This window comes from Talpa europaea (genome assembly GCF_964194135.1).
Source record: "Talpa europaea genome assembly, chromosome: 6".
Lineage (NCBI taxonomy): Eukaryota > Metazoa > Chordata > Mammalia > Eulipotyphla > Talpidae > Talpa > Talpa europaea.
In genome coordinates this window covers 75,422,361-75,566,539 of record NC_140072.1, presented here as the reverse complement: position 1 = coordinate 75,566,539, position 144,179 = coordinate 75,422,361, and the positions used below count along the sequence as shown (strand labels likewise).

The 144,179-nt window shown below is 37.3% G+C and overlaps 1 protein-coding gene across 1 annotated transcript; it reads left to right on the top strand.

Moving 5' to 3' along the window:
• Positions 1-63,075: 63,075 nt before the first annotated feature.
• MICU2 (mitochondrial calcium uptake 2) lies at positions 63,076-140,410 on the top strand (the record flags this gene model as incomplete). Its single annotated transcript, XM_084234868.1, has 12 exons — positions 63,076-63,288; positions 81,306-81,447; positions 94,951-94,982; positions 95,070-95,145; positions 109,987-110,034; positions 110,974-111,056; positions 119,081-119,140; positions 125,113-125,210; positions 130,217-130,388; positions 137,096-137,204; positions 137,630-137,787; positions 140,306-140,410. 12 exons carry the CDS (start codon positions 63,076-63,078, stop codon positions 140,408-140,410), a joined length of 1,296 nt encoding a protein of 431 aa, XP_084090994.1.
• Between the last annotated feature and the right edge of the window lie 3,769 nt (positions 140,411-144,179).

The window sequence follows — 144,179 nt, the reverse complement described above, 5'->3', positions numbered from 1 at the left end:
AAAGCACACCACAAAAAGAAAACCACCTACCAGATTGAAAGGACAGTAACTTAGAAGAACATCTGAGCCTTCCAGAAAGAGAATTTAAAATTGCCATGATTAAAAAACTGAGAGAAATCATAAAGGAAAAGAGTGATAAAGGAAAAATAATCAATGATCAGAAGAATGAAATTGAGTCCCTAAAGAGGGAAGTAAAAGAAATGCAGGAGATCAAAGAATTAATGGAGGTGCTAAAGAACTCTGGGAAAAGCAATGAAAGCAGAATAGAAAAAATGTAAGAACAAATAAGTACTCTTAAAGACACAGAAATGAAAAGAACCAAAACAGAAAAAGAAAGAGAAGTATGAAGGAAAAGACCGAAGAAAGACTTCAGGAACTATCTGACTCCATGAGGAAAGGAAATATAAGAGTTATAGGAATACCAGAAGGAGAGGAGAGAGATGTAGGAACAAGGAACAGAGAAAATATTCAAGGAGATAATTGAAAAGAACATCCCAAACGTGAAGGAGCTGAAAATTGATATACAAGAAGCAAGAAGAACACCAAACTTCCATGACGAAAGGAAAAATACAGCAAGACACATAATAGTAAAGCTCCCAAGAATCCAGGACAAGGAAAAAATAATGAAGCTGACAAGAGGGAAGAAACAGAAAACATTCAAAGAAAAACCAATCAGGCTGACATCAGACTTCTCCGAAGAAACACTACGGGCAAGGAGAGAGTGGAGGGACATAGTCAACAGACTCCAAAAAAACAGATGCCAACCAAGAATACTATATCCCGCAAAGCTCTCCTTCCTCTATGAAGAAAGATAAGGACCTTCCCACACAAACAGAAACTCTAGAAATTCATTATGACTAAGCCCCCACTCCAGAAAATACTACAAGGAATCCTAAAAAAGCCAGAAACTCAAGGGACAAATAACAACGAAAGAAGGCCAAAAAAAAAAGTTATTAAAAGAATAAATAAAATCAAAGGAAAGACAAACACAATGGCAAATACAGATGCTAACATATTAATATTAACTCTAAATGTAAATGGAATAAACTCTTCAATAAAAAGACACAGAGTCACAGGCTGCATTAAGAAACAAAACCCAACCTTTTGCTGTCTCCAGGAAACACATTTAGCTACAAAATATAAAAATAGACTCAAAGTTAAAGGATGGAAAACAATCCTACAAGCAAATAGACCAAAAAAGAAAGCAAGAACAGCTATACTTATATCCGATAAAACAGATTTCAAACTCAAAAAGATAAAAAGAGACCCCAACGGTCACTACATTATGATCAAGGGGACAATACTTCAAGAAGAAATAACACTCATTAACATATATTCACCAAACGAAGGAGCACCAAAATATATCAGACAACTATTATCATCTTTGAAAACAGACATCAGAGAATACACATATTTAGTAGGAGACTTCAACACACCACTATCAACAATGGATAGATCAATGAGAGAAAAAATAAGTAAAGACATGAAAGCTCTAAATAAGGATCTAGAGAACTTGGGTTTAACAGACATCTACAGAACACTAAACCCAAAAATATCTGAGTACACATTTTTCTCAAGCATGCACAGATCATTCTCTGGGATTGATCACATACTGGGACACAAGACAAACATCAACAGATACAACAAGATCAAAATCATACCAAACTTCTACTCTGACCATGAAGGCACAAAACTAGAAATAAACCATAAAAAGAAGGCAAGGAACTCTCCTACCTTATGGAGATTAAAAACCACACTACTGGAAGACCACTGGACTAATAAGGAGATCAAAGAAGAAATTAAAAAATTCTTTGAGTTGAATGACAAGGAGGACACCAATTTCCTAAATGTATGGGATGCAGCAAAAGCAGTAATAAGAGGAAAATATATAGCAATAGAGGCTCACATCAAGAAACAGGAAAGAACTCAAAGAAACAACCTAATCTCAAAGCTCAAAGAAGTAGAAAAAGAACAACAACAACAAAAAAAAAAAACCTAAAACCAGTAGAAGAAAAGAAATAATAAAAACTGAAGCAGAAATAAATGAAATTGAAACTAAAAAAACAATCCAAAAGATCAATGAAACCAAAAGCAGGCTCTTCGAAAAAATAAATAAAATAGACAAAACCATAGCCAGGCTCACAAAGGAAAAATGTGAGAAAAAACAAATAAACAGGATCACAAATGAAAGAGAAGATCACAACAGACACGGAAGAAATCAAAAGAATAATCAGAAACTGCTATGAACAGTTATATGCAAACAAACTCAACAATCTAAAGAGATGGACAAATTCCTACAACTCTACAATCACCCAAAGCTAGATAAAGAAGAAATAGAACACCTAAATAGACCAATTACATGCAGTGAAATTGAAATGGTAATCAAAAACCTCCCCAAAAACAAAAGCCCAGTACCTGATGGATTTACAAATGAATTCTACCAAACATTCAGAGGCGAATTAGTACCTATTCTTCACAAACTCTTCCAAAAAATTGAGAAGGAAGGACAATACCAAACATGTTCTATGAAGCCAACATTACACTAATACCAAAACCGAACAAGAACAACACAAAAAAGGAAAACTACAGGCCAATCTCCCTTATGAAAACTGATGCAAAAATCCCCAATAAAATTTTAGCTATCAGAAACCAAAAAGTATCCATGAGATAATTCGCCACAACCAAGTAGGATTCATTCCAGGGACACAAGGATGATTCAACATCCGAAAATCAATCAACGTCATCCAACACATCAACAAAAAGAAATATAAAAACCGTATAATAATATTAATAGATGCTGAGAAAGCTTTCGACAAAGTACAACACCCATTTATGATAAAAGCCCTGGTAATTCTTGGGATACAAGGAACATACCTCAACATCATAAAGGTCATATATGACAAACCATCAGCCAGTATCATTCTCAATGGTGAAGACCTGAAAGCAATTCCATTAAGATCTGGAACAAGACAAAGATGTCCACTATCACCACTGCTTTTCAATATAATACTGGAAGTCCTAGCCAGAGCAATAAGACAAGAAAAAGACATGCAAGGAATCCAAATTGGAAAAGAAGATTAAACTATCATTATTTGCAGATAATATGATAATATACATAGAGAATCCCAAAAACTCGACAAAAAAACTAATTCAACTCATCAATCAGTTCAGTAAAGTGGCAGGATACAAAATCAACACGCAAAAATCAGTAGCCGTCCTATACACAAACAATAATTATGAAGAAGAAGAAATTTAAAAAAACCATCCCTTTTATTATCGAAAGAAAAAAATCAAATAGTTGGGAATAAATCTAACAAAAGAGGTAAAGGACCTATACAAAGAAAACTATAAAACACTGATAAAGAAATACAAGAAGACACAAAGAAATGGAAAGACATCCCCTGCTCATGGATTGGAAGAATTAACATCATCAAAATGGCCATCCTACCAAAAGCAATATACAGAGTCAATGCTATTCCAATCAAAATTTCAATGTCATTCTTCAAAGAAATAGAACAATTATTGATGAAATTCATATGGAATCAACAAAAACTCTGAATAGCCAAAGCTCTCCTGAAAAAAAAAAGAAGGGAATGGAGGCATCACACTCCCAGACTTCAAACTATACTATAAAGCCATAATCATCAAAACTGCATGGTATTGGAACAAGAACAGACACACAGACCAATGGAACCAAATAGAAAATCCAGAAATAAACCCACAGATTTATGGTCAACTAATCTTTGACAAAGGAGCAAAGAATATGCACTGGAGCAAAGAAAGTTTGTTCAATAAACAGTGCTGGGAAAATTCGGTCACTACATGCAAAAGAATGAAGCTTGACTACTACCTCACACCATACACAAAAACCAACTCAAAATGGATTAAAGAACTAGACATAAGACCTGAAACCATAAAACACATAGAAGAAAATATAGGAGAAACACTACATGGCATGCATCTCAAAGACATCTTTACAGACACATCACCCAAAGCAGTGATAGTGAAGGCAAAGATAAACAGCTGGGACTACATCAAATTAAAGAGCTTCTGCACAGCAAAAAGAGAAACCTCACTGACTGGGAAAACATTTTTGCACACAACACTAACGATAAAGGACTGATCACAAAAATCTACAAAGAACTGATGAGACTCAACAAAAACAAAGAAAATGATCCAGTCAAAAAATGGGCAGAAGAGCTAAAAAGAAACTTCTCCGAAGAAGAAATGCAAATGGCCAACAGGCATATGAAAAAATGTTCAACATCACTTGTAATCAGGGAAATGCAAATCAAAAATATAATGAGATAACATCTCACACCAGTGAGAATGGCACATATTAAAAAAACTAGCAACAACAAATGTTGTCAAGGTTGTGGAGAACAAGGAACTCTCCTGCACTGCTGGTGGGAATGGGAACTGGTCCAACCACTATGGAGAGCTGTGTGAAGATTTCTTGACCTATTAAACATAGAGCTTCCATATGATCCAGCAATTCCACTCCTAGGTATTTACCCAAATGACACAGAAACAGTAATTCCAAAGGGCACCTGCACCCCTATGTTTATAGCAGCACTATATACAATAGCTAAGCTATGGAAGCAACCCAAATGCCCAAAAATAGATGACTGGATCAAGAAGATGTGGTACATATACACAATGGAATATTACTCAGCAATCAAAAAAGATAAACACATGCAATTTGCAGCAACATGGATGGAGCTAGAAGGGAACATGCTCAGCGAAATAAGGCAGAAAGAAAAAGAAAAATACCAGATGGTCTCACTTATGAGGAATTTAGAAAACCTAAATAAGAGACCAGGAGAAAAAACATATGAATACAAAGTAAAAATCAAAGTCAACAAGCAACTATATACCGGAGACACACTACAGAAGGGGGGGATAGGGAGAGGCAGGGAAAGGAAGGACTAGAGTCAAAATAAGGGGGGAGGTGCAATTGATGGGGAATATAACCAAAACAAAAATGCATACATTGTGCAAAGATGAAAAAAGATGTAAGAATTATATAAAATAAAATACTTAACTAAATAAATAAATAAATCTAGTAATGTTTACCTATAAAAAAAAAGCAGTAATAAGGGGAAAATACATAGCAATACAGGCTCACATCAAGAAACAAGAAAGAACTCAAAGAAACAACCTAATCTCACATCTTAAAGAACAATTAAAAAAACCCTAAAACCAGTAGAAGAAAGGAAATAATAAAAATCAAAGCAGAAATAAATGAAATCAAAAATAAAAAATAAAAAAATCCAAAAGATAAATGAAGCCAAAAGTTGGTTCTTTGAAAAAATAAATAAAATAGACAAACCCCTAGCCAGGCTTACAAAGGAAAAATGGGAAAAAGCACAAATAAATAGGATCACAAATGAAAGAGGAGAAATCACAACAGACACGGCAGAAATCAAAAGAATAATCAGAAACTACTATGAATAGTTATATGCAAACAAGCTAAACAATCTAGAAGAAATGGACAAATTCCTACAACTTTACAATCACCCAAAACTAGATAAAGAAGAAATAGAACACCTAAACAGACCAATTATAAGCAGTGAAATTGAAATGGTAATCAAAACCCTACCCAAAAACAAAAATCCAGGACCATATGGATTTACAAATGAATTATATCAAACATTCAGAAGCAAATTAGTGCCTATCCTTCATAAAATCTTCCCAAAAATTGAGAAGGAAGGGATAATACCAAACACTTTCTACCAAGCCAACATTACACTAACACCAAAACCGAACAAGGAGAACACCAAAAAAGAAAACTGCAGGCCAATCTCTCTAATGAACACTGATGCAAAAATTCTAAGTAAAATTTTAGCTATCAGAATCCACAATGTATCTATAAGATAATTCACCATGACCAAATAGCATTTATTCCAGGGACACAAGGATGGTTCAACATCCGAAAATCAATCAGTGTAATCCAAAACATCAGCAAAAAGAAATATAAAAGCCTTATGATAATATTAATAGATGCTGAAAAAGCTTTCGACAAAGCACAGCACCCATTTATGATAAAGGCCCTTGAAATTCTTGGGATACAAGGAACATACCTCAAAATCATAAAGGCCATACAGGACAAACCCATAGCCAATATCATTCTCAATGGTGAAAAGCTGAAAGCATTTCCAGTAAGATCTGGAACAAGACAAGGATGTCCATTCTCACCACTCTTTTCAATATAATACTGGAAGTCCTAGCCAGAACATTAAGACAAGAGAAAGATATACAAGGAATCCAAATAGGGAAGGAAGAAGTCAAACTATACTATTTGCAAATGATATGATAATATACATAGAGAACTCCAAAAACTCCACAGGAAAATTAATCAAACTAATCAATCAGTTTAATAAAGTAGAAGGATACAAAATCAACACACAAAAATCAGTAGCCCTCCTATACACAAACAATAAATCTGAAGAAGACATAATCAAGAAAACCATTCCTTTTATGATTGAAACAAAATAAAATCAAATACTTGGGAATAAACCTAACTAAAGAGGTAAAGGACCTCTGCAAAGAAAACTATAAAAACACTGTTAAAAGAAATAGAAGAAGACACAAAGAAATGGAAAGACATCCCCTGCTCATGGATTGGAAGAATTAACATTATCAAAATGGCCATCCTACCAAAAGCAATTTACAGATTCAGTGCTATTCCAATAAAAATTTCAACAACATTCTTCAGAGAAATAGAACGAATATTGATGAAATTCATATGGAATCACCCAAAACCTTGAATAGCCAAAGCTCTCCTGAAAAAAAAAAGAGAAGAGAATGGAAGCATCACACTTCCAGACTTCAAACTGTACTAGAAAGACATAGTAATCAATAATACATGGTGCTGGAACAAGAACAGACACACTGACCAATGGAACTGAATAGAAAATCCAGAAATAAACCTACAGACTTACAGTCAACTAATCTTTGACAAAGGAGCAAAGAATACGCAATGAACAAAGAAAGTCTGTTCAATAAGTGGTGCTGGGAAAACTGGGTCACTACATGCAAAAGAATGAAGCATGACTACTACCTCACACCATGCACAAAAACCAACTCAAAATGGATTAAAGAACTCGATATAAGATCCAAAACCATAAAATATATATAAGGAAATATAGGCTAAACTCTACATTACATACACCTCAGTAGCATCTTTGAAGACTCATCACCCAAAGCAGTGATAGTGAAGGCAAAGATAAACAGCTGGGACTACATCAAATTAAAGAGCTTCTGTACAGCAAAAGAGACAGTAACCAAAACAGACAGACACCCCACCAACTGGAAGAAAATTTTTTCACACAACACTAACAATAAAGGACTGATCACAAAAATCTACAAAGAACTGAAGAGTCTCAACAAAAACTAAGTAAATAATCCAGTAAAAAAAAATGGGCAGAAGAGCTAAAAAGGAACTTATCCAAAGAGGAAATGCAAATGGCCAACAGGCATATGAAAAAATTTTCAGCATCACTTGTAATCAGGGAAATGCAAATCAAAACTACAATGAGATACTATCTTACACCAGTGAGAATGGCACATATTAAAAAAACTAGCAACAACAAATGTTGGCAAGGATGGGGAGAAAAAGGAACTGTCCTGCTCTGCTTATGGGAGTGCAAACTGGTCCAAACACTATGGAAAACTGTGTGGAGATTCTTCAACCTACTAAAGATGAAGCTTCCATATCACCCGGCAATTCCACTCCTAGGTATTTACTCAAAGGACACAATCATTAATTCAAAAGGTCCCCTGTATCCCTATGTTTATAGCAGCACTATTTACAATAGCTAAGCTATGGAAACAACCCAAATGCCCAAAAATAGATGACTGGATCAAGAAGATGTGGTACATAGACACAATGGAATACTACTCAGCAATCAAAAAGATAAGCTCATGCAATTTGCAGCAACATGGATGGAGCTGGAAGGGATCATGCTTAGTGAAATAAGTCAGAAAGAAAAAGAGAAATACTGGATGGTCTCACTTATGAGGAATTTAGAAAACCTAAATAAGGGACCAGAAAAAATACTAATTATAAGAAAGTAAAAATCAAAATCAACAAGCAACTATAAGCCAGAAACACACTACAGGGCAGGGAGGTTGGGGTAGGAGGAATTACGGTCAAAATAAAGAGAGTGGGAATTGTATGGGGACTATAACCAAGATGAAAAAGCATGCATTGTGCAAAAATGAAAAATGATGTAAAGAATATATAAAATAAAATAAAAGTCTCAGAAAATTGGGCCTCCCTGGTGGCACAAGGGGTTAAGATGCAATCTTTGAAGCTGTCCACTGCCTCTGCAGCATGAGTTCAATCCCCTGGCCAGCTAGAGAGCAACCCACATGGCATATCAGATCTCTCCTGACTCGCCCACTGCTCCCCTCAGCAGTGTACTTCTGTCACTCTGCCTGTTCCATTCCCCACTATGTCTCTGGTGAATCCTCTCAGTCCCCAAACTCTGGCCTGTACCCCAGTTCTTGTATGCATAAATAAATAAATCTTTTTAAAAAGTCTCAGAAAATATATAAAAATAGAAATTATATCAAGCATCATCACAGAACACAATGCAGTAAAGCTAGAAAATAAATATAAAAGGAATTCTGGAACAAACCAAAATATTTGGAGACTAAACAAAATGTTTCTGAAAAACTTCTGGGTCAATGAAAAATTCAAAGAAGAGATAAAAAAAAAAATCTAAGACTAATGAAAATGGAGATACAAGTTACCAGACTTTATGGGATGCTTTAAAAGCTGTACTATGTGATAAGTTTATAGCAATACAGGCCCACATTAAAACTAATAATAAGAAGAAGAAACTCTCAATTTAACATCTAACTCTGCAGTTAGATGAAGAAAATAGGAAAAGAACAAGAAAAGCACACAAAAGCCAATGGTATGGAATTGAAAGCCCAGAGAAAATCTGTACAAATATGGACAGTCTTCAACAAAGGACCTATGAAAACCCTAGTAATTTATTAAGTCCTTGCACAATTCAACAACAAAGAAACAAACATCCCAATTTAAAAAATGGTCAAAGGACCTCAACAGACACTTCTCTAAAGAAGACATTCAGATGACCCAGTATCTTTTAGATATTTAGACATTTATAGTGATAGAGGCCCACATTTAGCTACACCTTACTGTTGAATTGTATAAGAACTTAATAAATGATTAGAGTTTTCATAGGTCCTTTGTTGAAGATTGTCAATAAATATGAAAACTCTAATATGAGCAGCACTGCTCATAATTGCCAAACCACAGAATCAACCCAAATGCCCTTCAACAGATGAATGAATGAGAAACTGTGGAACATAAAAACAATGGAATAATATATAATTGTGAAGAAAGAATCAATTATGTTGAGCAAAAATCACTCGAGATACAAAAAGATAAATATCAGATGGTTTCACTTATCTGTGGAATATAAATATCCCCAAAAAAGTTATATGTAAAAAAATAGAAGGAATAAAATGTGAACTATGCAAAAATAGAGATAATGGTTACCAGAGGGAGTAGAGGGAATGCTGTAGGGGATGGAGGCAGCAGGCAGAAAAAATCGAATATAATAAAATAAGTTACCAATAGACTTAATTAGGTTGAAGGGGAAATCAGCAAAATGGAAGACAGGGTGTTGGAAATAAACCAAAAAAGATAAATAGAAAGAAAAAAAAATAAGAAAAATGAAGACAACTTTAGAGGCCTAAGGGACAGAAACAAGAGGAATAACATTAGAGGGGTAGCAGAAGGAGAGAGAGAGAAAAGGGCAGAAATTCTATTTGGATAAATTATAGCTGATAACTTCTCCCAAACTGAGGAAAAAAACAGATATCAAGATCTAGGAAGCTTGAAGAGTTCCAAACAAAATAAACTCAAGCAGAAGCACACCAAGACACATTATAAATAAGGCACAAAAATTTTTTAAAATGAATCCTTAAAACATTCAGATAGAAGAAGAGTCATATATAAGAGACTTACATGTAAGGCATATATAAAAGCTAACCTTCTCAAACTTTTCTGATAATTGGAGAAGAGGGAACGTGTCTAAAAATGTTTTATGAGGCCAACACTACTCTGATATCAAATGCTGACAATATCACACAAAAAGAGTACTACAGACCAATATCCCTGATGAATATACATTCAAAAATCCTCAACAAAATCTTAGCAAATCAAATTCAACAAACATTAATAATACACGAAATCAGTTTTGATTTATTCCATGGATGCAAGAATGACTCAATGAATGCAAATCAATTGCTTTCATTCAAAACATCAATAAAAGGAAATATAAAAATCACATGATCATCTCAACTGATGTAGAGAAAAGTTTGACAATATCCAACATCTTCTTATGATTAAAAACTCTCATATTGGACAAATCTACCACTAACATTATACTCAAAGGTGCAAATCTGAAATCTTTTCCTCTAAGATTAGCTATAAGGATGCCTGCTTTCACCACTACTATTAAACATAATATTGGAAGCCCCAGCTGGAACAATTTGGGAAAAGACAGGAATTTAAGGAATCTATCACTAATTGCAGATGACATAGAAATATATATAGATAATTCTAAAGAATTCACTAAAAAATAGAAATAGTAAATTAGTATAGTGACATGGCAGGTTACAAAATCAATATACCAAAGTCTATTGCACTCCTACAGGCAAACAACAAACTAGAACAGAAAAAAAAAAATCAGTAACATAATCCCATTTACTATTGCATCATAAAGAATTAAGTGCCCAGGTATAAGCTTAATGAGATAGGTGAAAAAACTGTACAAACAAACTGTAAGACACCGTTAAATGAAATAAAAGAAAACAAAAAGAAATGGAGAGATATTCCAAGTTCATAGATTGGAAGAACTAACATTGTTAAAGGGACCAAATTTATCTAAAGCAATAGTCAGATTAATACAATCCTTATCAATATTTCAAATGGTTTCTTCAAGGAAATAGAAAAATCATTACTGAAATGTGTATGGGATCACAAAACACTCCAAATAGCCAGAGTATTCTAAGAAAATAGAAGAATGGAGATAATAAAATTTCAGGCTTCCAATTATACTACACAGGGTATAATCAATCAATTACAAAAAGAAAACAAGGAAATACAAGTCCTAGCTAGAGCAATTAGACAAAATAAGGATAAAAAAGGACTCCAAATTGGAGAAGTAGTAAAGCTATCTTTTTTGCAGACGACTTGATAATATGCATAGAAAATCCTAGACAAGCCACTAATAAACTAATTTAGACAATAAAGGAGTTCAGCAAAGTGTCAGGTTACAAAATGAGTATACAAAAATCAATTGCCTCCCTATAAGCAAATCATGAGCTAGAAGAAGTCAAGAAAAAAATCCCACTTACCTTTGCATCAAAAAGAACTAATTACCTAACAGTAAATTAAACAAAGGAGGTAAAGGACCAATGCAAGGAACACTATATGACATTTTAAAAGAAATAAGAAGCAGACACAAAGAAATGGTAAGATATTCTCTGATGCTGGACTGTAAGAATTAACATTGTCAAAATGGCCATCTTACCCACAACAATATACACATTCAATACAATACCTATAAAAGTTTCAATGGTATTTATTTATTTATTTATTTATTTATTTATTTATTATGGAGGCATGTTTTATTTATTTGTTTGTTTGTTTGTTTGTTTGTTTATACATGCACTGGGTACAGTCAGAAGCGCGGGAGGGTGAGAGAATTCACCAAAGCCAGAGCGGGGAGCAGAGCAGGCAGAAGGACCAAAGTACACTGCTGAGGGGAGCAGCGGGTGGCAGGAGAGGTCTGCGCGCCATGTGGGACCCTCCTCTGGTGGCCGGGGAGCAGCCGGGGATCGAACCGGTGCCGCAGAGGCCACGGACAGCTTCGCAACCCAGCACTCAACCGCTGCGCCACCGGGGAGGCCCTCAATGGCATTTATTTAAAGATATAGAACAAACATTACTGAAATTAACCCGAAAGTACAAAACCATGAATAGCCAAAGCTATCCTGATTTAAAAAAAGGGGTAGGGGAGAATGGTTGTATCACATTCCCAATCTTCAAACTAGACTAAAAAGCTATACTAAACAAAATAGTATGATACTGGAACAAAAACAGACATGCAGACAAATGGAATAGAATTTAGAACCTAGAAATAAACCCACACTTGAATGGACAGTTAATCCACGACAATGGAGCTTAGAATATACATTAGAGAAAGGAAACCTCTTCAATAAGTAGCACTGAGAAAACTGGGCAGCCAGCTGCAAAAGAATGAAACTGGAATACTCTCTCACACCAAACACAAAAATTAACTTAAAATGAATAGAAGACTTGGATATGAGACCAGAAACCATAAAATACATAGCAGAAAACATAGGCAAAACACTCCACAACACAGGCTTCAGAGATGTCTTTGTGGCTTCGTCTCCAACAGGAAAAACAGCAAAAACAGATACCTCAGATCTATGGTCAACTTTCAAGGCTCATTTCAAAGTCTGTCTTTGTCTTGCCCTTTGTTTGGTTTCTTTATATTGCACTATAAATGAAACCATCCCATATTTATCTTTCTCCTTCTGGCTCACTTCACTTAGGACAATCCCTTCCTGTTCCATCCATATTGCTGTGAATGGCATGAGTTTATCTTTTCTGATTGTTGAGTAGTATTCCATTGCATATACATACCACATATTCTTGATGCACTCATCTGTTCTGGGGCATTTAGATTTTTTACCATACCTGGGCTATTGTAAATAGTGCTGTAATAGTGTAGGTTTCCTTTCAAATTAGTGTCTTTATGTTCTTTAGGTCTATTCCTAGGAGTGGAATTGCTGGTTCATGTGGCAGTTCCATTTTTAGTCTTTTGGAGAATCTCCACACTTCTTTTATAGAGGTGGATGAGTTTACATTACCACCAACAGTGTAAGAGTTTTTCTCTTTCTCCACACCCTCACCAGCAGTTGTCTTTTCTGTTTGTGCATATGTGTGTGTGAGCATGTGTGTGTGTGTTAATATGGGCCATTCTCACAAGTGAGAAGTGGTATCTTATCGTGGTATTGATTTGCAATTCCCTGATGATAAGTGATGGTGAACACTTTATTCATCTCTCTGTTGGTACTCGGCACATAGTCTGTGGAGAAGTGCCTAGTTCATTCTTCTGCCCATTTTTTAAGTGGGTTGCTTTGTTTTGTTTTGTCGAGTTATATGAGCTTTTTCTAGATCTTTGATATCAGCCGTTGGTCAGATGTATGTTATGCAAATATTTTCTCCCATTTGGTCTCTCTGTTTTGGTTACCATCTCTTTTACTGTGCAGAAGCTTTTTAGCTTTATGTGGTCCCAGTTGTTTATTTTTCCCTTTTTTTTCTTTGCTGCCACAGATTAGTCCCATAAGTTTCTGAAGTTTATGTCATGGAGTGTTTTGCCTCTGTTTTCTTCTAGGTATTTTATGGCTTCAGGTCTTACATTCAAGTCTTTTATCCATTTTGTATTGATTTTCATGTATGGTATGAGATAATGGACTAAGTTTCATTCTTTTACACATGGCAATCCACTTTTCCCAATTCCACATATTGAAGAGGCTTCCCTTGATCCAGAGTATATACTTTACTCCTTTGTTTTAGAGTAGTTGTCCATAAATGTGTGGTTTTGTTTCTGGGCTCTCAATTCTATTCCATTGGTCTCTGTGTCTGTTTTTGTTCCAATATCATGCTGTTTTAATTATTATGGCTTTATAGTATACTTTGAAGTCCAAAATTGTGATATCTCCATTATTCCCCTTTTTAGTCAGGAGAACTCTGGCTATTCAGGGTTTTTGTTTTTGTTTTTGTGGTTCCATATGAATCTTAATAACCTTTGTTCTATCTCTTTGAAGAATGACATTGGAATTTTTATTGGGATTGCATTGAGTCTGTAAATTACTTTGGGTAGAATGGCCATGTTGACAATTTTGATTCTTCCTATCCATGATCAGGAAATATCTTTCCATTGCTTTGTGTCTTGTCCTATATAGTTTCCTTTGCATAAGTCCTCACCTCATTTGTTAGGTTTATTCCCAGGAATTTAGTATTTTTGGTGAGATTGTAAATGTGCTGGATTTCTTAATTTCTTTTTTTCTAGTTCATTATTTGTATATAGGAAGGCAATTGATTTTTGCATATTGATTTTGTATCCTGCCACTCTGTTGATCTGGTTTATTGTTTTAGTTTTTCCATGGCGTCTCTGGGGTTCTCTATATTATCACATCATCTACAAATAATAACTTTACTTCTTTCCTAATTTGGAATCTTTTTTTTATAACTTTCTCTTTTCTAATTGCTCTAGCTAGGACTTCTAATAGAATGCTAAATAACAGCAGTGAGAGTGGACATCCTTGCCTTGTGTTAGTCTTAGAGGAAAGCTTTCAGTTTTTCACCACTGAGAATACTAGCTGTGGGTTTGTCATATATGGTTTTTATTATGTTAAGATATGTTCCTTTTATCTTAAGTTTTTTGAGTAAGCAACAAGTTGTAAGGCCTTTCCATTGGGGTTACAGTTGATGATCTGGATGTTGGTTTTGCCAAGTCTTCAGGTGTACCCAGTCTCTAGGACTTACACAGTAAAGGGAAACACTATAGAAAATATAAGATGGTTATGTGCATATTGATTAATAGCAGATAAGGTAGTACTCAAAGATTACATACATTTTACTGTGTTCAATTTTTACAATATGATCCATTTTTAAGGTTGCGATGTTATATAGTCTTAAGAATGGGTCTCCTCTATATCTTTTCATAGGGGCTCAATTGGAGCCTTCTTTTAGGGTCAACTCATATCCTAAGAAGGGCTTTATCCTGGGTTAAGTAGGTCTCTTGGAAGATTTTAAAAAGAGTTTTCTTCAGGATATGATTTATTCTATTTTCAGTCTTTCCAGCAGATTATGGTCCCCATGATGCATGCCATTTCCAAGGTATGCCAAGGATTCCTACTACCTTATGATTGATTTTAGCAAAAGACATTCCTCTATTACCACTTTGTATGATATAGGGCAACCTGAATAGGGACATAATTTCTCTTAATAAGGTGCTTAAGAGACTCTGTCAGCCTGGCAAGAGAAGGCTTCCACCCAGTAGAAGTGTCTATTAATACAAATAAGTATTTATGACTTCCTATAGCTTTTGGTGTAACTATAAAATCTATTTGCCCTCATGTCCCAATTCAATCCCTCTCATTTGTACTCCTTTTATTAGTGGAGGAGGACCCTTTTGTTATTATCTATGGACAAATCAGCAGCTTTGAGCCATCTTTTGGATATTATTTTGCATATGTGAGTCAATAATAAATTCACAAAGTTGCTGGTAACAGTGAATATTTTCCATAATAGGTTTCTTGATGTAAAAGACAGCAAGTGCCAGGAATCATATTGAACAATTCTTATTAGTTTGCCTGAACATTCAAATGGGTGGTACTAATAGCTCCAATTAATAGATATGAACTGCCTCCAATTACACAATAGAAATCTTTCAAAATAGTGATCTAATATTGATTGGTAAAGCCGAATCAGCTGATGGTTGAGTAAGGTGTCTGTCTATTAAAGTTGCAGTGACTTCCCTGGCTTGCCTTTTTTAGAGGATAGTGCTTTAAATTAGGAGCTTTCATGTTGGGGCAGAGTCTCAATTTGCTGGTTCAGCAATTCAAGCTCTCCCTGACACCCCCTTGGCAAATACTGCTTGTCTTAACCTTCAGCAGAATTTCATTAGGAATTTCTTTTTTTTATCATTTAATTTTATTTTTTTTCAGATAGTTTGATCAACTATAAAGCCTATACTCTTTTCTTTATTTATTTTTATTTTTTTTAATAATAAATTTTATTTTTATATTCCCCATACAATTGCAACCCCTCCATTCTGACCCCAATCCCTCCCCTCCCACACCCTACCACCCATAGAGTACCTCTGGTTCATAGATTTTGTTGATTTTGATTTTCACTTTCTTATAGTTATTCATTTTCCTGGTCCCTTATTTACGTTTTCTAGATTCCAGCTATGAGTGATACTATCCAGTATATTTCTTTTTCTTTCTGGCTTATTTCGCTGAGCATGATCCCTTCCAGCGCCATCCATGTTGCTGCAAATTGCATGTGTTCATCCTTTTTGAATGCTGAGTAATATTCCATGGTATATATGTACCACATCTTCTTGATCCAGTCATCTATTTTTGGGCATTTGGGTTGTTTCCAAAGCTTAGCTATTGTAAACAGTGCTGCTATAAACATAGGGGTGCTGGTGTTCTTTGGAATTGATGTTTCTGTATCCTTTGGGTAAATACCTACTAGTGGAATTGCTGGATCATATGGAAGCTCTATGTTTAGTAGGTCAAGAAATCTCCACACAGCTCTCCATAGTGGTTGGACTAGTTTGCACTCCCACCAACAGTGCAGAAAAGTTCCTTTTTCTCCACACCCTCGCCAACATTTGCTGTTGCTACTTTTTTTAATATGTGCCATTCTCACTGGTGTAAGATGGTATCTCATGGTAGTTTTGATTTGCATTTCCCTGATTGCAAGTGATGTTGAACATTTTTTCATATGCCTGTTGGCCATTTGCATTTCCTCTTCAGAGAACTTTCTTTTTAGCTCTTCTGCCCATTTTTTGACTGGATTATTTTCTTTGTTGTTGTTGAGTCTCATCAGCTCTTTGCACATTTTTGTGATAAGTCCTTTATCATTAGTGTTGGGTGCAAAAATGTTCTCCCAGTTGGTGGGGTTTCTCTTTGTTTTTGTTATTGTCTCTTTTGCTGTGCAAAAGCTCTTTAATTTGATGTAGTCCCAGCTGTTTATCTTTGCCTTCACTATCACTGCTTTGGGTGATGTGTCTGTAAAGATGTCTTTGATGTGCATATCCCGTAATGTTTTGCCTATATTTCCTTCTATGTATTTTATGGTTTCAGGTTTTATGTCTAGTTCTTTAATCCATTTTGAGTTGGTTTTTGTGTATGGTGTGAGGTAGTAGTCAAGCTTCATTCTTTTGCATGTAGCAACCCAGTTTTCCCAGCACCATTTATTGAACAAACTTTCTTTGCTCCAATGCATATTCTTTGCTCCTTTGTCAAAGATTAGTTGACCATAAATCTGTGGGTTTATTTCTGGATTTTCTGTTCGATTCCATTGGTCTGCGTGTCTGTTCTTGTTCCAATACCATGCAGTTTTGATGATTATGACTTTGTAGCATACCCTGAAATCTGGGAGTGTGATGCCTCCATTCCCTTCTTTTTTTTTTTCAGGAGAGCTTTGGCTATTCGGGATTTTTGGTGGTTCCATTTGAATTTCATGAATAATTGTTCTATTTCTTTGAAGAATAACATTGAAATTTTTATTGGAATAGCATTGAATGGGTATATTGCTTTTGGTAGGATGGCCATTTTAATAATGTTTATTCTTCCAATCCATGAGCAGGGGATGTCTTTCCATTTCTTTGTATCTTCTTCTATTTCTTTTAACAGTGTTATATAGTTTTCTTTGTAAAGGTCCTTTACCTCTTTTGTTAGATTTATTCCCAGGTATTTAATTTTTTTTTTCAATAATAAAGGGGATGGTTTTTTTCATTTCTTCTTCTTCAGATTTATTGTTTGTGTATAGGAAGGCTTCTGACTTTTGCATGTTGATTTTGTATCCTGCCACTTTGCTGAACTGATTGATGAATTTAATTAGTTTTTCTGTGGAGTTTTTGGGGTTCTCTATGTATATTATCATATCATCTGCAAATAGTGATAGTTTGACTTCTTCTTTTCCTATTTGGATTCCTTGGATGTCTTTCTCTTGTCTGATTTCTCTGGCTAGGACTTCCAGAATTATATTGAAAAGCAGTGGTGAGACTGGACATCCTTGTCTTGTTCCAGATCTTAATGGAATTGCTTTCAGCTTTTCACCATTGAGAATGATACTGGCTATTGGCTTGTCATAGATGGCCTTTATGATGTTGAGGTATGTTCCTTGTATCCCAAGAATTTCTAGGGCTTTTATCATGCATGGGTGTTGCACTTTGTCGAAAGCTTTCTCAGCATCAATTGATATTATCATATGGTTTTTATATTTCTTTTTGTTGATGTGTTGGATAACTGATTGATTGATTTTCGGATGTTAAACCATCCTTGTGTCCCTGGAATGATTTTCGGATGTTAAACCATCCTTGTGTCCCTGGAATGAATCCTATTTGGTTGTGGTGAATGATCTTATGGATACATTGTTGGATTCTGATAGCTTAAATTTTATTGAGGATTTTTGTATCAGTGTTCATTAGGGAGATTGGCCTGTAGTTTTCCTTTTTTGTGTTGTCCTTGTTTGGCATTGGTATTAGTGTAATGTTGGCTTCATAGAATGTGTTTGGTATTTTCCCTTCCTTCTCAATTTTTTGGAAGAGTTTGTGAAGGATAGGCACTAATTCGTCTCTGAATGTTTGGTAGAATTCATTTGTAAATCCATCAGGTCCTGAGCTTTGGTTTTGGGGGAGATTTTTGATTACCATTTCAATTTCACTGCTTGTAGTTTGTTTAGGTGTTCTAGTTCTTCTTTATCTAGCTTTGGGTGATTGTAGAGTTGTAGGAATTTGTCCATCTCCTCTAGATTGTTGAACTTGTTTCCATATAACTGGTCATAGTAGTTACTGATTATTCTTTTGATCTGCTGTGTCCGTTGCGATTTCTCCTCTTTCATTTATGATCCTATTTATTTGTGCTTTCTCCCTTTTTTCCTTTGTGAGCCTGGCTAGGGGTTTGTCTATTTTATTGATTTTTTCAAAGAACCAGCTCTTGGTTTCATTGATCTTTTGGATTGTTTTTTTAGTTTCAATTTCATTTATTTCTTCTTTGGTTTTTATTATTTCTTTTCTTCTACTGGTTTTGGGGTTTTTTTGTTGTTCTTTTTCTAGATCTTTGAGCTTCGAGATTAGGTTGTTTCTTTGAGTTCTTTCTTGTTTCTTGATGTGAGCTTCTATTGCTATATATTTTCCTCTTATTACTGCTTTTGCTGCATCCCATACATTTAGGATATTGGTGTCCTCCTTGTCATTCAATTAAAAGAATTTTAAAATTTCTTCTTTGATCTCCTCACTAGTCCAGTGATATTCCTGTAGTGTGGTTTTTAATCTCCATGAGGTAGGAAAGTTCCTTGCCTTCTTTTTATGGTTTATTTCTAGTTTTGTGCCTTCATGGTCAGAAAAGATGGTTGGTATGATTTCAATCTTGGTGTATCTGTTGATGTTTGTCTTGTGCCCCAGTATGTGATCGATCCTGGAGAATGATCCGTGTGAGCTTGAGAAAAATGCGTACTCCGTTTTTTGGGGGTTTACTGTTCTATAGATGTCTGTTAAGCCCAAATACTCTAGGTCCTTATTTAGAGCTTTAGTTTCTTTTCTTATTTTTTGTCTTGTTGATCTATCCATTGTTGATAGTGGTGTGTTGAAGTCTCCCACTACGTATGTGTTTTCTCTGATGTCTGTTTTCAGAGAGGACAACGGTTGTCTGATATATTTTGGTGCTCCTTCATTTGGTGAGTATATGTTAATGAGTGTTATTTGTTCTTGAACTATTGTCCCCTTGATCATAATGTAGTGACCATTGGGGTCTCTTTTTATTTTTTTGAGTTTGTAGTCTGTTTTATCTGATATAAGTATAGCTGTTCCTGCTTTCTTTTTGGTCCATTTGCTTGTAGGATTGTTTTCCATCCTTTGACTTTAAGTCTATTTTTATCTTTTGTAGCTAAATGTGTTTCCTGGAGACAGCAAAAGGTTGGGTTTTGTTTCTTAATGCAGGCTGCAATTCTGTGTCTTTTTATTGAAGAGTTTAGTCCATTTACATTTAGAGTTAATATTGATATGTTAGCATCTGTATTTGCCATTGTGTTTGTCTTTCCTTTGATTTTATTTATTCTTTTAATAACTTTTTTTGGGTCTTCTTTTGTTGTTATTCGTCCCTCTGAGGTTCTGGCTTTAGGATTCCTTGTAGTATTTTTTGGAGTGGGGGTTTAGTCGTAATGAAATTCCAGAGATTCTGTTTGTCTGGGAAGGTCCTTATTCTTTCTTCATAGAGGAAGGAGAGCTTTGCGGGATAGAGTATTCTTGGTTGGCATCTGTTTTCTTGGAGTCTGTTGACTATGTCCCTCCACTCTCTCCTTGCCCGTAGTGTTTCTTCGGAGAAGTCTGATGTCAGCCTGATTGGTTTTCCTTTGAATGTTATCTGTTTCTTCCCTCTTGTCAGCTTCATTATTTTTTCCTTGTCCTGGATTCTTGGGAGCTTTACTATTATGTGTCTTGCTGTATTTTTCCTTTCGTCATGGAAGTTTGGTGTTCTTCTTGCTTCTTGTATATCAATTTTCAGCTCCTTCTTCACATTTGGGAAGTTCTCTTCAATTATCTCTTTGAATATTTTCTCTGTTCCTACATCTCTCTCCTATCCTTTTGTTATTCCTACAACTCTTATATTTCCTTTCCTCATGGAGTCAGATAGTTCCCAAAGTCTTTCTTTGGTCTTTTTCCTTCGTACTTCTCTTTCCTTTTCTGTTTTGGCTCTTTTTATTTCTGTGTCTTCAAGGATACTTATTCGTTCTTCCATTTCATCTATTCTGCTTTCATTGCTTTTCCCAGAGTTCTTTAGTTCCTCCATTAATTCTTTGATCTCCTGCATTTCTTTTCCTTCCCTCTTTAGGGACTCAATTTCATTCTTCTGATCATTGATTATTTTTCTCATAGCTGTTTTCCTTTATGACTTCTGTCACTTTTTTAATCACGGCAATTTTAAATTCTCTTTCTGGAACGCTCAGAAGCTCTTCCAAGTTACTGTCGTTGCAATCTGGGGGGTGGTTTTCTTTTTGTTGTGTGCTTTTTTCCTGAGGAGTTGTTAGGTTGCGTGTGGTTCTTCTACTCCCTACTGTCTGTTTTCTAATTTTTCGTATGCATTGGGACACTGTGTTGCTGGGACTTGCCGGCATCTTGGGTGAGCTTCTCCGCTCCCCTCTGGCTCATCCGGGAGCCATCTGTCAGTTTCAAGCAGTCTTTACTGAAGAAAGGTCCCTGTTCTAAAATGCCAGTGTGGGGACACACTCCCCTATGCACCTGGTCTGCCCCAGCAGTGGGTTCCCGCTCTCCCTCTGGGCTTGGACTGCAGGCCAGAAGGGGCCTAGCGTGGGTGGACTTCCCCGCTCACCTCTAGCCTCTGAGGGAGCTTTCTGCTGGTTTCAGGCAGTCTTTACTGAAGAAATGTCCCTGTTCTAAAATGGCTATGCGGGACGCACTCCCTGCGCGTTCGGTCTCAGGCACACTCTTCTGCGCGCCTGGTCTGTCCCGGCCGTGGATGCCTGCTCCCCCTGTGGGCTCAGACTGCTGATCAGAAGGGGCCTGGCGTGGGCTAACTTTCCAGCTGGCCATTGGCTCCTCCGGGGCCGTTTTCAAGCAGTCTTTTCTGAAGAAAGGTCCCTGTTCTATGGGGTGTTAGTGACTTTTTTCTGGTCGCTAGGTGGCGCCAGAGAGCTCTCCTAATGTCCTTGGGGAGCTGTTTTTTTCACCCCGTGCGACAGGGAACAGAGCGGGAATGGTAGGATAAACCTCAACGGCTTTGGGGTGCTGTGTCTGCCTTGTGCCCCACCATCGTGGAGAACCCACACCCTGAATTTCATGCCCCAGGTCTCAGTTCAAAGCCATCAGGTCCAGTACGCGGGCTGCAGCCCAGTTCAATGATTGCAGAAATGGCGTCTTTTGCACCCCACTCCCGTGCCTGGGCACCTGGTTCCTGATTACTCAGTGAGGGACTTTCATCTCAGTGAGGGCCCCCACCCATATCCCCACAAGCCTAGGTCGTAGACGCTGGGACCTGGGCAGCCGCGACCCACGTTTGCTTTTCAAGCTTGCCAAGCGAGCCGCTTTTCCATGCAAGCTTACCTGCTGGCCCGGGACTGTGTGCAGATCTCCGGGGGTCTCTGTTGTTTTCTAATGGCACCTGGAGCCATTCGCTCACCTCCACGGCGAATCCTGCATGGTTCTCCACAGCTCCAGTTCAAGGGTGTGGTGGCTGAAATAGTTCCTTTCCACTCACAGTCCCGCTTGATGTGTAGTTTGTTCTTGTTGGTTGTTTTAGTTTGTTTTTTTTCCTCCTTTCTGTTGGTCGGAGAGTGCTGACTTTGTGGTGGGGGAGGGTAGCAGGGTTCTGCGCTTTCCTCCCTTCTAGTCCTCTTTTATGGCAACTTTCTTCTTCGGGTAGTTTGCTAGAGTCGTCCGTTCATCTTCCGTGTCCCAGTTCTCACTGGGACCTGCCGCTTTTCCTCCCTATTAACTTTTTTTTAATGGGAGATCTTACTCGCAGCGTCTCCTCGCCACCATGTTGATCCGCCCCTCTCCCTTCATTAGGAATTTCTAATTGATGATTGCTCCTGAGTTGTAGTAGGGTGACATGTAGAATACAGGTCTGGTCTGGGGGCATCTCTCTGTCTACTTTATCTGATGAGAAAGTGACTTGAGCTTTTAGTTTAGTGAGTAAGCCCCATCCCAGCAAAGGTATCAGTCACTCACGCACATAAAGAAAGCTATGATTCAAGGAAGTTTCTCCAATTTGACAGTCAAGAATTTATTTAAAACAAAAGTTTTTTGAGAATTTTTCCATACACCCCAGTTATTGCTACATTCGCAAGGGACTTTGTCTCATGTTTAAAACAAAGTGGCTTTGATGTCAACCAAAAAGTCTGTAAGTTTTTTCCCACTATCACTGCAGTTACTCACGGTTCCTTTTGGGAAATACTAATAAGATGTATTATCTTCAATGGAATCTTTGGGCCCTATCATCTTGGTAACTGTCAGTAAACTGAGATATTTGGCAGGTTAGCTCATAAGAGGCCTCCTGTAGGGGCAGGATGGGCCACTGAGCAGGTTTTCTAATGCAGAGACCAGTAAAGGAGAGTCCTGGAGCCCTTGGTGGGTTTCTCAGGCTTTTATTGAGCTTCACGTATAGTGTGGCAAACAGGTACACAGCACACTGCAGGGGTGCCCGGGGGCCAGGAGGCCTCCAGGCCCCAGGCAAGTCTTCACTCTGGGTTTCTCTGGCTTCTTTCCCACCTTCTCTCTCCTGCTTCTGCTTCTCTTGGTGACTATATCAATACCCTCCCAGAGCCCACAGAAGTAAATAAGACAGTTGGCAACAATGTAACAACTGTGGGTGCCCCATCAGGCAGGGCAATCCTAATGGTGGGAGAGCAGAAAAGCCTGAAAAACCATTTACCCTACACCTCCATTCAACATAGGATGACTGGAACACAGTTGCTTCCAGGGGCTTTCCTACTTGCAGTGAGCACATTGTAATGATCCTAGTGGTGGGATACTCTTCTGATTTGACAGTAGGAGCCCCAGGGGTCTTACCCATAGTTCTTTGATCCCATCCAGTGGCATCAACATTAGTCTTGGTCAGTCATGTTTCAATGTGGCTGCCAGAAATACATCTTGTTGCTTCATCCTATTATTTTTGGTTTTTTCTTTATCTAGTCTCAGTTGTTAAACACTCTAAAGGTAATCTCAACCAATTGAGACATAGACATTGCCGATATTCCTTCCAATTTTTGTAACTTTCCCCATATATGGAAAGTAATTTGTCTAATAAATGTCTTTCGTAACCAATCTTGGCACAGTTACTGGGATGTCAGTACAGACAGGACTTAAACTGAGTTATTGGGTTGATTCTTCTGGTGCTGATCAGCCTTTTTGGGTAGACCATCTTCAAGCCCATGCTGCATTCCTCAGGCATGAAGAGGGTTTTCATGAAAGACTAGATTTACCACTCTTATTAGTGGTAAAAATGGAAGTAAAGAGATTCTCCATCCTCTTTAGATTACACAATATTATTTATCCAATTGAATAATTCACAAATAGAAAAAGGAGAGTATATAGATAAATATCCTCTGGGATTCCTAGATAATCCAATGCTGTGGGGACTTTTCTCAAGGGAAACAGCCTTGCCTGTGGTTGAGCATTCCCTAGACTGAATTGTGTGACCTTGAATAACACACAAGGGGAAGATGATTCCCTTCTTGCTATTAGCAGGAAAATGGAATCAGAAGCTCAGACCTTGACCGTGAGTGAATGTAAACAACCTCTGAGCTACTTGCAGTAGCCTTCCTCCAAATAGTGGGGTAGTATATATAGTGTTGTAGGAGAGAACAAGTGAGACAGAACAAGGTCATCATCATCCTGTTTATAATCAGGTAGAGCAATCTATGACTTTTTATAAGGTTCCTTCCTTGAAACCATGATCCTACAGTGCATTTGCAAATACTTAGTTTAAAACAAGGACAGTGGGGCCTCCCTGGTGGTACAAGGGCTTAAGACACAGCACTATGAAGCTATCCCTGGCCAGGGAAGTGACCCATATGGTGCAGCAGACCTCTCTTGTCTCACCCACTGTAACCCTCAGCAGTGTATGCTTATGCTTATTATTTCAGTAGACCTGCCTGTTCTGCTCTGGCCTACACACCAGCTCTTGTATGCATAAATAAATAAAATCCTAAAAAATAAGTAAATAAAAAATAAAAATAAAACAAAGAGTGATTATACATAGGGGATCTTATCTGACTTCTCTGTTATGTAACAAATACAGCTGCAAAATAGCATTATCATTCAAGGAAACTTTTTTTGGCTATTTTGCCCCTAACTACAGTTGATATTGGAGCCAAACAGTGTTGCAAAGAAAAAAAAAAAACAAATTTTCATTTTCATGGGTTCAAAACTAAGAAAAGGCCAATTCTGAAAGATAAATCCTAAAGCACTGCAGTCAGGTGTACTATTATTTCCCATATTTTTCATACTGAAAGCTTTCACAGTGAACCAAAGCAAGGATTCCCATTGTATGGATGTGTTTTCAGTCTGAAAATCTGGTGCTTGTGTGACTAGTTTCCCAGAGAGTTAACAATAGGCTGGCAATACCCTATTACCTGTCTCAGGGGGTCCTGAACACAAGGTGGTGATGTTGGACTGCCCAAAGTGCTAGGATGTTCAGTCCTTATGTGTACCTCCCAGACAAGTGATTATTAGTCCATTCTGACCAGAAATGGGGTGTATTCTTTGAGTATTTAAGTCTATGAGATCATAGCACATCACAGGTGTAAACTCTAACATTTCCGCCAGATCTCCAGTTTGCTGGAGACACTCAAGAGTGTGGAAGGAAAAATGTGTTTTATCTTTGGAGTCTAAGGATTCTCATGATCTGAGATGCAAATAGACATTTTTTTAGCCACCAGAGGAAATAAGCCTCAAACAGTCAAAATCAAATGAACACACAAAACAATTAAGCATGTACTCACAGGTTTACACTTCCAAAAACTATACCACAACTAAATGAAAATCAAACCAAGAATTTCATAAAGTAACTCTGCTGTTGTCCTTTTGTATTGTCCTTATTTCTTGGAATTCAAAACCAAATTTCCCCCTTGAACCTCTTTTTCCTAGCCGAGGAGCAAGACTCTAACCTGTTGGAATTTCACTTTAGGGTGTGACTTAAACCCATAGTCCGTAGGAGACCAATAGAAAAAATAAGATATAAGCACATATCATAAGGTTACTCACTCAAGAAACATCTGTTTCCAGAATTTCCTCTTCTTTCAAAACAAAAGTAACACTTAGGACCTGGAGGGCTAAAACAGAACAGAAGGAATTCAGTCATCAAGTCTCTAGCCAAATAAGTCTAGGTGGCCACTTGGGATCAGTGATGAGAATCTGGGCTCAACTGGGGCTGCAGGTCCTCAGGCAGGCTGTCAAGGGACCTTGGTCCTAGATCATGGTCCCATCTGGGGTGCCAAGTTTGTTAACTACCAATGACTCATTCATAAAAGCAAATTCTATGACACATTTGACTTTTAAGAAAGGAAAGAGCTTTATTATTACAAGGTCAACTAGCAAGAAGACAGGAAACAAGGCTCAAATATAACTCTCCAATCTAAGGGGTAAGATTAGTATTATAAGGGTCATGGGAGGAAAAAGACTAGAAATAACTTGAAATGATTGGTTAAATAAGAATAGGTCTTCCGTATTGATGGGCTTTTTGCTTTAATAAGGGATGACCTATTAGTATATGCTTATCTTTCAGTTTGGCTTAGTTGGATCTGTTGAGAACTTGTGGTTTAACTGCATCTATGGGGAAAAGCCTTAAAATGGAATTTAGATAAGATGAATTACAATAGCTCTTACGTAGTCTAACAGTTTGAGAAAAGATTAATCTTTATTTCAATGGTGTTAGACAAAAAAGTAAAATATTTATCTAGAAGAAAGTACTTAACTATGAGTCAAAAGACATGCACGATAGTGCTAGATCCAGTAAAAAAAAAATTTCAAATCTGTGGGTTAATTTTATGCCCTTTGTAAATCAGACACTTCAAAAATAATTCCAATCTAAAGTTATGTAATTCCTTTAGCAATTGAAAAATGAACTTTAAATTTCACCATTCATTTTTATTGGCTCTAGCTTTATTTATCTAATATGTCTTTTTTTAATTATGTGTATATAAGCCAACTGTTAATCTATTGAAAATTAGTTAGCAAAGGAGGGTTAGCTTTCAAAAGAGTAAAATGGCTGACCCTGTAACATGATTTGAGCTGCATAGATCACTTATACATGGATTTTCTTATAAACAAATGACATAAACCTATAGAATCAATAAATATAGTACAGAACTGTAAATGTAATTTCTCTTCCTTGTGCTTTTCTCAATAGCATTTTCTTTTCTCTAGCTTACTTTATTGTAAGAATACTGTGTATAATACACAGATCATGCAAAATATATGTTAACTGTTTACATTATGTAAGACTTCTGGTCATCAACAGGCTATTAGTAGTTAAGTTTGGGGGTATCAAAAGTTCTACAAGAAGACTGGTGCCACCAACCCCTGCATTGTTCAAGGGTTAGTGGTGTATTAGTAACTTAGTTCAACGAATTTCTCTCCAAGTGATAGCACACACTAGAGTTAGGAAGGAAGACTGAATTAAGGCTGTCCCTAGACAACTCTCTTAACCTCTCTGAGCTTCATCTCTTCAGCAGTCAGCATAGTGACTTACCTCCTTGGACTGCTTGGAATATTAAATGAGTTCTTACATGTTAAGCAACATGTAAGTGGCATACACATGGTGTCATTTACATTGGCCATTTTTATAACACACTTAATTTCTAAGGAAAATATTTTTGTTATTAATCAACATATAAGAAATTTTCTGACTCCCATCATTATGAAGAAAGAGAATTTTTAATTTTGAGAGCAATTAAACAGTCATTCAAAAATAAAATTAACTTTAGAAGATAAAAACATTCATATTTCAACCTGCATATAATTGGATACATGGGTCTTTTTCTTCTGTCATTAGTACAAATATTAGAATAATAATACTTTTTCCTCCATTCATGTAGCATCTATTTCCCCCAAAGAATTTGATGTTTTTCATAAGTATTTTCTTTAACTATCTTTACTACAAAATAATCCTAGTTAAAATATGATGTGTTTTATAGGAAACAATAATTATGATGTAGTTTTACAATCTTAAACTTTATTGAGGGAAAAATTATATACACTTTCTTATCTTCAGTATTATTTTTAAAAGCATCACATTTTAAGATAGAATTTACCATTAATTATTATTATTAACAATAATAATGCTAATTATAATGATTAGCCCTTGGCAGCTGCTCAAACAAAGAAATGAGAACCTTAATAAGCTTCTTTGAGTTTAGTATTTTCATGCATCATATAATTTTAAAATACTGAAAATAGATTTAAACACTAGTAATTCTATAATTGTTTCCTTTATAGTGTGGTGACATAATAGATTTCTTTCCTATTTAAGCTGTTCCTTCCAGCTGCACACATAGCAATTATTCAAAACTCTATAATTCATGTTAGACTTAGATACAGAGATTCTAATAAATCTTACTAGAGTTTAGAGTAAAATATATCAATTAACATTGTTAATCTTGACATGTTTTATTATGCTTCTTAATTCAGCTTATTTCAAGCCTAGAGATAAAAAAAAATCAAAACACCATGTTAAGAAGAAAACAATCAATAAAAATATCAAAAAATTATTAATTCAAATAAGAAATAAATTGAACCAGTTCTATTAATGTTACACATCCTAGATCTAATCATTTCACCTCCATACCAACTTCACATTTATCAAAGAAGAAACTTTAAATGCTCAATGATTTCAAAGGATAATGGTGAATGACAGCATTCATCTTATAAATTTTGCAAAAAAATTATATACCTTTCTCAATCCTGTTTGACCTGTATTTTTCATATAGCTTCATATGTACATATTTATACATATGTGTGTATATTTCTGTGCTGCTTCTATCCAGACTTATACCTACAATATTCTATTTCATTACATGTAAATAATACAAGTATTTGCTCTTGAATAAATACAATTACTCAATATCATGTTATTCCATGTACCTCATCAAAATTAGTCAATTGAATTTTTAAAAGTTCAAAGTAGGATTTGTGACATACAATGGCTCTCAAATCTTAGTGCCATAAGAATAACCCACACCTTCTAAACCAGCAGAATCATAAGCTACAGAGACTAAAAGTCCCTTTCACTGTAGGACAAATAAAAATTCTGCATAAAATACAATTTTTGTTACATTGCTCAGCTTACAGGAATTAAGACATAGTAGTTATTTCTGGAGCTCACCAATATCTTCTTATCCTTTCTTTCCTCCACATATGGAAGATTGTATTTCCCAAGACCCGTGCAGATGAGGGAGTCACATAATTTGTTCTAGCCAATAAATAAGAGCTGGATGACAAGGGTCACTTTCCAGTTGATAGAGTAAAGGCTTCCTGTATAATTTTCTATGTTCTCTCTTCTTTTTATATCATGAAGGCAGAGACCTCACATTAAGACAGTGGAATCCTTAGAACAAAGTAACCTGAGTTACTGTCATTGAGGACAGACACCACAGAGATGCAAGTATTCCAATCTGCAGCAGACCTTGTGTAGGTGAGAAATCAACTTTTGCTGTTTTGAAAATTTTGCTGAGATTTTTAGACGTTTTCATTAACACATTGTAGCCTAGCCTATTCCAACTCATTCACTATAGAAAAGTACAATGAGAAAAAATAAGCAGTGACCTACAAACATAGATGAATTGTTGAATTACCCTGGAGATACATATTAATATTAACCTATCTGTCATGAAAGGAAAGGAACAAGTAAAAACATGAGGATTTGGCCAGGGACTCTACAACGGTTTAATGATCACTGATTTTTAGCAGAAACAAACATACTCAATCTTATTTCTACTTATTAAGGTCAACCAAATCACAAAACCAAAAAAAGAAAAGATAAATCGCCATAAATGAGACTCAGTAGAAACAACTAATAATAGGATTGGACACTTAGGAACTTCAAATATCTAAATTATTACCCATAGACTATTAAATACATATATAATGTTCAAATAGAATCACAAAAATTAACAAATGTTAAAAGTACTAAAAATAAAATATATATAAATAAAAACTAATGGCTATTAAGACTAACGTACTTCAAAGAATTATTAGTTTATGTTTTGGGGCAGGAAAGGCACAAAGATGTAATTGTGTGACATCAAAAAGTGACAGAATTGAAGGCAGCAGAAACTTCTATTATACAATATTATTGAAGATGTCAATGCCTTAATCACAATGATCAATAGATGTTAAACAGAAGTTAAACAACATGATAAAACAACTAAATCTAACAGATATACAAAGCACTCTACCCAACAATAGAATGCATTTTTCTCAAGGGCATCTGGGACATTTTCCAGGATAGACCATATGTTGGACCACAAATTAAGTCTGAAAAGATTTTAAAAGAGAGAGTTCATACAAAGTATCTTCTTTTGGATGAAGTTAGAAATCAATAATTTTAAAAAACAGAAAAGCAGAAATTCCACAAATTTTAAAACCAACCCTTTCCCATAGAGCTGAGGCATGCAGTGGGGGAGGGGTGAGACAGTGCCCAGAGGATAACAGGCGCTTTGGTTGTGAGTGCTCCAAGGTGAGCACTTAGGAAGAGATCCTGTACTTCCAAAATACTAGCAACTATGTAAGCCAAAGGTACTTCAATAAAAAGTATATTTAATTTAAAACTTACGGAAATTAAACAGCACACTTTTAAGAATCAATGAATCAAAAAGGAAATCACAAGGAAAATTTGAAAATACTTAGAAATGAATGAAAATAAAAACACAACATACTAAAATTTCTGGGATTAAAAAAAAACTTTGCTAAAGGAAAATTTTATAACAATAATTGCTAACATTTATCAAAAAAAAAAACCCCAACATTTAATTGAGTAAATTTGAAATCTAAGTGATTTTATTAAATGTTTCATGAATGATTAGCATATCATCCAGTAAGGAGAGAGTTACTCTGTGGGGTTATACAACATAGAATGCATTTTTTAAAAAGGCAAGTAGAACCAGAAGTCATCTAAAAGAGAAAAATGACAGTTCATTGGAGGGAAGTAAGAGTTCATGTGAAAAAGGGGCTTCTCATTGAGTTGCAGGAGTTTCCATTAGCTAAGTTGGTGACTAGGCTAGAAGGAAATCTTACTTCCTGTTTGGGCATTTGTAAGTGGGGTAATGAAGGTCTTCCTGTTTAAGATGAGCAGCGGTAGAACATGAGAGTTTCCTCTAAAGGTCTTTCTGATTCATTTTAATATGAGGTTTCCTTCATAAATTTTCACACATTAATAAAAGAAGAATGAGGATCAGAGGAAACAGAGGAAGAAAACAGAATCCTGGCACTAGTGAAAATGGTGCTGCCACCCCTCCATGAAGCCTGAAGCTCCCCAAAGTGAAGGCCCCACTGTACCACCACAGAGCTGGACCAGGGGCATTGGGGTGTGAGCAGTTATGAAAACTGCCAGCACTGCCTCAGCTGCCACCTGACAGTGTGGGCCCCTACTCAGAACAAAACAGCACCTCTGACAACCAGGCCCACAGAAGTAAATACTGCACGTGTTGGAATACCTACTGCAGTTGTTGCCCATAAGCCAGCCCAGATCCTTCTGTCCAAGATGCAATGAAAGAGCATTAGCTGGGGGAGTCTCCAGGGCTTCCTGCATTCCTGGTGGTAAGTGTTCTGAAGTTTATGCTGTGCAGTGCCTGATAGTAGAGAAGCACATGGCACTCCACTGAGGTCAAGGCCTTCCAGGACTATAGCATTGATGCTACCCTCATGCCTGTGACTGGGAGCGTAGCTCCCAAGAACACAATGGCAGCCAGCACCATAGTACCAACCTTCTTCTAGACCCCCCCTTCATATACACCCCCTAAGTCCCAAAGCCCCCAAGATGGGGCCTTATATTAAGCCTTTTTGCCATCACAGTTGGGGTGGGGGCAGGGGACTGCTTATCCTAAAGATGCTAGGTCAGCTTCCTGTGGGCCTTCCCAGCTCCCAAACTCTCCTTCCTGGTGCCATGATTCCCCCCCACCAAACTCAGGGTCATCTCCTCCCAATAAAAGGGTGACACCTACATGGACATGATCAACATTGGGCCTCAGAGCTGCAGAAGTAGCATGTGTACCACACACAGCTACTTCATGGACTCAGGCCTGCCCACCATGAATGTGTATGATTGTGGGTCAGTCCCAATGGCAATTCTATCCCCTAGTTCTCTTCCTCCTCCTCAGAACTACACAGGACTACCAAGAGATGGGCCTCTAACACTTGTCATGCCTAGCACTGGACACCCCATCAACTCCAACTTCACCACTCTGAAGCCAATCTGGCCAGGTGGTGGCAGGGATAGCTCTTAAATTGCCTTGGCTGGAGAGACCCAAGACCAATCATAAAGATGGAGCCTCACCTTGTGAATGAATACCTGGGCTCAGGATATATAGGCCAGTTACTGAAGAACCACCCCAGAGCTATGACCAGCCTGAGCAACAACTCTTCAAAGAATGACAATGAGGTGGCAACAGCCTGAACCTTTCTGCACCAGTTCTTGAGGGAAAGCAATTTCCCAGGGATGCCCAGGAGCATGTGGTAGGCAGCATCTACTATCAGTCTCTGCTTCTGCCCAGGCCCTGTGGGGACCAAAGTTCAGGGCTCTGGTGGTCTGCAAGGTAAGAGTATGAGGTCACACCTCTAGCAACTGGATTTCTAGTCAGGCTTGAAAAGCTGGGGGACCCCTCATAAAGGACTTTTTCACTTTACCAAAAATGCAGGCAGCTTGGAGAAATTCTCCCTTGAATGGGTCCCTCCTGACATATCTATTTTTTTTTTAAAGATTTGTATTTATTTATACAAGCACTGGGTACAGTCAGAAGTGCGGGAGAGTGAGAGAATTCACCAGAGCCAGAGCGGGGAGCAGAACAGGCAGACAGATGAAGTACACTGCTGAGGGGAGCAGCGGGCGCTGCAGGAGAGGTCCACGAGCGAAGTGGGACCCTTGCCGGCAGCCGGAGATCAAACTGGTGCTGCAGAGGCTGTGGGCAGCTTCGCAGCCCAGCGCCCAACCGCTGTGCCACCGGGGAGGCCCCTGACATATCTATTTAAGGGAACTTCTCTCCCCTAGTCAGCAAAGGATGGATCCATCAATAAGGGCCTCCATAATTTAGGGCCTCCCTGGTGACCCAGGGCTATCAAGCTATTGCCAGCCACTGCTGCACAAGTTCGATCCCCGGCCAGGGAGATAACCCCCATGGCGTAGCAGACCTCTCCTATCTCACCTGCTGCTCCTCTTGGCAGTGTATTTCAGTAGATCCACCTGTTCTGCTCTCCAGTCTGTTTCTGGTGAATCCTCTCACCCTCCGCACCTCTGGCCTACACCTCAGTTCCCGTGTGCATAACTAAATTTTTAAAAATATTTAAAAAAAATAAATGTAGGGCCTCCCCTGGTGGCGCAGTGGTTGAGCGCTGGGCTGCGAGGCTGCCTGCAGCCTCTGCAGCGCCGGTTCAATTCCCGGCCACCAGGGAGGATCCCACATGGTGCGTAGACCTTTCCACCCACCCACTGCTCCCCTCAGCAGTGTACTTTGGTCCTTCTGCCTGTTCTTCTCGCCACTCTGGCGCTGGTGAATTCTCTCACCCTCCCGCGCTTCTGACTGTACCCAGTGCTTGTATGAATGAATAAATAAATAAATCTTTAAAAATAAATAAATAGGGGGTGGAGCAACATGGCGGCGAGGAGACGCTGCGAGTAAGATCTCCCATTAAAAAAGTTAATAGGGAGGAAAAGCGGCAGGTCCCAGTGAGAACTGGGACACGGAAGATAAACGGACGACTCCAGCAAACCGCCTGAAGAAGAAAGTGGCCATAAAAGAGGACGAGAAGGGAGGGAAGCGCAGAACCCTGCTCCCCTCCCCCGCCCACAAAGTCGGCACTCTCCCGGCAGAGAGGAGGGAAACAACAACGATCAGAAGAATGCAATTGAGTCCCTAGAGAGGGAAAACAATGGTCAGAAGAAAGAAATTGAGTCCCTAAAAAGGGAAGTAAAAGAAATGCAGGAGATCAAAGAATTAATGGAAGAACTAAAGAATTCTGGGGAAAGCAATGAAAGCAGAATAGATGAAATGGAAGAACGAATAAGTAATCTTGAAGACACAGAAATAAAAAGAACCAAAACAGAAAAGGAAAGAGAAGTACGAAGGAAAAAGAACGATGAAAGACTTCGGGAACTATCCGACTCCATGAGGAAAGGAAATATAAGAGTTATAGGAATACCAGAAGGAGAGGAGAGAGATGTAGAACAGAGAAAATATTCAAAGAGATAATTGAAGAGAACTTCCCAAATGTGAAGAAGGAGTGAAAATTGATATAAAAGAAGCAAGAAGAACACCAAACTTCCACCACGAAAGGAAAAATACAGCAAGACACATAATAGTAAAGCTCCCAAGAATCCAGGACAAGGAAAAAATAATGAAGCTGGCAAGAGGGAAGAAACAGATAACATTCAAAGGAAAACCAATCAGGCTGACATCAGACTTCTCCGAAGAAACACTACGGGCAAGGAGAGAGTGGAGGGACATAGTCAACAGACTCCAAGAAAACAGATGCCAACCAAGAATACTCTATCCCGCAAAGCTCCCTTCCTCTTTGAAGAAAGAATATGGACCTTCCCAGACAAACAGAAACTCCGGAATTTCATTGCAACTAAACCTCCACTCCAAAAATACTACAAGGAGTCCTAAAGCCAGAACCTCAGAGGGACGAATAACAATGAAAGAAGGCCAAAAAAAAAAAAAAAAGTTATTAAAAGAATAAATAAATAAAATCAAAGGAAAGACAAACACAATGGCAAATACAGATGTTAACATATCAATATTAACTCTAAATGTAAATGGACTAAACTCTTCAATAAAAAGACACAGAGTTGCAGCCTGGATTAAGAAACAAAACCCAACCTTTTGCTGTCTCCAGGAAACACATTTAGCTACAAAAGATAAAAATAGGCTCAAAGTTAAAGGATGGAAAACAATCCTACAAGCAAATGGACCAAAAAAGAAAGCAGGAACAGTAATACTTATATCAGATAAAACAGATTTCAAAGTCAAAAAGATAAAAAGAGACCCCAATGGTCACTACATTATGATCAAGGGGACAATACTTCAAGAAGAAATAACACTCATTAACATATACTCACCAAACGAAGGAGCACCAAAATATATCAGACAACCGTTGTCCTCTCTGAAAACAGACATCAGAGAAAACACATACGTAGTGGGAGATTTCAACACACCACTATCAACAATGGATAGATCAACAAGACAAAAAATAAGTGAAGAAACCAAAGCTCTAAATAAGGACCTAGAGCAATTGGGCTTAACAGACATCTATAGAACACTAAACCCCAAAAAAACGGAGTACACATTTTTCTCAAGCGCACACGGATCATTCTCCAGGATCGATCACATACTGGGGCACAAGACAAACATCAACAGATACACCAAGATTGAAATCATATCAACCATCTTTTTTGATGAAGGCATCAAACTAGAAATAAACCATAAAAAGAAGGCAAGGAACTTTCCTACCTCATGGAGATTAAAAACCACACTACTGGAAGACCATTGGACTAATGAGGAGATCAAAGAAGAAATTAAAAAATTTTTTGAATTGAACAAGGAGGACACCAATATCCTAAATGTATGGGATGCAGCAAAAGCAGTAATAAGAGGAAAATATATAGCAATAGAAGCTCACATCAAGAAACAAGAAAGAACGCAAAGAAACAACCTAATCTCGAAGCTCAAAGATCTAGAAAAAGAACAACAAAAAAACCCCAAAACCAGTAGAAGAAAAGAAATAATAAAAACCAAAGCAGAAATAAATGAAATTGAAACTAAAAAAACAATCCAAAAGATCAATGAAACCAAGAGCTGGTTCTTTGAAAAAATCAATAAAATAGACAAACCCCTAGCCAGGCTCACAAAGGAAAAAAGGGAGAAAGCACAAATAAACAGGATCATCAATGAAAGAGGAGAAATCACAACGGACACAGCAGAAATCAAAAGAATAATCAGTAACTACTATGAACAGTTATATGGAAACAAGTTTAACAATCTAGAGGAGATAGACAAATTCCTACAACTCTACAATCACCCAAAGCCAGATAAAGAAGAAATAGAACACCTAAACAGACCAATTACAATTAGCAAAATTGAAATGGTAATCAAAAACCTCCCCAAAAACAAAAGCCCAGGACCTGATGGATTTACAAATGAATTCTACCAAACATTCAGAGACGAATTAATGCCTATCCTTCACAAACTCTTCCAAAAAATTGAGAAGGAAGGGACAATACCAAACACGTTTTATGAAGCCAACATTACACTAATACCAAAACCGAACAAGGACAACACAAAAAAGGAAAACTACAGGCCAATCTCCTTAATGAACACTGATGCAAAAATCCTCAATAAAATTTTAGCTATCAGAATCCAACAATGTATCCATAAGATAATTCACCACGACCAAGTAGGATTCATTCCAAGGACACAAGGATGGTTTAACATCCGAAAATCAATCAACGTTATCCAACACATCAACAAAAGGAAATATAAAAACCATATGATAATATCAATAGATGCTGAGAAAGCTTTCGACAAAGTGCAACACCCATTCATGATAAAAGCCCTTCAAATTCTTGGGATACAAGGAACATGCCTCAACATCATAAAGGCCATCTATGACAAGCCAACAGCCAGTATCATTCTCAATGATGAAAAGCTGAAAGCAATTCCATTAAGATCTGGAACAAGACAAGGATGTCCACTCTCACCACTGCTTTTCAATATAATACTGGAAGTCCTAGCCAGAGAAATCAGACAAGAGAAAGACATCCAAGGAATCCAAATAGGAAAAGAAGAAGTCAAACTATCACTATTTGCAGACGATATGATATTATACATAGAGAACCCCAAAAACTCCACAGAAAAGCTAATTCAACTCATCAATCAGTTCAGTAAAGTGGCAGGATACAAAATCAACACGCAAAAGTCAGTAGCCTTCTTATACACAAACAATAAATCTGAAGAAGAAGAAATAAAAAAAAACCATCCCTTTTGTTATTGAAACAAAAAAAATCAAATATTTGGGAATAAATCTAACAAAAGAGGTAAAGGACCTATACAAAGAAAACTATAAAACACTGTTAAAAGAAATAGAAGAAGACACGAAGAAATGGAGAGACATCCCCTGCTCATGGATTGGAAGAATAAACATTATTAAAATGGCCATCCTTCCAAAAGCAATATACAGATTCAATGCTATTCCAATCAAAATTTCAATGTCATTCTTCAAAGAAATAGAACAATTATTGATGAAATTCATATGGAATCACAAAAAACCCCGAATAGCCAAAGCTCTCCTGAAAAAAAAAGAAGGGAATGGAGGCATCACACTCCCAGACTTCAAACTATACTACAAAGCCATAATCATCAAAACTGCATGGTATTGGAACAAGAACAGACACAAAGACCAATGGAATCGAATAGAAAATCCAGAAATAAACCCACAGATTTATGGTCAACTAATCTTTGACAAAGGAGCAAAGAATATGCATTGGAGCAAAGAAAGTTTGTTCAATAAATGGTGCTGGGAAAACTGGGTCGCTACATGCAAAAGAATGAAGCTTGACCACTACCTCACACCATACACAAAAATCAACTCAAAATGGATTAAAGAACTAGACATAAGACCTGAAACCATAAAATATATAGAAGGAAATATAGGCAAAACACTACGTGATTTGCACATCAAAGACATCTTTACAGACACATCACCCAAAGCAGTGATAGTGAAGGCAAAGATAAACAGCTGGGACTACATCAAATTAAAGAGCTTTTGCACAGCAAAAGAGACAATAACAAAAACAAAGAGAAACCCCACCGACTGGGAGAACATTTTTGCACCCAACACTAATGATTAAGGACTGATCACAAAAATCTGCAAAGAGCTGATGAGACTCAACAACAACAAAGAAAATAATCCAGTCAAAAAATGGGCAAAAGAGCTAAAAAGAAACTCCTCTGAAGAGGAAATGCAAATGGCCAACAGGCATATGAAAAAATGTTCAACATCACTTGTCATCAGGGAAATGCAAATCAAAACTACCATGAGATACCATCTTACACCAGTGAGAATGGCACATATTAAAAAAACTAGCAACAACAAATGTTGGCGAGGGTGTGGAGAAAAAGAACTCTTCTGCACTGTTGGTGGGAGTGCAAACTGGTCCAACCACTGTAGAAAGCTGTGTGGAGATTTCTGGACCTACTAAACATAGAGCTTCCATATGATCCAGCAATTCCACTCCTAGGTATTTACCCAAAGGACACAGAAACATCAATTCCAAAGAACACCTGCACCCCTATGTTTATAGCAGCACTGTTTATAATAGCTAAGCTTTGGAAACAACCCAAATGCCCAAAAATAGATGACTGGATCAAGAAGATGTGTTACATATATACCATGCAATATTACTCAGCATTCAAAAAAGATAAACACATGAAATTTGCAGCAACATGGATGGCGCTGGAAGGGATCATGCTCAGCGAAATAAGCCAAAAAGAAAAAGAAAAATACCGGATGGTCTCACTCATAGCAGGAATCTAGAAAACTTAAATAAGGGACCAGGAAAATGAACATAAGAAAGTGAAAATCAAAATCAACAAAAAACTATGAACCAGAGACACTTTTAGGGGGGCGGGGGCGGGAGGGGAGGGATTGGGGTCAGAATGGGGGGGCTGCAATTGTATGGGGAATATAACAATAAAATTTATAAAATAAATAAATAAATAAATAAAATAATAAATCAGTGTTTTTTTTTGGATGTTGACAGTATTCTGGAATTAGACAGTGGTGATGGTTGCTGTGAATATACTAAAGATCACCTAATAGTATACTTTCAAAGGGTAAATTTTATGATATTTGAATATTTCAATTAAAGATGACTTTTGGAGGAGAGAAACCTATTTTAAAACGCAATTCTGTATTTTCTATAAAATTAATTAACATTAATATGGCACTAAACCCAGATGATCTCAACATCTTTTTGGAGGGACTGTAGGGTGAAAGAGTGGAAGTAAATAAAAAGGTCTGCTTTTTCCCCAGTGAGGACATGATTACTGATGACACTGACAGAACCATGGAAGTTTAAAACTCTGTAAAAGTTTTAGTGTTATAACTAGATGAATAAAAATAAGATAAAAAAAATAAAATAAAATAAATAAATAAATAAATGTAATTTGGTTTTGGTTTCTGGTTTTAAAAAGAGGAAAGGATACAAAAAAGTTCCCAAATCAACAACCTAACTTTACAATATAAGAAACTGGAGAAAGAGCAAACTAAACCCAGAATTAGCAGAAGGAAGGAAATAAAAATTAGACCAGAGATTAATTAAATAGAAAGGAGGAAAACAAAGGAAAATTAATGAAACAAAAAGTTTGTTCTTCAAATAAATCAACAATTTTGACAAACTTTTAGCAAGAAAATGAAAAAAGAGAGAGAAGACTCAAATTACTAAAATGAAAAATGAAAATGAGGACATTGCTACTAATCCTACAGAAATAAAAGGCTAAAGAGAGTATTATGAACAATTATACACCAACAAATTATATAACCTAGATGAAATGGAAAAACATCTAGAACACAAACTTTATGAAGACTAACATACAAAGAAATAGAAAATCTGAATAGACCTATAGCTAGTAAGGATATTGAATAAAATAATCAAATATATTCCAACAAAGAAAAGCCCTAGATCTGATGTTTCACTGATGAATTCTACCAAACATTTAAAAAAGAACTAACAACAATCCCTTTTGAGATTTTTCAAAATATGAAAGAGGTAAAAATAACATTTCCTGATTCAATTTATGAGGCCAATATTTGACAAAGACACTAAAAGAAAAGAAAACTACAGACCAATGTCTTAGGAATTTTGGTGTAAAAATCCTCAACAAAATTAGTAAACAGAATTCAACAGCCAGCGTAGTAAAAGAATTATCCACCATGACCACATAGGATTTATTCATGGAATGGAAGCATGGCTTAACATAAGAAAACTGATCAGTGTAATATGCCACATCACCAGAAGATGGAAAGAAGCCCAGGAGCGGGGAACAGATGCATTTCAACTGATGCAGAAAAATTATTCAACAGAATTCAATACTTTGTCATGATGAAAACACTGAGCAAAGTAGGACTAGGAGGAAACTATCTCAACTTATTTAAAATATGAAAAAAAGCAAATATCAAACTCAATAAAGATGGAAAACTTTTTTTCTAAAATTAAGAACAAGGCAAGGATGCCCATTTTCACCACTTCTATTCAACCAAGTTAAAAGTTCTAGCCAGGGTGATTAGGCAAGAAAAAGAAATAAAATTAATCCAAATAGGAAAACTATATTTGTTCACAGATTATATCATCTTATATGTAGAAAACCATAAAGATTTCCACAAATAAACTGTTCAAAATAAGTGAATTCAACAAAGTAACTGTATATAAAATTAACACACAAAAGTTGGTTGCATTCATACATATGAACATTGAACATTCTGAAACAGAAATTACAAAAACAATTCCTTTCACAGCAGTTAATTCATTTAGAAATTAACTTGACCAAGCAATGAGAACTTGCACAAGGAAAACTACAATGCCTTGTTGAGAGAAATTAAAGACATAGATAAAAACATATTCCATGTTCAAGGATCGGAAGAATATTAATAATGTTAATACACCCAAAGCAATTTACAGATTCAACACAATCCTTATCAAAATCTCATTATGTATTTTGCAGAAATAGAAAAGCCCATTCTAAAATTCATAATGAAGCTCAAGAAATCTTTAAAACCTGAATTGTTTGAAAATAATCTTGAAAAAGAACGAAAGTAGAAGAATCACACTTCCTGATTTCAAAACTTACTATGAAGTTACAGTAATTATAATAGTGTGGAACTAACATAAAAACAAACATATATATCAATGAAATAGAATGAAGAGCCAGGAAATAAACCCTCACACATATGGTCAAATGATTTTTGACAAGGAAGCCAAAACCATAAAATGGGGAAGGGACCAACAAATGGTGCTGGGAAAACTGGATCTCCAATTGCAAAAGAATGAACGTGAACACCTAAACTAATAACATATACAAAAATTAACTCAAAATAGAATTAAGACCAAAATATAAGACCTAAAACAACAGAATTCTTCAAAAAAAGAACATGACAAAACCCATATGACATTGATTTGACAATGATTCTTGGATATGACATCAAAGGCACAGGTGATAAGATTTAAAATGGACAAATTAGACTTCATGCAAATTTTTAAAATTTTATCCATCAAAATATACTATCAACAGAATAAAAAGCTAACACAGAGAATGGGAGAAAGTTTATGCAAATCATATATCAGATAAGGAATTAATATCCAGATATTATTAATATCTAATGGAGAACTAATAAAACTCAAAATAGACAAAACAATTCCATTAAAAAGGGGGTAAAGGGCTTGAATAGACATTTCTCTAAAGAAGACATACAAATGGCCCACAAGCACATGAAAAAGAAGCTCTACATCATAAATCATTCAGGATATGCAAATCAAAACTATGATAAGATACCAAAAACTACAAACAAAATCTGACAAGGAATATGGAGAAATCAGAACCCTCATACATTATTATTTTGGGGAATAAAAATGGTATAGCCACTCTGGAAAACGGTATGGTGTCTCCTCAAAAAATTAAAAAATACAATTACTATATAATTCAGCAATTCTAATTCTGGGTATATAGCCCCAAAAAAGAGAAAAAATTGATTGTAAGTTCTGAAAAGATTTCTGTCGACCCATGTTCATAGCAGCACCAATAAGGAAAAGAAGACCCAGGGGTATTGAATGAATCCTAATTGCTGTGTTCTTATTTTGATGAAGAAAGATTTTAGTTTAAAAAAAAAAAACTTAATAGCAAACAGATTTTTATGTGCTGGTATAAAATTAAATTCCACTTACTTAGAGAATAGCCTTTGTTTTACCATATTGGCACCAATCTGGTGACAAACAGCCAAACTGCAGTGCTTCTTACCTGGAATTTAATAAAGTTTCACTTTTATGAAACTACTTATAACATGACTGCAAATAAAGTAAAGTTCTTGACCTTCATGGGTTTTTTTCCTCCCCATAAGAAATTTCTGAGAGATCTATGTAGTCATCATACTTGTATACTTTTTAGGAAGAAATAAGTAGAAAGTGCATTGCACCTGTTTTTGAAGTTTTCAAGACCTAGGCCATTCAAAAATCATCCTATTTCTAAGCATCTCTTTTTTTCCTTTCCCACACATTTCTACATCTTTTACCTCTACAATCCTTGGTTCCCTCCATTCCTTAGGATTTATTGTGAGAAGTTAGATTTTCTAGTTACATATTCTTCAAAAAAGCTCATTTTTATTGCTGTTCTTAACAAAAGACCAGGCTATTCTATATGTTTAGGCACTTGTGCTCATGTTTTGAAGTATCCTTCTGCTCACAAACTACTGCTATGTCACATGACTGCTAATATGTCTTTGTTCATCAGAATTGAATTTCTGGACTTCAAGCACTTTAAATATCTTATAATTCCCTCCCACCTATAACATAGTCTGTTGAGTTTAATAACAATGAGATGCTTGTGTGCTAGTGCCACCTATCGTTGAAAAAATATATGTAAGTAGGACGTTTGCTAATGAGACGAAATTTGATATTGGCTTTAAGACTATCATATGATGGAACCACAATCTTATTTTTAATACTACAAAAACCTACTGTAATGGTAAAAAATACTAAGCAGCTATATGTTGTCTTCATTTTTATTTAAGATTTACAAAGACTTTTATTTTTACTATATTCAATTGGACTAATTTTATAGTAATAGTAACAATAAGCAACATATTCCAAGCAAGAGTTCAAGATTCAAGATGGAAAAACAAATAAGTTAAATAATGAAGTGAACCACTTCCATATAGGCAAATATTGTCAGCATTGATTTAATATTTTAAGGTGTTTTGTATTAATACTAGTCTTCAACTAAAATAATATAAACATACTTTGATAATTTTCCATATAAACTCCAAGAGTTGACTTGAAATAAATGTTTTAATGTATTTTGTATAATAAAGCTTCTCTTTGTGAATTCCTTTGAAATTCAAACAAAGCACATTCACTAAAACATTTCCATTCTTATTCTCCACGTCTAGAAAATGTTAAGAAAAATAAGAATCGTGAGCTAATATGAAAGGAATTAAGGTTATTTACAATCTCCTTTGATCCTTTCCACTTGGGATTCTAAGAGAATCAATTAGAGGATTGTCTTTAGAATCAGACATCGATAACCAGCCTCGAATAATGTGATGCCTTATGCAATCTTTAGTTCCAAATTTTGCAAGCATCAAGAGCTCATACAGTCATGGTGTTTATTAAACAGATTTTCCTTCCCTCCTCAGTAGATGGTCACTCCTATTTTTCTTGAATATTTCTTGAGTAGAAAGCTGAAGATCTCCTACAGAAGACGGTATTATTGTTGAGCATTTGTAACTGTTGAGAAACTCACCTTAAGTTAAATAAAACTAGAAATGCCTTCTAATCAACTAGAAGGACATGAGGATAAAAGTAAAATTATTGTCCATTTCACTAGCTGCCCATATGACCCTCTATTCTGACTGTCCATCCAAATAGTTACATTATAGTTCTTTATGTAAGTACATTCTACATTTCAATGGCTCATTATAAAATATAAAATCACCAAGCAGGACTGCATTCAATCAACAAATAGTTACTCACATTAGACCTTTCCTAAATCAGATCTTTAGTTCCTGACTCCTGGACCATTTAAATAGCTTTCTAAGTGATCTTCTAGTCTTCCAATCAGAAAGTTTGATAAATCTCTTTTATATATAGAATGTAACACAAACACTTCAGTGTAGGATTCAAAGAAAAATCCTTTACCTTTGGATCTTTAAACTTCTTGGCAACCCTTTTTCTCCACTTTATTTCCCCTGAACCATGCCTCACAATTACAACTTTTCTCTCAGAACATACCCTATTCTGTTCTACCTCAACACTTTTGCTCAAGTACCGTAAAAAATGGTACAGTCCTTCAAGAAAATTTTGCTAGTTGGCATTCTCTCCATTCTTGAATCCCAGTGCAAACTCCATTACCTTCTCTAAGAACATTCTCAGTCACAATTAAACCCTCTTTCTCCAGATACTCCCCACATACTTTGAACTTGTCTTGCAATATTTATCCCATAGCTTAGATCAGCTATGTATGAATGAGTCTTACCACCACTAAATTGCAAGAACTGTATCCTATTTATTTTGGTATCATCCACAATTCCTAGCAAAACCTTTTATTCATAGTGACTACTTTGTAATTATTTGTAGCAGGAATAAACAAAAGCTTCCTTAAAATCACTTTAGGAACTATTAAGAGAAGACATCCTTTCCGTTTTCTTAGTTTGTCTTTCAGTTTATATATTAATTAACCAGATGTAAAGTGCTTCTATATGCTATGGAAATTAAGAAGACAGGATGGAGGATTTGAGAAAATTGGTTCAAGCAAAATTTAGTTGCCATCGATCAGAAAGAAATTTATGAACATTGCCCTGTGATCTGTTCTCAGGATGCTGAATTTAGAGTGTTTTGTTTATGAAAGATAAAATGCATAAAACACTTATAGCCTAATTGAGTAACATGCAAATGTCTTTTGGAAGTTCTTTGATCACATAATATAATTCTTTGCTTTGGGATTCAAAGGGGATTGCAGAGACACTGAATGAGAAATGGATGGGTATAGGGAGAGTAAAGAGGCAAGTGGAGGGTAGAGCAGTAGAACGACTGAAAGGCAAAAGAAACAACTTTAAAAGACCAGAAGTGATTTATAATCTGTTGGGTGTCCTGCATGCTCATCACTCTGCCCTCTGGTCCGGAGTTGTCTTTGATCTTCCTCACGGTTCATCCCATCTGCTCCCTGGAGGAGCTGAAAGGACCAAGGGTCAGAGTAATGTTATTCCTTCACCTGTTGAACCTCAAGCTTTCCCTGCAGTCCTGCTTCCTACCTACTTTTATTGGGGCTAAAAATCAATTACTTACATGTTTATGTACGTGTGTGTGTATTTAAAGGAATTGCTGTGGATGGAAGTCTACCATCCAAAAAAAATGTCCAAGTCACATCAGCCAGGACTGGTAAAACTATCTTGAAACTATCTTTGCAGATGTAATTAAGTTAAAATGAGGTCATACTGGTTTAAAGTGGATCCCAATCCAGTGACTGTGTCTTTATAAGAGAAAGGAGGAGACTTGGACACAGAGACAATGACATACAGAAGGACAATCTTGTGATGACGGAGGTAGAGATTAGAGTGACACTGCTCTAAACCATAGAGCGCCAAGGATTACCAGTAGCACCAGCAGTTGGGCAGAAGCAAGAAAGAATTATTCCCTAGAGCCCTCACAAGATACACAGCCCTGCTGACACCTTGATTTCATATTTCTAGTCTGCAGAACTGTGAGAAAATATGCATCTGTTATTTTAAGCCACTCAATTTGTGGTAATTTGTTACAGCAACCCTAGGAAACTGATACAAGGACTAAGGATGTTGACTAATCAGAGGGGATCTTAGGCCAGAGAACAAAGTTATAAAAGTTCTCTGCTCCTGAGATAGAAGTTAATCCATTTGACCCAGATTACTAAACAATGTGGTTTGTTCTACTTAGGAAATATTTTGTAACATTAAGTTCTGGCTGGGTAATTTAATTTTATTAGTGTTTAAAATCTCAACCAGAAGAAAGAAGTTGTCACTAAAGAAGAGAAATAGAAGAGTCAAAAAAGCCAGACACTTAGTAGGTGTTTCATAAATACTTGTTCAATCAGTGAATGTATGAACACAGACTTAGCAGAAATGTCATGAGACAAAAAAGCAGAACCTCTGACCCAGATAGCTGAGCACCAGAGTAAAAACTTTTCACAAGCTCAACTGAGCAACACAAAAACACAAAACTGCCTCCAGGAAGGCCATGAGGAGCAGTTCACATAACATCAAATATGTATAAAATATTAATACAATACCACTGCAGAAAGCACTACATGCTCTGGTAAATAAAATGTGTTTCCTTAAATGGAAACATAAAAATATATAAATAGTGACAGAATTATTTGTGATGTGAGCAAGTGATTTTATCCTTTCCTCCTTCCCCCTAAAACTAAACCTATTGCATTCCATTATCCTTCTCCAGTTTAAATGCTATTATTAAGCAGTTACATCTAGTTACACATTCCTTCAATAACTTCGAGTTACCACTCAAACCAACTTTCTGTGCCCTTTTGCCCAGTGTCTAATAGAACTTCCTGTGATGAGGAAAATGTTCTGTATCTTCACTGTCATTCAATGCTACTGCCGGTGCAACTACAAAATTGAATTTGAATTTTTTATTTAATTTAATTAATTTTAAAAGCCACAAATGACCAGTGACCATTTTTTTTAAGATTTATTTATTCATTTTATTTATTTATTTATACAAGCACTGGCTACAGTCAGAAGCGCGGGAGGGTGAGAGAATTCACCAGAGCCAGAGCGGGGAGCAGAGCAGGCAGAAGGACCCAAGTACACTGCTGAGGGGAGCAGCGGGCGGCAGGAGAGGTCTGCGCACCATGTGGGACCCTCCTCCGGGGGCCGGGGAGTAGCTGGGGATTGAACTGGCACTGCAGAGGCTGCGGGCAGCTTCGCAACCCAGCGCTCAACCGCTGTGCAACCGGGGAGGCCCACCAGTGACCATTTTTAAGGAAACTCCAGTCTTTTTCATTTCTTGCTTCCTCACCCTCAAATTTTGATCTAACCAGGAAACAGTTAATAGTCATCCATCAATATATACTCTATGCACTGGCTTTGCAATCTGCAGAATTTCCCATGAAAGAGATTGCTTGCCCTTCCACTGCCTGTGAAGTGGCAAGTGTTTGGGAAGTTAATTAATTTGCAAAGAAAACCACTTTCTATTCTGATAATCCATTACTGAAAGGAATTTTATCACAAGACTGAATGATCCAGTTCCACCTGGAATTTTCATCTGATATTTCTAGTGACCTGTGATAACGACAGTCAGTTGGCATTTTTTAACAGCTACTGTGTACAGAATGACTTTCTACATATTCTATAAAATGAATAAAAGAAACTGGCCAAAGAAATTTTCTTTTATTGGGGAAAAATCTAACATTAACAATGAAATAATAGATTTCTTTCTCAAATAAGATGTATTTTATTTTTTATTATAAATTTTATTTTTATATTCCCCATACAATTGCGACCCCCCTTATTTTGACCCCAATCCCTCCTCTCCCAGCCCTCCACCTCCCATAGAGTGTCTCTGGTTCATAGTTGTTTGTTGATTTTGATTTTTACTTTCTTATAGTTATTCTTTCAAATAAGATATATTTATTTTTTAAATAATATTTTTTCTTGTCTTTTCACTTTGTCTTTTGCTTATTTTTTTTTTTCACTTATTGCCTTGAGTTTGAACTATGTAAAGGCAGAAACCTTGCCTTTCCTGGGCCACTTAGGATTCTCCATTCTCAATCTAAACCCTCACTGTTGCATCAGAATCTCTTAGGAGCTTATTAGAAATGTAAGATGTACCTAGTTTCTCTAGAACCTGACTTACATTTTAACAAAAGGCTTGAGTCATTGGTTAGCACATCACAGTATCAAAAGGCACTCACCTAAACTACTCAGAATTCTTCACAATGATTCCAGTAAATATCTGTGCTTGTTGGATTTAAGAAGTTATATCTCTTGTCAAAATAGCACTCCACTGAGACTAGAAAATCTAAGTTTTCTATTTTTGAGCCTATCAGTATCTTGTGACATAATTTGAATTAGCCCTTAATTGTATTCAGTTTCAGCTATTTGGATTTTGGTTTTGTTTTCTCATTACCAGTCATTAAATATATAAAATGAGAGTTTTCTACTACTTCCTCCCAAACTCGAGCAGTTTTTTAGAATTTCACCAAAAAATCAATTAAACCTCAAATAATTATTTCCATATAAAAAGGCCTAGCATTAAACTCACATATTTCACCAATAATAAAGTTACCCAGAAATTTCTCTTTGGCTACCACATCTTCATTGTCTCCCAGATTAACATCAAGATTTAAGCTATCTCCAACATAGGAGAAATTGTCTCAGTTTAAAAAACTTCCGCAATTACTGTGGAACTGATATTTAAGTCTTCACTGTAAATGAACCTAAATCCTTCCATCCTTAAGCTGTAGTTTGAGCCTGATTCCTCTCAGCCTGTGGAGATTAGGGATAGAAGTCCCCTTTTTCTGAAAGGACTCTTTCACATATACTTTTTCCAGGGATTACTTGGCTGTTAGTTTGGGGCAAGGCCCCAGTGATGTTACTGAGGCTTGTTGGGGGGGGGGGGGGGTGTTGTTCGGAGGTAGGGTGGGTGAGGGGGTGTAATTGGAGGAGGAAGTGGAATAAGACAACAACAAAAGTGATCTGCTTCACCTTAGTGCCTAGGGTCAAAGGCCTTTCAAGTCAAGACAAAAAGATGGACCCAGTTCTTCTTTGCTCATGCTTTTATTTGACTTATTTCTTTCCTAAGCTTTAACTATAAATTTAAAACCTTTTATTGTGTTCAACTTCAGTGAATTCATACAGTGACTACTTTATAAAATCTAAAGCAGATTTGTCCCCAGTAGGGATACCTGAAAAGTTTCCAATACCTCAATGTTTTAGGGACTTAGTAAAGGCTATATTTAGGCACTGCACTACATTTAAGAGAAAATGTGATTTTTTCCTTGAAGGGCTTACTTAGAAAACCAAACATACTTACAAGTTAATAAAAGTTCTGTTGACAGCATCTACTAAGGTAGCAAATGTGCCTGTAATTAAAAGTGTGAAACAAAAAAAAAAATTCATTAAAGCAAAAATAGGAAAAAACATGAAAAATTATAGCAAGATATAATGTACGCTCCTGTTTTTTAGTTACTAACCAAGATGTTTGAAGAAAAGTGTTTTAACTATTAACTTACTATATTCTGATGCTTTTTTTAATGTTTCACATAGTGACTGCAGTAGAGCCTGTAAAAATAACTTTAAATTCCAATGTCAAGTGGAGCATAAAGATTTGGTTTCATTTTCAGAACCGCTCAGTTGAGTTATACGCCCTAAAAAGTGATTCTCATTTTACTCCACTATAACTTCAACAGCTGCAGGACAAATTATAAAAATGTATTCAGCCCGATCTGAAATTTAGAATTTTGATCTCTGAGGAGAGTATTTTTGAAGAGTCTCACACATGCTAGAAAAAAAAGATTTAGAACTTTGATAAGGCTTCACAAAGACAGAAGCACTGTGAAATTTCAACAAAAGGCTAACTTCCCCCTCTCCCAAGAATGCTTCAGATCTATACTATACTATTTGACCTATAATATACGGTTCTATATGTGAATAATTAATACTTTATTCCTAAATTTCACACCCTCTGGACACCTCATATTATCATATACAAAAAAGATAGTATATACAAATTCAAACAAACATTTGTTCAAAATTAGCAAATGTTACAACTACACAAAGTCAGACATATTTTTGTTTTCTGGAAATTCACCCATTAAAGCCATATTCTCAAACACAGTATATCTTTCTGACTCTGTAGACAACTATTTCAGGAATCCCCAGTTCATAGGGACTCAGATACTGTGATTTTCCAGTTTGTCCCAGAAAATAGCACAGCCTACCAGACGGTGAGCGGATGCTCTACACCGCCCCCTGCTGTACTAGTGGATCTTTATTATCACGTAGCTATCTCCCCTCCTGACACAGGCAGCTACCGTGACAGCCAGCACCTATCTTCACTCACGATGGCATGAAATTCATCATTACCATCATCTTTAGGGGAAAATAAATCACAATGCAGTGTTTCAGTGTCTGTTTCTAGTCAGCCATGAAAATTTAGATATTTACACTGGGGAGAAATAGATTTAATTCATATATTCATATAAAATACCTCATGTGCTGTTTCACTACTTTTCTCTTTTTATTTCATTAAAACAACTAATGAGGGCCTCCCTGGTGGCGCAGCGGTTGACCGCCGGGTTGCAAAGCTGCCCGCAGCCTCTGCAGCGCCAGTTCGATCCCCGGCTGCTCCCAGGCCACCAGAGGAGGGTCCCACATGGCGTGCAGACCTCTCCTGCCACCCGCTGCTCCCCTCAGCAGTGTACTTTGGTCCTTCTGTCTGCTCTGCTCCCCACTCTGGCTCTGGATGAATTCTCTCACCCTCCTGCACTTCTGACTGTACCCAGTGCTTGTATAAATAAATAAATAAATAAATCTTTAAAAAAAAAAAACTAATGAAAATCTGTAAACACATTTTCACAAATAATAAATTACTATGCTTCTTAATATTTACACATGAGTGTGAAGCGAAATATTCTTACAAAAAGATATACTGAGATCATTTTCAATGTAACATAGAAATTACATATAAATTACATTTGGGTTACATATAAACCCAAACGTGCACCATATAATTTTACGTATAGTTTGTGGCTGATGGCTAGTTGTTTAGTACTATAATGTCCCTCTTCCTAACTTCTGTTCCATTTGTCTCATCTAATTCTATTTAAAATTTAACACATGTACACAAATTTAGCATGTATACTAACATCTTTATTAATCAATCAACCAAGAAATATTTATTAACTGTTATTGGAAGAGCTACAAAAAAATCTAGAGACACATTACAAATACTCAAGGAATATGTATACTAATTGAAAAACACAACAAGAGATTATAGTGAAAAGCTCTATATTTTTAAATATGTTCATATCAGTTTCTTTCATATCAATTCTTACCAAAACATATTTGAAGAACTTAAAAAAATTAAAACAGAGATTTCTTTTTATTTTTTAGCAAGAAAACATGGTGACACAGGAAAACAAAAGTAGGAAATAAGAATGGTGTATAGCACAAATGTGAATAATGTATATAAGAATAGTGTATATTATCAGTTACTAGACAGATACCACATTGAAGAAAGCACACTGTTATCAAACATGGTGTTCATGAGTAGACTAATGACATAGGTAAGGGATCTTTTATTATTAATAGAACTAAGAGAAATGTTTCCTTGAATTCTCATCAAGGAATACAATATGACTTAGTGGGCTACAGACTCAACAATAGACCTTTAATATAGTAATATAATAATGACCTTCATTTTGCCATACAACAGTCTTGACAGAGTTGTCAATTAGTAAATAAAACAGTAATAATTGTAAGCTACAATGAAAAATTTAAATAGGGGATATCAACAACAGATAACTTGTGTATCAGGCAAGGTAACTCCTGACAGTAACTATAACAATCACAAGGGTCTAGGTTGCTTAACAAAAGAAAAGTCAAAGTCAAATGTAGATTGTGTGTTTCTCCTAGGCAGCTCTCCATCAGGGGGTTTCTTTCTTAGCTATACCTGCGGAATGCATGGCTTCCAAGATTACTACAGAAATGGACCCAAGCAGACAGAGTATAAAGAAAGACACCAACTCTTAACTACTTTGTATTTGTACGGTCAACTATCCTTACATACTGCTGGTCACCTGTAATGACATTACCCATCTCAGTGCAAAGGGGAAAGGGAAATGAGATTCAGTGTGTCCCTGGAAGAGTAAGTAAAATAGATGTGGTGGATTTATAACAGTGTCTTTGCCATGATACTAGGTTAGGAGATCAGATTTAGTCCAAAATGCACTAAACCTATAAATCTCCAATATGAGTGTATATACCATAGATGGTACAGGAGTAAATTAGTAAAAATTGTGCATATCATTTTATTTAAATCAAAAAAAGGGGGGAAATGTATTCCCCATGAAGATGGTCTTACATCACAATATGTGAAGTATCTTAAAAGAATGAGGATTCTATAACCTAAAGTTGTCCTTCATTTATTATCAGCTCTCAGTACATCCTCAGGTAATGCCTGTGCATTTAAGAGGTGGATATACTGGTAACATTATCTGTCATTAATGAAAATAAGCCTGATGACAACGAATGACTGACTTTGAAAGACTACTGTAAAAATGCTATGAATAGAATACTGAAATATCAGTGAACAAGGAGGAAATAGAAGGGCTCGTGCTTGTGATATTGAGTGTATTTTTTTTCTAACTGGGCTATTGATGTTCAGTACATGGGAATTGAGAGATTAATGGATTTTGGTGGTTAAGAATTCCAGTTTGTGCAAATGCTGACAAAGATGTGGAGAAAAAGTATCCCTCTTACACTGTTGATAAGAATTTAAATTGGTCCAGCCACTATGGAAAGCTGTGTGGAGGTTTCTCAAAACACTAAAAATGTTTCACTCCTAGGAATCCATCCAAAGAACACAAAATTACTAACTTGAAAGGAAACCAGCATGCCTGTATTTATTGTAGCACCATTTACAATAGCTAAGATATGGGGAAAAATATAGCTGCCCCAAAATAGACAAATGGTTCCAAAAGTTGTGGTATATATACACAATGGAATATTACTCAACGATCAAAAAGATAAACTCATGTCATGTGTGGCAAAACGGATGTAGCTAGAAAGGATTATGCTAATGAAATAAGTCAGAATGAAAAAGATAAGTAATGGATGTTTTCATTTATATGTGGAATATACAAAAACTGGAGAAACCTTGCAAGCTGACCATAGATCTGAGGCATACAGGGAAAGAGAGGGAGAGGGTCAAAACAAGAAAGGGAAGAGCACAAGCAACTGTGGTAATGGTTCATGGGTGCTATAGTGGTGGGAGAACTACAAGGGCTACACCTCAAGGGAGAATCCAAATACTGTACAAAAATGAACAACAATGTAAATAAATAAATATAGGAGGAAAGAAGAGAATTCCAGCGTGAAATCAAATTAGGTTAATGCTGTCAGCCCTGTGCAGGTGAGTAGAGTAGAAACTTTGAGATCTTAAATTGTCACTGCTGGGTAATTAAATGGTGTTTTTCTCTAAGTCTTATGACAAAGCTTCCCAGAATCTTAATTCAATCTTTGTGGTATTTATCTGGTAAATTGAAACCTAATGAGAACCATTATCATTTGAGAGAAATGTTTAACCTTGGCATATACATGAATGTTAATACTGGTGTTCTAAAATGTATGTGAAACCTTTGAAGTGTCTGATAACTTTGATGTAATGTTGCTTGTCAATTTTGATAGTTGTTATGAAATGTTGTAAGTTATAATGTTGAACAAATTTCCTTGTCAATTATGTTACTATCAGATTCTTGATTTCAGTTATTTCAGAGTTATAATATTTGCAGAAATTATTTCTGGAGGCATTAACAGAAGAAAAAACTTAATATCTTGAGGAACATGCTAATTGATAGAACTAGAGAGTAGCATTTTCTACACAGAAATGAATGTACTATTGGAGATAAGCATAATATTAATGTTTTTGTTTGAAATGATACTGCTTTGGGGGTTGTTTGGTTTTGATTTTGGTTTTTTTTAATCAAGTAAACTTTATCTTTCAGCTGGCCATGCTGAAATGTTAAATGGCAATTTTGTGACCAAAACTATATTGTTTGAATAGTCTCTCTCCCTGCTGCCATCATAATATGGAAATATGGTAAGGATTCATATCACTTGTGGCAATGTCTATCTTTGCATTTTTTCTTTCCTTCAATTAGAGAATTGGAAGCATGTTTTATTTTGAGGCTTTGATTGGAATGTCTTCTAGGAGTTGAAGTTGAGCAAAGCCAAGGATAGAGCCTGCCACTTCACCTTTAGGACTTCAGAGACCACCAAGGAGGGTGGGGAAGTTGCTTCCCGTGGCAGGCCTGGAGACACCACATAGAAAATCCTTGGGAACCTTGAAAAGAGGAAATTTCAGGTGAATGAGATGTTTAATATATTGTAAAATCTTTACAATAATTTGAAATGAGATAGAATGTTTGAACGTTTCTATGAAACTATCTTGGACCACACAATGATTTGCTAGTCAACTCACAGGAAGATAATTTAAGTAATTGTCACATGCAAATGCAATTTACAACACTTTCTTTTACAAAATAGTAAGTGTTCTATATTTGTTCTCCAGTTCTGTGACAAGTGGCTGCTAGTAATATACTTAACAACAACAACAAAAAAGTTAATTTGTTTCTTAAAGGCAAGGGTATGTTTCCAAAAATAACTGAGGAAACAACTCCTTTTTGGTCTTTGTTTTTTGCTTTTTTTTTTTTAAGGGTTAAAGTAGAATTGTATCTTCAGAGGGAAACATGAAATTTTGAAAATTAAAGAATAGTATGATCCCCACGTAGCCTCCCTCCATCTTCAATTATCATCCTCTGAATTATTCTGAAACAATCCCTGGCAATGTTATCTTTAAATATTTGTTTGTGTTACTGAAAGAAAATGATTGATTTTTTTCCCCCATAGATTTGCTTCCTCTCTCTTTTTCTTCTTAATCTGGTTTATCAAAGAGTAATCAGTTTCATTGGTCTTTCAAAAATTCCTTTCCATATTTATCATTTGAAGGTATTATTTTTAATATAATTCACTTCTCTAAACTTTAACCACATTATTTCCCCTTTCTTATTAATTTTTTTTGCTTTTATCCCATGAATTTCTTAATTTAAATTGCTTCTTTAATATGCCAGAATTTGAGTCTATATAGTTTTCTCTGTGCATTGAGTTAGTTATGTCTCATATATTTTTTACATTTTTTTAAATAGACTTTTAAATGGCAGTTTTATGTTCCAAGCAAAACTGAGCAGAAGGCACAGAAGTTTCACATATTCTGGTGTCCCCACACATGCATATCTTCCCCATTATCATCCCCTCCCATAGTGGTACATTTATTACAGTTGCTAAATCTACATTAATATATTATTATTACCCAAAATCCATTGTTTATACTAGGGCTCACTCTTAGTTATGTCTTGTACATTTTCACAAGACCTTTTTTTCTATCTTGGTTCATTAATGTTAGTTTTTATTTCACCATTGATTCAAGGATTATCTAGAAGGAAGTCTCTTCATTAACAAGCAACTATGGATTTTAAATTCCATTTTCCTAATTTTTCCCCTTTTTAAAAAATGAAATATAAGAATATAACCTGAAAAATATTAATTTTTTAATTTATTTAGGTTTTCTTTTTGTCAGCACATGAACAATTCAGACTATTCCATGGACAAACCAAAAAGCTAATTTCTTACACAATGAATAGAATTCATTTTTGTGTAATGTATAATATAAGCAAGTTTGTTTATTGATTTTTTTCAATTACTTCATGTTATTATGAGTTTATCCAACCTTCCAAAAGCAGAATACCTATTTGGTATAAACAGGTAGGACATTTTGGGAGTTTGGGAATATTGCTACCATTTATGTGGAAAAAAAATTCCAGGAGGAAAGTAACTCCCTATTGAAAGAAACTTGTACCTGGAGTATACATTCTGAAAACCAGTATTTGGAGATACTTGCATCACTATGTGATTTGTTGCCCCCAAAATGATGTGTGATCTAGACAGTCTTATATTTGCACATGTACAAACCTGAGCAAAAAATAAATTAAATGTTAAAACCTTTACACAGGTTTTCAGTGAGTTTTGAACCCAATCAGTTTGAAAAGACAAGTGAATGACATTAAGAAAGTCAAATATTTCAGGAGCAAAATTGCAACAAAAATTTCCCCTAACTGACTACACCAGAGGGGAGAAATGAAATGTTGTGCAAAAAATAAATATGATGTAAGAAAATAAAAAAGTTTAGTTTAAAATTTTCCCCTAACTGTGACTATAAATATCACAGAGGTATTTTAGGCTGTGTGGCCAAAAGTGTCAGTCATGCAAGCTTTCGTCACCCCCTGCCCAGGACATGGGATCACAGCTCATTCATACTGGAAGCTGTGTGTGAGCAGTAGAGAGCAGCCAATGACCAGTGGAAACCCGTATCCAGTAGTTCTGCCATGATTGGGAAAGAAGCAGTGAAAACAGTACCTGCCCTGGCAGGAAGCTCCCACTCTCGCCATTACACAAAGCCTACTACAGACATGGTGCCCTCCCAACCTTCCAGGCACAAGCGCATCACTCAGCCTTTTTCCCAGTGCCTCTACTCACATGCCCTGCTGGTACTTGGTGTGGCTACACACCTGGCCCTTTTACTAAAGGGATGTAGCCTGCCCAACCCATCCAGCTGGCCTGCATAACAGCTTAGCCTCCACAGGAGGTCAAGAAACATCCAAAGTATGACTATAAATTGGCCACTTGAGCCAGGTATCCAAGTTCAGAGGGCCAGGGGAACATGTGGAACTGCCAGTGCACCCCGTGACTGCATCCTTGAAGACATTCTATGGTCTCTCTTTCTCCCAGGCAGCCCAGTAGCAGCCTCTCACTCCACCTGGGCTGCCTCTTCTACACACCAACACACCCACACTGAAGAATATCCTAAACAAGATGCTGCTCTACATCTTGACTTCGCAGAATCTGATGTACTGGCTCAACTTTGAAAAAGTCAGATTTATGGTATATCAGGAACTGCTGGCCCTCAAATGCCAGTTTCTGCACAGTTCCTTTTGCTTCTGGCAACAATATCCTAGCCCATAGATCTTTGCCTTCAACTAACGTTCTACCCTCCTCCCCCAAGCCTGCAGCTGACAGCCCAATAACTGGAAGAGGTTCTGGCCAAATGGAGGTAGTAAGCCAGGCATAGTCTCTCAAGGCTGCCTGCCTTATCAACCTGTGAGCCAAGCAATATCACTGATACTGCTAGCAACTAGCCTGTTTGTACTCAAAGTACAGATACACCCACTTGTAAGTTACTGGAGGGTCATCTGTCATACCTTACCAGGTCTCCAACATTTCTCAACAACTTATAATCATTGTTTCTGGGAGAGGCCTTGAATGGTGGCCATCGTGGAATATATTCATAATCCCTGAAGCACACAAGAAATTCAGGGCAATCCAGTCAATTGGAGAAAGAAGTTGCTGAAAGGAACTTAGATTTTCTTGTCTCAGTGACCAGCCTCTAGCCCTGCTGGCCTCCACTGGACAAATTACCTTGGGCTATTAGTATTGCTTTCACATCTTCACATACTGTAGTAGCCTAAGAACAGAACCAACAGATCTACTCTTAGCCAAAAAGAAAGCTTAACAAAATAGATTGTTTTTGTTGTTGTATTTTAAGAAACAAAATAGTGAAGCTTTTGCACTAACTAGGCTTAGTCTTTTGTACAGTTGAAGAGAAACTGATATTCTGGATGTCTTGATGCATATGAATACATATCATGACTTGCAAATTTCTACTGAAATCTTGGGAGCAAGATTTATTGGATTGTTTAATTCTTGTCCTCTTTCTTTTATTCATCTGACCATGCCATTGTTCTTAACTCTTCTCCAGTCATCATCGTTGATTAGTGTGAAATGTATGGTTTGCGGTTGATAAAGAGCAAAGAAAAGAACAGTGTTAATTTTCTTTCTTGGTAGGTTATACAGGACTTTGGAGATACTAGAACTGACTTGAAAATAATCAAATTTCCCAGAAATACGACCTGTTCCATAAAAATGTTTTCAAAGAAAATCTTGTTTGCAACTTCAAACATTGTACTATCACTCATTTGTAGGTGTACTTCATTACAACATACACTGTTCTCCCTGTGATGTGGAAGTGCCACACTTGTATAATAAGGCTTCTTACTCTTCTTCTCCCTAATACCTTGGTGTCCCTCTAACTTCCCAGCATTTTATGCAATGTGTGAAACTTCTGGTCTTCAGTTGAAGTTTCATCTGTCCACTGGGTTAAGACATTAAGAAACACAAAATGAGAAAATTGTGAGTCCTCATTTTTCAAAAATACATAATGAAATATGTAGAATAAAACAATGTGAGGGCCTCACCGGTGGCGCAGCGGGTTGAGCGTAGTGCTGTGAAGCTGTCTACAGCCTCTGCAGAGCAGGTTCAGTTCCCAGATGGCCAGGGAGATACCCACATTGTGCAGCAGACCTCTCCTATCTCGCCCACTGCTCCCCTCAGCAGCGTATTTCAGTCAGTCTGCCTGTTCTGTTCCCCGCTCTGTCTCTGATGAATCTTCTCACCCACCCATGCCTCTGGCCTGTATCCCAGCTCCTGTATAAATAAGTAAAATCTTTAAAAATAAAAAGCAACAATGTGAGCTTGAGAATTACTTCAAAATAATCTAGTTGGGGGAATAGATGAAATGAGACTGATTAATCAAGAGTTGGTAATTGTTGAAGTCAGGTTAGATATATACACGGAGATTCATAATTTTATTCTAATTTTGTACACATTGAAGTTTTTTTATAGTATCATGATTTCATTACTTCAGTTAATACACTCGTTCCTGGGGCTTCCCTGGTGGCACAAGGGGTTAAGTGCAGTGCTGTGAAGTTATCCACAGCCTCTGCAGCACAAGTTCGATCCCGGGCCGGCCATGGAGCTACCTACATGGTACAGCAGACCTCTACAGACTCACCCACTGCTCCCCTCAGCAGTGTACTTCAGTCTATCTGCCTGTTCTATTCCCCACTCTGTCTCTGGTGTATTTATAAAATAAAATTCTAATTTTATTTCTAAAGCTGAAATGTTTTGCTCTCTATAAAATTCTTTGCTCGTGGTGCCTCCCTGGTGGCACAAGGGGTTAAGTCCCAGCACTAACAAGCTATCTGCAGCCACTGCAGCACAAGTTAGATCCCAGACCAGGGAGCTACCCACATGGCACAGCAGACCTCTCCTGTCTTGCCTGCTGCCCCCTCAGTAGTGTATTTCAGTCAGTCTGCCTGTTCTCCCCACTCTGTCTCTGGGGAATCATCTCATCCCCTGCACCTCTGGCCTACACCCCAGCTCTTGTATGCTTAAATAAATAAATCTTAAAAAAAATAAAAAATAAAAAATATATTCTTTATTCTCTCTAAAAATCTTCATATTTTAATGAGATCATCTTAATCTCATGATTTATACTTTTATTGTTTTTTAACATCTAGTTATAAATATGTAGATTTAAGAAATATACACAAACTGGCAACATGTTATACAAAGTTTTAAGCATTTGAGGCATATTCAATGTGAAGGGGAGCTGTTCTATTTGTTTTTGCATCTCAAAGTATGGCAGTATAGTTGGCACATATTACACACTTGGTACAGCCTGTTGAATGAAAAAAAAGTCACTTTGTAGTGGCAGACAATGAGAATTTTAAAACTGGAAAAATAAACAAAGACTAATCTCATTTTCCAACAAGATGCAGGTTTGGGAAAGTTAAATCACACCGCTAATGGAAGTAAGGTTAAAAATTATGTTTTAGGAAGATTGACCTGACATAAATCTTTGGAATGCTTCATAGGAAAAGAAGATTGGAAGTAAGAGCTATGTGTGAAAAGACCATTGCAATCATCAAAGTGTGCAGTAATGACAGCTTAAAGTGGATGACAGGAAGAAAGTGAGGGCAGAGGAGGAACTGAAAGACATTGAAAAATGCAACTCTTGGCACTCCTTCTTCACTGTCAATAAAATTTAATCTTGACCTATTTTTACACAAGCTGGTATCAATAATGATACCCAGATATTTTTACCCATAGCTACACACAAAAAAGACATAATTAGCAATTCTTCGACTCATCTAGGCCCTTCAAGAGTGATTCATATCCTCTGCTACACAATTATCCACCACAAATATAGCTTAACCTCTGACTATTACAAGCAGTGGTTGTTTATACTATCCATTCATTTGCTGCTTACTTCATCACTGTAGGATTCAGTTGAACCTTTTAATTTTTTGAGATCTCTCATTTTTAATTGTCCACCTAAGATAATTAATCTGAACACATATTATTCTGTAATATAATGATAAACAACCTTCAGAATCAGGATAGTAATTTTTATTTAGCTTCCCTAAACATGCTAAGATCAATGATACTTTTGAATTAATAATCTCATCTTTTAAAAATAAGATAAAATGAATGTTTTCAATAAGAAAAGCTAACTGATTTCTTTTGTCAAGACTAGAAATCCAAGGAAAATCAAAGTTATGTGTATCAGTAGGAAATAAGATAATTTGAAGAAATCATGGGATAGTGAGTGAGAAAGGCCAGGACAAAATTTGGACAGACACATGGCAATCTCTGTGTGGAGGGTATCTGATATACAAAGAAGATCATACACAGGGGTGAGAGATTGCTAAAAGACGGCAGGAATGCTGCAAAGACAAACTTGTAGAGTGGTCAAGACCGCTAGCCACTGCTCCATATATTGGTGAAAATTATTGCATTTTCCTTGGTCCCCAAGCTACTCAAGACCAGTCCTCACCCAGTCTTCTGCTCAAGCTATGTAAATAAACACACACATCTAGTTCTCATCCATGCTCAACCCTATTGTTCTTTCTGTATCCCTCAGATTCAACTTACCCAATTTTTTTTTTTTTACATTCCAAATTCCAAATCAAATCTCCCTGTTTTCTAGATACCTTTGTGATTGCTCTAACTCCTCTGTGCAGTACAATAATTAAGATCAATTTGCATTGTTTTGAAATTCAGGCTTAAGTCTCTCCAGTACAAATAAAGCCCCTTTTCTTCCATATAGCTTTTGTCTCCTTTTATGAAACAGAATATAAATGGAGAATGATATTTTGAAAATATGTGTTTCTATTGTTTTTCTCTAATTACCATTTAAAGCAGCATAGACCTTATAGCTTTCTAAAGCTGTTCCTTATTTGGGGATTGATATAAACTACATGGTTGAAAATACATACCAGCCGAGGACTGTCTCTACAGCTGGTGATGAAGAAATGAGCAAAGTTGGAGCCCAAATAGACCAATATAGTAATGTGCTTAGATGAATGTGAGCAGCTGCCAGGGAAGATTTCATACTTAGAATGGTTAGTCGGTTAGAGATTGGTTCTATTATAAGAATTTGTTTCCTCTGTAAAAGAAAAGTTTGAATACATTGAATCTTAATGACATTTTTAGAGGCCTGGGGATTAATACAAACACACACACACACACACACACACACTCTCTCTCTCTCTCTCTTAATTACAAAGCACATTTTTCCAAGTAGCAAGTAGGTTCAAAGATTTTCAGCAAACGGAACTAATTTCAAAATGAGATTTTGGGGCTGGTATGTCCAAAGAAATGGAAACAGTCACCTCTCTCCTGCTCCCAAGAGTTTCATTTGTGTCATCTGTTTAATTACTTATTCACTCATTGAACACTGGACATTGTGCTAGGTGCTGAAGAAACATAAAAATAAGATATTCTCACCTACAAGGATGTCAAAATATGGAAGAAATACAATGTTTTTAAATATGCCAAATGATCTAATAAGAATATGAACCTATTTGGAACTTGGGGACATAAGTAATAGATGTTGGGTTTCATTAAATGGTTGGAGGATATTGGAATTTAGCAATACACTATCCTTTTAACCATGGATTTTGGAAATCAAGAATAAGCTATAAGGTAATATATCCAGGATAGCAAAACAAAACCTAGAAGTATTATAATCACCAGGGGACAGAAATAAGCTAGATCTCAATAATTTAAAAAAGAAATATGCCAAAAAAGGAATATGCCAAGAGTTAGCAGAGTTGAAAAACTGGCCAGAGGTCCACAAGGTCAAACTAGATACAAATAAGAAGGAAAACCTGGGGTTAGACAGGCTGGTGCTCTGGAATAGTAGAGATTCAGTCGAGCTTATTTGTGATGAGAGGGCAGGCATACGCCAGATCTTGAAGGTGACAAGAGTAGTTAACACTACCACATGCCAGGCAGTGGTAGTCGCATCCTATAGGATGTCTCATTTAATCCTCCAACTGCAAACCATGAGAGAGTTGCTCATGGTTGCTCGTGGAGACTCAGGGAGATTAAGTAAATTGCCCCCAAATCACAGTGATCATTCTGGTAGAGCCAGACTCAAACCCTATTGCCTGCTTACACAACAATGGGACCCAATTACTTTACTTTCAGCCTAGAAGGTACATTGAAAGTGGTTTCAGAAGCCGGGAAAACATGAGAACGCTCAGAGTATGGATACATAAAGGCAAGGTGGTTAAGAAAAACCAAGTAAGAACTAAGAGCTGCTCATGATCTAATGACCCAAGGAAATAGATAGTCAAATTAATTAGTAGGGCATGTTTTATTTATTTATTTATTTTGGGGTTAGTTTTACAAAACCTCAATGTGATGATGACTTTATGCTCAGGACTCTTGGCACCCTCGCCTTTGCCTCTAAGTTACTGTATGTTCAAGTAAAGCTTAATGGCTAAGGACAATTCAGAGACTGACAGTTTACTAAGTAAACTTATTCTGAAAAGTAAAGGCCTAGAATAGCAGATAAGAGGTAAAGTCATCTGCCTCAGTTAAATTATTTCTTAAAATCAATGGAACTGCCAGCACTGAGGTATGGGCACTAGGAAAAACATGTGGGGCCCTGATGATAGGAACATGGGGTGTGTTGGGGACTTCTGACTTGGTCCCCAAATGGAATAGATACCATCAAACACATTATTGGGACAGAGTTTAAATTCATCATTCAGCAAACAGTGATTGCCTATAAGAGTATATTAGTCTGAGTTCCAAGAAAATGTCATCGAAAGTAAGGATATGATTTAGCAGAAACGAAAAGTGCTCTAGAACATGAGGATTAAAAAGGATGAGTAAGCTAAATTAACTTTTTTTTTTTTAATTTTCCAGTTTCATAAGATGAAAAAGTTCTGCAGTGGTGATGGTTGTACATGAAAGTAATCAGTGCCACTGAGCTGTAAATCTAAAAATGACTCAAATGGTAGTGCTATGTATTTCTTTCCACAATTTAAAAATAAAATGTTAAGTTTCCTTGGCTGCTAACGTGAGACAATTAGGAAAACAGTTTTTAAAAAAACAAGAGTTGCTTTCTAGATACTGAGCGAGCTAAGATTTTACTTCAAATAGCCTATGAGAAATGTCTGCAGCTTATGTGGAGTTCTGAATAGCATGATCTAAATACAGTTTTGTTCTTAATGTGGGTAAATGTAGGGAATTTGGAGCAAATCTAGTTTTCAGGAATATGCTAATTTTTTTCAATTCCAAGCTCCAACCACTTCAGGGGTGGAATTCCTCTCAATATGCTCACTGGAAAGGCGTATCACATGCACTATCACAGTTGCCAGGAGAAGTGCCCAGCTCACTCTCGCCCAGTGCTTTCCTCTCCAGAACCCCAAGCGCCCATCAAGCACTGGAGTCCCCCTTCCTGACCCACAGGATTACACGATTCTCTAGGAGAAAAAGTGGTAGCCTTCGCTCGGATTAGGGGGGCCTGGTACGGTTGTGTTCAGATTCTCTTCCACGCACCCCGTTCCCCAGAATCCCCCAGACAGGCCCCGATAGAATGAGGTGAGACTAGAGACCAGGCAAGGGTCGCTGCGGGAGGTAGCTGCCTGGATCTCGCGAGAGCTAAGAACGCGCGAGAGCTAGGAGTTCCCCCGTGGGAAGCAAGACGAAGCCGGCTCTACGATGGGGCGCTTCCGCAAAGATGGCGGCGGCGGCGGCGACTCGAGGCGCTCGGCTGGCGGCCTGGGGCGGAAGCCTGCGCCGGGGTTTCGCTGCCAGCCGGCGGGCCTTGCCGGTCCCCGGCCCCTGGGCGGCAGCAGTGGCCGGCGTGGCCCTGGCAGGAGCAGGAGTGGCGTGGCACCACGGCCGTGTGAATAACGCGGCGTCCGAGGGCAGTCTCACCGTCCTGGCACAGGTAGGGACGAACCCTTCCTCGTAACCCCAGCCAGGCCCTCCGCGTCCGACGCTGGGAGGCGGGGAGGAGTCTCCCCCCGGCGGCCCCAGCTCTTTCCCCGGGACCAGGGTCAGAGCTCGCGGAGAAAGACCACCGACGGGTGGGCAGTGCACCTTCCTCGCCGCCATCCCCAGCGCGCGCCTGAAGGTATCAGAGGCGGGCGACTGGGACCCCGCGCCGGCAGAGCACGAACAGTGGCGCTGAGCCTGGGCGTGTCTTAGCTTGACTTGCGGAGTTCTCGCTGCGCGGGCCCTCCCTCTCGCCCCGTCTGTGCAAGTGCTGCTCGGATCTGCTGGTAGTGCACGCCCAGTTAACTCACCCGGAACAAACATTGCTAACCTTTACGATGAAAACCATTACGGCTGGTACTTGGTATAGCTTGGAAAAGTCCTCATAGAAGACCTTTTTAATCAAAAATCTCAACCATGAAAGTTAAACAGTTGATAATTTCCGAATTTTGCGATTCGCTGTAGGAACATTATTATATGATCATAAACCTTGGAAGTCTGCACTTAGTAAAAGACTTTTTTCTAAAATATTCATGTGTTAAAGGGTAAAGGTCAAATTCTTTAGTTCGGTATAAAATTGCAACGTGAAACCTTTGAAATTGTAAGAAAGCTCTACTTTTAAATATCTCGTGGACATTTTAATTTGAATAAGCTTGTGAATGTTTTTGAAAGGCAAATGCAGTATTTTATGTTTTTTAGGTTATACCTTTGTAATGAAAAACTGAAGGAACCAGTAAGATACAAATGAGAGGAAACTGTTAGGGGGAAAAGGATGTCCTAAAGCTAATTCCATACAGGCTTTGTAGACTCCACCCCCGACTCCAGACCAAAGCCAAAAGACACTGGGAACTCCAAATCCCATCACCACCAAAGGGAAGGTGGCTGGGACCTGAGGGTGGGGTTAAGCAGCCAGGTGTGGTATAAAGCCAGACACGTGGGCTTTGGAGGGGATCCCCCATTTTGACTCCCCGCCAGCTCTGAGAGTGCCTTTGGGTTTCCAGGTCTGCGGATTGGGTAGGACGCATTAAAGATTTTATTTCCCTATTTTCTCCCTGAGTTATACATTTCCTTAATTCCCTTTCCCTTGTAAATAAACCTTTTATTAACCTTTTGTGTGTGCCTGTAGTGGAGTATTACTAAGTCCCTTTTAAGCGCGCGGGTGAGGACCCACAGCCAGGCAACCCGTTTTATTTTATGTCGGGGTTGCCCTATAACAAAACCAGACTTGTGAATTAAAATTTAAATATTGACCAGTAATATTTGTATTGGATCAATCTTCTAGATTTGTAGGGTTATGTCAAGATGAAGCAGGAAATTTCCCAAGTCTGCTGGTTGCTGAAGCGGAGATGTTGCTGGGTGTACTGCACTGCTTGTTCGCAGTGGTAGCCATGGCTACCTTGAACCCCCTTCCCGAACAATAAAGAATGCTTATGCTGTGATGGATGGGATACCAATTTTCCTCATACAAACTGTATAAAACCCTGCCATTTTTACTCTTGGATGCTCAGCCTTTTGGGAGCTATCCCACTGAGCTCCCAGGTGTGACAAGTAAATTCTCTCTCCACCTCTGAGTGCTGTCTGATTTCTCTGGGAAATTGCCTTAACAAAGAAGTTGAATTTATTATTCATCATTGGTTTCTCTGGCTCTGTTTTCAGTCACTTAATTCATCCTGTTTAGGAACCTTTGGTTAATCTTCCTAAGAGTATCACTTTAACCACATAATGTACTGTTATTCAGAAACTATTAGTGCCTCATTCTGCCCATAATAGCATACACTTTGAAAATTCTCTATAGTTACACCCTGACCTGTAACTATTCAGACACATCTTCCAGTCAAAATGATGCACTGCTTGTCCTGTAAATGTGACTTCAGGGCCTCCCCTGGTGGCGCAGTGGTTGAGCGCTGGGCTGCGAAGCTGTCCACAGCCTCTGCAGCGCCTGGTCAATCCCTGGCTGCCAGCGAGTGTCCCACATGGCGAGGCAGACCTCTCCTTTCTCGCCCGCTGCTCCCCTCAGCAGTGCATTTCCTTAGTCTGCCTGTTCTGTTCCCCGCTTTGTCTCTGGTGAATTCTCTGACCCTCCCGCACTTCTGACTATATCCAGTGCTTGTATAAATAAATAAATAAATATTTTTTTTTAAAAAAGTTTGAAAAAAATGTGACTTCCATTTTCCCTCTCAGCAATTTGTAGATTCTCATTTAGGTTCATCCATTCCTGCCCACTTCTACTCTGTGTTTTAATTTTCTGGTATGACACTAAGGAACCAGTCAGAAACAAATGGAGAGGAAACCAGTAAAAACTACAGTGGTGTAGTAGTTTGAATTTTTTCCAGCTCTCTCCTTACTCCCCAATGTTTGCTACTCTCAGCCTAACTAAAGTAATATAACTTTTATTATTGCCAAATTTCCTTTTTTTTCTTTTATAAGATCTGTCAACACAGCATATGCTTGATCTGCTGTTGGACCAATTTAAAAGAATGCTTCTCATTCTTTCGTCATCACAGTTGATTGAAGAAGAACACACATTCCTCTCAGCAACAATTGCTGGTGCAACAGGAATTGAGAGAATCTATAGTTTGAAAACTCCCTCACCTCAGTCATCAGATTCTGATAACACTTCCTTAAGTTAAAAGCCTATTAGTCCTTCCAGCACCACCACCATCACTGCCTCCACTTTGGAGATTTGGGTACATAATTGAAAATGACTGAGTTAGTTATATACCGTTTCTGACATAATTTTACTTTATGTATTGGTGCAGTTATTTAGTATTGCAAAATGATAAAATCTAATAATAGTACTAATGTCTTTCATTTTCAGTGATCACAGTAAGTGGTTTTTCCCCAGTAAAAATAGTGAATTTGTATCATTTAAATCCTACCAAAAACTTGCATTTATGTAATGGAGACAGCTTCCTTTCTTTAACCAGCCCTTGCTTTCTTCTCTCAACCCTTCATAGAATTGAAGAGAGTTAGAACCTTGGTCTGGATGAGACTTTGACTTAAAGAAATATCAAAACTGGGCCTCCCCGGTGGCACAGCGGTTGAGCGCTGGGTTGCGAAGCTGCCCGCGGCCTCTGCGGCGCCGGTTCAATCCCCTGCTGCTCCCCGGCCACCAGAGGAGGGTCCCACATGGCGCGCAGACCTCTCCTGCCACCCGCTGCTCCCCTCAGCAGTGTACTTCGGTCCTTCTGCCTGCTCTGCTCCCCGCTCTGGCTCTGGTGAATTCTCTCACCCTCCCGCGCTTCTGACTGTACCCAGTGCATGTATAAACAAAACAAACAAATAAATAAATAAATAAAAACATGCCTCTATAAAAAAAAATTAAAAAAAATCAAAACTGGTTTATGAATACATTATACGTGTGTTCACTGAAGTGGCACTTTTAATTTCCTTCAAGAACTTTCCCTTTGGGGCCTCCCCTGGTGGCGCAGCCGTTGAGGGCTGGGCTGCGAAGCTGCCCACAGCCTCTGCAGCACCGGTTCGATCCCCAGCCACCGGCGAGGGTCCCACATGGCGCGCAGACCTCTCCTGCCATACCCGCTGCTCCCCTCAGCAGTGTATTTCGTTGGTCTGCCTGTTCTGTTCCCTGCTCTAGTCTCTGGTGAATTCTCTCACCCTCCTGCGCTTCTGACTGTACCCAGTGCTTGTATAAATAAATAAAATCTTTAAAAAAAAAAAACAACTTTCCCTTTGCATTAACTTGGTTGACTGGTACAGAGGCCCAGCTTTAGCCTATTATGACTTTTGATATCCCTTCCTTACAGAGTTTAATCATTCATAGACGTGAGAGGTCTGCAACTCTTCACCTTCACACTTAAAGCCATTGTGGGATTATTAATTGGTCTGATTTCAATATTGTGTGTGTAGGGTAAGGTAAAAAAGTATCAGGCTTTTCTTTTTTTAAAGATTTATTTTTATTTATACAAGAACTGGGTACAGTCAGAAGCGCGGGAGGGTGAGAGAATTCACCAGAGCCAGAGCAGGGACCAGAGCAGGCAGAAGGACTGAAGTACACTGCTGAGGAGAGCAGCGGGCGGCAGGAGAGATCTGCGCGCCATGTGGGACCCTCCTCCGGTGGCCGTGGAGCAGCTGGCGATTGAACTGGTGCTGCAGAGGCTGCGGGCAGCTTCGCAACCCAGCGCTCAACTGCTGCGCCACCAGGGAGGCCCAGTATCAGGCTTTTCTGCTCTCTCACCATTAGGATTGATGATGGATCCCTGCAGTCCTGAATGCACGCCTGATGATGGGCACCTGTAGTAGGGTGTGGGCATGCATAAGTGGGTACACCTGGGCTAAGACTGGGCTTATAAGGGCGGCTTCACGGGGACATGAAGAAAGCAGAACCAAGAGAAGCAGAGACCACCAGAGAATGCCAGAGAGCCCAGATAGAGTGAAGACTCGGGGACTGGGAGGCCTGCCAGCCTCCTGACCCCCCAGCACCCCTGCCTGCCGTGTACCTGGTTGTAGGGTAGGTAAAAGGTATCAGGCTTTTCTGCCCTCCCACCATTAGGATAGATGAGGGAACCCTGTGGTCCTGAATGCATGCCTGATGGCAGGCACCTGAAGAGGGTACACCTGGGCTGAGAGACTGGACTTTTAAGGGCAGCGTCACAGGGATGCCAGCAGCAGCAGAAACCAAGAGAAAACGCCGGAGTGCCCAGATAGAGTGAAGACTTGCTGGGGGCTGGGAGGCCTGCCACCCTCCCGGCCCTCCAGTACCCCTGCCTGCTGTGTACCTGGTAAACCCCAATAAAAGCCTGCAAAAAGCCACTGAGGGCTCTGACTCCTCCTTTACCCGGTCTGCTGGATATTAGAAAACATTATATATTAGAAAAAATTATATATCCTGACCTTGGAATGGTAAATCCCAATAAAGCCTGAAAAGCCACTGAGAGCTCCAGGACTCCCTCCTCCTTTACCCTGTCTGCTGGAATCATAGAAAACCCGCTCAGTGTCCCTCCTGCCGCTGCAGTGTGTCTCAGAAAATAGGGAGACCTGAGGAAAGGGAGAGAGATCGTTACTAATTGGTTGGTAGAGCCATCAGAATATACACATAAAGTGATGTATTCATTAAGGTGGCTGTCTTATCTGGAAACAATTTGTGGTGCTCCAAAACAGCTATAATAGTGTAGCGGTGGGAATGGCACAGTGTAGGAGCTCTATGATCCCAGCAGACGAGCAAAGGAGAATCCTGCAGCCCTCGGCTTTTTCAGGCTTTTATTGGGATTTTACCAGTTACCAAGCAGGCGTGGGGGGGAGGTGTTTAACCAGGAGACTGGCAAGCATCCTAGCCCTTGGCAGTTCTTCACTCTTTCTGGCCTCTGGCGTTCTCTTGTGGTCTCATTCTCTCTCTTCTGCTTCTCTGTTCTCTCTAACACCATTATTAACCTTTAAGCTCAGAAACTGTTTTTTATATTCTGCAATATAGCATTCTGCCCAGTATTTATACAAAATACTGTATAAGTTCTTATTAGTGGAATTAGAGTATCATAACGCTCCTGTGCACATATTATATATTGTTCATTCTAGCTGCCCTTATAAATAAAATATTTAACATACTTAAAGTCAGGGCACCTCTAAGAGTCTGGGTGTCTTACAATCCTTTTTGACAGGTGGCAGTCGTGATCTAGTTGTTATTGCCTCAGAATGTGAGGATTTGGTCACATTTCATTTCTTAAATTGACAAAATTCATTACATTCATTGTTTGACAAAATCTTAGTCTTTAGGAGAAGAGAAACTCAGGACATAGAAATACCTTCCAAAGAAACATGAAATAAAAAGGGTTTCCCTCAGATCAGGAAACAGTAATTCCCTAGTGTTCAGGACAGGTGAAATACAGACAAAGCAAGCTAAGAGTGGTCAGGAAAAGATGCTATAGGTGCTTACAAAGAGATGCTGTTTGTAACTATTGTCAAATCATGGTAGGTAAACTAACACAATTTGAGGATTAATAAGTAATATTAGGGGATCTTTCTGAATAGATAAAAAGACTGGCTTAAAAGTCCAAAATCTTATAATTTACTTAGATTTATAACCTACCTGGAATTTAGATTTGAGACTTGTCCAAGAAAAAATATAGCAGTTTTCTAGTCATTCCTTCATATTGTAAAGCTTATTTGAGATCTAGATTGAATTTCATAGGATCTCTTCTATAGTTCTGTTATTGAAATCTACTATAAATGCTAAATTTGGTATTTCATAAATTTGACTAGGTGCCTTCATGTTGAAAGAAAATAAAATGCTCCCAATTCTAAGTCTGACTTTGAATCTGTGAGGGACAAATCAAGATCCATAACTCATTGAAATTTCATCCACCTTAAGACCACGTTTAGTTATTAATATTTTACTGTACAACTACCATCTAAAGTACTTATACATAACATTTAACTTTTATTTATCATTTTACTAACAATAATTTTAAGAAATTTTTTTAAAAATCTTAGCACAGTCCTTGACTCATCCTGGGTACTCAGTAAATAATTGTTGAATGAATAAGCGAGTGAGGGAATGAATGAACAAATAAATGGAGAGAGTGCCCACCTAAAGCTGTGTTTAACATGGCTCAATGCAGTTTAAAATTAGCATGTCTCTCTCCCAAGCATCAGGCCACCTTCATTGTCTTTTGCACATTTGCAGTTTTACAGCATTTGTCACCTGTCACTGAGTAGTGGCTAGTTAATTTACAGAATTCCCCTTCGTTTAGATTTGACTGATATTTCCATTGACTTAAGCATTTTTGTTAGGAATAACACTAAAGCCATGCTGTATTCTTTTCAGTGTATCATGTTACGAGCTACACAATGTAGATTTCTACTGATGATTTTAATTTTTATCATAGGGAGATACTTTGAGGCTTTCCTGGGCTTTTTCTTCTCTCATTGTATTTATTTACATTAGTTTTTCAGTAATTTATATGTTTGGATTCATGGATTCCTATTTTACCCAAAGGTTTTAATTCACTACCATCATAAATCTGACTAGATTTCGGTCTTCCCATATGTAACCAGTCTCTTGAAAAGTTATGGCTTGGAGTTGCCATACCCAGCTACCATTTCCCCCAGAAAAGGGGAATGAGGGAGAGAGGGACTGCAGCCAGCTCTTCTCTAATTGATATAAGAGAGCCTTTAGCAAAAATAACAGATGGTTTGCCTAGGATATGGTAAATTATAGTCTCTGACATGTCAGAGAAATAAAGGGAAAGAGGCAAGTGAATACCAGGAAAAGTAGATTCTAGGAAGACAAAGGTCCTAATGCTTTTCCTTAAATTGTATTTAAATGTTTATCCATACTGACATTGATGCTGAAGTGATCTAAAATGGCTTATAAAAAAAATACCAGATGGTCTCACTTATACAAGGAATATAGGGGATCAAGGGGAGAAAATGATAACAACAAAACAAAAATAAACAGACAACCATAAATCAGAGACATTCTACAGGGGAGAGGGAGGGATCAAAACGAAGGTGAGAAGAGCACAAGGACTATGGTGATGGTGCACGGGTGATTTGGTGGTGAAAATTCTATGGTAACTACACCTGAGAAAAGAAAGCAAGCATTGTAATAATAAAAAACAAATAAAATTTTTTAAAATGCTGCCAATTATAACTTAAATTCATTAAAAGAACAAATACAAGATGAAGTTATTTAAAAGATTATGAGTGAGACCATCTGGTATTTTTCTTTTTCTTTCTGGCTTATTTTGCTGAGCATGATCCCTTCCAGCTCCATCCATGTTGCTGCAAATTGCATGTGTTTATCTTTTTTGAATGCTGAGTAATATTCCATGGTATATATGTACCACATCTTCTTGATCCAGTCATCTATTTTGGGGCATTTGGGTTGTTTCCAAAGCTTGGCTATTGTAAACAGTGCTGCTATAAACATAGGGGTGCAGGTGCTCTTTGGAATTGATGTTTCTGTGTCCTTTGGGTAAATACCTAGGAGTGGAATTGCTGGATCATATGGAAGCTCTATGTTTAGTAGGTCTAGAAATCTCCACACAGCTCTCCAGCTGGACCAGTTTGCACTCCCACCGACAGTGCAGGAGAGTTCCTTTTTCTCCACATCCTCGCCAACATTTGTTGTTGCTAGTTTTTTTAATATGTGCCATTCTCACTGGTGTAAGATGGTATCTCATTGTAGTTTTGATTTGCATTTCCCTGATGACAAGTGATGTTGAACATTTTTTCATATGCCTGTTGGCCATTTGCATTTCCTCTTCAGAGAAGTTTCTTTTTAGCTCTTCTGCCCATTTTTTGACAGGATTATTTTCTTTGTTGTTGTTGAGTCTCATCAGCTCTTTGTAGATTTTTGTGATCAGTCCTTTATCATTAGTGCTGTGTGCAGAAATGTTCTCCTAGTCGTTGGAGTTTCTCTTTGTTTTTGTTATTGACTCTTTTGCTGTGCAGAAGCTATTGAATTGGATGTCATCACAGCTATTTATCTTTGCCTTCACTATCACTGCATTGGGTGATGTGTCTGTAAAGATGTCTTTGATGTGCATATCATGTAGTGTTTCACCTATATTTCCTTCTATGTATTTTATGGTTTCACGTCTTATGTCTAGTTATTGAATCCATTTTGATTTGATTTTTGTGTATGGTGTGAGGTAGTAGTCAAGCTTGATTCTTTTGAATGTAGCGACCCAGTTTTCCCAGCACCATTTATGGAACAAACTTTCTTTGCTCCAATGCATATTCTTTGCTCCTTTGTCAAAGATTAGTTGACCATAAATCTGTGGGTTTATTTCTGGATTTTCTATTCGATTCCATTGGTCTTTGTGTCTGTTCTTGTTCCAATACCATGCAGTTTTGATGATTATGGCTTTGAAGTATAGTTTGAAATCTGGGAGTATGATGCCTCCATTCCCTTCTTTTTTTTTCAGGAGAGCTTTGGATATTCAGGGTTTTTGGTGATTCCATATGAATGTCATCAATAATTGTTCTATTTCTTTGAAGAATGACCTTGAAATTTTCATTGGAATGGCATTGAATCTGTATATTGCTTTCAGTAGGATGGTCATTTTAATGAAGTTTATTCTTCCAATCCATGAGCAGGGGATGTCGTTCCATTTCTTTGTATCTTCTATTTTTTTTTAACAGTGATTTATAGTTTTCTTTGTACAGGTCCTTTACCTCTTTTGTTAGATGTATTCCCAACTATTTGATTTTTTTTTCAATAATAAAAGGGATGGTTTTTTGATTTCTTCTTCAGATTTATTGTTTGTGTATAGGAAGGCTACTGACTTTTGCGTGTTGATTTTGTATCCTGCCACTTTACTGAACTGATTGATGAGTTGAATTAGTTTTTCTATGGAGTTTTTTGGATTCTCTATTTATATTATCATATCATCTGCAAATAGTGATAGTTTGACTTCTTCTTTGCCTATTTGGATTCCTTGTATGTCTTTCTCTTGTCTCAATGCTCTGGCTAGGACTTCCAGTATTATATTGAAAAGCAGTGGTGAGAGTGGACATCCTTGTCTTGTTCCAGATCTTAATGGAAATGCTTTAAGCTTTTCACCATTGAGAATGATACTGGCTGTTGGCTTGTCATATGTGGCCTTTATGATGTTGAGGTATGTTCCTTGTATGCCAAGAATTTCAAGGGCTTTTACCATGAATGGGTGTTGCACTTTGTCGAAAGCTTTCTCAGCATCGAGTGATATTATCATATGGTTTTTATATTTCTTTTTGTTGATGTGTTGGATGACGTTGATTGATTTTTGGATGTTGAACCATCCTTGTGTCCCTGGAATGAATCCTACTTGGTCGTGGTGAATTATCTTATGGATACATTGTTGGATTCTGATAGCTAAAATTTTATTGAGGGTTTTTGCATCCATGTTCATTAGGGAGATTGGCCTGTAGATTTCTTTTTTTGTGTTGTCCTTTGTTTGATTTTGGTATTAGTGTAATGTTGGCTTCATAGAACGTGTTTGGTATTATCCCTTCTCAATTTTTGGAAGAGTTTGGAAAGGATAGGCACTAATTCGTCTCTGAATGTTTGGTAGAATTCATTTATAAATCCATCAGGTCCTGGGCTTTTGTTTTTGGGGAGGTTTTTGATTACCATTTCAATTTTGCTGCTTGTAATTGGTCTGTTTAGGTGTTCTATTTCTTCTTTATCTAGCTTTGGGTGATTGTAGAGTTGTAGGAATTTGTCCATCTCCTCTAGATTGTTGAACTTGTTTCCATATAACTGTTCATAGTAGTTACTGATTATTCTTTTGATTTCTGCTGTGTCCGTTGTGATTTCTCCTCTTTCATTTATGATCCTGTGTATTTGTGCTTTCTCCCTTTTTTCCTTTGTGAGCCTGGCTAGGGGTTTGTCTATTTTATTTATTTTTTCGAAGAACCAGCTCTTGGTTTCATTGATCTTTTGGATTTTTTTTTAAATTTCGATTTCACCTATTTCTGCTTTGGTTTTTATTATTTCTTTTCTTCTACTGGTTTTGGGTTTTTTTTATTGTTGTTCTTTTTCTAGATCTTTGAGCTTCGAGATTAGTTGTTTCTTTGAGTTCTTTCTTGTTTCTTGATAGGAGCCTCTATTGCTATATATTTTCCTGTTATTACTGCTTTTGCTGCATCCCATACATTTAGGGTATTGGTATCCTCCTTGTCATTCAATTCAAAGAATTTTAAAATTTCTTCTTTGATCTCATCATTAGTCCAGTGGTCTTCCAGTAGTGTGGTTTTCAATCTCCATGAGGTAGGAGAGTACCTTGCCTTCTTTTTTGGTTTATTTCTAGTTTGATGACTTCATGGTCAGAAAAGATGGTTGGTATGATTTCAGTCTTGGTGTATCTGTTGATGTTTGTCTTGTGTCCCAGTATGTGATAAATCCTGGAGGATGATCCGTGTGCGTTTGAGAAAAATGTGTACTCAGATTTTTTTGGATTTAGTGTTCTGTATATGTCTGTTAAGCCCAAGTGCTCTAGATACTTATTTAGAGCTTTAGTGTCTTTACTTATTTTTTGTCTTGTTGATCTATCCATTGTTGATAGTGATGTGTTGAAGTCTCCCACTACGTATGTGTTTTCTCTGATGTCTGTCTTCAAAGATGAGAATAGTTTTCTGATATATTTTGTTGCTCCTTCGTTTGGTGAATATGTGTTAATGAGTGTTACTTCTTCTTGAAGTATTGTCCCCTTGATCATATGTAGTGACCGTTGGGGTCTCTTTTTATCTTTTTGAGTTTGAAATCTGTTTTATCTGATATAAGTATAGCTGTTCCTGCTTTCTTTTTTGGTCCATTTGCTTGTAGGATTGTTTTTCCATCTTTTAACTTTGAGTCTATTTTTATCTTTTGTAGCTAAATGTGTTTCTTGGAGCCAGCAAAAGTTTGGGTTTTGTTTCTTAATGCAGCCTGTGACTCTGTGTCTTTTTATTGAAGAGTTTATTCCATTTACATTTAGAGTTAATATTGATATGTTAGCATCTGTATTTGCCATTGTGTTTGTCTTTCCTTTGATTTTATTTATTTATTCTTTTAATAACTTTTTTTCTGGGCCTTCTTTCATTGTTATTCGTCCCTCTGAGGTTCTGGCTTTAGGACTCCTTGTAGTATTTTTTGGAGTGGGGGTTTAGTCATAATGAAATTCCAGAGATTCTGTTTGTCTGGGAAGGTCCTTATTCTTTCTTCATAGAGGAAGGAGAGCTTTGCAGGATAGAGTATTCTTGGTTGGCATCTGTTTTCTTGGAGTCTGTTGACTATGTCCCTCCACTCTCTCCTTGCCCGTAGTGTTTCTTCAGAGAAGTCTGATGTCAGCCTGATTGGTTTTCCTTTGAATGTTATCTGTTTCTTCCCTCTTGTCAGCTTCATTATTTTTTCCTTGTCCTGGATTCTTGGGAGCTTTACTATTATGTGTCTTGCTGTATTTTTCCTTTCGTCATGGAAGTTTGGTGTTCTTCTTGCTTCTTGTTTATCAATTTTCAGCTCCTTCATGTTTGGGAAGTTCTCTTCAATTATCTCCTTGAATATTTTTTCTGTTCCTACATCTCTCTCTTCTCCTTCTGGGATTCCTATATCACTTTTATTTCCTTTCCTCATGGAGTCAGATACTTCCCGAAGTCTTTTTTTGGTCTTTTTCCTTTGTACTTCTCTTTCCTTTTCTGTTTTGGTTCTTTTTATTTCTGTATCTTCAAGAGTACTTATTCGTTCTTCCATTTCATCTATTTTGCTTTCATTGCTTTTCCCAGAGTTCTTTAGTGCCTCCATTAATTCTTTGATGTCCTGCATTTCTTTTACTTCCCTTTTTAGGGACTCAGTTTCATTCTTCTGATCGTTAATTATTTTTCCCTTATCATTGTTTTTCTTTATGACTTCTGTCAGTTTTTTAATCACGGCAATTTTCAGTTCTCTTTCTGAATGCTCAGAAGTTCTTCCAAGTTACTGTCCTTTCAATCTGGTAGGTGGTTTTCTTTTTGTGGTGTGCTTTTTTCTTGAGGAGTTGCTGGGTTGCATGTGGTTTTTCTACTTCCTACTGCCTGTTTTCTAATTTGCCGTATTCCTTGGGACACTGTGTTGCTAGTACTGGCCGGCATTTTGGGCGAACTTCGCAGCTCACCTCTGGCTCCTCCGGGAGCCTTCTGCTGGTTTTAGGCAGTCTTTACTGGAGAAATGTCCCTGTTCTAAAATCGCGATGCAGGACGCACTCCCTGCATGCCCGGTCTGCCCTGGTGTTGGTTTCCCGCTCCCCCTCTGGGCTCGGACAGCAGGCCAGAAGGGGCCTGGCATGGGCGAACTTCCCAGCTCACCTGGCTCCTCCGGGAGCCTTCTGCCACTTTCAAGCCGTCTTTACTGAAGAAAGGTCCCTGTTCTCAAATGGCGATGTCTAGAATTAATTCTTAACACATAATTTAGCCAAATGAAAAAAGGGACAAAAACTATCTATATTACATACATAGCTTTGTGAGATTTTTAAATTACAGTCAGAAGCTATAAGTGGTTCTTTTGTCTTTCCTTTGGAAAGATATGCAGTGAAAATTTATTTAAGCTCATGGATGGTAGCCAGTTGAATACTGATGGATACACCAGCATACCACATTGGTTTTAGAGAAATCATGTTAGCCATGAACAAAACTAAGTTTGATATCTTAAATTAGTACAATATTTGTTTTGTACACAGACCAATTGATAATAAAAATATAGTATCAATTAAAGTTTTAAATTGAAATGTTATTTTTTAATTAAGAAATTGCAAATCTGCGTCTCTTGTACGCTCTTGATATCTTTCCATTTAGCTGAAGCTTTTGAAGTGTTTCCATCTATTTTTGTTTTAGATAGAATTTTGTTTTTATGCAGGCAACATATTACTGTTGTTAAAAAAAATAATTCCTATCTTTGGCCAAATTTTGCGTAAGGTTTGATAGAGTATGGGTCTTAAGGAATTTGATGATAGACATGAAAACTGTCAATATTCATCCATAGACCTTAAATTAAAAACTATTTTCACTGTGATTTTCCTTTAAACTGAGGAAGGTTATAAAGGGGAACTTTTGCTGGGCTTTGGGGATACGGAAATATGAATGGATCACCAAAATGTGGTGGGAGGATGGGGAGAAAGCAGTGCAGTGTTACATGAAAGAATCACTTACTTTCTTTAGTCCCCAACTACAAAAAACACCTGTAGACTACACATGTTCCCCCAAAAAGGGATAGGAGGAAGGAGAGAGAGATTCTTTAATCCATCCCTCCTTTGTGTCATACTGTGTCACATAGGATACACTATCCTAAATACTGCTATTCTTCATGTCAGCCTTTATTTATGATTCAGCATTCTGATAACAGCACTTTCCCCAGGCTTACTTGAAGTTCTTGGTTACGTATGAGGCAGCCTTTTTGCATAGATGTGTAAGGTTACAAGTGTTAAATCATAACCTGTCTCCCAAAAGCTTCCTTGTTCCTACTGCTATCCTTCTCAGCTGCCCAAAAAAGAGAGATCACAATCAGATAAATATACTGATACCAGACCTGTTATTAGTTTTCTGTGTGAATTTAATTATATAATCTTGAGACATGTTAGTCTAGTACTTATCTTGAAAAGTTGCAAGTCAAAATGTCATGGTTGTAAATAACATTGGAAAAATTTTATCAGAACTTGAAATTATCTTTGTGGGACACCTATGTTTACCATATGCTACTAGTTCCTTTCATATTTCTGTCTACTACTTACTATCCTCTGTTATGCTTCCCCCACTAGAAAATGAGTGCCTCTTCATTTTTCTCATTTATCTTTAAACAATGCTGGGTCATAAGCAGCATGCAATAGTAGTTGATTTATTGATGTTGAATATTTACAGAAAGAGTTCACAAAGTATTTCATTTTCTGTGTAGGCAAATAAGCTAAAATAATTCTGAAAATTTTATCAGAACTTGAAATTTATCTTTGTGGGACCCCTAGATATTCTTTCAATTACACCACAGAAAATCAAGGACAGTAAAGCAATTATACTTTAGCCAGATTAAATAAAGGTCCCAAACTAGTAAGGTTTTACTTAACAGTTTGTCTAATGATTAGTAAGGTTTTACTTACAGTTTGTCTAATGCAATGTGGATATATACTTTAGACGTATTGAAAACATTGTAATCTTTTCCCATTTTCTTACTGAAAAATGTAGAGAACAAAGAATGCTCAAAAAAGAACTGAGAAGTAACTTTTCTAATTTGTTATTTCATGGATAAAAAATAGTACCCTAATGGTAAAGCACCTGTTGCTTTAGAGGCAATAAACCAGTGAATTGTTTTAAAAGAAGTCATCAACTTTCAAAGACCTCTTTTATCCATTTCATATCACTGTTTGCTCTTAATTCCTTTGTCACATTTTCATGCATTACAAGTAATCCTTGAAATCCATGGAGCATTTTGTATATAACCAGAACCATGTGGAAGATTCTCACGTGTTCAATAGAACTCCAAATCCCAGCATTTCTTCTGCTCCTTCCTTCCCACATATTAAGTTTTAGATGCAGATTTGAGAAGCAAATAGTCATAGTAATAGGAGGAATTCATCCCCACTTCCATCACTTTCTACCTACCAGCACACTCTTGGGTAGGTTTTGGATAACAGAGAGCCGCCAGCAGGCCCTGAATGGCTCTTTGATCTCACCACTGCATTCCATACTCTTCCTAGCTTCCTAAGGAGCTACTTGCTCAGGCAGCTGCTTACTAATGCCAGTCCACTGTTATTTATGTGTAACAGTATATATTTAGCCAATAGAGTGGATTTGTAGAAATATCTTAGGAAGTAGCATTATTCAGATAAGGGTTCTGGTTAGTAATTCTCATTCCACTCCCACGAAAATAGTCCTCTCGAACTACAGTAAACAAGTTGGAGTGAGGAGAGGCAAAACAACTTTCTGCAGTATTTCAGGCTGTATAGCTTGACTAAGTTGTCCCTCCTTGTTCTGCTTTTACTTCCCCGTGCAATGTTTAAGGGCTATACATATCTTTTAAGGATAATCTTAGAAAGGATGGGACCAAGGTGGTGGAATAGGGAGAACTTGTGCTTACCTCCTCCCATGTTCACAATAAATCTATATCTAAGTATGGACTAATCTACACAGAAGCAAACCTCAAACCCAACCAAATAAAGCTTCTATAACAGAATAAAAAGGCAACATTCAGATGGCTAGGAGAGAAAGAAATATGTTCACACTAAAGATGAAACCACATCATAGGGAATACGTGGCTAAGGTACAGACTTTACCTTGGGGAACTGGGGAAGAACAGTACTTAAAACCTGGCATCCAAACCCTATGATCAAACATAATGGAGACAAACTAAATTCCTAGAACTCCTGCATTGAGGACCAGAGGAAATTAGCACAGGATGGCCAAGGAGAAAGTAGAGGTTAAGAACGTGCCCTAAATAGCCTGTGAGCAGACTCCTTTGCCCTGGAACCACATAATTACACCATTCTGCAGTGCCAGGGCCTATGGTTAAAGGAATCCTAGATACAGTGTTGACCTGGTAGGTGAGGAACACTAGGGAATTATCCAGAGTTAGTCACTGGTAGGCACCAACTTGGGATCCCCTTGCAATCTTGCTAACAGCAGAGTGGGCACCATCTTGGAACCCACCTTTAATACTACCAGAGTCCAAGGGCAATCCTTGATTAGAGCTCCACCCACCCACTGGAAGTGGCCCAACCTACTGCAGAGCCAAAAGACAAGAAAATCCATCCCAGACAGATGAAAAGAGCCCACCCTTACTAGTCACTACCTGCTTTCTGGCAGTAAAACTATATCCCTGAAGCTATGTAAGCACCCCAGACATGTTCCACAGGATAGCCAGCTAACAAAGGATGCAGCTGTCACCTGCTACTCTCCTCTAACCTGCCAGACCCTGCACCCTGCCAACCCATATGTGAGCTCTGCCTCAGCTGCCCCATTTCATTTCATTTCATGCCATCAGCATGACAGGCTTTGGTCCCTGCATGCCTGCAGCAAGGCCCCACTTGAGCTACCTCAGCCACACTCTGGAGGTCCATCTCTTTGTCTATACCACATCAGTCATAGGGCTTCTGAAGTACATACTGCAGCTACTATCACCAGGAACCCAGCTAGCTTCCGCAACCTAGGATTGGTAGAGTGCAACCCTTCCAACCTGCCTAGCAAACTGAGGGCCACACTACCAGTAGCTACCCACCTACGTGAGTAGGTATCATATTTAATCCTCATTTTACAAAAAAAAAAAACAAGTCTTGTCAAGGTTAACCAATTTGCTTTGATCAACACAGCAGTTAACTTCTTAGCAGCATAGGCATATAATGTTCCATTCTCGATCACTGTCCTATACTAGTGCCTTTAAAAATTTAATATGTTAGGGGGCCTCCCCAGTGGCGCAGTGGTTGAACGCTGGGTTGCAAAGCTGCCCGCAGCCTCTGCAATACCGGTTCAATCCCTGGCCACCGGGTGAGGGTCCCATATGGCTCACAGACCTCTCCTGCCGTCCGCTGCTCCCCTCAGCAGTGTACTTCATCATTCTGCCTGCTCTGCTCTCCCCTCTGGATCTGGTGAATTCTCTTACCCTCCTGCGCTTCTGACTGTACCCAGTGCTTGTGTAAATAAATAAATAAATCTTTAAAAAAAATTTAATACATTAGGAAAATAGAGAAAACAATGTGGGTAATGAGGGTTGAGGTAGTTTCATGAAAAGAGTGGGATGTAAGCCTGGCTCTAGAAGTAACAAATGGAACTAGAAGTAGTCATCCTTAGTAATAAGCTGAATGTCTTATTCATTCATCCTTCTGAAATCAATAAGCATCTTTATAACCACTACTTTGAGTTATTCTTCAGGCATTTTGTTCGTATCTTCTTCTCTAGGGTCTTTTTCCAGAGTTTTTCCAGAGTTTTGTTTTGCTCTTTCATTTGGGGCATGTTCTGTTTCCCCATTTTGCTGCACCATGTGGGTAGCTCCCTGACCAGAGATCGAACTCGTGCTGCAGTGGCTGCTGATAGCTTCATAGGTTGTGTCTTAACCCCTTGTGCCATCAGGGAGGCCCCACTGCTGTGTCATTAATACCTAAAGCAGTGCTATGTAGGATACTCAGTAAATATTTGTTAAATGAATAATTTAAAAGTTTGGAAGTTGTTAGCCCTAAAGGCTAAAATTACTCTTTCAAGATTATTTTATAACCAAAGAAAACAAACTGGCAAAACAAAACAAAAATAACTCTTAGGCTCTGAAAACTGGTTGTTACCATCAGAAAGGGGGGGGGGCGGGGGGAGGAAAGCAAGGAGGGGCAAGGTGATAGTGTATGGGAATGGGTGCTTTGGTGGAGGGCAAGTAAAGCATGTGCACATGTTGAGGTGTGAAGTTGAACTCCCAAAATAAATAAATATATATGTATATTTGTAAACCAGTAGCAAATCAGTAAAATTTTGATGGGACGGAGAGAAAGATCATTTTAGAAGAAACTGAGTTGGAGGATAAAAATTCTTAAATTACAATCTTTTTGCTTTTAGAAAAATGTCTATGGGAAAATGATAGGAGGATCATCTCTTCGTAAACAGCGCTTTATGCAGTTTTCTTCATTGGAATATGAAGGAGAATATTATATGACACCGCAAGACTTCCTCTTTTCAGTTATGTTTGAGCAAATGGAACGTGAGTTGATTTTTTAATTTTTAAGTAAAAAAATCAAATATTAGAGCTAAAAAACCTGTTTTTCTGAATTAGTAGCCACTTTTTGCTTTATTATCATTATAGTTACCACTTATTAATTTAAACTTTTGTTTAAATTAATGTGTCACAAATGTAGTTATCTAAAAATATGTATTTATCTTTAAATACTTGTTTTGTATGTGGGTTTTTCTAAAGAGACAGGAAAAAAGATGAATTTTTAAATGTCACTAAGTATATTATTAATTATAAATAGAACAATTTATCCAGGATGTTGGTTTTTGGTGGGATTTATGTTTTAAATTGAGCCAAAATATGAAACTAGAGTAATTAGGAGGGCCAGATAATGGAGTCATGATGCCATGACTGAAAAAATAGAATACAAAGCAAAAATCCACTGTTGCAATAATATTTCACCCTTTCTTGATTTTTTAGCACTCTCTACCCTTGATATAAATATATTTCTGAAAAAAGTAGAATGAAAAATAGAAGCAAAAACCCCAAAACACTTATTTCATAATTTTGTTCTGTATGCCCTCAACTTTGCTATTCTAATTCCAAATGATACCAGAAATTCTTAGTTTTATTACCTAAACTAGTCTTTTTCATTTCACAGAGAGTAGCTATGCCCCTGTCCTCTGCACCCTATATTATAGAAATGTTCTATAGAAATGTTTTAGGAAAACTTCTTGGATTGCTGACCCCTTTCTTTCAAAGTATGCTGGAAGTTCTACCCTATACTAGCTATATATGGGACAAGTAAAATGGGCTAAGGCAAGGTGAACAGTAAGAAATATGTATAGATTGAATGGAAAAAGACTGAGGACTCTTTAGAATTAATGTTTGTATCCTTTGGGTAAATACCTAGGAGTGGAATTGCTGGATCATATGGAAGCTCTATCTTTAGTAGGTTGAGGAATCTCCACACAGCTGTCCATAGTGGTTGGACCAGTTTGCACTCCCACCAGCAGTGCAGGAGAGTTCCTTTCTCTCCACATCCTCGCCAACATTTGTTGTTGCTAGTTTTTTTAATATGTGCCATTCTCACTGGTGTGAGATGGTATCTTGCACCCCTATGTATATAGCAGCACAATTTACAATAGCTAAGCTTTGGAAACAACCCAAATGTCCAAAAATAGATGACTGGATCAAGAAGATATGGTGCATATACACAATGGAATATTACTCCACATTCAAAAAAGAAAAACACATGCAATTTGCAGCAACATGGATGGAGCTGGAAGGGATCATGCTCAGTGAAATAAGCCAGAAAGAAAAAGAAAAATACCAGATGGTCTCACTCATAACAGGAATCTAGAAAACCTAAATAAGGGACCAGAAAAAAGAATAACTATAAGAAAAAATCAAAATCAACAAACAACTATGAACCAGAGACACACTTTGGGGGGGGGGCAGGGAAAGGAGGGATTGGGGTCAAAATCAGGGGGTTTCAATTGTATGGGGAATATAAAAATATAAAATACAAAGTTTCCACATTAAAAAAAAAGACTGAGGACTTGGGGGGAGCATTATTTATATTGAATGATAACTTGAACAAAAACAAAATAAATGATTATTATGTGTTCTAAGGACACTAAGTTCACTAGTCACTAGAACTAGAACCAAAAGATTACTTTGGGGAATAGTAAGTGATCAAATTGAGAACCCTATGAGGGCCAGATTATATAAAGAATTTCAGTGACCCCTATTCAACCACCACAGAAATGTGTATTTCGTGGAGATGGATGACTTCATCCTCAACCAATGAGGTAGAAATGAAGGTTTATGAGCCAGAAAATAAGAAGGTAAAAACATATTTAGATTATTTTGGTACATCTTTGGAAGGAAGTTTGAAAGTATGTATGAAAAATCTTAAAAATGTTTACTCCACTGATAGAATGTGTTCATTCCTACAAATTAGCCCAATAATTGCAGAGATACAGAATGATTTCTTTTTAAAAGTAATATAACCGGCTTGTACTATTCTCACACAAATGAAAAAAAAGAAACCTGAAAATCAGCAACTCTGCTTATATTCATTAAAGAATGGAGACCACAGAACACACAGACATAAAAACTGTAGATAGATACAGAGAAACAGAACATATCTGGGGCAGAAACCACCACTGAAGCCAGCATCTGCTAGGAATATTGAAAGAGTCATAGGCACTAGCTACTGGAACCTGAGCATAGACTAGCTTGAGAAAAAAAATACTATGAAGACCTAGCCCTGATGGGCCTGTATACTTTTTTGTGTTTTACCTGAAGTAGCCCCATCACCTTCTCCCTGTGAAGGTTTAAGAAAAATATGCTTCCAGTGTGGGGAGGGGAGAAGTAATCATTTTATTCTCGCAAAGGCCTGCACAGAAAGCAAACTATTTTACCTAAGTCTAGCCATTTGTGTTTTACCACAGCCTAACCAAATTGGGGGTGGAGGAGTGGGTAGAGTAGGCAGGTAGGAGGGAAATACCCAACTCCAGCCTATTTCAAATAAGGGGGATAATTGAAAACCCTTGTGAAGATCATAGCCCAGCAGCACAGACTCACAGACAAACAGACTGAATTGTGGGATTGTAGAATATCTCCCCTCCCCACACACCTCACAACACATCATTAGGACTCCTGTATAACAAGAGTACAACTGAAAGAACTTAGTATCTCAGACATTAAGAAGTCTCTAGAGAAATGAAAATTCAAGGGATGCAACAATTTTAGTCTCTGACACCTACATTACCAGCAAACAATAAACACACCCTAGTGCTTGCCAGATACAGTCTCACACTAAAGGCCTGTTTAATTCAATGTTATCTAATATATCATATCTGACTCTAAACAACAAAAAAATCAAGTGGCATGTTAAAAGGCAAAAAGCACAGTCTAAAGAGACAAAGCAAACATGTATCAAATTGAATATAACAAATATTTTGTAATTATCAGAATAGAAATTTAAAATAAGAATGATTAATATACTTAGGGCCTGGTCTTTGTGTACCCCACCCCAGACCACCCTTCTGTTCAATGAAGTGTGAGTCTCCTAGATGCAATATGTATTGGTCTCTATTATCCAGTGGATATTTCAGTCTCACCCTTAGCTATGGTACTCTTTTAGTTTCTGTCTGGTTAACTGTTATGTGTTTCTCTTGGATGGGAAGCAAGGAACCTATTCTATAGCCATTTTGATGATGTCATCACCTACAGTGTGTCACTCACTCTGTCATTTGATTGGAGAGTTTACATTTATGGTGATTATTGAAACATGTATTCTTTACTACTGTGCTAATTGATTTTCCTAGTGTATTAATAGTTCTCTATTCATTTCTTTTTTTTCTTTTCCCTTCATGTTTAATTTTTTTTTTTTTTTGGTGTGTCCAGGTTCCCTTTTCATTTTCTTTCTTTTTTTTTAAGATTTATTTATTTATTTTATAAGCACTGGGGTACAGGCCAGAGGTGCAGGAGGGTGAGAGAATTCACCAGAGACAGAGCAGGGAGCATAACAGGCAGAAGGACCGAAATCTACTGCTGAGGGGAGCAGCGAGCGAGACAGGAAAGGTCTCCCCCGCCACGTGGGTTGCTCCCTGGCGGGCCGGGAATCGAACTCAACCCGCTGCGCCACCGGGGAGGTCCCTCCCTTTTCATTTCTTTTCTATTTTTACTATAAGTTTTTCCTTTGTGGCTGCCATGGTTTCAAATATAAAGTCTCAAGTCTGTATTTTATCTGTATTGCATTGATAGCTACTTATATTTGAATGCATTTTGGAACTGCATTTTTGCTACTCCCTCTTCCATTTTATATATTTAAGGTGTCGTATTGCCCCTTTATGTTATATAATTTCCAGAACTATGTATTTATTGTAACTTTAATTAATTTTATTAGATTCATTTTTTAATCTTCACTTTGCTTAAAGGTGTGTGGTGCACACTTTTTCAGTTAGTGTATCTTTAAAAGTGGGATGATATCAGTTTAGATGAGTCCCTTTAGCATTTCTTGCAGTGCTGGTTTAGTTAAGAACAGTCTGGTAGAATCATGCAAAAGCTGGACTAGAGAAAGTTTCAGTGAAAATGGGAAAAGAAGGAAAAAGTGCAAAAGTAGACACTGAGCACTTCGGCATAAAGGGAAGGAAAGAGATGAAGCAGTAGATAGAAGTGGAAGTGATCAAAAAAGGAAATTTTTTAAGATAGGAAAAATAAAAGTATATGTGTTCTCAGATGATAGTGGGAAACTTGACAGTGTAGGAAGGAGAAGGATGAATTTCTAGAACAAGAGTTCTTGAAAAGGTGAGACAGGAGTGAATCTAGAAACACAATGGAAGCTTTTCATTAGAAGGAGCACAGAAAGCTCCTCCAAAATAGCAAGAATTCAAAGCACACTATATGATGTGAGCTGGTAGAATGTATCTGTCTCTTTTTTTCCTCAGTGAATTAAGCAAGACCATCAGCTGAGAGTGTAGAGGAGGAAGGCTATTTAGAGATTTGCAAAAACAGTCCTCTAAAACAGTAAGAAAGCTAATGAACTAAGAAATATATGAATGTGAATAGCCTTATTAAAATCCCCACTTGAGTTTATTATTTATATATTTAAAATGAGTCTGATCAACGTGACTCGTTATTTTTCTCAGTCTTCTTCAGCTGCACAAGTGCTGGCATGGAGTAGGGTGAGTTGGCTTTGACCAGAGTTGGAGGTTAGCCAGGAGCACATGCCAAAATGAAATAGAAGTGAAGGAATTGGTGTGTATGCATTGGAATGATTATAATTGTTGACCGTAGAAGATATGCAGGTGGGAAGTTATGACATAAAGAGGTGAGGGATAATGAAAAGATGATGGTATCAAATAGACTCATAGGTTGGTTGGAATTGGCATACATAAGTGAGGAAAAAAAATGAACAATACTTTTATATAGTATAGTTGAGAGTACAGGTCTCTGAGTAGCACAGAAATGTAGAAATGGAGTTTGAGTACTGTAGAATGTAGAAATGGAGTTTAAGTACTTGCTCTGCCACTTAGAGTGTGTCTGTGAGCAGGTTTTTAAGCTCTTTGAGTGTGGATTTCCTCATTTGTAAAGTGGGAATGTAATATATCTAAATGTTAATGTAAAGATTCAGTAATATAAATAGTGCTCTGAGGATTAGGACATAAAAAGCTCTGAATCTTTATCTACTTTATTATTATTATTTTCACTAAGGAAAATGTAAAGATATTGGCAGTTATATCTGAATCCTCCAATTGTCAGTGATTTTCATTTTTTACTTGTATCTTTGAATGATGTTGCAATGAGCATTTTTATTCCCACAATAGGTATTTTCAGTTGTAACTCAGGTTGTTTCAATGGCTAAAAACTGAAAACCAAAAGTTAATGAGTTTATGGCTTTGGAAAACCAGAAGTGTTTGGAATGAAGTAATATGGTGATTTTTGTATCTGAAGCACTCTTTCCTAAGACACAAAAAGCATATATCTGTAGCTTTTGTTTATATATCTATACTCCATAATCATTACTGGTAATGCAATGTGTCCACTGTCTGAAAACACCTTGCAAGTTTTGTTTTTTTTTTTTTTCATATCCAAGAGTCCTTTTACAATACAGATTTCATTATGAGTGAGGTCGCATTTTAACCCTCTGTTTAATGACATCTTCATAACAGCAAGGAGTAAACAAAAGTGGGTCACAGTAAAGATGTTACAAAGTTTCTGGGGAAAGAGAGAAATAAGGCCAGTAGGATGATATTAAGGGAATTTTGCCCCATGCTGCTCATGTACTTTACTTCTGTATAATGCATGCCCTTCTTTTCATTAAAATTTGTCACAATTTATTACATAGATTTTGTTGATTATAAATAAGCTAGATTCAGATTAACCCATTGGCATTAACAGTTTATTCTGAAAACTCTGAAAAGGGTTAAATTAGGGTAATCATTATTTTCCATGATACATATACCAAAGTTGATTGTGTGAATTCATGTCTTTGGGGATTGATTTTAGACTTTTGGAATTCCATAAATGAATATAAAAATTTAAATCATTAGTTAAAAATACATATTTCTTATCTTTTCCACTATTATAACTGTTTGATTTGAGACTCCTAATATCTGTTTGATTAGTCTCCTAATATCTGATTGTTTCCTACTCTGTAAAATTGGTTGTCATTTCATTCTTTCTAATCATATGTGATAACACGGAATTTCCCAAATTTGATCGCGAATTCACATGGCACACTTTTTAAAAATTTCAAGTCCTGCCTCTGCCTCCCCTGATGATTTTAATTTAGAAGGTTTGGAATAGAGCAATGAAAACAATAACATCCTCTCCCTCTATCTACCTTTCTCTCTTATGTTCCTATATTTTTAAGAGACTTTTCCCATGTGATTGTTTTAATCACAAAGTTTGAAAATTATTTGAATAATACATGTGAAGATGTCTTGGAAAGTGTTGTATCACTATATTGAGTCAAAGGGTAGAAATAGTGAAACCAAACTGACCTGAAGCTAGTTCTTTCTCTACTACTTCATTAGACCTATTATGACCTTGGGTAAAATAACTAACTCCTCCTCTCTCTGTTTCTAGATCTGTAAAATAATCACATCTACCTCTTAATGTTATTGGGATAATGCAGTTAGAGAATGTAGGGAAACAATGTATAAGATATAATTAATATTCCCAGTTAAAAAACTATAATTGAAGATTAAGGACTTAATCTACCAAATCCACTCTAAGATCTGTTCAAGTAAATCTTAGCAGCTAAATGCTTTAAATGAAGAAGTAACACATTTTTTATTATAGAAATCTATGATCATTTTAGAAACTGAAATACTACAAAGCCAACTGCAGGAAATAAAGTCAATCATAATTCTATCACCAGCATCGAAAAATAACCCAACATTAACACATCTTTTTCTTACAAATTTGTGTTCACACTTTATATACTATTATAGCCTTACTTTTTCTTCATAATGTATATGATTATTTCCTTGTCAGTAGTTTTTTTGTAAAATATAATTTTTATAATTACACAGTTTTGTGTTTGTAAAATACCATAATTTAAAGTTTTCTTTAATATTTCATTATTTTGAATAATTCTGTAATACATACTCTTTTTCATGAATCTTTATTTTTGAAGTGTATTTCCAAATTGCTCAATATACTAGCCAGTAGCCTGCTAGGATATACTAGCTTAACTGGGCAATTTATTATTGATTTTAATAATAAATTGTCTTATTTAAAGAGAAATCTCTTTTTGTATTCTTTTACTACTATTAAATCAATTTAAACAAAGTGTACTTAATTGTGACTTTGTAGAATGAGAGGATGTTCCAAGCAACAATGAGGTTCAGTTCAAACCCCAGCCCATTTTCATACATCTTTTTGTGAATAGTTTTTAAAATCTGTCTCTTATTAACTCAAAATTAGGGCACAGACTGCACCATATTTCCTCCTACTATTTCGGTTTCTCCTCCAGTAAATTCTCCTCCAAAAACTCTCTGAATTTTTTTTATTTTTTTTAATAATTATTTGTTGAGGTAACATTGATTTTCAAATCTGTATATGTTTTAGGGTTATAGGTTCATACCTCTACAAATGTGTTATACCAACCACCACCAATAACCTGATTATTCTTCACCTACCCACTTTGGAACTCTTACCCGTTTTGACCTCACCCTCCCCTCTTTTGATAGCATTGAGAAAGATGTAAAAAAGGCTCCCCAAAAAAAAAACCTGGGGGAAAAACTGACTACCACTATACACAATAGCAGCATCAGCCTAACAGAAAGGGATGGGAAAACCTAAAAGTGAGCTGTTTAGAGTGATATCAGGACTTTACAAACCACAAAGAGGGAGGAGGGGCTGCAGTGCAGAGCCCCCTACAGCTCTTGACTAGGTCACATGTGAACATTGGGATTCCTAAGACTTGGCATTACACTGAATATAAAGGGGTGCATTGCTGGAGAGCTGCAGAGGTCGGAGCACACAGACAGAGAGGACTACTGACTTGAATCTAAGACTCATAATAAAGAACAGGTGTAGGGCCTCCCCTAGTGGTGCAGGCGTTTGAGCGCCGCACTGTGAGGCTGTCCACAGACTCCACAGTGCTGGTTCTCCTGGCTGGCCAGCGAGGGTCCCACATGGCAAGGCAGACCTCTCCTGTCGGGCCTGCTGCTCCCCTCGGCAGTGTGTTTCATCAGTTTGCCTGTTCTGTTTCCCGCTCTGTCTCTGGTGAATCCTCTTACCCTCCCGCGCATCTGGCCTGTACCCCAGTGAGGTGAGTGAGTGAGTGAATGAATGAATGACATTTTTAGTTTGAATCAGGTCCAAGCCCTTGAACTTCCCTCTAGAAGAGGTTACAGCTGAAGCCTGGTTGAGATACCTAAAACACCTGCCACCCCCAGCCCCAGATTGAGAGATCCACACCTGCTGCCCTCTAACCCAAAGGAATAATTCATAACGGGACGTTAAATTTTTGAGTCCACTGGAATTGATCCTTTGATGCTCCTTGCTCCCTTCCTCTTCTATAACTGTACCCCTTCATCGACACCAGTACCAGTCCCCCAACTATTCCAAAAGGTGTCTGTAGGGTAAAGAAAATATCAGGCTTTTCTGCCCTCCCGCCATCAGGATAGATGATGGATCCTTGTCCTGAATGCATGCCTGATGGCGGGCACCTGGAATAGGGTGTGGGCATAGGTAGATGGGATTCAGCTGAGCTAAGACTGTGCTTTTTAAGGGTGGCGTCACGGGGATGCCGGCAGCAGCACCAGTAGCAGCAGTAGAAGACGAAGCAGAAGCCGAAAGAGAAGCCGAGAAGCAGCAGAACGAACGCCAGAGAGTCCAGATAGAGTGAAGACTTGCTGGGGGCTGGGAGGCTGGCAGGCCTCCCTGCCTGCCATATGCCTGGTGAACCCCAAATAAAAAACCTGCAAAACCACTGAGGACTCTGACTCCTCCTTTACCTGGTCTGCATTGGATCAGAAAACCTGCACTGTGTCCTGTCCAGCCCTTACAGTGTCAAAACAACAGATGAAAATATATTCCTAGTAAAATCCATAGAGTCAAAATGAGAAGATAAAAGAACATAGTAGAAATGCCAGAAAAAAGACCCAGTGTAGTGGCAGGAAGACACAGTGCAGGATCTCTGTGATCCGAGCAGACTGGGTAAGGAGGGGTCCTGGAGCCCTCAGTGGCTTTTGCTAGTTTTTATTGGGTTTACCAGGTACATGACAGGCAGGGGTGCTGGGGGGCTGGGAGGCCTGCCTGCTTGCCTGCCTGCCAGCCTCCCAGCCCCCAGCAAGTCTTCATTCTTTCTGGGCTCGCTGGCATTCTCTCGTGGCCTCTGCTTCTCTGCTGGTGGTGCTCTTGCTCTTTCTTTCCCTCGCTTTCTCTTTCACTCTTCTGTTCCCTCTGCTGGCGTCCCCGTGACGCCGCCCTTACAAGCCCAGTCTCAGCCCAGGTGTACCCACTTACATAGGCCCACACCCCACCCCAGGTGTCCGCCATCAAGCATGCATTCAGGATTACAGATCCATCATCAGTCCTAATGGCAGGAGGGCAGAAAAGCCTGATACTTTTTTACATTACCCTACACCCAGAAAGGAGCCCAGATTCAATAACTGTGTTGTAGACACATGATAGGAGGGGAACTTAGGGCAACAATCCTGACAATGCTGATGGAACTTTAAAAAAAGTGGAGGGGGCCTCCCCTGGTGGCACAGGCGGTTGAGCGCCACACTGTGAAGCTGTCCGCAGCCTCTGCAGCACGGGTTCAATCCCAACTGGCCGGAGAGGGTCCCACATGGCGCGGCAGACCTCTCCTGCCTCGCCCGCTGCTCCCTTCAGCAGTGTATTTCGTCAGTCTGCCTGTTCTGTTTCCCACTCTGTCTCCGGTGAATCCTCTCACCCTCCCATGCATCTGACCTGTACCCCGGTTCTTTTATAAATAAATAAATCTTTAAAAAAAAAGTAGAGGGAGGATATAAAACAAAATAATGATAATGAAAATATGAGGCAGCCATATTCAAAATAATGAAGTTAAGAAAACACTATAGCTGATTTAAAAATATAATTAGGACCTTGTAAAGACAGGAACACAGAGTGCAGGTTTTCTATAATTCAGCAGACCGGGTAAAGGAAGAGTCAGAGTCCTCAGTGGTTTTTTGCAGGTTTTTTATTTAGATTACCAGGTACACGGCAGGCAGTGGCGCTGGGGGTCTGGGGCTGGCAGGTCTTCACTCTGAGCTCTCCGGCCTTCTCTCAGCTTCTGCTTCTCTTGCTTCTCTCTCGGCTTCTGCTAGCGTCCCCCTGACGCCGCCCTTAAAAGCCCAGTCGAATCCCATCTACCTATGCCCACACCCTACTCGAGGTGCCCGCCATGAGGCATGCATTCAGGACTGCAGAGTTCCGTCATCTATCCTAATGGCAGGAGGGCAGAAAAGCCTGATACATTTTACCTTACCCTACAGGCCTTATACAATAGCAGGATGGCATAGAGCAGGTTCTCTATGAACCTATGCAGATGGGTAAAGGAGAGTCCTGGAGTCCTCGGTGGCTTTTTCAGGCTTTTGTTGGGATTTTTACCAGATATACAGCAGGCAGGGGTTCCGGAGGGCGAGGAGGCTGGTAGGCCTCCTAGCCCCTGGTGAATCTTCACTCTTACTGGGCTATCCGGCATTATCTCGTGATCTCGTTTTCTTTCTTCTGCTTCCCTTTTATTCTGCGCTCTCACTTGTTCCCCTTCTGGTAATACCCATGACACCGCCCCCACAAGCCCCAGTCTCAGTCCAGATGTACCCACCTATGCACGTCCACACCCCACTCCAGGTGCCCGCCATCAGGCATGCATTCAGGACTGCAGGAATCCGTCATTAATCCTAATGGCGGGAGGGCGGAAAAGCCTGATAATCACTTACCCTACAGGCCTCAATAGCAGATAAACAGAAGCAATGAAGAGAATTAATGAGCTCAAAAATGCAGTGCTGGAGAACAAAAGACTAGAACACAGTAGAGGAAAAAAGAATTTTAAAAAAATGAAAAAGGGTAACAGCTCCCTGGGACAACTTAAAGAGAAGTAATATCCTATATCGGGGGACCACAGTTGGAGAAGAAAACGAAAAAAGCATAGGAAACCTGTTTAAAGAAATAATCACCGAAACCATCTCAAGCTAAGAAATAAGCCAGAAGTTGTGATTCAAAGGGCCCAAAGAGTTCCAAATAAAATAATATCAGACAGACATACACCAAGACACAATAATAATAAAGCTGTTGAAACTAATGAGAAGAACAGAATATTGTAAAAATCTCAAGAGAAAAAGGTGTCAGTGCAAAGCAAGCACAGGGACAGGCAGGTTCATTGTTGATTTGGGCAAACAGAGAATTTCAGAGCCTTCGGTATCTCTAACATGCCTTTTTCATTTTTTTTAAGATTATTTATGCATACAAGAACTAGGGTACAGGACAGAGGTGCAGGGGGTGAGAAGATTCACCAGACTGAGTGGGGAACAGAACAGGCAGATTGACCGAAATACACTGCTGAGGGGAGCAGCGGGCAAGACAAGAGGTCTGCAGCACCGTGTGGGTAGCTCCCTGGCAGGGGATTGAACTCGTGCTGCAGTGGCTGTGGATAGTTTCATAGTGCTGCAACTTAACCCCTTGCGCCACCACGAAGGCCTCTCTAACATGCCTTTAATGCTGAATCAGGGGACTAGACTCAGAAGCATACCAGCAAGCAGGGCAGCAAGGAGCAGCCAAGCCTCCCAGCCGCCACGATCTCTATGTGCTCTCTGGCTTCTCTTCTTTCTCTCACTTTCAATTTCTCATAATCTCAGGCAGAAAAGAGCCTGAGTTACTCCATTTTCCCTACAAAAGGGATCACCTGTAAGGAAATCAGACTTTTCAACAAAAATATTACAAACATGAAGGGAATGGAAGGAGAGCTTTGAAACACTTAAAGAAAAAAATATTTCCATCCCAGAGTCCTTTACCCATCAAGATTAACAATCAAAATAGAAGGAAGAGTATGGAGCTTTACTGAAAAGCAAAACTAAAATAATTTGTCAACACCAGGCTGCATGTGAGGAAATAAAAAGGCAGTTATTATAAAGCAATAGAGCAATGAATATCGAGGCAACAGACACCTGGAGAGAATGTGGAGGAAAGGAACCCTATTACGCTTTTGGTAGGAATTGCTTTATGGAAAGCAATCTGGATTTACCTAAAAAATTAAAAATGGAAATACCATGTGACCCTGCAATCCCACTCTTGGGGTATATCTATAGAATATGAAACACTCAACGGCAACAACAAAAAAACCACATGTTTCACAGCAGCATTATTTACAATAGCTAGGATATAGAAGCCACTTTCAGCAGACTTATGAATCAAGCTTTGGTAATATACACACCATGAAGTACTATATTGCTGTAAGAAAGAATGAAATGCAGGGGCCTCCCCTGTGGTGCAGCGGTTGAGTGCTGGGCTGCGAAGCTGCCCACAGCCTCTGCAGCACCTGTTTGATCCCCAGCCACCGGCAAAGGTCCCACATGGCGCGCAGATCTCTCCTGCTGCACCACTGCTCCCCTTAGCAGTGTATTTCGTCAGTCTGCCTGCTCTGCTTCCCGCTCTGGCTCTGGTGAATTCTCTTACCCTCCTGTCCTTCTGACTGTACCCAGTGCTTGTATAAATAAATAAATAAGTATTTTTTAAAAAAAAAAGAAAGAATGAAATGCAGCCACTTTCAACAAAATGGAGGGAATTTGAGAGAATTATGTGCAACAAAATAAGTCAGAAGGATAAAAACAAATTAGAAATTCATATAGCAGAAAATTAGATGATGTAAAACACTTTCCAACACTACTGGTCATCAATAAATATCCTGAGGGTTCTGAGGTTAATGGGGGTTGAGGGAGGCAAGGAGACACAAAGGATGATGATTGGATAAAATAAATTAATAAAAATTTAAATCATAATAATAAAGAAAATGACTGAAAACCTGAATCTTAAATCTCAGTTATTCAACAGGAAAGCATTAAAGGTAATATCACTTTAGAATGGACAATTTTGTTGGCTAGCCTTTTAAATTGGATAAAACTGTTTAAGTTTATAAGAACCTTTTAAGATTTAGAAAAGTAGCTTTCTGAAATGTGAACTTGCAAGTTTTTAATTGGGGAAAGCAGAAAGAGACAGCATGGCAAGAAAGAAGTTTTGTTTGACAAAATTTATTTACACTACAGACAACTAAAGTAAATCAAAGATGGCTTATAAGTGTTCATATGTCAGAAACAGGGTATGAAAAACTGAAATTAGATCTTACAAAGAACTACAACATCTTTGGTATTTATACTTAAAATTCTCTGGCTCATAACTTTGCTTTAAAGATATTAGCTAAAATTGCCCAATATACATATAAGCATTTAGTTGTTTATTTTTTCTTTAAAATGGTTTTCTTTCTTAGTGGAAGTTGAGTTTTACCAAGAAGTATAGCCACTAAACAATGTTTCTTTGCTGTAGGTAAAACTTCAGTCAAGAAGTTGACAAAAAAGGTAAGCAATGTATGAGGATTTCTCTCTTAAGGTAGAAAATGAACTTTTATAAGTTAAATTGAAAATTTTTAATATGTGTATTCAAAGGATATCGATGGTGTACTGGCAGGAATCTCAAAAGCTGGTGGTGGAACAACCTTTTTTAGAGACCTTGGAGAAAAAGGTGAGTTTGACTTGTTAGCTTTCTTCTTACGTGTTTTATTCAACTGAAGTGTAAGAAATTATGAAATTTGCAAGTTTATGTTAGAAAATACAGAGAATCTATATAGAAAATATAGAACATATTACTTAATAGGTGTTTCTCAATCACAGTATTCATAGTGTAGGCAACAACTCTCTAAAAGTCTTTAAGTAATTACAGATAAATTAGTAAAATGTTCATTTTAATTAAAACCTGCAGAGGGGGGATGATGAAAAGTATCTACAGTAAGAAGGGAAGACCTCAAAGAGCATCCAGGAGATTGCATTTAATGGATTAGAAAAGGAAGATGTACTATGAAAGCGACTAAGGCAGAGTGATTTAAGAAGTAAAGGAAAATGTTATCACAGAAGCCAAAGGAGAAAGTGCTAAGGGAATTACCAATGTGTAAATAAACAAGTAAGTTAAGTGGATTGAGTAAACTAAGGACAGAGAAATGTTCATTAGATTTAGCAGGAAAAAAGTGTTTTAACATTTCAGCAAGTGCAGTGTCAGTGATGGAATGGCATCTGAAGCTGAGTTATAGAAGGCTGAGAAGTGAGAAAAGTGCAGACCACTTGTGAGACAGGAGTGTGAGCAAAATGAATGAGAGGGCAGTTCTGGAAGTGAAAACAAAAGACCAAAGGAAGGTAGGTTTATTTTTGATGAAGAGACTTGAATATGTTTCTTGTTACTGAGAGGGAGAGGTGGGAAATTACAATTCAGTTGGATTTTTCTTTCTGAAGTAAGAAAAGTTGGGGAGAGTTCTTTAACAATTTTGACTTTGTGGGGCCTCCCCGGTGGTACAGTAGGTTGAGCGCTGCACTGTAAATCTGTCTATAGCCTCTGCAGCTGGGTTCGATTCCCAGCTGGCTGGAAAGAGACCCACATGGCGTGGCAGACCTCTCCTGCCTCGCCCGCTGCTCCCCTCAGCAGTCTTTGGTCCATCTGCCTGTTCTGCTCCTGCTTAGTTGGTATTATTTTATAGTCATAATTAAATTCACTCAGTGGTAATGCTGCCATGAATTTTAGAAGGAATATATCAACTTTTTAATCAACATTTATACAAAAACTTGATATTTTGTCATTTTTATTTTTTACTAAAATGCTTCCTTTTGATATGAACTGTTTCTAAGATATACGGATGAAAGTTCTGCCTCATAATGACTGTTTTATTAACTTAATGTTTAACAGCTTGCAACTAGGGTTTATTTTTCCTTTGCCTGAACTAGATATTATTTAAGATGAATTCATTGAATGTGTCATCATTATTATGTATGTTTATATATAGTTATTTCAAAATATATTAGCTGTAAAATTATAGTTCATTCAAGTAAATAAATATCATGGCAGCATTGATCACAATATTCAATTTTTAAAATTTCCCTGCCCTACTAGAGACTATAGGAATGTATCTCTAATACCATGTATGCTATGCTCTGAATTATGAAATTAATTATTAAAATTAGTAGAAGTCATAAGGAAGCATATGCTGTGCAAGTAACAATTTAATTTTTTGAAGGCACTGTTTTCTTTATATAACAGAACAGTAATTCAATTCTAAATCTGGATCTGCTGGGCCTCCCTGGTGACGCCAGGGGTTAAGCATGGCACTGTGAAGCTATCTGCAGCCTCTGCACCATGAGCTCGATCCCCCAGCCCGCCAGAGAGCTACCCACATGGCGCAGCAGACCTCTCCTGTCTCACCCGCTGCTCTCCTCAGCAGTATATTTCAGTAGATCTGCCTTTTCTGTTCCCCACTCTGTCTCTGGTGAATCCTCTCACTGCTACCCCCCACCCCCCTGCACCTCTGGCCTGTACCCTAGTTCTTATAGGCAAAATAAATAAATCGTTTAAAAAAATAAGTCTAGATCTGCTTCTGCAGTTGCATCTTTCCTCTCTATCTTTATTAGTACTATTAGAATTAGAAGTACTGTTCCTTACAACAGAAATAATATTGCCTTTCCATATTTGTTCCAGTCCTCCTCTGTAACCTTCTCGACGTCTCCATTTTGATGTTATTCCCTCTCTCTAGCACATTATCAGTTTTTCTTCTCCACTGTTTCATTCCTATATTATGTAAACCTATAGTTCTCATTTTTAAGTAAAAGGAATTTATCCTTTGACCTACATCTCCCACCAGATGCCGCCATACTTTCTAATCTCTTTTCATAACCAAAATCTTGTTTTGTATTCATTTCATCATTTCCCACATATTCTTCAGCCCACTTCAGTCTGGCACCTATCATCAGTGGACACTGCACTTGTCAAGGGATCACTAGTGACTTCCTTGTTAGCAGATCCAGTGGAGATGTTTTATATGCTCAGTTTACTTGACCCCAGCAGTATTTGGTACTATAATATTATCTATTCTCACCTCAAAAATGTCCCTTATTTTCACTTTGTGACCCCATACCTTCTTCTATTTTTTTTTCCTAACGTCCTAATTGCTTTTCTCTACTTCCTTTGATGAATTTCAACTAGAAACTCCAAAACTGGGGAGATCAAACAATACATCATTCTATTGAGCGAGTCTGAAGGCAGGAACTAACCAGAACTAAAAAGAACAGTGAGAAATTCTATATGCACAGAAATTAAGGTTTAAAGGAAAGATTTAACAAACTTTGAGGAGAAGGAGGCTCCCTAGCAAATGAAGGGCTGTATTTTTGAGGCCTGACGTATTATGTGAGAGTTGAAATTTCAAAAAGCAGTGAGCAAACATTCATTTTCTTGGTATAAAAAAGATAAATGAGTAGTAGTAGAGCTTATGTAAAATAGACTAAGGGAAGCCTTGAAAACAACAGTGAGACAGAAAGTTATTCAAGTTTCCAAACTGCTTAGTCTTAATTCTCCAGAGAGGAAAGAAAAAAAGAACCTATAGCTTTTCTTTATTCATTTCTTTTTTTTAAAGATTTATTTATTTGTGCATACACGAACTGGAGATACAGGCCAGAGGTGCGGAGGGGTGAGAGGATTCACCAGAGACAGAGTGCTGAGGGGAGCAGTGGGAGGGACAGAAAAGGTCTGCTGTGCCATATGGGTCACCTCCCTGGCCAGCGATCAAACTCATGCTACAGAGGATATGGATAGCTTCACAGTGCTGTGCTTAACCCCTTGTGCCACCAGGGAGGCCCTTCTTTATTAATTTCTTGAAATTGAGACCATCATTCTTTTCTTTCAGCCTCTGCTTCCAGCACCAAAATTTTGAAGCAGTTGTCCATATTGGGAGAGGAGCTAGGAAAGCTGTTCTCACTAGAGATAGTCAGAGGATTCTGGTAGAGTGTGGTCACATCTCCAAATTGTGGTTCTGGTCTCCAGAAGAAAGATTGTGAATCTCTCTATTTTTACCAGCTTCGCTGCTTCTCTACCATAAGAGAGATAAATATTTGTTTTCCGTGGATATTGAAAAAGATTATCAGTAACTTTTTCCCATTAATTTTTAAGTTACAGATATAGAAGTATATATACACCTAATTATCCCAGCAAGTAAATAGATTCATCAACCTACTCACACATTTTCCTCATTGCATAGTTCTTCCTCCCTGGTCTTTCCAAAGCTGGAAGATTATTTATATTTTCAGAATGAGCCAGGGGCAGCATATGTTTCTAATATTTCTTGAAGAATCAGAAGCTACCATTTCTTGATTATTGTAAAGAAAATCTATAGTTAAGGACTGTTAGAAAAATATACATAAAATGAAAGTCCACAGCAAGAAGTTTGATTTTTGTTCCTTTAGGTAGGCTCCCTGAGGATATTACTATGAGAAGTTGAGGAAAGAAAATGACTAGAGAGGGAAATAAGGGTTCTTTAAGAGGAATGAGAAGGAATACATGAATGCAGGAATAAATCGTATTTGTTTCAAAGAATAAAAATTTTGCATTGAACAGCTACTGGAAGAAAATTCAATCTAACTTGCTATCATTTACACAGGAGCTTTCATTAATAAAGGACTGATAGGAAAACCAGGACTTAATGATGTGACTTAATGATGACAAGAACTAAACAACTGACAGGGAAATGAGGCAGAACAGCAGCACTGAAGATTTAGAAGTATCATGAAAGGGCAAAGAAAGAACTCTGTTATCTCATCATTTGTTAAATGCTGACTTCCCTTAACTTAGGCTTTCCTATTCTTGCTTTTATTCCACTCTAAGGTTCCCAACCCTGATCCTTTACAGTCTCCATCCCTCTGCCAATATAGTTTCTTCACCACATTCTAGATGGAAGAAGAATTGCTAAGGTTGGGAATACTTCATGGGCTGAATATTTGGAGCTTCATAATAACTGGGTTACTTGGAATTTTCTACTTTAAGATCTGTTTCTAGGGTTATAGTGGGAATAGCTAACTTCTGGTACAATTCCTTGAGATCAGCGTCAACAAAAGATCTTCTATTATTAGGCAAATCTGTGTGCCACAAATTTTCTTGATTTCTGTGAAACCGCATTGTCCTAATTGTCTTTGTACCTCTCTTTCCTCTTGCTGCCCATTCAGTATTTCTGCTTACTAGGATTCTGTCCTTCACTTACTACTCTTCTCCTTTTAACTTCTTTGGTTTTAGCATCTACCGTACCGATGGCTCTCAAATACCTTTTCATTTTTTCCAGCCTAGCTTTTCTCCTAACTAGTAATACTTTCCACCCTGCTCATCAAACCCAGGAAATATCTTTTTTTTTTTTTTTTTTTTTTTTTTTTTTTTTTGTGGGACCCTCGCCGGCGGCCGGGGAACGAACCGGCGCTGCAGAGGCTGCAGGCAGCCTCGCAGCCCAGCGTTCAACTGCTGCGCCACCAGGGGAGACCCAGCCCAGGAAATATCTTTGAACCCTTTCTCTGTTTGCCTCTCATCCTTCATATGGAAACAGTCTAATTTTGCCTCCTAAATATTTATCTTACAGGAAACAAGAAGAAATCTTGAGGAAGGACTTAACTGCATTTTTTTTTTCAGTTTTTCTCTAAAATACATGAATTGAGGGCCTCCCCGGTGGTGCAGCGGTTGAGCGCTGGGCTGCAAAGCTGCCGGCAGCCTCTGCAGCGCCGGTTTGATCCCTGGACACCAGAGAGGGTCCCACATAGCGCACAGACCTCTCCTGCCGCCCGCTGCTCCCCTCAGCAGTGTACTTCGGTCCTTCTGCCTGCTCTGCTCCCCGCTCTGGCTCTGGTGAATTCTCTCACCCTTCCGGGCTTCTGACTGTACCCAGTGCTTGTATAAATAAATAAATAAATAAACAAACAAACAAATAAATAAATAAATAAACAAATCTTTTTTAAAAATGCATGAATTGAAATGTACATTTAAAACTTTAAAAAACACTAATGTGAATAGCTTATAGAAAATATTCAACAGTTTTTTTCATATATACTTTATTGATATTAATGAAGTCATTTGAGGAAAAGAATGTAAACTGTAGGTACCTTTGAAACAAAATCTCCCTTTTCCCACATAGAAGAACTATCAAAATTTATACTGTATTATAACCAGCTAAAGGTAATATATTCTTGAAATAAGAAAATTCATTCATCATGCATTATTGTAAAGATCGGTAAATTGTAAGTTATGAGTTTATGTATTTTTCAACTGTCCATGATTCTCAATATAGTAACATCCTCAAGGATGTACTAAATATAAATAATATATGTTGAAATATACAAATATATTATGATAGTTGTATAATTTCTTTTGGGGAAATAGACTTCACAAAATTGTATTCAGTAGCAAGTTCTATTTTAGAATGATTCCAAATTTTAAATATTTCTAGAAAAGGATAGTAGCAGAATTAATCATCTCCTTAAGTGTCCCTTGGATTCTTTGACAAATTTTTAATATAAATTGAAATACGTTGCTATTTGACATGCAGTTTTGAGATACTACCATTATTTTACAACTAAATGCAATAAATATATATTCAACTGTTTCTCCTATAAATATTCTGAAATGTCAGTTTTCTGTAAAATCACTTACAGAGGGCAGATGCCTAGAATATAATTTAGAGCTATATTGTTTATAATATATCTTAAGAAAGTAGGGTGCTATTATTACGCTATTACATTCTGTTTATTCTAGTTTTAATTTATGTCAGTATTTCAAGAAAGACATTGGAATTTTCTTTTTCAAAAAGTTCACTTGGTATAAAGGACATGTACCTATGCCTATAGAGAAAAGAAAACTGAAATCTCCTTTTGGCGCCAAGCCAAGTTCAGCCTAGCTATTTGGCCATTTTTTCACATCACTATATTCCTTTGAAAATCAGGAAAAAAGTCTATTCTGCACTTTTTTGAGTCTGCTAAGGGATGAAATACTTTGATCCTTTAACTAACATTGGAACACTTCTCTCAGGTACAAGATATGACAAAACATATTTAATTTATTCTTGCTTCAGATAAACACTGAATTTTTAAAGGAAAAAAAAAATCAGAAGGCTTACTGTAGGCTTTTTCATTAAAGAGAAGTACACCTGCTCCAAAATAAAAATGAATAAAAAGTGATGAAAAAAAAAATTGTAAGTCACTAAAAGCATTTTTAATTAATTATTTTTACATCATTGTTCATTTTAAATGAACACCACTCAGGTGTAGTCCCCATGGGGTTTCCTTCACCAGTGCACCCATGCACCATCACGTCAATCCCCTATACTCCTCCCTCTCTCGGTTTGATCCCTCTCCCTCCTCCTCCTCTGCAGTATGTCTCTGATATATGATTGTCTGTTTTTGCTTTGGTGTGCTTTGTACTGTTATTTTTTTACACTGATGTCTTATTTGGTTCCCCTATATTCCTTTTATAAGTGAAACCATGCAATATTTTTCTTTTTCCTTTTGGCTAACTTCACTGAGCTTAATTCCTTCTAGCTCCATCCACGTTGCTGCAAATGGCATGAGTGTATTTTTTTGATTGCTGAATAATATTCCATTGTGTATATATGCCACATCTTCTTAATCCAATCATCTAATTTTGGACATTTGGGTTGTTTCCAGGTTTTACCTATTATAAATAGTGCTACAATAAACATAGGGGTACAGGTGGTCTTTTGAATCAATGTTTTTGTGTCCTTAGGGTAGATCCCTGGGAGTGGAATTGCTGGGTCATATGGTAGCTCCATTTTTAGTAGACTGAGGAATCCCAGACAGCTTTCCATAGTGGTTGGACCAGTTTGCACTCCCAACGGCAATATAGGAGCGTTCCTTTTTCACCACATCCTCGCCAACATTTGTTGTTGCTTGTTTTTTTGATAGGTGCCATTCTTACTGGTGTAAGGTGGTATCTCAATGTGGTTTGGATTTGCATTTCCCTGATTATAAGGGATGTTGAACATTTTTTCTTATGCCTGTTGGCCATTTGCATTTCTTTTTTGGAGAAATGTCTTCTAAGTTCTTCTGCCCTTTTCTTGACTGGATTGTTTACTTTGTTTTTGTTGAATGATGTGAGTTCTTTGTATATCTTTGTGATCAGTCCCTTATCAGTTGTATGCAGTGCAAAGGTTTTTTTCACAATCAGTGGGGTGTCTCTCTGTTTTGGTTAATGTCTCTTTTGCTGTACAGAAGCTCTTCAGTTTGATGTAATCCCAAGTATTTATCTTTTCCTTGACTATCTTTGCTTTGGGTGATGAGTCTTTAAATATGTTTTTGAGATATGTCTTGTACTGGTTTACCTATATTTTCTTCTATATATTTTATGGTTTCAGGTCTTATATCCAGTTCTTTTAGCCATTTTGAGTTTATTTTTGTGCACGGTGAGAAGTAATGGTCTAGTTTCATTTTTTTTTCAAGTGGTGGTCCAGTTTTCCCAGCACCATTTATTGAACAAACTGTTCATGTTCCGTTTCTTAGTCTTTGTTTCTTTGTCGAAGATCAGTTGTCCATATAAGTGTGGTTTTGTTTCTGAACTCTCTGTTAGGTTCCATTGGTCTGTGTGTCTGTTTTTGTTCCAATACCAAACTGTTTTAGTTATTATGGCTTTGTAGTACAGTTTGAAGTTTGGAAGTGTGATACCTCCTTTCTCCTTTGTTTTCATCAGTAGGGCTTTGGCTATTCATGGTTTTTTGTGGTTCTGTTATAGAGCAGCCCCAATATTGAACGGGATCCTGGCTGTGGGTCCTTACCCGCGCGCTTCAAAGGGACTTATTAATAGTCCACTACAGGCACACACAAAAGGTTAATAAAAGGTTTATTTTTAAGGGAAAAGGAAATAAGGAAAAGATACAACTCGGAGAAAATAGGGAAATAAAGTCTTTAATGCGTCCTACCCGATCCAACGACCTGGAAACCCAAAGTCACTGTCAGAGCTGGCCAGACGCTGCTAGCTGGTGGAGAGCCAAAATGGGGGACCCCCAAAGCCCACGTGTCTGCCTTTTATATCAACCTGGCTGCTTAACCCCACCCTCAAGTCCCAGCTACCTTCCCTTTGGTGGTGATGGGATTTGGAGTTCCCAGTGTTTTTGGCTTTGGCCTGGGGTGGGGGTGGAGTCCACAAAGCCTGTATGGAATTAGCTTTAGGACATCCTTTTCCCCCTAACAGTTCCATATGAATTTCATTAGTATTTTTTCTGTTTCTTTGAAGAATGTCATTGAGATTTTTATTTGAATAGCATTGAATCTGTAAATTGCTTTTTGGTAGGATGGCCATTTTAATAATGTTAATTCTTCCAATCCATGAGCATGGAATGTCTTTTCATTTCTTTGTGTCTTTTTCTATTTCTTTTAACAGTGGTTTATAATTTTCTTTGTATAGGTCCTTCACCTCTTTTGTTAGGTTTATTCCCAAGTATTTGATTATTTTTTGTTTCAATCATAAAAGGGATGGTTCTCTTGATTTCTTCTTCAGATTGATTGTGTATAGGAAGGCTACTGACTTTTGTGTGTTGATTTTGTATCCTGCTACTTTACTAAACTGGTTGATTATTTCAAGTAGTTTTTCTGTGGCATTTTTAGGGTTCTTTATGTATTTTATCATATCATCTGCAAAAAGTGATGGTTTTACTTCTTCTTTCCCTGTTTGGATTCCTTGTATGTCTTTCTCTTGTCTTATTGCCCTGGCTAGGACCTCCAGTATTACATTGAAGAGCAGTAGTGATGCATTGTTGATGCATTGTTGGATTCTGTTGGCAAGGATTTTGTTGAGGATTTTTACATCAGTGTTCATTAGGGAGAGTGGCCTGTAATTTTCTTTTTTTGTGCTATCTTTGCTTGGTTTTGGTATTAGTGTAATGTTGGCTTCATAGAACGTATTTGGTAGTATTCCTTCTTTTCAATTTTTTGAAAGAGTTTGTGTAGGATGGGCACTAATACACTGCTGAGTGTTTGGTAGAATTCATTTGTGAAGCCATCTGGATGTGGGCTTTTGTTTTGGGGGAGTGCTTTGATTACTGCCTCAATTTCGCTGCTTGTAATTGGTCTGTTAAGGTGTTCTATTTCTTCTTTGTCCAGCTTTGGATGATTATATCATTCTAGGAATTTGTCCATCTCTTCTAGGTTGTTGAATTTGTTTGCATATAAGTGTTCAGGGTAATCTCTGATTATTCTTTTGTATATGTGCTGCCGAAGCGAGCACTCTGATTATTCTTTTGATTTCTACTGAGTCTGTTGTGATTTCTCCTCTTTCATTTGTAATCCTATTTATATGTGTTTGCTCCCATTTTTTCTTTGTGAGCCTGGCTAGAGTTTTGTCTATTTTGTTTATTTTTTTCAAAGAACCAACTTTTGGTTTCATTAATCTTTTGGATTTTTTTTTAATTTCCATTTCATTTATTTCTGCTTTGATTTTTATTCCTTTCTTCTACTGGCTTTAGGATTTTTTTGTTTTTCTTTTTCTAGCTCTTTGAGTTGTGAGATTCAGTTGTTTCTTTGAGTTCTTTCTTGTTTCTTGATGTAAGCCTGTATTGCTATATATTTTCCTCTTATTACTGCTTTTACTGGAAAGTGGAAAAGCGGTGTCCTCCTTGTCATTCAACTCAAATTATTTATTAATTTCTTCTTTGATCTCCTCATTAGTCCAATGGTCTTCCAGCAGTGTGGATTTCAAGCTCATGAAGTGGAAGGGTTCCTTATTTTCTTTTCATGAGTTATTTCTAGTTTGATGCCTTTATGATTGGAGAAGATTGTTGGAATGATTTTGATCTTCATGTATCTGTTGATATTTGTCTTGTGGCACGGTATGTGATCAATTCTGGAGAATGATCAGTGTGCACTTGAGAAAAATGTGTACTTGGATTTTTTGGGGTACTGTGTCCTATAGATGTCTGTTAAGTCCATGAGTTCTGTGTCTTTATTTAGGGCTCTAGTGTCTTTGTTTATTGTTTGTCACGTTGATCTGTCCATTGGTGAGAGTGGAGTGTTGAAGTCTCCCACTATATATGTATTTTCTTAATGTCTGTTTTCAGAGCTGATAATAATTTTCAATTATATTTTGGTGCTCCTTTATTTGGTGAGTATATGTTGATGAGTGTTATTTCTTCCTGATGTATTGTCCCCTTGATCATAATGTAGTGTCCGTCTTTGTCTCTTTTTACCTTTTTTAATTTGAAGTCTGTTTCATCTGATATAGGTAGAGCTGTTCCTGCCTTCTTTTTTGGTCCATTTGCTTGTAGGATTGCTTTCCAACCTTTTGCTTTCAGTCTATTTTTGTCTTTTGTGGTTAAATGTGTTTCCTGGAGACAGCAGAAGGTTGGATTTTCTTTTTTAATCCAGCCTGCTAGTCTCTGTCATTTTATTGATGAGTTTAATCCATTTACATTTATAGCTAATATTGATATGTTGATATCTGTATTTGCCATTTTATTTGTCTTCTTTGTAATTTTATTCCTTGCTTTATTCTGTTCTTGTTCATTCCTCTGTTGGTTTTGTCTTTAGGACTTCTTATAGAATTTTTTGGAGTGGAGGGTTTCGTTGTAATGAATTTCTGGAGTTTCTGTTTGTCTGAAAAGATCCATATTTTTTCTTCATAGAGGAAGGAGAGCTTTGCAGGGTAAAGTATTCTTGGTTGACATTTGCTGTATTGAAGTTTGTTGAATATGTTACTCCATTTTCTTCTTGCCCGTAGTTTTTCTTTGGAGAAGTTTAAAATTAACCTGATTGGTTTTCCCTTATAAGTTACCTGTTTGTTCAGTCTTGCCTGTTTCATTATATTTTCCTTGTCTTGGACTCTTGCAAGCTTTACTATTATGTGTCTTGCTGTAGTTTTCTTTTCATTGTGGTAATTGGGTGTTCTTCTCACTTCTTGTATGTCTATGTTCCTCTCCTTTTTGATGCTTGGGAAGTTTTCTTCAGTTATCTCCTTGAATAATTTCTCAATTCCTTTGTCTCTCTCCTCATCTTCTGGAATGCCTATCACACTTACATTTCCTCTCTTCATGGAGTCTGATAATTGTCGAAGAATGTCTTCATACTTCTTCCTTTGTACTTCTCTCTCCTTTTCTCTTTTGGCTTTTTTTATTTCTGTGTCTTCAAGAGTACTGATCCATTCTTCCATTTCATCGATTCTGTTTTCATAGCTATTCCCAGAGTTCTTTATTCCTCTAGTAATCTTTTAATCTCCTGCATTTCTTTTCTTTCCTTTATTGAGGTCTCAATTTCATTCTTCAGATCAGTGATTATTTGTCTCAAATCATTTTTTTCCTTTTCGTTTCCTTTCTGCTGTTTAACCATGACGATCATTAAATCTCTATTTGAAAGGCCAAAAAGTTCCTCTATGTCATATTTGAGCTCTGGTGACTGTTTTTCTTTTTATCGTGTGTCCTCCTCCTGCAGAATTGCTTGGTTGTTTATACTTTTCCTTCTTCCTGCTGTTTGCTTTCTAATAAGTTCTATGTGTTGGGATGTTGTGCCACTGGTGATGGCAGGCATCTCTTTGGGGTGCTCCTTCAGTGGTGTCAGAACCTGTTTACTACACCAAGTCCAGCACTGTATGCCAAAACTCCACCAGGGTGTTGATGCTGGGTTGCTTGGAATTGTCCCTTACAGTTCCCTCCATCTGTGTTTACTCAATTCCAGCAGGGAATCAGCCAGTTGGTGATTTTCTTTTCTGGTCACTAGATGGCACCAGAGACCTGGACTTGCTGACCTGTGCTTTTTCCCAGTGGTTCTCTGAGAAAAGGATAGGGAGGGGAGCACCTCAACACAGGCTATTGTTCAAGGTGGGTGCTGTGTCTGCCCCATGTTCATCTGGTGCTGTGCTCATAGCTCTGTGGATCCCATGCCCTGAATTCTGCACTCTAGTCTCAATTCCAGGGCTATCAGATTCACTAGATGGCACCAGAGACCTGTACTTGCTGACCTGTGCTTTTTCCCAGTGGTTCTTTGAGAAAAGGATGGGGGAGAAGAGCACCTCAACACAGAGCTATTGTTCAAGGTGGGTGCTGTGTCTGACCCATGTTCATCTGGTGCTGTGCCCATAGCTCTATGGATCCCACGCCCTGAATTCTGTGCTCGTCTCAATTCCAGGGCTATCAGATCCAAAATGCTGGCTGTCACCTGTACAGTGCCCACTGTTATGGGTACATCCCACACCCCAGATCGTCACTTGGCTCAGGTCCAGAATGGGGTCTTTTTCCACACCTTGTTTCCCTTCTTACCCCTGTTTGCGTGACCCACCCCCTCTCAGAGCATGAGGGTAGTTTTGTGATCCCTGGCTTCCAATTATCAGGAAGTTGGTGAATTTGTTCTGATCACTAGTTGGCACCAGAGATCTTTCCTAGTATCCTTCCAGAACTGTGTTTTTTTCCCCTTGGCTCTCTGCGGAACAGAGTGGGTATGGTATGTAGTGACTCAATGGCGTGGGGGTGCTGTGTCTGCCATCTGCCCCACTATCGTGGGCATTCCACGCCACAAATTTCATGCCCCGGTTCTCAGTTCCGAAGCCCTCAGATCCAGGACGTGGGTGGTAGCCCAGTTCAGTTTTGCAGAAATGGCGGTTTTTGAACCCTGCTCCCATGCCCAGGCGCCTGGTTTTTGATTACTCAGTGAGGGTCATTCACCTCAGTGTCAATTCCCATGCATCTCCCCACAAACCTAGGTCACAGCGAGGGAACCTGGGCAGCTACAATCAGCCTCTCCTTTTCGAGTGTATGTGCTTTTCCACACAAGCTTACCTGCTGGCCTTTGGCTATTTGCAGGTCTCTCCTCGGAGTCCTTACCTTCCTTTAATGGCACCTGGAGCCGTTCACTTACCTCCATGGTGTTTCCCACATTGTTCTCCACAGTTTCCATTCACGGGTGCAGTGCCTGCAATAGTTCCTTTCCACTCAGTGTCCCACTTGATCTCTAGTTTTCTAAAAGCATTTAAAATATATACCTTCTATGTCCAGCATTCAGTCCATGGCAAGGTGCTAATCCACATATGGAGCAGCAAACCTCTCCTGTCTTGCCCTCTGCTCCCGCTAGCAGTATATTTCAGTAAATCTGCCTGTTCTACTCCCCATTCTGTCTGGTGAATCCTCTCATCCCCTACAACTCTGGCCTAAACCCCAGTTCTTACACACAATAATAAATAATATAACATAACATAAACCTGAAGTCACTTATAGCTGAAATACTGAATTACCTAGACATAAAATCCTTACCTGAACTACTTTTCACTCTGAGATTCTGTTTTAATTGGAGCTGTTAGGGAATATTCTTCCTACATGAAAGGATAAATACCTACTACCTTTACCCTCTTCACATTTTTTTCCCCTGGTATTATCCACATGAGCATTATTTCAGACAATCACTTTTTAAGTTTCATATTTAGCCTCCTCTATCTCCTGTGGCTTTCCCACTTACAGCATTCCATCTTAACTGAAAATTTTACCCACTAGTCATAGACCATTTTTGGATTTACTGCCTGTATGACGTACATACCTGATCATCTAAACTGTGGAAATGATTTCATCTTTTGGTGTATTCCTGTAACTCTTACATTCATACTCCTCATTGGTATTTAGCATTTTCTGTAAACATTTGTATTTTGGCCTCCTGATGGAAGTATACAGCACCATCTATTAAGAGTTCTTGTCAAAAATCAATCTTGAATCTGGGTGCCTCTGGTTCTAAGAACCAGTTTGTAGGAAATTTAGCAGTTAGGCGAACATGTAAAATGACACAGAGTAGATACAGTTAGCAAAACTTCTAAGAGTGCAATAAACTTTACATGATAAATAACCAGACTTCTTCAACAATTAAGAGGGCGGGTGAAGAATGAAAAGGCAGGACTATAGATTTAAAAAGACTTGAGATACAGGGCTAGCAAAAGAAAAATTTTAAACTTGTGAATCAATGTACTTTTCCATTCCTGCACTAATTCTACAGGAATGTAATTATTTTCTTAAGATAGTCAACATCTACCTCCAAAAGTGAAGATGGGTCATCCTATCTAAACTCCATGTTTGAGAATGGGGAAGAAATGGTTTCCCAAATGAAAATCAAGTTACTGCTATAGGGATTTGATTATTTCATTTTAAATGATAGAATTTGAATTTTGGTATATCTAAATCTGAAAATCAGCTTACTGCTACAGAAAACTTTGGATATCCAAATGTGTTGTTATACCGAACTTATAAGTTTGTTTCACTTGAGATAGTATGAATAATAAAATTTAAGTAGAAATTATGTAAAAATTATGCCAGTTATTGGATACCTCTTATTTGCTGGTCAGCATCCATTCCCCTTATTAATAATAGTAACCTATTAGACTTTTTTTTTTAATATTAGTACTTCAACTCTCTATTATAAAAGTTTTCTTCTGTACCAAAGAGAAGTAATTTAAAATAAAAATGTGGGTGTGTTTTATTAGATGTTTTTGTATAGTATCTATATATGACTTCTGAAACATTTTCTGATGATTTTATTTTATCTCTTTTAGGGCTAATTTCATATACTGAGTATCTTTTCTTGCTTACAATTCTCACTAGTAAGTATCCTGTAATTTTTTTCAAAGATCATCTGGAATTTTCCATTCTTACCAAACAAGATTTTGCAAGTTTGGTATTTCTGTGTTTATTAGTGAAAATATTGTTGGTAGTTTAATTTCTATATCTGTAAAACAGTAGTATTAGATTAGATTATCTCTTTAGGTCCTTCTTCCTCCTTTGAAGTAAGGAACCCCATAACTTTGTCTTTTAAAACAAAAAAGTTTGATCAACAAGACTTAGCCTTCATTTAGGAATATTTAAAAACTCTCACCTAATAGTCTATAAAATTTTCAAACTCAGTGTCATGAAAATCAAGGAAAGATTGAAGAACTTTCACAGCTTAGAGGAGGAAAAGGGGACATAACAATTCCATGCATCATCATTTCTTATATTTGATTCTAGAGGTGAGTGACAGAGGAAAACCATCAAATCTAAATAGACTATAACTTAGTTAATAATGCTATACCAATGTTAATTTCTTAGTTTTTGTAAAGGTACTGTGGTTATGCAAGATCCCTATCATTAGAGGAAGCTGGGTAATGAGTATATGAGAACTTGTATACTATCTTCATAACACTTTTGTAAGTCTAAAAATATTTCAAAATTAAAAATTTATTTTAAGTCTTACTTTGAGGAAGGGAAACAAAAAGTAATAGTCAATATGAAATGGCTATGGTACTATAATGATTACAAGAAAGTTCCTAGTAGAGCTAAAGAAATTAAGTTCTCAAATTAATTTTGCTTTGACGGGCAGAACACTTAATAGCAGAACAGCACACTATTGGGAATATACCACCCTTTGAAAATTGTTATAAGAAGAGATCAGTTTTTTCTCAGTTCAGGCATTTACTCAATTTCTAGAAGCTTATTTCAAAATTTGAAGATTATAGATCTGCAAACAATTTGTATTTAAATTGTTCATATTCACTTGATTGCAGAACCTCATTCTGGGTTTCATGTTGCTTTTAAAATGCTGGATGCAGATGGTGATGAGATGGTTGAAAAAAGGGAATTTTTTAAGGTAAGTAGATTCTAGTTATTTTTGTTTTATAATAATGGCACCTAGATTTCTGTGTGATAATTTTATTTCCATAAAAATTGAAATTATATCCACTGCTTACATATATCATCTCAAAAAATTATGTATACATTTAAAAACATTAAATTGTTTTTATAATAAAGCCTTGAGGAAACTGTTAGGAAACAGTGCATAAGATTCTGAAAGGAGAAATAAGGTTAAGCTTCTACATTTTTTAGTTTTATTTTTATGATTTTAGCTAATAAGAATACAATATAAATATCTTCCTAGATATGCTGAAAGTTATTCATATGTCCTCCACCCCCCCCAAAAAAAAAAATGAATGAGAGAAATAAAAACTTCAGCATTTATAAAGAATAAATAGGGGGGACAATAAAAAAAAGGGCAGGGGACATAAATAGGTACATCTCCAAAGAAGACATAAAGATGGCCAGCAGACACATGAAGATATGTTCATCACTTACCATCAGGGAAATGCAAATCAAAACCCAGTGAAATTACTGCCTCACACCTGTGAGAATGGTCCATATAAAATAGACCAGAAACAGTAACGTGCTTACAGAGGTGTGGAGAAAAAGGAACGCTGTTGGTAGGAATGTGTAGTGGCCCACCCTCCAGGAGAGAGTGAGGAATTGACTGCAAAGATACATGCAGGAACTCTCTGGAGTGCTAAAAATATTTTAGGGCTCAATTAGGATTGTAGTTACATGTGTATATAAATTTGTCAAAACTCATTAAGCTGTACACTTTAAACAGGTACATTTTATTGTGTGTATATCTCTCAGTAAATCCCTTTGACAAGGTTCATACAATGGGCTTTGCAAATATAATTTCAGAAATACTGGTTTCATATATAAGAAACTACCTCAAAGAGTAGAAACAAAGGACACAACAAAAAATGTCCTAAATAGAGGAAAATGCGTAAAACAGTGGGATCTTACAAAAATTAGGTTTATACATATAGCATGTTTGGAAGTTATCTGGAGGAGAATGTATAGTGTATCAATCCAAGCCTATAAAATGTACTTTGTGCTGATCTTAGAAATAAAACACTAAGCTTGATAACCCATGGAACAGTATGTCTATTTAAAATAGCAACGTAGAGCAGAAAATGCTTACATTATATTTTAATAATTATTGCCATTGGGACCTCGCTCGTCACTCAGGGGTTAAAATCTCAGTGCTGTCAAGCAGTTGGCAGCAGGTGCTGCCTGAGTTCAATCCCCAGCCAGGGAGCTAACCCAAATGACGCAGTGACTTCTCCTGTGTTGCCGGCTGCTCCCTTTAGCAGTGTATTTCAGTAGATCTGCCTGTTCTGCTCCCCAATCTGTCTCTGGTGAATACTCACCCCCCGCACCTCTGGCCTGTACCTGCCGGGGACCAGCCTCCGGCAAAACGTCTTGCCAGGGGTTCCTGAAAGGATGAGACGGCCTAGGCGAAAACGAAAGAACTGAAAACTTAAGGGCTGAGGGGAAGGGGATGAGGTAGAATGAGGAGACACTGACACTTGGTGAGGTGCTAGTATTTTTTGCCGAGAGACTCAGCAGGTTTTTATTTATTCATTATTAGTAATAATAAGAAGAAAATACATTATCAAGTGTAAAGCATAAACAATTAGTATATTATGTTTCCCATAGACTACTGGCCCCTACAGGTCTCAGCTAGACGGCAGCTCTCAAGGTTAACAGATAATAAACCAAACCTAACATTAAAGCTACTTATTTTTTTATTTAGACAATTATTAAATACAGTGAATAACCGCCAGTGCATCCCTATCAGCTAAAGCCTAAGCATCAAAGGACTATTCTATTCACATGACCTTCAGCCGGAGACCAGCTGCAGTTCAGCTATCAGAACTTTTTCTACCTAGAAACTCCTTAACTCAAATAGCTTCATATTAAAAACTTTCCCAAGAAACTTCAAGAGAAAACAAAATAGAAGGACCTGCTATGATTATTGTATTGTAATGCTTGTCAGGCATATTCAATAAGTTGTCTTCCATTGTCAAGTAGGCCAAATTGTTTAATAATTAGTTTCTAATTTTCCATGCCGTTTATTTGCAATATACTGATGCATATAATATAGTGCCTAATGTACTTTTTTGGGAAATTTTTTCTTATTTATGACCAAGAACAAAAAGTGAAGGAATGTTACATCTTCAACCTCACGGTGTGAGGCACAAGGAATCTTCAGCCCCACGGTGTGAGGCCCTTTGGCTTCGGCCCCACGGTGTGAGGCCCTTTGGGCTTCGCTGCTTGCCAGTGTCTTATCTGGCTGGGGCATCAAGGCCTCCTGCAGCATGTACCCCAGTTCTTGTATGTATAAATAAATAAATCTTTAAAAAGAAAAAGATACAGCAGTGGATGAGATTAACTTAAAGGAACTTATATTCTAGAAAGAAAGATTGATAATTAATGAATAAATGTATAAAATAATGTAAGATGTTCTCTTATGCGTAAATAAGTAAAAATAAATCTTTTTAAAAAGTAAAATATTACCTTGTCATTGTATTAGAAAACTTAAGTATATAGTATCTTATATTTGAAAATGTAAGTATTTCTTAAAAGCATATTTGAAGGGTCAGGTTTTGTTTGTTTTGGAGTTTTTGTTTGTTTTTATAGCTTATCTGAATGTTTCCCCAGTAAATTTTATTTATTGCTCTTCCTACCATAAGTGCAAGAAATGAGAATTACTTTTATACCAAAATGTAGATGTAATAAAAGTGATTTGAAAGCAAATGCAAAGATAATGTTAAAATACATCAATATAAAGTCTTGTGAAAACCTTCTAAATCATAAATTGACTCAGTTTGTTACTTTTCATGTTTGGTGGTACATTCATGTTCTATTAAAAGCCAGATCTAGAAATCGTGTTGATAAGTGTATTGCTTGGTTCTTTATCCTAAGAATAAATAAAATGGTAACTGTACATATAAACTGTTCTCTGTGGATAATAAACACCACCAGTGGTGATCAAAACAAGTAATAGTTAATCCATTTAATATGGATTTACCACTCCCCATACCTCTGGCCTGTACCCCAGTTCTTGTATGCATAAATAGATAAATCTTTAAAAGAAAAATCTCCTTTTTGGAATCAATGCCAGGGTTTCAGTGTGATTTCTTTAAACAGTAAATTAATGACAAATGTATTTTACTAGTATAAATTTCTCCTAAGGTGATGCTTTTATTTCACATCACTTTCATACAGGTAAGAAGGACTGTGCTCTTAATATAGCAGTGTTATAATTTTATTATGCAAAATATATGTGCTAGAGTTACTGTTAACTAAATACAATACCTTCAGTATAATTTATTCTTGAATTTGGAATAATCTTGTTTCAGAATTTACACAATGATGCTCCTGAAAGTGAAATAAGTTAAAGTGATTGTACATACCTTTCTTCATTTTTAGCCTGAAATTAAATATGAACCAGTATGAATTTAAATGGTTGACTTGATAGTACTTCTTCATTCAAAATTTGTCTTTGGTGAATTTGTCCTCATGCTTCTTTTACCACCTGTGTATAAAAACTGTACCTTCTTTCTGTTTTTCTAACAGAACACCCCAATTTCTACCAGAAACTTTGCTCTTCCTTCTTTGAAACCCTTTCCCCAATTCTTTTCATAGCTTTTAATAATTACATTCTTAGCCCAAATGGCATGTCCTCAAAAGAACCACATAAAGTAAGCCTATTTAACAGTAACTCTTCCACTGAAGTCTCTGAATCATGTTACCCTACCTTATTTTATTTTAATTGGTCATAACACTTTACTATCTGAAATTCTCTTAATTAATTGTTCTCAAATTTGTTATCTCTAGCCCAGTATTATGGTAAGTTCACTGAAAACAAGGACACTATCTGCCCTTAAGGGCAGAGGACTATATATAATCCTTAAGGACTATATTTGCAACACTTAGAACAGCACTTTCAACCATAATAGGCACTTAGTACATTGCTTTCATGAATCGATTTCATGTACAACTGTTTTAAGTAACTTAGTAGACCAGGGAAACCTTTTAGCTTAAGAAAATAGCTGGGCACACAACGTTTGTCCTTTTTTTTAAATGGAACTATTACTATAGTACTGTATATTAGAACATGTCCACCAAAAAAGGTTCAAGAAAATCTATGGCATAGAGATCTGTACAACATAGTGCATATAGTCAACAATATGGTGTTATGTACTTAAAAACTTAAGAGGGTACATCATCACAGGCTAAGCATTTTTACCACCAAAAATAAAAATCAGAGGCTAACAACTCTTTTGGGGTGATATGTTTGTTACCTTGATTACAGTGATGAATCACAAGTGTGTGTATATGTCCAAAGTCATCCAAATATATGCATTAAGTATGTGCAGTTTTTATATAATAAAGCTAATAAAGAGAAAATGTTTATGGTACCTTGATTCACTGTAGCTGAAGACAATGCAAACATCAATCAGGAGGTGATGAATGGACAAATAGTTATCTTCATATAATGGCATACAACTCACCATTATAAATAGAAACAAACTACTGATACACAAAGGACATGGAACAATCTCAAAACCTTTATGCTGAGTGAAAGAAAGAGTGCACAGGGACTTTTAGTGACAGAATCAATGTGCCAGGCAGTGAGGAAATAGCCAGGGACCATGGGGCTTGGGCTGACAGCAGGTGACTGAGCAGGCAGCAGCCTCCATGTGGGTAGAAACATATGCAGAGGGCCAACCTAGCCACAATGCACCTGTTAGCACGGACCCCTTTCAATGCTACTGTTCTCAATGTTGGCCAATTTGCCTATCTGACAGTGAGCTTACAGAGCTCAGATTCCTGTGCCCATGACTCATGGACAGGAGGAAGCTAGAGCACATGCACAGAAGCCTTGCTCACTCCTTGCTGAACAGGCAGAACAAACTGGAGAGAGGGAGCACACTACCATGCTGCACGAGCTGCTCATCTGCCTGTGCCACACCTACCTGCTATGGCACCAGAAGAGTGAGACATGAATGCAGCATTTGATATATATATATATATGATGATGTGAGGAATGCTGAAGAAGACTGATTTGTCAACTTTTTTTTTATTTATTTTTATTCAAGAACCAGGGTACAAGCCAGGTGTGCGGGAGGGTGAGAAGATTCATCAGAGAGAGAGCAGGAAACCGAACAGGCAGACAGTGGAAATACACTGCTGAGGGGAGCAGCAGGCAAGACAGGAGAGGTCTATCACCCCATGTGGGTATCTCCGCGGCCGGCGGGGATCAAACCGGCACTGCAGAGACTGCGGACAGCTTCACAGCGCTGCGCTCAATCACCTGTGCCACCAGGGAGGCCCTCAACTTTATTTTTGTAAAGATTTATTTATTTATGCATACAAGAACTGGGGTACAGACCAGAGGTGTGAGGGATGAGAAGACTCACCAGAGACAGAGTGGGGAACAGAACAGGCAGACTGACTGAAATACACTGCTGAGGAGAGCAGCAGGCGAACCAGGAGAGGTCTGATGCGCCGTATGGGTAGATCCCTGGCTGAGGATAGCTTCATAGGTTGTGTCTTAACCCGTTGAGCCACCAGGAAGGCCCTAATTTGTCAACTTTAAAGTGTCTGACACAATAATGTCTCAGTGAAGTATCCGAGGAATCTGACAGCAGGTGAAGGAGACTCACAATCTGAGAGAGAGCACCAAGAGACGACATGACCACCTGTCTCCTGGTGAAGACTCTCAGGGCCTCCTAGATAAACTGGTCAGAAGAGTAATCAGCCATCCGAGGACCTCTGGAGGGAGAATGGGAGCAGGACCCACAACACCAGTGTCACTGAACTCAGACAAGACAGGTCCCAGAAGCCCCCTAAGGTCCCAGGTGCACTTCTCCAGAGGACTGGGGATCAATGCAATCTGAAGTTGGATCCTCTCCAACTTTTACCAGTGCTGATAAAATGCCTCCCATGTACCCAGCACTGTAAAAACCCAGCATTGAACATGATGACAGCCCCTCCTCTCTACCAGCCTCCAAATTGAAACTAGCATTTATTGAGCAGGAGGACTTTTGGGTACTGGAATAAATTTAACTTACTCCTCATTTTTACCCCTGGAAGAGAGAGTGTGGTGTTACCATTAAATGATTTCCTACAGGAGAGAATTTTGGAACCATGCATCCAGCACGTAGAAGAAACCTTAAAAATTTGCAGTTATTGTCGTTGTTATTCTGTAGGTGAGGAAACAAGTTTGGAGGTTGAGAAGCTGGGGGATAGTCAGAGTAGTAGTAACAGGAGAGTGGAGGTTGGCAGCAGCACTGTTGGACACCAGAACCCATATTTGTAGCCATTCCACCACTTTGCTATGCCCATAGATATCCAAAGGTTCTGTGACTGTACCAGGGTGGTGAGATGGGGGTGAGATGCACCTGAATTTGGTGTCCAAATGCCTGGTGTACACATGCTCCAGTTCTTTGCCCTTGAGTGAATTGAGTCCTCTTAGACTCATAAAGTTGGGAGAAAATTGAGGTACTGATGCACCATCACCACTCTGCAGATGTTGATCCTCAGAATTATGATTCCTGTGATTTCACAGCATGGTATTATTTTGTATCAAGATCACTATCTTTCTGATAACAGAATTGGCAAGGGAGCTGGATCCTATAATTTTAAAAGGTAATATTTTTTCCTCCCACAGAGGAGTTTGTAATCCTATTAAAGCCTTTATAGTTAGGCAAGTGGGTGGGGGGATGGGGAGACAAGAAAGAAGGAAATACCAAAAAATACATTCTATTTAGTATCACATATTTGGATTTCTAAATTAAGTGAAACTAATTTAGGTAGGGGGGTGGACTGTAATTCAGCTTCAGTAGGGATGTAGAAAGAAAGGAATGACTAAGAAGAGACAAAAACTTGTTCTAATGTCTAAAAGGAATATGGATTAATCAGGTGTATACATTTGTCAAAATTGTATGGCCAAAATTGTACACTTCAATGTATGTAAGTTTTTCCTGAGAGCTACAAATAATTACAAAGAGAATAGGAAGTAAATAAAAGTATAAATGAACCTTGAATACCAAAATACCAATAATTGTTGAAGCCGAATAATGCGTATATGGTTGGTTATTACAGAATTCCTTTACTTGCTGTGTTTGAAATTTTGCATAATAAAAATATTTTAAGGAAGATACAGTAAAATAAGGGAGAGATGTCCTAGAATAAGTATAGGGGAGTCGGAGTTGAAAAGTTGAGTAGGAATTTAGAGAACTAGAGATATACCATTTCCCTAAAACAAACATAATAATAGTAGCAATTTGAGATAATTAATTTGGAATTTAGATGCAGCAATTTTCAAAGAAATACCTGTTAACATAAAAATTGCCTACAAGAAAATGGGTGAAGATTTGTCTCCTAATCTAAATTTGTAGTCAGAGGTTTTGCCATTTGATTTTTCTTAAACCTTTTTTTTTTTCCACTTGCTATCACATGAGGATTGGTATAAATGACTCTGAAAGGTAAGGTAGGTTTTTTAATGTACTCAATCTTGAGGTACTGTTGACAATTTTATAATTAACTGAACTATAGGTCTTTAAACTCTGTTAATACTTTATAAATGCATAAAATGAAAAGGAAGAACATTTATATGCTATAAATAGCTTTGGCTATTCCAAGATGCAGTTTGAAAATGTGACTATAAATTATCAGTGATACATGAAATTAATTATGAATAAAAATTCTCTTGCAAGTAGGACACAGGTAAAAACATGGCTCAATAGAGTGATGCCTTTATAATACATGTTAAGTAAGGCAGTTTTCTTAAGGGGAAAAAGATGACCCAGAATATAGTAGTAAACATTAATATTTGAATATCTATTTCTCCTTTTATTCTTACATAATTTAGTAAAAAATATAGTAAAAAAAATGTTAGGTGTTGTATTACAAAAAGTTAACTAATATTTATAATTAAAACTTGGCATCTGTTTTTTAGGTTGTTTTGAAAAATCAATAGATGTACATCTAAATATATGTTTATAATCTTTTTAGCTGCAAAAGATCTTAAGTAAAGAAGACGATTTGAAGACAGCTAATGAAAGAGAATGCCAGGTATGTACAAGCTATTTCCAAATGGATGATGATTATAATAGCAGCTCTGTTCTGTTTGTTCAAATAACTCTTCCCAAATAGTTGGGAAAATTATAATTTGTGTGTGTGTGTGTGTGAGTGTTGGATTACATACTTATTTGTGTTTTAGAAGTACAGGATCACCCCCTTCCTTCCTTCCTTCTTGTCTCCCCCCCCACCCCCACCCACTTGCCTAACTATAAAGGGATTGGCTTTAATAGGATTACAAATTCCTCTGTGGCAGGAAAAAAGATTACTTTTTAAAATTACAGGATCCAGCTCCCTTGCCAATTCTGTTATCAGAAAGGTAGTGACTTTGATACACAATAGTACCGTGTTCTGAAATCACAAAGCACCCACAGTCCATTCCATTCTCATATTCCATTGTGCCCAATATAGGTGTGGGTTTATTTCTGGGCTCTCGATACTATTCCTTTGGTCTGCGTGTCTGTTTTTTGTTCCAGCAGCATGTTTTAATTTTTGTGGCTTTGCAACATAGTTTGAAGTCCGGGAGTGTGATATTGCCGTTCTTCCCCTTTTTTTTGTTAGGATTGCTTTGTCTATTTGGGGTCTTTTGCAGTTCCATGTGAATTACAATAATGTTTGTTCCATTTCTTTGAGGATGCTATTGAGGCTTTGATAGAGATTGCATTGAATCTTTATATTCCTTTTGGGTGGGATGCCATTTTGACAATGCTGATTCTTCCAATCATTAGCAAGGAATAGCTTTCCATTTCTTTATGTCTATTTCTTTTAGCAGTGTTTTATAGTTTTTTTTTGTATAGGTACTTCACCTCTTTTAAATTTATGCCTAGGTATTTAATAAATTTTTTGGTGTTACCGTGACTAGAATGGCTTTCTTAATTTCTTCCTCTTTTAGCTCCTTGTTTGCATATAGGAAGACACCTGATTTTTGTGTATTGATTTTGCAGCTTGATACTTTTGATAAATTGATTTATTGTTTCAATTAGGTTTTGTAGTAGAGTTTTTAGAGTTCTCTGTGTCTATAATCATGTCATCTGCAAATTGTGGTAGTTTTACTTCTATCCTAATTTTCTTTTACATAGCTCTAGCTAGGATTTCCAATACTGTGTGGAGTAAGCTGTAAGAAAGTGGACATCCTTGTCTTGTTCTAGATCTTAGTAGAAAACCCTTCAGGTTTTCACTGTTGAGAATTATGCTAGCTAGGGTTTGCCATGTGTGGTCTTTATTATGTTGAGGTATAATCCATCCAGGTATATTCCATATAATGACATATATATATAAATACCCAGGTTTTTTGAGGGTTTTAATCATAAATGAATGTCGAAACTTAAAAGTGCTTTTGGTGTGATCTTTATCTTTCCTTTTCTGATGTGATAAATTATATTGATTGATTTTCAGTTATTGAACCATTCTGTGGCTCTGCTATAAATCCTACTTGTGTATTGTTGAATTCAGTTTGCTAAAATTTTGTTGTGGCTTCTTGCATCTGTATTCATTAGGAAAATTAGTTCTATAATTTCGTTTCTTTTTCTTTTTTTTTTTTTTTTTTTTTTTTTTTGGCCATGTCTTTGCCTGGCTTGGGTACCAGTGATATGGGCCTCATAAAATGTGTTTTGAAGTATTCACTTTTTCTTAATTTTCTGAAAGAGTTTGAGCATAATAGGTATTTGTTCATCTTTCAAGGTTTGATAGAACTCACTAGTGAAACCATCTGGTCCTGGGCTTTGTGTTTTTTGTTTTTGGGGTTTTTTTTTGATATGGGAGATTTTTGATTACTGTTTCCATTTCATTGAGTATAATTGTTTATTCAGATTTTCTATATCTTCTCTGTTTAGTCTCAGATGATTATATGTTTCTGAGAATTTGTCCATCTCTTCTAGGAAACTGAACTTACTAGCATACAAATGTTCATAGTCTTATAATCCTCTGAATTTCTGAGATGTCTATAATTTCTCTTTGGTTTCTAATCCAATTTGAGTTCTCTCCCCTCTTTGTGAACTCAGCTAGAATTTTGTCTATTTTTTTAATTCTTTCAAAGAACCAGAGGTATGGGCCTCCCCCGGTGGCGCAGCGGTTGAGCGCTGGGCTGCAAAGCTGCCCACAGCCTCTGCAGCGCCAGTTCGATCCCTGGCCACCAGCGAGGGTCCCACATGGCACGACAGACCTCTCCTGCCGCCTGCTGCTCCCCTCAGCAGTGTATTTCATCAGTCTGCCTGTTCTGTTCCCCGCTCTGGTGAATTCTGGTGAATTCACCTCTGGTGAATTCTCTCACCCTCCCGCGCTTCTTACTGTACCCAGTGCTTGTATAAATAAATAAATAAATCTTTTAAAAAAGAAAAAAAAAGGGGCCTCCCCCGTGGCGCAGCAGTTGAGCGCTGGGTTGCGAAGCTGCCCGTGACCTCTGCGGCGCCGGTTCAATCCCCGGCTGCTCCCCGGCCACTGGAGGAGGGTCCCACATGGCGCGCAGACCTCTCCTGCCGCCCGCTGCTCCCCTCAGCAGTGTACTTCGGTCCTTCTGCCTGCTCTGCTCCCCGCTCTGGCTCTGGTGAATTCTCTCACCCTCCCGCGCTTCTGACTGTACCCAGTGCATGTATAAACAAACAAACAAACAAGTAAAATAAATAAATAAAGCATGCCTCTATAAAAAAAAAAAAAAGAAAGAACCAGAGGTATTGTTTTCCAGCATTTATGATGTATTCTTTTATCATCTGGTTATATCAAAATAACTTCCAAATGAATACAAATTTCAATGTCAAAAATCAAACTTTGGATATACTATAAGAACATGCAAGTAACTATTTTTATATTCTTGAGATATGTTCTGTTCCAAGGCCATTAAAGAAAATTTGACTACTGTTGTTTTTGTTTTTGTTTTTTAACAACTAACATCTCAGTAGAAAACAGGCGAAAAGCCTAAAGAGGCAATTGGCAGAAGTAACACAAATGATAACAAATGTGAATAATCAAAGAAATGCACTGTGAAAAAATAGTGTTTTGGTTTTGTACTTTATTTTTCCTTATTGATTGGTAAAGATAAATGATTGATAATCTTTGGTGTTCCCTAAGATTTGAGGGTGTTTGCAAAATTCAAACACATATCCCATTTGACCCAACAGTTTCACTTCTCGGAATTTATAAATGCAGACATATAATGATATATATATAACAATATTTCTCAGAGCAGCATGTGTATTTTAAAAATTTGGAAATGGTCTAGCAGTAGGAAAAGAGCTCATTACATTATGGCAGGCATTCTTGGCTAGCACACATCTACTGTGTGAGATTTCCCTACTGCCAAGAGGAAGGGGCAATTTGGGCCTTTTCATTCTGTTCACTGATAAACACAAGAATGGAAAAAAAAGGAATATATATTTAATAAAAAGAAATAAAGTAACATTGCTTGCTGTAGTGAAAAATGTTACACATAGAATAACACATATAATGCAATAACCATTAAAAATCATGGCATATCTATATTAAGAAATATGCTCCATTTTAAAAAGAAAAATGTATAAAATAATTTTATTTGCTTAAGTCTCTTCAACAAATGATGCTAGCACAGTTGGATATCCACTTGCAAAAGAATGACAGTGGACTTCTACTTCACACTGTATACAAAAATTACTGAAATGAGTCAAAGACTTAAATGTAAAAGCTAAAACATAAAACTCTTAGAAGAAAACAGAAGAGCAACTTCATGATTGGATTTGGCAGTCATTTCTTAGATATAACACTAAAAACACAAGCAATGGAAGAAAAAAGAGATATGTTGGACTTCATCAAGATTAAACCTTTTTTCCATCAAAGAACACTATTAAGAGAGTAAAAGACAGCCTACAGAATGGGAGGAAATATTTGCAAATCATATATTCATAAGGTTCTATACTAGGATTTACATAAAGAACCTCTATAACTCAATAGTAACAGTACAAACAACCCAATTAAAACTTAACAAAGGATTTGAATAGACATTTACCTAAGAGAATATGTGCAAATTAGCAACAAACACATGAAAAGATGCTCGACATCACTAATTATTAGAGCAATGCACCCATGATTGCAAGGATGCAAAGAAACTGGATCATTCATTCTTTTCTAGTGGGAATGTAAAATTATACTGCCTATAATGAAACACTGATTGTACTCCTGGCATTGATGCCAGAAAAATGGAAGCCTGTGTTCACACAAAAATCTCTATAGATGTTTTTAGTAACTGTTTTTTAACTTTATTTTCCCAAACTGGAAATAACACAGATGTCATACAACTGTAGTGATCCATTATAATGGAGTACTATTCTGCAATATAAAGGAACAAACTATTGACATAGCAACAACCTGGATGGATATCTAGAGAATTATATTTTTAAAAATGCCAGTACAAAAGGTTACATATTGTTATGATCCATTTTTGAAATGACGAAATTGTAGAAAAGGAGAATTGATCAGTGGTTGCCAAAGGATAAAGAGGGGTGAGGGGGGGAGGGATCTGTGACTATAATAAGAAAGCATTATGAGGAATCCTTATGGTAAAGGATTTTTTCTTTTTGTACACTATCAAATTGACGTGCTCTTTTGGCATATGTCACCATTGGAGGACATTGAGTAAAGCGTGCAAGAGATCTTTCTGCATTGTATCTTAATATTGTGTGTGAATCTGCAATTACCTCAAAATAGAAAAAATAATTTTGATATAAGGATTCATAGGGATAAACATTTGATCCTTAGACTATGTGTTCTCCTAGACTGGATTGTTTGTGTTCTTCTGCTTCTTGCTGCAATGCCTTTGCTTAGTTGTCACATCATTTTTCTTGCTTGTGTGAATACTCTGTCTAGACCTTCTCTTTACACTGGTAGAGTCTGAATAAAATTCTCCATGATAGTCTTCCCACCTTACTTGGAACTAATTTACCTTGCATTTTGATTCACTCTTCTGTACAATGAAGAAATAGAGGCAAAGAAGAGTTCTTTGGGCTAAATGCAGCCTTTGCCAAATGTATTTAAGTTCTATCCTCTCTTCTGTGATCAGGAAAAGTCCTAAACCACAGACTACTACACCCCTCCAAAGTAATTTCCCACTGTTTGGGCTTCTGAGTAGTCCCTCTATTTAACATCATGTCTTGGAATCCCTACCTCCCACTGCCCAAGTCTCATGAAGTTATATAGCAACTTTTATTGGAATTTTTCCATGACTTGTTCCAGGGTTACCTTCTTTACCCCACTAACGTACTTGTTGCTAACTTGAAAGTTTTTACACAGTTAGTTCTAATAATAATCTCACTTCCTACTGCTGTTGCTAAGAAGTAGAGTTAAGGATAGGATTAGGGGACATACTAGACTATACAACATGTAAATCTAGTTTTCTTTATCTGATATTTTTCAAAATATTTGTCTTAAAATTGTAGCCCTTTTTTGTTGTTAATCTTTTAGCAGTTTTTCTTGATTGTTTTTGTTTAAAGATTTGGAGGAAAGACTTTTTGAATCTCTTTTACTTATTTAATGAAATTATAATTAGAAAAAGCAAATGTATTTCTGACATTCAGCAAAAACTCACTTTCCTGATTTAATTCGCTGTGCTGCTTCATTAAAAATGCTTTGAAAGTACATTTTGAAATGATTTATTTCACTATTCTCAACACGTTTTTTTTGTTTGTTTGTTTGTTTTTTTGCCTCGCCTAAGATTTCATTTGCTATTGAAGTCTACAGTGAGTATTTTGTTTCAAACCCTTGTTGTTTTTCTCCTGCTTGAACAAAGATGATTATAGAACAGTGTTAGGCAGTTACGGAGTGGTGGCTGCATATCTCTTTTCCACCTTGTGGTTGTTACAAGAGTCTTTTATGGATACTGTCCTAAGAGTCCCAGATTAAGTCTATATTTCTTCTTGGTTACAATTACATGAAGTCATTGTGTGTGTGTGTATGTATGTATATATATATATATATATATATATATATATATTTTTTTTTTATAGAACACAACAGTGAAAGATTGTGATGTTACCACAACCCTTGAGATTCATTTCTTTGGAAAAAGAGGAGAAAAAAAACTTCATTATAGAGAATTTCGAAGGTAAATGCCAATATTTTCATTTAAGGAAATTTTACAAGTAAGAAGTAAAGAAACTGAATATATTCATTTCCTGCAACTGCAGACCATAAAACTAAATACTATGTGTCAATCTCTATGGTATTCATCTCTGAGAACAAAACCTATGAAATACATAGTTTTACATGTTCAAAAATATATCTAAACTATTATGAAAGATAATATGTTTTATAAAATAAAATATTTATTTTTAGTAACTTAATGTTTGCAGCCACATCTATCAATTAGTTTCATAATGTAAAACAAAACAGCCCAACTTAAAACATTGATCATTTATTATTTCCATAGTGGGTTTTTTTGGTTTTTTTTATAATAAATTTTATTTTTATATTCCCCATACAATTGCAACCCCCTTATTTTGACCCCAATCCCTCCCCTCCCCCCCTACCCCCCATAGAGTGTCTCTGGTTCATAGTTTTGTGTTGATTTTGATTTTTCACTTTCTTATAGTTATTCATTTTCCTGGTCCCTTATTTAAGTTTTCTAGATTCCTGCTATGACTGAGACCATCTGGTATTTTTCTTTTTCTTTCTGGCTTATTTCGCTGAGCATGATCCCTTCCAGCTCCATCCATGTTGCTGCAAATTGCATGTGTTTATCTTTTTTGAATGCTGAGTAATATTTCATGGTATATATGTACCACATCTTCTTGATCCAGTCATCTATTTTTGGGCATTTGGGTTGTTTCCAAAGCTTAGCTATTGTAAACAGTGCTGCTATAAACATAGGGGTGCAGGTGCTCTTTGGAATTGATGTTTCTGTGTCCTTTGGGTAAATACCTAGGAGTGGAATTGCTGGATCATATGGAAGCTCTATGTTTAGTAGGTCCAGAAATCTCCACACAGTTCTCCATAGTGGTTGGACCAATTTATTATTTCCATAGTGTTTTAAATCAACTGGGTGGTTCTCCTGTTGGGGGCCAGTAGCTCTTTGGACATACTCATACAGTTGCAGTCTGTTACTGAGTTAATCTGGCAGCTGCAACAACTCCAGCATCTCCTAAGATGCCTCAGCTGGGACAACTCACCTATGATCCATATAATCTCTGATTAACACATGGGTTGCCAAACATCTCTACAAAGCTCATATAGTAAATTTGGTCTCTATCACAACTACTCAACTCTACTATTACTCTGTGAAAGTAACCACAAACTCTGTATTATCCAGGGGACATGCCCATGCCCCAGTAAAGCTTTACACCAAGGCCAATTCTAAGCACTTACTTATTACTCTGAGCTCATTTCTTTTAACTGTAAAATGGGAATGATGATACTTAATATAATTTTATAAACATCAAAATGAATTTTTCTCCTCACTAAGAATAATTCCATGCTAAATGAGACAATGTGCCTCTCTACTAACCAGATTCTTAAATATCAGAAAACAGTACAGAGATTACATGGAAAAAATTACACTAATTTGGGAGGTAGGAGACTGCATCTTGTTTCAACTCAATGTAGTTCAAGGAATATTTCATCTAATTCTTTGACTCTGGCAAAAAATTTTCCCCACCTGGGCGTCCCTGATGGCACAGTGGTGAAAGTCTCAGCACTATCAGCTATCGCCAGCCACTGTGGCACAAGTTCGATCCCCAGAGAGCTAAACCACATGGTGCAGACCTCTCCTGTCTTGCCCACTGCTGCCCTAAACAGTATACTTCAGTAGATCTTCCTCTTCTGCTCCCCACTGTCTCTGGTGAATCCCCAACCCCCTGCCCCACCAAAGGACATGACAAGGAAACCCCTCATCAGATTTGGCAAATTTATTGAGGAAATCAAACAAAACGTAAGACTAAGACTAGACTATGGTAGTAACATTGAGGATAAAGAGGAATGGAAGAAACCAAGAGATTATTTAAAAGTAGGAAATTAATAGTATATGGTGACTGACTAGATGAAGAAAGTGAGTAAGGGAAAAATGAAATTTGTGACTGGAGCCAATGAATCGGGTGAGACATAGTCACTGACCTAGAAAGTACAAAGCAAAACCAGTTTAGTAAGAAAATGAATGTAGCTTAAATATTGTCACTGAATACGAAAGCCTAATTACGGTAGAGTGAAGAATGAATGAGGGGTAAATAGAAAAAAAAATGCAGATACTCTCTTAAGCAGATTTACTGCAAACAAGGGGAAAAGAGAGGGAACTAGCAGGAAGCAAATGTAAGACAATTTTCCCCACATGTTTAAATGATGAAAAAAAGAGAAAAAGACTGAATATAGGGGTGATGGGGCCTAACTGAAGGAACAAAGTCCCTGCTGAGAAAGAAGAACAGAAATATGGGTTGAACTCAGAGTATAAGTAGATAAGTTAGCCATCAAGAAGAAAAGGGACTCCTTTTTATAGGTGTTATTACAGTTCTGAAGTGATGGCAAGAAAAAAATTTTAAAAAGAATGAATTTACTAAATTATGATTTCTGCTTTCTCTGAGAAGTTGGGGCAGGATCATCTGCTGAGGACAAATGGAAAGGCAAAGCAGTAGGTGTATAAATAGTGTAAAGGGGTTGAAATAGCTATATAAAGTGAAAAATGTTTCCAGACTCAAAGGTGTGTCTAGAAGGGTTGAGGATCCAATTTGAAAGTACAGAGTGTGAATTTATGCTGGTACCATTATGTATAGGAATTGTATGGTTTTCTTTTAATAGCACTTGAAAAAGCAAGTGGCTGGAGCAATTGAAAATAGAGCCTGGGCTTGAGAAAGGATGAAAAGGGAAAGATAGTTATCCACAAGTGCCATCACAACTACTATCTATTGAATATTTCACTGTGTGGCTATCATTTGTCTTAGGTATTTTACATATATTATTCCACCTGTTCACAAAGTGAAATAGGTAGTCATTCCTTTTTATAAAACAATGGATTGTTTGATTTAAGGAACTTGGTTCAGGGTCATATACCTTAGGAATTGAAAAGGTGATATTCAGACTCACAACTGTCTTAAAAGGTTTGATTGACCACAACAATCCTGAAAGAATTAGTCCCACAGTTCTCTGGTAGGTAGTTGTGTGCATTGAAAGGCTTTTAAGGAAAGAGTGATAGATTAATGACCACGGCACAAACATTAAATATTACCATGTCAAGAGAAATTCATCAGCTAATGAGTGAACTTGTGGATATCAATAGATTTTGCAAATAAAATCCTGAAACTCTTAAAACTTAAGTATAATTTTTAGTTCTGTCTCATGGAATTTTGCTGTTTATTCATTGTTATGAAAGCAACAGGTAATTTACTTGAGAAATTCCATTCTTTACCAACAAATACATCATTCAGGAAAAATGGGACTGATGATCAGGCTAATCAGGCAGCTGTGTATGACATTTCCCCCGCTCTCCATCAGTACCTCTTTGTTCTCTTACATTTTTTTTCCTGTCTTGTTTCCCTCTTCTCTCCCACTTTATTTGGAGTCTTCTGCCTTTTTCTTCCTGCCTTTCAATCTCTAATGGTTAGCCTTAAAAATAGTGACCAGAAATAATCTGGGAGTTTGATGTCAGGAAAAATTTGGAGGATACTGATACTGATGAACTTTTTAGGAATGGAATTTTTTTTAATTCTGAAATACCAGTTACTAGTTGAGGCTCATCTAAATTCATTCATGACTGAAACAGTGGTATACTGGGTAAATGTGTCATAATAAAATATAAAATTTTAGTTAAACTATTAACATAAATATACTCACATTCTTCAAAAGTCTAATTAGTTAAGATGAAAGCAGCTTAAATCAAAAAATGTGTAGTTTAATAATTAAGTTTTTTATATTTCAGCCTGAGAGACTAAAGAAAAAGGAAAAGAATACATTAATAATGTTTTTAGACCATTATTTTTTACTTCCCTGATTCACTGTATTCTCTTCTTCAGTAAAGCATTGTTTTAACAGTCCTAATTAGAAAAAATTGAATGTTATCACAGTACATAGTACAATAAAACTCAGTAAAACTAAGGGCAAAGACTATCTGTAAAAGATTATGTTGATCCATAGGTACAAACTTGAAATGCTTCAAATTTTAGATAAAATTCTGCTTTGACCCAAAAAGACACATGGCATTGATTAATCTGTGTCTAATATATTCAGGAAGTACTGCAGGCAACAGACCCTTAGCACATAGAAAGGAAACTAAAATCAAACTTCCAATTCATGTTTTAAGGTTAATGGGATAAATTTAGAATATAAAGCAAGTAATTTTTTAACAATGACAGTACTTCACCCATTAAACTGATATATATCTCTCTTTTGTCCCATTTATATTCTTATTAAATTAAGGCATGACAAATAGTAAAACTCATAGAAATAATAATACTTTTCACATGGTATTGATTATAAATAGATAAGGTGCAGCATTTCTGGGTTCTTGCTCAAAGAAAATATTTTTAACTTGATACACTTTCAACTTTCACCTTTCTCAGGAAGCCATCAACAGTTTGGTCAAAGTGAAATGTTTTTATTACCAAAAAAAAAAAATTAGTCATAAAAGTCATATGTTATTCCGGAGAGTACAGCTATTTTTAAGTAAGTCTAAGCTTTTGATGCAAAGCCATTGATTACAGAGATCAACTTTGGTATCTGAAATATATTAGAAACCATTAATTATGATCAATGTTCTAAAAGTTGTTTCCCAACTAAAATACAAGTTTCTGCAATAATTGATAATTTTTATATATACAAAAGTAATTTTCCATGTGATTTTATTTTCTATGGTTGTATCAAAACAACATGTTACATAAATTTTAAATATTTATCATGATTTTGGTTGTCAAGTATAATTTGCAAAAATTAAGTACAAGAAGTCACAACTTAAAGCAATTGTTGGACTGAATAATCTTTTCACAGCCCTTTGCACAGCATTAATGTTCCATCCAAACTACCTTATCAAGAGTCTAACCACTCAACTGGTGATGCTAAAGAGCTGCAATGCCATATTGCAACATTATAATATTCCACTAGTTACTTGTATCAGTCTTGTATTTTAACATTTAGGTTTATGGAAAGTTTGCAAACAGAGATCCAAGAAATGGAATTCCTGCAGTTTTCTAAAGGTTTGAATTTTATGAGAAAGGAAGACTTTGCAGAGTGGCTACTCCTTTTCACTAACACTGAAAATAAAGACATTTATTGGAAAAATGTGAGAGAGAAGTTGACAGCAGGAGAGGTTGGTATGCCTTTTTGTTATGCTTGTGATAAGATGACATAATAAATTAGACATTTTTATATAATTAAAGTAATTTCTAAATTAACCAAAACTAAATTATTCTCTATTATTTATGTTATTTAAGTATAAAATCTAGTTGAAGAATATACCATTTTCAAATGGATGAACAGTTAATTGCCTAAGAATTAGCATAACAACCATGAGTTTTACATTTCTAGTAAAGTCAGAAATGAGACAGTACTGTTCACTGTCAACACTACTGCTTTCTACTCTGGAAATCTTAGTGCAAATTAGTAATATAAGAGTATGAAAACCTGAAAGAAGGTGACATGTTTGCATGTGATGAGATTATATACCTAGAGAACACAAGGGAATTATATGGGGAATATAACCAAGATGAAAATGCATAAAATGTGCAAAAATGTAAAAGGATGTAAAAATATATAAAATAAAAAAAAAAAAACAAATTTGGGCCTCACTGGTGGCACAGGGGTTAAAGTCTCAGTGCTGTTGAGCTATTACAAGCCGCTGCAGCCTAAGATAATCCACAGCCAGGGAGCTAACCCATATGGCACAGCAGACCTGTCCTCTCTGGCCCACTGCTCCCCTCAGCAGTGTTTTTCAGTAGATCTGCCTGTTCTGCTCCCCATTCTGTCTCTGGTGAATCCTTTCAACCCCCCACACCTACACCCCAGTTCTTGTATGCATAAATAAAAATAAAACTTAAAAAAAATAAATCTAATGAAGTGCATGTTAAAATGCTAAAGTAGTAACTGTCCAGTGTACAAATTGCAAGGCAGAAAATGTAACGGTATATATGTGTGTATATGTATGAAGCGATGTTTGTCAAACTGTTAATAATGACTATTATATTAATATTGCTAATAATATAATTATATATTAACATAATGATTAATTGTAAGATTTCAACTTTATGTATAATTTTCACTTGATACAAAAACATTTTGATATATGTGTATTTTTATATAATTTTTTAAAGCTGGTAAGAAATTGGCATTCATAATTGAATAGAAATATATAACAAATCAAATCAATTTAACAAAAAAATATGAAAACTTTAAAGCCTTGATTGATGTTAAAAGAAATACCTATTTAGAGACATCTATTATTGAATAGAAAATCTTAGTATAAATACAGCAGTCCCTTAAATTCATCATTTATAAATATAATGATATCAATATTATATTAATCAGAATAGCCTAGGTTTGCTATAGTTAGTTAAGTGCCCATGACTAACACAAGGTTTCTTTTCTTGCTACATTTTCATTATGGGCTCGGGGGAGGCTCTGCCAATATTAGTAACTTAGAGACTCCGACTCTGGAGACTCTACTATCTTGGAATTTCACCATCTAGAAAAAACACCATTCTAAGAGACAGTGACAGAAGATGAAAGGAGTGAGTCCTTTAAATGTTTTGGCCAAGAAACATCACTACACTAAATTAGTGACCAGACTAACCTCATTAACTCCTACCTAACCACAAGAAGCATAATCTTTCAGATATACAGGAATAAGAAGAGAAGTAAAACTATCACTATCTGCATGTAACATACATAAAAAACTGTAGTCTCCACTAAAATACTAATTGAAATAACAAGTCAGTATAGTAAAAGTGACAGGTTACAAAATCACTTTACAAAAATTAGTTGTGTTCCCATATACAAACAATGAGCTTAGAAGAGAAAGAAATCAAGAAAACAATCCCATTTACAATCACATCAAAAAGAACTAAATACTAGAAATAAACGAAAACAATATAGGAGGTAAAGTACCTGTACAATGAAAACTATAAGACATTAGAAGAAATAGAAGAAAATGTGAAGAAATAAAAAGATACTCCCTGTTCATGATTGGGAAAATTAACATTAAAATGGCCATGAGTGTTTCCTTTGCCCACAGCATGTACACGGAATGGGGAGTGGGGAAAAAAAAAACCAGCAGCTGGACCTCAGTTTCTCACCCCATTTAATAAAGCCCCAAGACCTTCACCATGGACTTCCAGCACTGCCTGGGGGAAGAGTGGGGTTAGGCCTCCTCTTCTGAGAGCAATCATGTTGCGGGGAGCATCTCCATCAGCTGACCCTAGAGACCATCAGCATATCAACATCAATAGGGTACCTTTATGAAAAATCACCTTGGTTCCTACAGATGCAACCTGTGCCCGACACAACACAACAGTGAGGGCAGTTACCTCACGCACAACCAAGGGAAAAAGCATAAAACCAACTTGGCCAGTGAGCAGCCAAGGAGGTACCTGCCCAACCAGCACCAGAGAAAGTTAAGGTGAAGCTAGAGAAGTTTGTGAAGATTGGCTGCCCCAACTACAAAGTGACCAAAAGAGATACAGACCTGTGCCAGCAGTCTCCTCTTTCAGATTGACCTCCCTGAGATAACCAAGGGCATTATGCTCTACCACTCCTTCATGTCTGCCTATGAAGAGACAGGTGCTAGCACTACCTGCTGATCACCACCGCATCCTATAAGACTTCCTTTCAAGCTGCCTATCAGGGCAATTGACAAGGCCAAAGGCAATTTTTGGACTCAGTGGAATAGGGAAACGAGCATTTCTTTCTGCAATTCCACTTTAAGATGAAGAAACCCACAGCCCCTCTGAACCTTCCTGCCTTGTCTCTTGGGGTGAAGTATCCCCACACCCCCACTTGTCATGTACTACCTGAGTCTCTGTCTCCACCCCCACCAGGAAGCCTGCCACTGCTACCCAGGCCCCACAGTGGGACTGCCTCTTGGGGTCTGTGGGCACTCCCCGCTCCTGAGATCCATCCCATCAATTTCTTGTGTCCAACCCGATGCTTCCAGGGTCCATCCTCCAGCCCCAGGGGTGCACCCACCATTGCTGCAATTCCCCTTAGGTTCCTGGGGTCTATTGTTCAGCTCCTGAAGTGCACCCACCAGCCTTAGTGATCCAACCCAAATGCCTCTAACGCTGAGGCCCCCACTGACCTCCAAAGTCCCTGGCAATATTCCTCCCCCCAACTACTGAAATGTTTGTTCTTTTCCCCTCTCCCTCACCCTCCAGCAAGCCTCAGTTTCTTTTTTCCATGTGCTTTTCCACCATGCAAGGATTGGTATCTCAAATCTCACTAAACTGTCACCCTTGGGGCGGGGGGGGGGGGGGGGGGGGCCTATTGCCCAAAGCAATATACAGATTCAGTGCAATCCCTATTAAAGTTTCAGTTGCATTCAAAGAAATGCTAAAAACATTCTGAAATTCATATGGCATTACAAAAGTTCTGGAATAGCAAAAGCAATATGACAAAAAGTAGGACTTCAAACTTTGTGCCCAGACTTTGAACTATATATTTGATAATAATCAAAACATTATGATACTGAAACAAAACCAGATACAGATCAATGGAATAGAATTGTTGCACAGGAAGTGCCCCCACATTAAGATGAATAGTTAGTCAATGACAAAGGGACCAAGAGTATACATTGCAGAAAGGAAAGTCTTAATTGAGAAGTGTTGGAAAAACTGGACAGTCACATGCAAAAGAATGAAACTAGGCCACTATATTACACAAAAAAGTGACTAAAAATGGAAATAGGCTTGGATATAAGACCTGAAATCATAAAATATGTAGAAGAAAACATAGGCAGAACACATCACAATGTAGTCATCAGTGATGTCTTTGTAAAGTCATCTCTAAAAACAGGAAAAGCAAAAAAGATTATAAACATAATCTTCATCAAGCTAAAAAGCTTCTGCAAAGCAAAAGAAACTAAAACAAAAAGGCACCCTACCTAATGGGAGAAAATATTTTCACACTATACATGTGACAAGGAACCAGTGTTCAAGATCTACAAAGAACTCATATAGTTCAACAAAAAAAAAAAAGAAAGCACAATCAAAAAAAGATGGGCAGGGGCCTCCCTGGTGGCTCAAAGGGTTAAGCACCACACTATGAAGCAATCCCCAGCCTCTGCAGCACGAGTTTGATTCCTAGCCGTCCAGGGAGTAGCCCACATGGCGCAGAGGGCCTTTCCTGGCTCTCCTGCTGCTCCTTCAGCAATGCATTTTGGTCAGTCTGCCTGTTCTGTTCCCCACTGTTTCTGGTGGGCCCTCTCACCCCCCGCATCTCTGGCCTGTACCCCAGCTCTTGTATGCAGAAATAAATTAATCTTTAAAAAAAAAAAAAAAGATGGGCAAAAGCCCTAAACAGGCTCTTCTCCAAAGAAGACATACAGATGGCCACAGGCACACGAAAAAGATGCTCATCAACACTTCTCATCAGGGAAATGCCTATCCAAACCACAATGTGATACCATCTAACACCCATGAGAATGGTGCACATCAAAAAGACCAGAACCAGTAAATATTGATAAGGGAGTACAGAAAAAGTAACCCTCCTACACTGTTGGTGGGAATGTAGACTGGTCTAACCTCAGTGGATAACAGTATGGAGGTTTCTCAAAATATTAAAAATAAATCTACCATATGATCCAGTGATTCCACTCCTAGGGATATCTACGCAAAGAATGCAAAAACACTAATTTAAAGGCATATATGCACTCCTGTATTCATTGCAGCACGATTTACAATAGTCCAGTTATAGAAACAACCTAAGTGCCCAAAGACAGATGAGTAAAGAAGATGTGGTACATAGTGGAATACTGCTCAGCTATTAAAAACAAGCTAAACTCTTCCCCCCACACATACATTTATTGAGGTAAAATATGTTTACACCTTTGTATCTGCTCCAGGGGTTCTAGTTCAAACTTCTACAAATGTATACTTTCACACCCTGCCTACTATCAGTGCCAAAACAATCCTCCACCGTGTTCCATTGGAGTTCCTTACCTCCCCCATTTCCACCTCTCCAAACTCCCCCTATTTTTGCCTCAGTTTTGCAGTCATGTTAAGAGCTTATTATTAGTATGGTTTTGACTGTCCCTTTACTACATTTCTCGATATACCACATGTAAGTAAGACCATCCACTAGTATTTGTCTTTCTCCTTCTAACTTATCAGTTAGCATTATCATCTCTAGTTCCATCCATGTTGTCACAAATGGCAAGAATTCATCCACTTATATAGCTGAGTAGTATTCCATTGTATATATAAACCATATTTTTCTGATTCACTCTATCCTTGGGCACTTAGGCTGATTCCATTACTTTGCTATTGTAAATGGGACTGCAATGAATATAGGAGTACATATTTCCCTTTCAAATTAGTGTTTTTGCACTGGGAATGGAATTGCGGAGTCATATGGCAATTCTGTTTTTAATAGAAAACTCAATACTGTTTTCTGTAGGAGGGTTACTTTTTCTCCACACCCTCACCAATACTTGCTTCTGGTGTTTTTGATGTGGACCATTCTCATGATTGTGAGATGGTGTCTCATTGTGGTTTTGATTTGCATTTCCCTTATAAGAAGTTTTGATGCATTTTTTTAAGATTTGTTTTTTTTATTTATGCATACAAGAACTGGGGTGTAGGTCAGAGGTGCGGGGGGTGAGAGGATTCACCAGAGACAGAGCAGGGAGCAGAACAGGCGGATTGACTGAAATATACTGCTAAGTGGGGCAGCAGGTGAGACAGGACAGGTCTGCTGCGCCATGTGGATTAGCTCCCTGGCAAGGATTGAACTCATGCTGCAGTGGCTGGTGATAGCTTGATAGCACTGAGACTTTAACCCCTGTGCCACCAGGGAGGCCTGATGATGAACATATTTTCATGTGCCTGTTGGCCATTTATATGTCGTCTTTGGAGAAGTGCCTATTCAACTCTTCTGCCCATTTTCTTTCCTTCTACCCATTGGCTTAGTTGTTTTCTTTTTGTTGAGTCACATGAGTTCTTTATATATTTAGAATATTTATATTCTTTATATAGTTAGATGTGTTGTGTGAAAATATTTCCTCATCCAGTAATGTGCTTATTGTTTCACTGATAGTTTATTTCACTGTACAGAGCTTTTTAGTTTGATGCTATTTTTTTTTTTTTGGTCATATTTGTTTTACTTCTCTTGCCATTGGAGAAGAATTCCCAAAGACCTTTCTGAAGCCAGTGTTGTGGAGCATTTTGTCTATTTTTTCTTCAGTGTATTTTATAGGTTTAGGTCTTATATCCATGTCTTTAATCCACTTTGAGTTATTTAAATTGGGAGAGGGTGATCTAGTTTCATTCTTCAAATTAAGAATTTATATACTTGATTTTTTTCCACTGGAAAAAAGTCTTGTAGACTTCTCACTGTGTCCTCACATACATGACCTTTTCTCCATGCTTGTCTGTAAAATGAAAGCAAACTCTGGTGTCTCTGCTTCTTACCAGGAAATCAGTTCTATTGGGCTTGGCCATACTCCTGTGACTTCATTTAGCCTTAATTACCTCCCTAACAGCCCTGTCTCTAAATACAAGGGCTCAACATGGATTTGGGGGAGGATATCTCAGTCTGTAACACAGGGCCACCCAAAATCTTGAAGGGCACAACTCAGATCCCATTCTCACAGTGTACAGTCAACATAGTTTATACATAGTGATCCTGCCACTTAATCTCTTGGGGTTTCTCCTAATTTCTAAAATCTATAATTCTTTTTCCTCTCAAAATTTTTAATCGACTCAGAAAGGTGTTTATAGGTTTATGATAAAGTACTTACACTTAGAGTCATAAGATTATTTAATGTCTTTATAAAATTGTGATAAAAACTTGGTTTTGTTATTTTAGAGCATTAGCTTGGATGAGTTCAAGTCCTTTTGCAATTTTGCCACCCACCTGGAAGACTTTGCTATTGCCATGAAAATGTTTACTTTAGCTCATCGCCCTATCAGACTCCGTAAGTTGCATAAATCATTTAATTTGTGTTATCTATAAACAGTATCATTCTATTCTTTAAGTACATTAAACCAATCAAGAGGCCAGTTATAAAAAATAACCTTTACATCAATGTGGTTATTTTGATTTACATTACATTTCTAGATTTTGAACACATTTAACAATAATTTTATTTACCTTTTCTTCTTATTCCCCTTAAAAAAGGCAGGAAATATTTAAATATTTGTATTTAGAACATTTATTATATTAAAATAGCCTGCTTATGCATTACTTTATGATATTTCCCAGCCAAATTTATTACTTGAATACATTCTTGATGGGTATTTTTGGTTTTGTTTCACTTCTCAAATAATAAAAATTTAGGTTAATTCCACTTAACACTATTCCCCATAGTTTAAGAGTTGTTTTATGTTTACTGTTTTTTAGCGGAGTTTAAGAGAGCTGTGAAAGTAGCAACAGGACAAGACCTCTCAAACAATATTTTGGACACAGTCTTCAAGATCTTTGATTTGGATGGTGATGAATGTCTCAGTCATGGAGAGTTTCTTGGAGTATTAAAAAACAGGATGCATCGAGGCTTATGGGTAACAGATTTGGAATTTTTAATGTATATGTTTATGTGTAATTAATGATATTAAATGATATTAAATCTAGAATTTGAGCAAATGTATAGCTTTAAATGGGGATTTTATAATTTATTAAGAGGTTGTGAGCTATAATTACAACCTACACTGAAATCTCTCATACAGATGAGATCCAACATTTTTCTTTGCTTTTTTTTCCCTCTTAATCTAAATCTAATCAGAAACCACTATTCTTGGCCTCCCCTGGTGGTGCTGGTCATTGAGCGTAGCGCTGTGAAGCTGTCTGTAGCCTCTGCAGCGGGGTTCAATCCCGGCCTGCCAGCAAAAATCCCACATGGAGCAGCAGACCTCTCCTGTCTTGCCCGGATGCTCTCCTCAGCAGTGTATTTCAGTCAGTCTGCCTGTTCTGTTCCCCGCTCTGTCTCTGGTGAATCCTCTCACCCTCCCACGCATCTAGCCTGTACCCCAGTTCTTGTATGCATGAGTAAATAAATCTTTAGGAAAAAAAAAATTAAAAAAAGGAAACCACTATTCAGTAATAATAGCCTTAGATTTTACTTCAGGTTCTGTAGTTTGATACATCTAGGTTCAAATCCCCAGCTTTATATCATACATACTAACTGCTGAATCTTTAAAAAGCCACTTCATTTTTCTGAACCTCAAATTATTCCTGTATACAATGAGAAAACTTTTTTATTTTTAAGATTTTATTTATTTGTTTATACAAGCACTGGGTACAGTCAGAAGCGCAGGAGGGTGAGAGAATTCACCAGAGACAGAGCGGGGAGCAGAACAGGCAGAGTGACGAAGTACACTGCTGAGGGGAACAGCGGGCGGCAGGAGAGGTCTGCGCACCATGTGGGACCCTCGCCCCGCGACCGGGGATCGAACTGGCACTGCAGAGGCTGCGGGTAGCTTTGCAACCCAGCGCTCAACTGCTGTGCCACCAGGGAGGCCCCAATGTGAAAACTTAATAGATTCTAACATTGAAAATTTTTGTGAGAATTGATTGTAAAATGCTATTTAACTAAGTGCTGAGGCACAAATGTTAGCTTTAGTCATTACTGAAATTTACATATTGGTCTGTAACTGTGGGACAAATAAAAATATTTTGTTTAGATTAGAATCTTCTAGAAACATTCTTGTTAAAGTAGTCTTAAGGTTGAAAACAAGTCCAAAGAGAAAATATTGGTATTTAGGCCAGAAGAAAGGAAAAAGGGAGAATAAGAGATTAGTAGGTTCATAAGACCCAGACTTTCTAGAACCTAGAAAACCAATTTCAACTGGAAAAATGCAGCTTTCCTGCTTTTTAAGCAGTTTTTTCTTTCTCTTTTTCCGAATAAACCTGTCCTTTTAAAATGAAAAAAACAATTTTAGTTGCCTACTACAAACATTATGTATGGACAATGAGCAAATATATTTCTAGTCGCAAAGTAAAACTTTTTGCAGTCATCTAACACCTCAGAGTTATACAGTCATATTCCTAGAAATTAAACCAATTTGTGCACTGAACAATTTAATATATCCAGGAAGCTCTTTGTCATTTCTCAAAAAATATTAAGAAAAGAGCTATAAATCAATAATATTATAATGAACATCCATATAACCTAAAATGGACTTTTGTTTCTATTTGACTCATTTCCAGCAACGCTGTACTTTTGATCACCAGTATCTAAATGTTTTCTAACCTTTACGCTGTCACTTAGTTGAGAGGAATGATAACCACACACTACTTTTAATTCACAAAGCACATACATGAATTTTCTTATTTCTTCTTAAAGCTTCTCATCAAATATAGTTGTTTGTGTGTGTGTGTTTTCTTTTTTTAAAAGATTTATTTATTTATGCATACAAGATCTGGGGTACAGTCCAGAGATGTGGGGGGTGAGAGGATTCACCAGAGACAGAGCAGGGAACAGAACAAGCAGACTGACTGAAATACACTGCTGAGAGGAGCAGTGGACAAGACAGGAGAGGTCTGCTTCACCATGTGGGGTGCTCTCTGACTGGCAGGATCGAACTCGTGCTGCAGAGGCTGCAAATTGCTTCATAGTGCGGTGTTTAACCCCTTGAGCCATCTGGGAGGCCCATGTTTTTTCTTTTCATTTTGACCATGGTTAAATCAAAATTATGAATTTATGATTTTTATTCCACAATTAAGTTCACCAAAAAAGGGAAAATATAATAAAATATTATGAAATAGAAGCATTATCAGATAATTATAATTTAAAGCCAATTTATGAAAGAAAATTACTCAAACCCTTCATTATCATCTTAAGGAGGAACCTCCATTGACATATAATTAGTCTCCCTTCATTCCCATGGTTATCCTAAGCATATTCTTACATGATATTCACTTTGTATCTTTTACCCTTACTTTACAGTTCTGTTGCAGTCATCTTTTACAAAATTCACCTTAAATCCTTTTTGGAGGAATGTGGGAAATAAACAGTAACAAAGTTAATATGAAATCATGTTCAGCCTTAAAGAGAATAACCCCCTTACTTTTGGTTAACAGGTACCACAACATCCAAGCATACAAGAATACTGGAAATGTGTGAAAAAAGAAAGCATTAAAGGAGTAAAAGAAGCCTGGAAAAAAGCTGGAGAAGGTCTTCCTTAGAAAAAGATAATTAGGGAATCATATTGCTACTAATGTCAAAATTTGGAATTTTTTTTTTAAATACTAGATGTTTATCTTTTAAGCTTTCATTAATTTCCTTTGTGATATAAATATGCCTTGTATTCGCTTTCTGATTCAATGGATTAATAGCATTTCATTGAATAACTTAGTAAAAAAGAAAGTAATATTTCGTGAAGACAAGTACTAGATTCTGTCAGAAGAACTAAGATTGAAGTAATGCTTCGTAATTTGAAAAGATGGGGAACCTAGTTATTCACTGATTTCTTAGATACAATAGCACATTATACTTTCTGGAAGGGTAAATTAAAGCTTACAGGAAAAAAATAATTGATGTCCAAAAGTATTGTCAATTCCACGTACTCCTCATAAGACAAATTAAGTTAATAATATTTCAAGTTTTCTCATCTGTATCATACCTCATAAATCTCTTGTATAGGTTATTTCAGCTAGCTGTGTGTTAGATGTCAATATTCTCTCTGAAAACAAAATAAAGTATTTTAAAATGAATTTTAAATGTTTTATAAAAGTACACATTTTTAAAAATGTAAATACTCTCATCCCTTGACAACCTCATTAGTTTCTGTGCTATAAAACTTGTTTAATTGGGAGAATCTTGATCACAAGATCAGGATCTCCTGTGAATATTGCACTGTGGTTAAAATGGCACTAGAAATTAACTGGCATCTAATACAAAATTATATTTTTTGAAACTTGGTAAATAAAAATTATTTTATAAAATGTTCAAAAATATTTTCAAAGAAATATATTGCAAATATTTCAAACATGTTCATCTCCATGGGTAATTGTTTAGTATAAGAGTAGGGCAGAGAAGATACAATATAAGCCATAACATCTTGTGCCTAAAAGTAAGAAAATATTCAAAAACTAATAGGGAAATGTCAGAGGACAAAAGCCAACTTGAATGGGGTGTCGCTGGCCAAATCTAGGATAATTTGAGCATTAAAATAATGTTGGTAATGGAGCAACACCTACTGAATAAGAATCAGTGAGCTTACACTGAAAATTGATTGTTTAATGGTGTGAGGGAAAACTTTCCCTTATGGTCAATAAAGAGGTAAGGCCTTGAAATATGTTCATCTGCTAAATTGGAAAGCCTTTGTAACAATGTAATGCCTGACATTAGCAAGTGGTAAAGCTTTTATTTAGTTTTTCTAGAAATATTTTGCTGCTGATTAGAAAACTTAAATTTGTCCTGTTTTCAAAGTAACTGATATTTTTAATTTCTACATTGCAAGACCAAACCAAGAGAAAAGTAGGCAATGCAAAAAAAGTATAGGAGTGCATCCGTCACCACTTTCTCACTTAGCCACAAAAATACTGACTCTTTTCCCTGTCTACCCAGATGAACTTACAGGTGAAGATTAGGGGTATAAAAGTGTAAAAATGAGGATTGTTTCTGGCATCTTCATCTTCTTGCCCTGACTTTTCCAGTCTACTCACCTAGAACCAACTCTCCATGCCCCACTTTGCGCAGCATCCCATGACTGCAGTACTCCACCTCGAAAATTCTTGGCTTTTCCTTGCATATACCATGTGCTTTACACCTATTCCCTCTCCAAACCTTCACTCAAACAAGCTTCTGACCAGGATGCTTTCCCTCTCCTGCTGAAATTCTTGACATCAAGTTGCCATTTACATGTCAAGTTTGTCTCTACTAAACCATTAAATCAGGAGGAAAAAACAGTGCCTTTGTCATCTTTATATATACCATTCTTGCCGAGTACCTGGCTTAGAGAATAGCAGCTAACAAATTCTTGTTGAACAAAAGGAAGGGAGAGAAGGAAGATGAGAAAAGGACACAGATGAGAAGACAGGGTAAAAGAGAAAGAGGCATGTAAGACTTTAAAGTCAGGCAGTCAGCTGTTAAAGATTACTTAATTTATTTCAAATATGCCTTCATTCCAGATTAATTTTTTTAAAGTCTGGTTGTATTGCTTCATTATTGACAATCCTTTAACACTAGAATCACCTACAAAATAAAAGTCAACCCCAACATTGTTTTGTCCCCCTACCTTTCTGGCCAGATCACCTAACACTTGCCCGCATACTCCTTATATTAAAATTATTTACTGCCTCTCTAGTTGGTCTTGTTCTCACTTTCCAAGTATTTATCCTTACTGCTGTTCCTATCAAAGATAGGACTTACAGGTGAAGATTAGGGGTGTAAAAGTGTAAAATTGAGGATTATTTCTGGCATCTTCACTTGTGAAGCTTTCCATTTTCATCCATGCTCCCTCAAACTCCTTTAACCATGTCCTCTTAACTCACTCAGCATCTTTTTGTCCACCTTTCAAACTTTACAAAGTGTACTGGAGGTTTTTTAAATCAGTTTGCTTTAATCAGTTTCCACTCAACTATGAGCTCAGTAAGAACAAGGACTCAGTTCTTTTAACTCTTCCCATTATATATCAAAGAGTTGACATGCAGTGGTTGTTCAAAATATTGGTGACATATGAATGAAAAGGAAAGTGAGACAAATAATATCCCCATATGTGAAGGAATTCTCCTGATACTTCAGCTCCTCTGTTACAAGACTGAGCAGAAAAAAAACAGGAGAGCCCCTGGGAACTGTCTTACCTCTAGTTTGGCCTCTGCCTTAAACACAGGAAAATGTGGGAAAAGCCTGGCCAGAGTTCTAGTATGGTTGGAAAGAAGAACAGGTGATAGACATGCAAACAAGTCAATCAACTCCCCAAAACTTACAGATAGGATTACCCTCTTAGTATTAAATTGTAATTAAATTAAAATTAAAGCAATGTAGAGAGTGATTTCAGGAAAGATTGCAGAATAGGAAGCTCCAGTAATCTTTCCCTTCACCCAAAACATCTATTGAACTGTCAGGAACTCTCTAAAGTATTTTGTAACTCAGGCGTACAGTAGAACTAGTCCAACATCTGTGGAATAACTTGAAGACAGTGGTAAATTTTGGTGAATTTGGCTTTTTGTAAGTTTGTAGTTACCAGCACAGCAGCATGTAGCTGTGGAGCTGGCGACTCACATTCCTAGTTTAGCTTACTGGAGCCAGAGTGGGCAAAAATAGAACATTGAGCTTTGATAGCTGATAGCCACTTTTGATCGCTGAAAGGCCAGCGTAGAGATCTGCCATTTTTCAACACCCACACCCACAGACTGAAGTAGTTGCCCAGCTTCAAGTGTTTTAAAAAGACGATTTTTTTCCACCTCTTGGGTGCCTAACATTAAGGAAATGAGTGAACGCTAAGGTGCAGAGAATGGAAAGAAATTTCAGTCCCCACGCAACAAGAAATACATATTTTTCAAAAATAGGAAAAAAACACAAGATGGATCCAGCCCACAAAAAAAAAGCTAAAACAAGCAATCCCTGAGGAGTGAGAGAATTAAATTTCCAGATTTCTTATAGCATACACTTAGAAGGTCCAATTCTCGACAATAAAACTATAAAACAAAGAACAGGCACGCATAGTCCAGTCACAAGAAATGATTTTAGTAGTCATCACTGAAGAAGCTCAGACACTGGAATTAATAGCAGACTTAACCAGGAAGAAGAATCAATGAAATTGCAGGTAATATAATCTAAGGAACAAAGAAAAACGACTGAAAAACAGTATGAGGAACCCATGAGACACTATAAAATATCAAGATAACATAAGAGTCAGACAAAAGACTGAAAAAATGATGGATTATAAACTAATTGGAATACTACTCAGCTATTAATAGAGATGAAATGTTCCTTTTGGAATAAAATAAA